Raw genomic sequence first — 127,519 nt, 5'->3', positions numbered from 1 at the left:
TTAGCCTGGGCTTTTCCTTAGCTGTGAGGGCTGTGCGTGGGTTGCAAAGAAACGTTCAGTAACTTTTGAAGCATAATTGAAGCCACATCAATATCTGGCAAAAAAAGGATGTGAGCAGGCGTGGCTTTCAGGCAGCACATGTTAAGATGCAGTGATTAGTAGTCAGATGCTTTTCAGTGACCAGCTTGATGGTTAATGTCTGTCTTGTAATGAGGGATCATTTTTGTTTAAAGTTCAGCATTCAGATTCCCACGGTCATGCTGGTAAAACCAAAGAACATTTTGATCAGTCTTTTCAACTCTATTTCTTAAAAGAGTTAAGAAAGTGAGTCTGGTAATGGACCCTTTGTGAAGGAGAGAGTGACTGGAAAGCAATACCAAGATCCTTGATGATAGCAAAAGATTTAGTTTTTTAGACCATCTGCCTTCTGTTTATAGAAAATGAAATTAAATAATGATTTGAATGAAAGGATTGTACTTTAAAAAAATTCCACTGTAATTTCCTTCTACATTTCCAATCCTTTAATTATAATTTTCAAGCTTTGCATCTGTGCAATACAGAAAGTTATTTCTTTGTTCTGCAGAATGAAATTGTGTGTACATTCCTCTTGTTGGGAAAATAAAGCTTATTAAAAGCCTTGATATAATTACAGTACGTTAGAATAGGCTATTAAGGACAGCAGGATTAACGGGCAAAAGACAAGGGTATTATTTTCATGAAGTATTGCTAAATTTCTTTTCAATAAAGTCTGATATGTGTTAATTTGGGAGATAATCAAGGTGCATATTTTACAAATACCTTTTGAAGTCAAACAGTGAAATTTAAAATTGTTATTCGCTGATTATTTCAGTAGTTAATTTTGCTTTGTTATATATTTCGTGTCTATATATATGATTATAAATGTTGCTAGAAAAGCTTTAGGAGACACAGACTGTGACAAGTACAAATGATGAGAAATGCTAAAAACCTGAAAAATCAGTTGTTTTTTCTTAGGGATTCTTTCAAGTAATTTTTTAAGTCAGCACAGATCCCCCATTCAAGGGTGCACCTTTGATATGTTAGCAGGATGCAAGCTAACTCCTTCTAGTTTCCAGAAGCAATAATGTGACTTGAGAGAGCTGTAGTTCAATATTTAGAATAGAGGGGGAACTCTACTCTCTTTGTAACAGCTGCTTTCATATATGTAAAACAAAATGCCCTCTTTTTACTTGTTCCTGTTTTGGCATGTGCAGTCTTCTACACATACACAGGAAAGCAAAATAAACACATGTACCATATAGAAGAAGGCTCTTACAGAGAGCTATGAAATGCAAAATTTGGTGTGGTGTATCTTTCTTGTTCCAGTACACAAATTAAATAGAAAAAGTTTTAAAGGTCGGTGATTTGTGGAACATATCCAAAGGAAAAGGAATGAAAAAAATTTTGAAATCTCAATTAACTTATCATCGTGACAGCTTTTTTCATTGTGCAGATTTCTGTTACTTCTTGCAGAAAAAGGAAGTACTCTTTTTTGTAATTTTGTCTGAAGGGAATGTAAAAGATGCATTTATGGAATGCACTGCACCTTACTGAACCTAGCAGTGTTGCCTGTGGAAGGGCTTCAGTCTAGGCAAGTCACAGAATATTATGTATGCAGAGAGGCAGAAGACTCAATCCGCATTATTGTTTGATATCTTGTGGTAGAAATGAATCCACAGTCAGCTACACCTTTTCTTCCTCCAACCTTTCCATAAGGAATTTATGGCTTTTTATTGTTATATGGAAGTATTTTAGGATTTAAGTGAAAATGTATCCTCCATTAAAATGAAGCAATACTGCATAGGGTATTGATGTGTAGTTTATGACTTTGTGGGGAGCAAGAGCTTTTCTCAAGAATACAGGATTTTGCAACGGCTCCTTTAAAAGATTAAAGGCAAAGTGATTCAGAGATTTCAAGAGCCCTGTTGCCACTTGTTCCAATTCTTCAAATACAGGCAAACCTCAGCATCAAGTCGCTGCAGTTTGGAGATGTGCATTTAAAGGAACTCCTGGATAAGCCAGATAGTGAGATTTTAAAATCTCACTCCAAATCCATTACTGTGAAGTGCCAGACATCCAAATGTCATGAATATGCTTCTTTATAGTAACCTTTCGAATGCAGTGTCCTCTTCTGCTCGGAGTCAGCCGGAGGCTCTTGGTCTAAAGAAATGCCCATTGCAAATCTCATTGAAATTAACTTTCTGCCATGTGCTTTGGATTTGCATCCATCTTTCATAGCAAGGTTTTGGATCAGGCTTCCTTGTATGTTTTCTGAAGTGCCAGTGTGGGAATGCCACGTTTCCTTTTTTCTTCAAATCTTATCTTACTTTCCTATGGGTATTTTGAGGAGTGGAAGTCCTCATTTTGCATAAAACCTTAGGAGAGGGAACATTAATTTAAAAGCAGAAAAATGCCAACATTTTACAATTGCATGATTTAACTCTTTTTCTTTACTTTTCTAGTGAAGATATTCTGTACATCAATTTCTTTGCTTTCCCTCCCTCAATAAATATTCTGTTTATGCAGGTACTATTCTCAGTGCCAGATCCAAGCAGTGCAGAATCCTGCAAAAGCTTTGCTCTGTAGCAAATCCCTCTGGAGCTTTAACTAGGACCTCCAAGTTGTCTGCCTTCTGCAGCAGATGGGCACATACAGAAGAAATCATATATTCCAGGAAGCAAGTTTGTATCACCCCATTGATTAGGGACATCTGAATACTAATTTGATTTGCATTATAGATGACCTTGGTGAGAGTAAAGTGATGTACAAATTGAACAGTGCAACTGGTGTTCTGTGTGCTCTGTTTTGCTTTCAAAATGTGATTGTTTAGACTTTGAAGAGTAGGAGTACTTTTTGGTGAACTTTGTTACTGAGGAGCATTAGTGAACTCCTTTGTCTTTGATAGAATGCAGATATTCCATGTGAATCCTGAGTGTGTAGGGCATGGCATCTGTGCAGAGCTGATGCATTACTCATTAGAACTTGCTGTATTGCAGTATGGAGTGCCAGCAAAACTGCAAGAGAGGGGGTCTTTCATCTTGTTTTCAAACCTTCCTGAGAAAGTGATCATACATGAGGATGAATACATAATTTATAACAATAATTGTTATGAAGGTGCTTCAGCCTAAATAAATCCACAGAAATGTTGCTATGTATATTGTTAAATATTCTGCTTCCATGTTACTGTAGTGTTTTTGCTGGTGACTTGACTCTTCCAGGCAGAGGTAGCCCTGTATAACTCAGGCTTTGCCTGGATAACTTACATTGCACGTTGATAGGTCTGTGCTGGTGTGTTAATTCTGTCTTCATGTGGATTTTATGGGGGTACTGTGGATGTATAATCTGCACACTCTGAACGGTGCTCATATATTACCTATCATGCTTTCCATTGATCTCCAGGCTATCCGGTGCACTCTCGTGAACTGTAGTTGTCAGTGTTTCAAACCTGGGAAAATAAATCAGCGACAATGTGACCAATGCCGGCATGGATGGGTAGCACATGGTAATATTTGTTTTTACAATCTATAGAAAACTATTTAGGATCCTCATAACTATTACATACTTTTTGTGTCACTCCTTAACCCCCACCCCAATATTAGTTGCATTTAATTTTCTCTTTCTCGGGACTCAAGCTTGTTTACATTTTGTGATTTTTATTTACAGCCCTGAGCAAACTAAGGATTCCAAACCTCTACCCATCAAGCCAAGTAGAAATAGTTCAATCCAATGTTGTCTTTGATATCAGTAGCCTCATGTTGTACGGAACCCAAGCCATTCCTGTGCGCCTTAAAATTCTGCTCGATCGGCTTTTCAGTGTTCTGAAGCAGGAAGAGGTGATACAGATTCTCCATGCTCTGGATTGGACACTGCAGGATTATATACGTGGATATGTGCTACAGGTATTTAGAAGGGCTTTTAAAATAGAAATATGTCAGTTAAGTAGTTTTCTATCTTAATCTTCTCAGTGGTTCACAATGTGTTAACAGTGTGGCACATCTGAAAGCCAGTAATAGACCTGTACCAGCTTAATGGCAGAAAAGAAAGGGTGGATTTCTGGTGATTGGTCTCTTTTTTTAGTTGGACTTAATTGAAATCTTTCTACTTGCTCAAATTTAACAACAAAGGTAAGCAAAAATAAAAATCAAAAGTTACTGGTAGTGTATCAAAGTAAAGCCTTAGAACTTGTTCCAGTATTATTTAAACAGTGAGTTTGCTTTTATACAGCAGAATAATACATCAAGAAATAAACTTACCATTATTTAAAACACCAGGGACAATATTAATCTCTAGTAGTGCTATCGACCTTACTGGAGCTGCAGCCAGAGTGTATTTGGCCCTATGTGCTTACACTGATGTTAGTCCTTGCTGCTATGGAAGTTACCTTTTATGTAAAGTAACATTATGATCTTACATTATGACATGAATCAATATTTAATGGTCTTGATAATCTTGCTTTTTAGTGTTAGGATTAAAAATATGGAATCAATTACCTTGAACCTCTATCACATGAAAAATTTATACTGTTACGTTCTTCATCATCTTAGAAACTCTTACATGCACTGTGAAAAATCTCAGTAGGCCATCAAATACATGTTCTGTGATAAAATATTTATTGTAGTTATTGGGAAAAGTTAGGCATAGCTAGAGTTTGAAAGAACTCCAACACTAGTGTAATTACAGCTGTGCTCTGTGAAAACTGGCAATAGATCAATATAGGTTCATTTGTTCTCTGATCTTAGTTGCTTGGAAGATTATTAAACTTGCAATGAAAGAATACTTGACTTAAATGAGGAGCTAAATCTTGGTCTGATTGCTCCATCTCTCCTGTCTGTGCTTACAGGATACTATCTGTTGTTCAGATAACATGTCTTAATTTTTGTGGAAAAAAATAGTTTATTGGCAAGTATTACTGTCGATTCAGGAAGAAATAATATCATCAATGTGATAATTTTGCAGGAATTATCATAGAATTCACATTAATCTCCTTAAATTGATTTTTTTTTAAAATTTTTTGCTAGAGAATAAACTTTTACTCTCTTAGAAGAATGAGAGATTTGAGGGGAAATGGGATTTTTTGGGTTTAACTAATGTCTAACTCATTTAAATATGTTTGGCTTTAGGATGCTTCAGGAAAGGTGCTGGATCACTGGAGCATAATGACCACTGAAGAAGAACTGGCTACTTTGCAGCAGTTCCTTCGCTTTGGAGAAACTAAGTCCATTGTAGAGTTAATGGCAATTCAAGAGAAAGAAGGGCAGTCGATCATAATACCACCACCAACTGCCAATTTGGATATTAGGGCATTCATTGAGAGCTGCAACCCACACAGTCCTAATTTTTCTGCTGCCTTGGACAAAATGAGTCCCACCAACATTCATCCTTTTGAGAATCTTGTAAATAACATGGCTTTCATGCTGCCGTTTCAGTTTTTCAGTCCGGTGCCTCCACCTTTGATAGGCTCACCACCAGAAAGACATTTGATTGAGCAAGGTCAAGACCATAGCAACGAAACCAAACAAGATCTTCAGATACCATTTTCTGAAAGCAGTTTCTTAACTTCTAGTTCTGCACCATTTCAAGTTGAAAATGAGAGGAGCATAAATGGCCCAGATATCACTAAAACAGAAGATGATGCCCTTTTAAGTGATTCCAGTTCACATAATGCAGCAGCCAAGCTTGAAATGACAGCACTGTCTCCAGAAAACAAAATTAAATCTGTTGAAAAAAATGCTGGGCCAAGGAAAGGGCGTGTCTTCTGCACTGCATGCGAAAAAACATTTTATGATAAAGGTACTTTGAAAATACATTACAATGCTGTTCATCTGAAGATAAAGCACAAATGCACCATCGAGGGCTGCAATATGGTGTTTAGCTCTTTGCGTAGTCGAAATCGTCATAGTGCAAATCCTAACCCCAGACTCCATATGCCAATGAACAGAAACAACAGGGATAAGGATCTAAGAAATGGTTTGACCATTGCTGGAGCTGGAGATAGTAAAAGGACAGAATTCACAATTTTAACTCCGGATAGCAGAACTATTTCCAGCTATGCCAGCTCTTGTACAGATTCAAAAGGCCAGGCTGGATTTTCCAGTATTGGACATAATGGTGTCCTCTTTCCAAACCTGAAGACAGTACAGCCTGTTCTTCCTTTTTACCGTAGTCCAGTCACACCAGCCGAGCTTGCCAATACTCCAGGTACTCTTCCTTCTCTGCCTCTTGTTTCTTCCTCCATACCAGAGCAGCTTGTTTCCAATGAATTGCCATTTGACATGCTCCCCAAGAAGAAGTCTCGTAAGTCCAGTATGCCCATTAAGATAGAGAAAGAAGCTGTTGAGACACCCAATGAAAGTAGCGATGTGGCCAGCTCTGAAGATGATTCACGCCTGCAGGGGGTAAGCGATGGAGAGCTTGAGACCTGTGAGCATAAGATAGAGAAGCGGGTGACCGACAGGGTGGAAAAGCACCCCCATTCAGGTAATTCATGGAAATCTCTCTCTGGGGTAGAGGGCCCAAAGTATTTTGAATCTGTCTTTGCACCAAATAACAAATACATCGAGGATATCTCTGAGAATGAATTGCAACACTGTGAGAAAGAGGTTAAACCAGAAGAAAACCAGCCATTAAAAATAGTTTCCCATGAGAGTATATATGAAGATCCAAAACACCACCACAGTGATGTTATAAAACCAGTGACTGAACCCCCCATGTATATTAAAGAGCAGTCAAAGCACAGGATTCCTAAAAATGACTGCCCTGAATTGCAACACCACTTGCTGACCGGGGGCTTTTTCAGCACTTTGTCAAACAGGGGTGCTGCCATTCCTTGTTTTGAAGACTCTAAAGATATGGATCATGTCAGTCAACATGCACTAGGGATTCAGAAGGAAGAAAGCCGCTTTCATTGTGACATCTGTAAGAAGACTTTTAAAAACCCTTACAGTGTAAAAATGCATTTCAAAAATGTACATCTCAAAGAAATGCATATTTGCACAGTTGAGGGCTGTAATGCTGCTTTCCCTTCTCGTAGAAGTCGAGACAGGTAAGAAAATTATAAACAAAATTGTATTTATTTTGCCATCACAATGGAGCCTAATTTGAAATTAAAATGAGTGTTTGAGGAATGGAGCCTACAAATATTTTCTGTGTATCCTCGTATAACAGGTATGATAACTTATCAGAACATTCTTGAAATGAAAATCCATTGAAAGAAATATTTCCTTTCCACAAGGCTACAAGGTATTAAATAAAGCCATGAAAATTTCATAACTGATAAAGAGTGCAGTAGTTGAAAGAATACTTTAGTACATAAAGGGAAAGCCATAACAGTATGAATTCAGCAATTTTCCAGTAGATGCATGTGTGGACTTACATGTTTAATATGTACTTTCATGTATTTTCTAATGTATACAGTGTTTTTTTAAAGAAAAAGCAATGAGATTAATTTAGGAAATCTTCACTTGCCCTTATCCTTTCTTTACTCAAGGATTTGGAACAGACTGGTGAGAAAAAGCCCATAAGAAAAGCAAGATTAGTCTTTGTCAGCCCAAAATTAACCTTATGCAGTGGTAGTCAAACTAACACTATCTGGTGTTTATCCACATCAGTAGTGCTTTTCTGTGAGATTAAATACTAATTTCTAAACTAAAGCATGAGCCTGGTTCAGTTTAATGTTAATTTCAGTACTGTATTGCTGTAATTATTTTATTTCAGCCTATTATGCACATAAACTGAGCAACAAGTGCCAAAGCTTTGTTGTTGACCACCAGTAATGTGTCTGAAGCAGTCAGTGATAGGTAACCAACCTATTGAAGTGCAGCAAAGTGTTACACGTTTTCCAAGTGTGCAGCAGTGTTCAGAGCAGCTTTTGGCTGCAGGAAGCATGCCTGGATAGTTGTTCAGAGTGACACGAGGTTTAGATTGTCTGTAATCTGCTAGGAGTGCTGGAGCCAGCTGATGCAATCCAGAGAGAGGATGAGCTGGTCTCTGAGGACTGGCCGCTGCATCTGAGATGCACAGATTCATCTGCTGCTGGCAGGGCTTCATACCCTGCTGCCTGCATCTTTCCAGATGTGAATTCCTCTCCACTGGAATTGTGATATGGGCCACAGGAAAGAAGGCCAGCAGTAAGATTTGCATTCACATGCCACAAATTCCTTCCCACACCAATATGTTGAGATAAGTTTTCACATAGGTGCTTTTGGAAGATGGGTTAAAGAAAAAAAAGGGTGAGCTCAGAAGTCATTTCACAAGCTTTGTACAAAAGAATAGTTATTTGGAACAACTTTGCAGAAGTTTCTAGACTTTAACATAGAGTAGTGTGACTACAAGTGCTAAATATTTCTGTGCCTTTTTGAATAATTCATGGTTCTGTTCAAACCATGATGGCAAGGAGAAAGACAAATGTTTTACCAGTACTCCAATAATACCTTCAGCCTGCTAGACAGTGCCTGTAAGTTCCCAGTGAGCTGATTAATAATATTCAGTGAGGAACAGTGATTTTGGTGGTTTTAAACTGAACCCAGAGGTGCCCATTTGAAAACTGCAAGTTCCATATATTTCAGTCTTCCTTTTTCAAGGAAACTCCTGTCAAGAAAAGGCTCTGTACTGATAAGTACAGTTTCATCCTGGATATGGTTAGAGTACATGGGATCATCAACATATTTTGCAAACTCAGGTGTCAATCCTTTCCTGCTTTGTCCATTGGGAAACAGTCTTGTTTCTTACCCACCTCAGTCCATTCTCCGATCTCAGTTCAGTTTACAGGTTTTTAGTCTGCCTCCACCTCTTTTAGGCTTAGCACTGGATCTAGCAGAGCAGACAGCTACCCCCAAAGCAAGCAAGACTCTGAAACATTGACTGCTGTAGAGTTATTACATAGAATCTGATCTATGCCAGTGCAAGCAAGTTCAGAAACCCAGTCACATGTGTAAATTGTCCATGTGCACTCCGTGTGGTAGTTGGTCAAATCTGAAGTATACAATTCATGCATGCTACTAAATATTGGTTTTCCATTTTTTGTTTATAATCATTATGAAACAACTGCTAAGTGAGGTGAAACACCTTCTTGCTAAGCTTGTCTTTGTTCTTCTAGACATAGTTCAAACCTAAATCTTCATCATAAACTTCTGACTAAAGATACACTGGAATTCAACAACCATTTCAATGCAACATACCTCTTGAAAGACATGGCTAAGGAGTTTTGCCAAGATGTCTCTTTAAAACAACACGTTGGACGTACTTCTGTAATCTTCAAAGGAGTGAACAGAGCAGGCAGCTACATTTTTCCAATGAGCAAAATTGCAGAACCCTGTTCTGAGAGTTATGGATACGATCCATTAAATGATGGAGCTGTTCTGGATCTAAGCACTACTTCCAGCGTTAAATCTGAGAGCAGTGCTCATTCTTCTTGGGATTCTGACGGAGGAAGTGAGATATGCACCATGCCCTTGGATGATAGTGATGAAAGCTGTGAAGGACCCAGCCTAATGCCCAATGATGAACTCTACCAAGACTGTTCTCTAATTGAGAAAGCTAATCAAAACTTTATAAACTTACCTTCCAGTTTGCCAATAACTTGTCATATATGTCAAAAAACATACAGTAATAAAGGAACTTTCAGGGCTCATTACAAAACTGTGCATCTCCGCCAGCTCCACAAATGCAAAATCCCAGGTTGCAACACAATGTTTTCATCTGTTCGCAGTCGGAACAGGCACAGTCAAAACCCCAATCTGCACAAAAGTCTGGCTGGGTCACCAACTAGCTTACAGTAAGATCAGACTGATCTTAATTTATTTCTGCTAAGAATTAATCATTTCAATTAAGGAATGTGTTAACATTAGTTTTATTTAAGCTCATTTGACTTCTAGCTCACTCAACAACCACAGTCAAATTCTTCTCTCCTGTGTGTGCTCTCCAGCAGTTTCAGTTAGCAAAGCTTGGTGCTCTAGTTTTTGTGCAATTGTTTGATGTTGAACAGCTAAAACTTGAGTAAGGAAAAGAAGACATCTTAGAAATGGGGGTAATAGGGAGACATTAATTAAAGTGTTTCTGATACCTGTGAAGTATTACTTGCCACAATAGGAGCTTCAAATGAGAACCATCATTGCTTGTGTTTACATGTTTAATGGATTGTTGTGTTGTGTAAGAAATGAGTAATGATTGGGGTGAGTTTCCTCTGGTTGGGTTGAGAATTTTGAGGCTACCATTTCATTCCTGAGACCTTAGTCTGAAGCTGACTTGCAGTGTTAGTGCAACAGAATATATGTACTTAACTATATCCCAAAATCCAAAGGAGAAAATACAAATTTGGGGAAACTGCATAAAGTCCAAATAATCTGAAATTCCTGCAGTCCTTACTCTTTGAGTTTGCATTTCACTTCAGTAAAGATTATAGTATTTTGGATTTCTTAGAATTTAACACCACTTGCTTTGCAGGAAAAGTGGCTGCTTAACTTGTTGGCAGAATAGCCTGAATAAATCTGAGTCATTCTGATAAATTGTAATGGTAGAAAGAATGAATAGGTTAAGCTAAAATTTCTAAACTGTTGCAAATGCATCCATAAAATAAGGGGGAAAGTAAGCCCTTTAATTTAAAATGCACTTTTTGAGTTCTACTTTCAGAAAGAGAAGTTTTGTTAAAAATAGGAGAAGAGAAAAAAAAAAAAAAAAAGGAAAAAATCCCCAACCAAATATCAAAACTGCTTAGGAGTTTGAGGGTGCAATTCTAAGCCTCTGAGAGAAAATGATAAAATGGATGCAGTAGATAGATACATCTTTTATGATGCAGCAGTTATTTTCTCTTACCAGTGGGGAATAACATGTGTTGATCTTTGTAACAATAGAAGAATGCTTATCCTCATTCACGCCTCTTTTTTTTTATAAGAACTTTGTTCAATATCTGTTAAAATGTTTCATATCTTTGAGGTTGCCCCTGTAATTAACAGTATTCTGCATTACGTTCTATGCACTTAAGAAGACTGCCCTTTCATTGTATTTAAAAACACTTTAATATTTAATTTGTCATCACATCATACAAATGCTGTGTGTGTACTTGTGGTGTGTCCTTTTTCAATCATTTGCAAAGAGGAAAAGAAATAAGAAAGCAAGTCTTACAGTACCTTTTTTTACTTTATTCCACCAGTGGAAATCTGTTGATCAGTTCTAGTATGCAAGCATGACATTGACAGCACAATCTGTACATATTATACCAAAGTGCTTACAGTATTTGTGGTTTCTAGAACTAGCCTAGTTTTCCAGTATAACTGGATCTTAGTCTTTATTCATTTTTGTGACTGAATAAAAATAGACTGAAATTCAGGATTTCATATGTATGTAGAAAGAATAGTACAATGCTATTGCCATATGTCTTGATGTTTAACTTATTCTAAAAAATACTATGGTATTGTAACCATTTCATATTGTATAAAAGAAACAAATGTGGACTGATTATTTCACCAATTCTTTTGAAAACTGGTTTGTGTGTGAGTATGGGTTATGCAAGGAAAAAACATGACACAGTTGTAAATGTTTGTGCTCACTAGAAATGGTTTCCATGCGTTGTGTAAAGTAATCTTCTATTTTTTTAATTTACTGTAGGTTTATGTGATATTTAAAATAATTCACTTGTGCTTGAAGCCGTCAGGAAAAAAAATATTAGCCTGCGGAAAGTTGTGCCATTGCTTTGAGGTTTTGTGCTCTGGGGGGAATCGGTGTTTTGGTTTTTTTGGGGGCGAGTAGAGTGGTGTTTGTTTTGTTGAGGTTTTTCATTGTTGTTTTCTTTGGATTTTTAGTAGAAACTCATATCAGTGGGGGTCATAGTTTGAAAGCTAAGGGCACAATCACAGGAGACACAATTGCTCCCAGCCTTTTGATAGTATAAATCAATTATTTGTTATCCAGCTATTTCAAGCTTTTTTTTTTTTCTAATACATATATATATATAAACTTCTTTGTTTAATCATTAACTGGTTTTTTGAAAAAAAATGTGATGTAAACTAATGTAATGCCCATTTATTTAGTTTTCACTGTGTCAAAAAAAAAGAAACACGTTTGTATACCCTAATAATTTTGTATGTGTTAATAAAAACCAATAATAATGCCTCTGGTTGATTCAGAAAAGTAGGCTTTTTTGCTTGAAAATACTGCTATTCTTAATTTTTATTTAAAAAAACCCAACAATTTCTGAGAACACATTCTGTCTGTAGAGAGCACTGGTTTGACAATGGTACTAATTTATTCCATAATAAGGAAGTATCATTATATTAATGAGCCATTAGAAGTAATGTAATAAATGTTGTCAGATATTTTATTGATTTTTTTTTTTCTTTGTGCAGTAGGCAAGGGTAGAGGTTCGTTTAAAAGCTGTCAGCTAAACAGAAGGTAAATATCTCATCATTGAGAACTACACTGAAAGATATTTTGTGCTCTCTTTATTCTATATACTTTGGAAGGGCTTGGTGGGTTTTTTTTTGTTATTTCTCCAAAATCTGGACAGGATGGGAGATTTCTCAGAATAGGCTAACCTTTAGTACCCCTAGAGCAGCATATGTATCTCATGAAGTGTTTGTGTAGCTCCCTCCTCCTAATGACCACAATGTGGCTGAACCAAGCCTTGACATCTCCTGTTAGTTTTAAATACGTGTGATGCTTATAGCAGCCCGTATCACATATTCACCACAGATGTTGAAGGAAGTAACCTCACTTCAGAATAGTAGTACCATTATTTTTGGAGCTTTTCAGAGTCGGTCTGGAGAGCTGAAGCAGCTTCCTCTGGCTGGGGCTCAGTTCCAGAGATGTTCACATCTGCAGTCTGTGAGTATGTGCAGTTGGGGGATCAAATCTTTGCCTGAGATTTGAACTGGGCCTGGGCATGCCCACCCTTGCTACTTGAGTATGTTGCTCCTTTTTTATTTTTATCTTTTTTCTTCTCCCTTAGAAAACAAGAACCTCAAAAACTAGATCCTGTCGTCTTTCTGTGGCTCCAAAGGAGAAGGCACGGGTGCACACTGCGGGGTAGCCACTCTGAGCATCCAGTTTCAGAATACAGGTATTCTGAATAGTTTGTGGTAGCAAATCTATGTCTCTCTGGAACAATGAATGTCCTGGTACTTACAGGAGTATTTGCAGAAATCTATTTTGAATGGAGTGTAAGGAATCTGCTTTTATAGCCCCAGTTTTCTAAGTACTTTAAAAAGATCTGTGGCAAAACCAGAGGCTGTTGTTTGTAGTGAATCTTTACTGAAGTTATACACTGCAAAACCCAGCAAAGTGGAGAAACAAGTTCTGAAAATACCTGTCTGATGCCCTGCATTGAATAGGGAAGCCTAAAAAACAGCTAAACTACTTGGACTTAATCCAGGGATTTTTAAGTGGTGTGCCAGGTCCTCCTTGAAAAAGGTTCATGAGCAATTTCTGATTAATCAGCAAGCATAGATTTAAGAAAAGCAGCTAAACTGAAAACACCTTTAGAATTTGAGATACAGCCCATAAGGATTCCATTCAGCCTGCAAGTGAGCATTCATTTCCAAGCTGAAATGAGAGTTTGAACTGGGAAGGAGACAACAGTGCAATAAGAGGAGGAAGGTTGGATCAAAGGTTTTGTTCAGAGCAGCATTTACTGGCAGTCCCCCTGATTTGAGGGAAGGGCAAGACACAGTTTGAAGTAAAATTAAGTATTCATAGCATGATCGAGTCAGCTTTGAATGACTTGGAAAACTTTTGGAAAACACTCGAACAGATTGCTGGCTAGAGAAATTTCCACATAATCTCAGCAAGCATGTTTCTGAAGGTAGACTGGCTTTTAATTTCCCCTTGCCTTCACCCCTCACCCCCTGGCTCCCCTTGCCTTTTGGCATTCCTTGGATGATGCGAGGTTGCTAACTTGGAAATGTACTGTTGAAACATCACCCTGTTAAACTGTAGCTCTGTCAGCTCAGTTCCCTGTGTGCACTCTCCAGCTTTTATGTGTGGTCTGTAAAGAGGCAAAGGAAAGGTAACACTGTGAAGTGACAGTCCCTCTTGGGTGAGTGCTTCATCTAATTCTGCACTGGTTTAAATCTTCATGGAAGCATTTTTAGCCTTTTATGTTGTGTCTCAGTAGCCCCTACCCCAAACTGGTAAAACTTACTGTGAATTACTATCCATTATTGCCTGCAGATGCTTGTGTTTAATAAGCAGAGAAGTTGCTTTGACTGCTGAATGCAGCACTGAAAGGGTTTGTCAAGCTTGTGCTTGCCAAAGTCTCTAGCAAAACTCTTTGTAATTTGGACTGTGAGGAGCACCATATATCAGCATCATTCTACAATTTTTTGAATTTTTTTTTCTTTTCAATGATCTAAGGCCAATTCAAACATGTCTTAAGTGTGAGCTGATCATTTGCTTCAGTCTTTTAAATCTTTGGTCATTATTCTTCTTGTTCTGTAGTTTCTGCTTATTCAGAGTAAGGATTTCCAAAATGTGTTATTTTTATAATATTGCTGCTATTGTTAACTCCTGCATCTGCCACTCTTTAGAAGCTTGCAAATTTAGGTAGAGGTAGTCATTGATGATTGTATGCTCTGCCAGTATTTTCAAGTCTGAGAAGCTGTCAGGACTGTGAAATTAGTTACCACTTTTGGGAAAAGCATGTTGATGGCTGCTTGAAAAAAGGTCCTAGATGGACATACCATGTACTAGAAAAAGCTCAAGCCTTTCCTGTCGTATGATGATATGAAAGAGAGAACTCTGTACTTTTGAAGCTTCTTTGCCCTTTTTCAGTCTTCGAGTCAGACTGTAAGTTCCTAAGACGTGTAACACATTTCCTATTCACTCCCTGGCATTACATCTCCTCCCTCAGACCAGTGTCTCTTAAGAGCAGAAGCCCAGTCTGCCCTTCTCACTGAAGCCTAAAGCCAGTGAGGTGACTGTCAAGGATGAACTGAATTGTCCTGGATTGTTCTCACCTCCTCTTTGTATCCCTTCAAATTTAGGAACAGATGGTCCTAACATTTGTTCAGTGACAACAATAAACTGCAATGGCGTCCTGCTATTTTAAAAAAGAGGATCCCATAGTTGTAAGTAATATATTACTGTTAAGGTATGTGCTGAACAACTTGCACTGCAGTAAAACTGAGCAGATGAAAAGATTTCAACCTGAGTTCTCATTTTAATTCCAAAATTTTAATTTTTAACTATAGTCATTATACAAGCTGTTTTCTAGGAAAATCTCTTATTTGAATTTGCTGATTTATAAGAATGACGATATGTATATGCACTTCATGCATAGGTGATTTATGCACACATATATATCAATACATAGTAAAATTTCATATGCATAGGGCTGCATATTCATGTTAAACCTAATTCTGTTCTCATTTATGGTAATGTAAGTTGGGAGCAATTTCAATGAATTTAGTAGAACAGGGCTTATAATACTAGAATCATGTCTCAACAAGGATCATTAGCTACATGTGTGAGTAAATAGGCCCATGTTGGCTGCTTACAGTGCTTTGTAACTGCTAACTTACTAAAACAGGTTAAAATATTACACTATGAAAGAAAAAACAAGTTTCTACTCATTTCTATGCCCCCATCTCCACAATAAATTATTAGTTTGCAGGCAGTATTTCTACATGACCAATGTAACAACTGTACTAGTGTTATCTTTGCTGGTAAGAGAGCATGAAACAGATCCTGCCTAGATATAAAAAGCTGACTCTGAGTGAGCTTGGCTAGTTTAGTCAAGTTCAAAATATGGACAGATATGCCTTATGACATTCCGACAGTCTCCAGCCAAAAATTCTCAAAGAGAACAAAATGTGTGAGTGTATGGAGTGTAGAGATGTGGAGGAACCAGGAGCAGCCAGAGTGATTTCAGAGGAGACGCTAGGAAAACAACATAACTTACTGGAGAGGAGACATGTTATTGCTGCTCTGGGAAGCCAACATCTGCACCTCTGTGTGGGATGATATAAACCTTACGTTGGATTCCTGAGCACAGAGAGGCCATGTGCAAGTGAGAGGTACGCACAGGCTTCTCAGGCTGCAGGCGGCTCCGAGGGAGTGTGCCCCGAGCCAGCAACTTGCAACTTGCCTGAAGCTACCCTGTGCAAAGTTATGCAAGGCTTGGTAATGATATCCACAAAAATGGGGGCTTCTCTGTCTTCAGAAAGGGCTGTGTGCAGAGCTTCCCCTTTTTGCAATGGCCCGTAGATTGGGAGCCCCTTTGCCTTCCTCAGCATATCCAGGGAAAACTCCTTTGAGTGAAACCATCTACTTGGCTTTCCCAGCACTCTGCCTCCCTCTGCTTTAGCACAAAACACCTTCACCCTCTGACTACAAAGGGCAGTGCAGCTAGAGCTTCTGCTGTGCCCATCCTTATCCTTCTGCTGTTTAATCTCCTTCCTTTCCAGGGGAGGTGAGGGGCTGTGGTGCACCTAGGTTTTTCTCAGTTCCTTGGAGTTTGATTAAAATCTCCAGTCTATGTGTTTCTTTTTCTCTGTTATACCATGCACAAACAAGAATGAAGAAGAGCAGTAGCTGAGCATGAAACTCTGGGGCACTGTAATTTGGAGAGCAGCCACAGGGTGGTTCCAAAGAGGGAAGGAGTGCATGGAGCTCTTGTAATATTGTGGGTGGCATTTGTGGACTTTGGTTACCATCATCCACAGAAAGAGAATCTTTGATGAAGAGCTCCTTCTTGAATATTATTTGTGGCAGAAAGGGAGAAGATCTTTCTTTGAAACAGTAGGAACTGAATGGAGGTGAACCCATTTTGGAAGCTATGCAGGCGTGAACAGCTACTGCCTGTGAGTGGATGATGCCAGTGTGTGGGAGATGAAGCAGAAATGGAGGAATATCTGCATGTTGAAATGAATGGGAAAATTTCTGTTTTCTCTGTTCCTACACTTTTCCCTGTTGCATTTGGGAATGCTCCTCTACCTTATTTTTCCTGTATTCTGCTATGATTGTATGAAGAATCCTCTTTAAGGCTACAGTAGGAAAGCAGTCTCAGCTTCCCACCTGTATCTTTCTAACCTGTATCTCTGTATCTTTATCTTTTTATGATAAAGGGATGGGTGTTTCCCCTATATTCAGATGAGGCAGTTCAGCTGGAAACAAAACTCCAAAAAGCAGTGCCTGTTCTCACATGGAGCTGCCAGCACTGCATTATACACACTCTGCTCTCTTGCTAGTGCCCTTGAGCAGATGTAAGATGGGTCTGGTGTGTGTTCTATATGCAGAGGGGAAGGCTATCTACAGGTAACTGAGCTGGTTGGCATGAAAACTCCAGCCATAACTCTTGACTTTCTGTTTAAAATTAAGTAAAGATCTGCAGATGCATTTAACTGCACACTCAGAGTAGTAGTTTTTGACCTCATAAGAAAATTGTGAGACTAACACAAAGGTTTGGGTGTACACTGGGATATTGCAGAACATTTAAGAATCTGGTTCCCTTTTTGTGTCCCCATGGAGGATTATTGCAAATGTAGTTTTTGCATGACATTATATTCCCCCAGTCTAATTTACTCTTAAAAAATCTTCAGTATTTACAAAAAATCACTTCCTCCATTACTAGTCTTTTCTTTACAGCAATGTAAATTACTGGGTTTAGGGTTAAGGAGCAGTAGCCACTGTTGGGTCAACTGTCCTCTTCTTTCTATTGCCCTTTTCCGTGACTGAAAGAAATCAATTTGTTATTAACTGGCATTTATTTTGTTTTACATGTCAGGCTATTATTGTAGGGAGTGGGTGATATTTAAAAAATTTTTGGCCATTTTCTAGGTCTGCCCCGTGAGGACATGTTCAACACAGGTATGTCCTGCTGCACTCTTCTGGCTGGAATTAGAACTGGCCAGAGCAACCTTTTCATTGCTAACAGCAGGAGGTGATGCTAGTTCTGCCACATGGTAGATGCCTGTGTAAAATCTAACAGAAGCATGCTTTAGAGAACTAAAATATAAATTTTCTTTCCTTTTGTTTCAAGTGATTCATAGTAGTAATACCCCAGGCAATGACTCATTGACAGGGCTTCCTTGCAGCACCAAGCATTTTGTCCTGTGAGGCCTGTTGGTCATTGTACCAGACCAAGGTCATGGAGTGGGCACCAAAAAGCAACTGTTACTGCCTCAAACATTGGGATAATAAATACCAATGATCATGTTAAGTAATGGAAATATATCCAGTGTTGCACATCTGGTTTCAGGGATGCATTAACCCAGACAAAAACAATAGTCAAATAGGGAAAGTAGAATAATTTCCAGGTCAGTAATAATAACTGTTCACACAGCACTCAGGGGAAATCAAACACATGCATTTGCATTTAGATATGTACTACAAACACAAGAAGTCTGCATGTTCTTCTAGAAAAGCATGCCAAATTTTCTTTGAAAAGTTGTGGTTTTAATCACATTAATTACATGTTGGATTTGGGCAGAAGACCACCATCATGACATTACATCAACAAATTTTGCTCTAATATAAATATCACAAAGAATCCTGCAAACTAAACTGAGCATACTCTATCCCAGAAATCCCTGCAGAAAATGGTTTAGCAGAGCAGACCTGCAATGTCACCCTACTTAGCACCCTGCTTCTGAAATTTAGTGTGCCTTGTGATGCTAGTAGTAGTGATGCTTTTCTGGAAGGGAAGATTTCCGATTTCCAATTTCTTGTTTTGCATTTACACTTTCTATCTTCATATTAAATCACAGCTCTTCCTTGGATGTATTTCTCATGGATGAATGTAAGTAGAAACATGGATGTAAGTAGAAAATCCCAGAATTGCACAAATTCTTTGAACAGCAAAGAGTGCACTTTTTTCCTAATTTAATATCAAGGAGAGTCTCAGGGCATTTTAAATTAAGATAAAAATGTTTAATTCTGCATACAGAAAATGCTTTCAAGTGAAACATACATTGCAAAGAGAATGCTCCCTCCTCAGAGTTTTGGCCTTGCAGCCTCTCTGAAGGCCCAGGACTGAGTCACAAGGACAGTTGGGATGCTGTGTTGTTGCTGTCTCATTAGAATAATTATATGTTAGCAGAAGGAGGTTACCAAATGGAAGAAGCAGCTAGGGGTACATGGATATTCAAGGCAGTTGTAAGCTTTTTAGAACCTGTGTTTGACCTACGGGATAGTCCAAGTTTTTGGATCCAGGTGGGTGACCCTGTGTCCATCTTGGTGCAAGATTCAACTTAGAGCCTTGTTGTGTCTTAAGGACTAGTGCCTTAATGCATACAAGGGCATGTACCCTGGGCTATTTTCATTGCAAACTTCAGGGCTTAAAATGCACCCACAGTGTGGTTGGGTTGGGTGTACTTTGAGATTTTTTCTGTGTGGTACAATGACTTTTTCATCCCCCTTTTCCAATCTAGGATCCTGGCACAAAGGTCTGTACTCTTAGCAGCTATGTGGCTTCTTGGCACCATTGCAAAACCTCAGAAGTATAATTTGATTAAATGAAGAAAATGGGGTTTTACTTTTAGTCCTGAGAATTCTTATGGAATGTAAAGCTATGTGGAGATGAAAAATGTCAGAAAAAGGACCCAAGCTTAGAGAAATTAGTGCCACCAGCACATTACAATAAATGTGATTTGGGAAAGCTCAGATACTCATCATCATATTCCACCAAGCAGCCAGCCCAAAACATAATGCATTATAATTCCAAGTGTTGCTAGTATTCTATTTTTATCTGTTGTTTACAGTGTGAAAACCAAGCCTTGTGTTGCATCCTTACTCAAGGACCATGTTGCAACACCTTTCTCATGTGCACTGTGACATAAGGAAAGATTATTCACATAATCAGATCATGGCCTTCCTATTTCCTCAAGCCTTTTGCCCTGAAAAGGTGACTCTCACTTTTAGAGTGCTAACTTGGAGTAGCAGCTTACAGCAAAAGTACCTTATTTTTTAATTTTTAAAAATGAATACTGTCTGTGCAACATCATCATGCATGAATTGACAGGGACTGTTAGAATGACAGTGTCTCATCAGTCAAAAGCCTTGACTTCACGCCAGCAGGTAACTGAATTAATGGACCTCAGTTTTGTAAAACACTTAAATAATGGCAGTGTTGTGCCCAATATCTGCAGGTAGAATAAATATTGAGTTCTCTTGTTCTGAAAGTATTGAAATATTTGCTGGGATCTTAATGTCTCCGGCTTCAAAAACTGAGAGTAAAGAATTTTAACCTCATTGCTCACATGAGAGCAGTGAGACATTTCTCCAAATTGTTTGGCAAAGTTTTTGCCATTGTTGAGCTTTTTTCTTTTGTTTTCTTGTGCTTTGTTAAAAGCTGGAGCACATTCCAAGTTTATAAGTGAAGCTCTTGGATAATTTGTGCATTTCTGTCTTCTTATTCTCAGAATCTGCTCTCACATAATAAGTGCATATTTCTGCTGAAGTCAATATCTAAGGGAAAAGTCTTTTTTTCCAGGCCAATAGCAATCACTCTCAATAGGACACTTCTAAATGTTCTGCTATAGCAGATGTAAACCAAAAGGATAGGTGTTGGGAAAAGATATGTGATAAGATGGGTGTGAACCTGTCTTCTTATGAAAGAATATTCCTAAAAAGACAAGGGAAAAATACTCACAAACCCTTTTCACTGGTTAGATTATGCCTCATCTTCTGCTTCTTGGAGCATCTTGGGGCAGTTTTGCGCTCCACTTGGCATGCCTTTCACGTCTGCAGTGTGCCTGGAGCTCAGGGCTTTGTGGTTTCCGAGATGCTAACCCTAGGCGTAACCCTAACCCTAGCCCTAGGCAGGAATAGCAGAAATGACCGAGGGCTGCCTCCCAGGAAAAAGCTGTGGAGGCGGGCATCTTGGGGCAGTTTTGTGCTCCCCTTGGGATGCCTTTCGCGGCTGCAGTGTGCCTGGAGCTCTGGGCTTTGTGGTTTCCGAGACGTTAACCCTAGGCGTAACCCTAACCCTAGCCCCAGACAGGAAAAGCAGCCCTGGCCTAGGGCTGCCTCCCAGGAAAAAGCCGTGGAGGCAGGCATCTTGGGACAATTTTGCGCTCCCCGTGGCATGCCTTTCGCGGCTGCAGTGTGCCTGGAGCTCTGGGCTTTGTGCTTTCCAAGACGCTAACCCTAGGCGTAACTCTAACCCTAGCCCCAGGCAGGAAAAGCAGCCCTGGCCTTTGGCTTCCTCCCAGGAAAAAGCCGTGGAGGCGGGCATCTTGGGGCAGTTTTGCGCTCTCCTTGGGATGCCTTTCGCGGCTGCAGTGTGCCTGGAGCTCTGGGCTTTGTGGTTTCCGAGATGCTAACCCTAGGCCTAACCCTAACCCTAGCCCCAGTCAAGAAAAGCAGCCCTGGCCTAGGGCTGCGGCCCAGGAAAAAGCCCTCGAGGCGGGCATCTTGGGGCAGTTTTGTGCTCCCCTGGGATGCCTTTCGCAACTGCAGTGTGCCTGGAGCTCTGGGCTTTGTGGTTTCTGAGTTGCTAACCCTAGGCGTAACCCTAACCCTAGCCTCAGGCAGGAAAAGCAGCCCTGGCCTAGGGCTGCCTCCCAGGAAAAAGCCCTCGAGGCGGGCACATTGTTGCAGTTTTGTGTTCTCCTTGGGATGCCTTTCGCGGCTGCAGTGTGCCTGGAGCTCTGGGCTTTGTGGTTTCCAAGATGCTAACCCTAGGCGTAACCCTGACCCTAGCCCCAGGCAGGAAAAGCAGCCCTGGCCTAGGGCTGCTTCCAAGGAAAAAGCTGTGGAGGCAGGCATCTTGGTGCAGTTTTGCACTCTCCTTGGCATGCTTTTCGCGGCTGCAGTGTGCCTGGAGCTCTGGGCTTTGTGGTTTCTGAGTTGCTAACCCTAGGCGTAACCCTAACCCTAGCCCCAGGCAGGAAAAGCAGCCCTGGCCTAGGGCTGCCTCCCAGGAAAAAGCTGTGGAGGCGGGCATCTTGGGGAAGTTTTGCACTCTCCTTGGGATGCCTTTCGCGGCTGCAGTGTGCCTGGAGCTCTGGGCTTTGTGGTTTCTGAGTTGCTAACCCAAGGCATAACCCTAACCCTCGCCCTAGGCAGGAAAAGCAGCCCTGGCCTAGGGCTGCCTCCCAGGAAAAAGCCCTCGAGGCAGGCATCTTGGTGCAGTTTTGTGCTCCCCTTGGCATGCCTTTCGCAGCTGCAGTGTGCCTGGAGCTCTGGGCTATGTGGTTTCCGAGATGCTAAACCTAGGCGAGACGCTAACCCTAGGCGTAACCCTAACCGTAGCCCTAGGCAGGAAAAGCAGCCCTGGCCTAGGGCTGCCTCCCAGGAAAAAGCTGTGGAGGCAGGCATCTTGGGGCAGTTTTGCTCTCTCCTTGGCATGCCTTTCACACCTTCAGTGTGCCTGGAGCTCTGTGCTTTGTGGTTTCCGAGACGCTCACCCTAGGCGTAACTCTAACCCTAGCCTCAGGCAGGAAAAGCAGCCCTGGTCTAAGGCTGCCTCCCAGGAAAAAGCTGTGGAGGCAGGCATCTTGGGGCAGTTTTGCGCTCTCCTTGGGATGCCTTTCACACCTTCAGTGTGCCTGGAGCTCTGGGCTTTGTGTTTTCCGAGATGCTAACCCTAGATATAACCCTAACCCTAGCCCCAGGCAGAAAAAGCAGCCCTGGCTTAGGGCTGCCTCCCAGGAAAAAGCCCTCGAGGCAGGCATCTTGGGGAAGTTTTGCGCTCCCCTTGGGATGCCTTTCGCGGCTGCAGTGTGCCTGGAGCTCTGGGCTTTGTGGTTTCCGAGGCGCTAACCCTAGGCGTAACCCTAACCCTAGCCCCGGGCAGGAAAAGCAGCCCTGGCCTAGGGCTGCTTCCAAGGAAAAAGCCATCGAGGCAGGAATCTTGGGGCAGTTTTGCGCTCCCCTTGGCATGCTTTCCGCGGCTGCAGTGTGCCTGGTTCTCTGGGCTTTGTGGTTTCTGAGTTGCTAACCCTAGGCGTAACCCTAACCCTAGCCTCAGGCAGGAAAAGCAGCCCTGACCTAGGGCTGCCTCCCAGGAAAAAGCTGTGGAGGCGGGCATCTTGGGGCAGTTTTGTGCTCCCCTTGGGATGACTTTCGCGGCTGCAGTGTGCCTGGAGCTCTGGGCTTTGTGGTTTCCGAGACGCTAACCCTAGGTGTAACCCTAACCCTAGCCCCAGGCAGGAAAAGCAGCCCTGGACTAGGGCTGCCTCCCAGGAAAAAGCCGTGGAGGCAGGCATCTTGGGACAATTTTGTGCTCAGCTAGGATGCCTTTCGCGGCTGCAGTGTGCCTGGAGCTCTGGGCTTTGTGGTTTCCGAGACGCTAACCCTAGGCATAACCCTAACCCTAGCCCCAGGCAGGAAAAGCAGCCCTGGCCTAGGGCTGCTTCCAAGGAAAAAGCCCTCGAGGCAGGCATCTTGGGGCAGTTTTGTCCTCCCCTTGGCATGCTTTTCGCGGCTGCAGTGTGCCTGGAGCTCTGGGCTTTGTGGTTTCCGAGACGCTAACCCTAGGCGTAACCCTAACCCTAGCCCTAGGCAGGAAAAGCAGCCATGGCCTAGGGCTGCCTCCCAGGAAAAAGCCCTCGAGGCAGGCATCTTGGGGCAGTTTTGTGCTCCCCTTGGCATGCCTTTCGCGCCTGCAGTGTGCCTGGAGCTCTGGGCTTTGTGGTTTCCGAGATGCTAACCCTAGGCGTAACCCTAACCCTAGCCTCAGGCAGGAAAAGCAGCCCTGGCCTAGGGCTGCCTCCCAGGAAAAAGCCCTCGAGGCAGGCATCTTGGGGCAGTTTTGTGCTCCCCTTGGCATGCCTTTCGCGGCTGCAGTGTGCCTGGAGCTCTGGGCTTTGTGGTTTCCGAGATGCTAACCCTAGGCGTAACCCTAACCGTAGCCCTAGGCAGGAAAAGCAGCTCTGGCCTAGGGCTGCTTCCAAGGAAAAAGCCCTCGAGGCGTGCATCTTGGGGCAGTTTTGTGCTCCCCTTGGCATGCTTTTCGCGGCTACAGTGTGCCTGGAGCTCTGGGCTTTGTGTTTTCCGAGATGCTAATCCTAGGCCTAACCCTAACCCTCGCCATAGGCAGGAAAAGCAGCTCTGGCCTAGGGCTGCTTCCAAGGAAAAAGCCCTCGAGGCAGGCATCTTGGGGCAGTTTTGCGCTTCCCTTGGGATGCCTTTCGCGGCTGCAGTGTGCCTGGAGCTCTGGGCTTTGTGGTTTCCGAGATGCTAACCCTAGGCGTAACCCTAACCCTAGCCCCAGGCAAGAAAAGCAGCCCTGTCCTAGGGCTGCCTCCCAGGAAAAAGCTGTGGAGGCAGGCATCTTGGGGCAGTTTTGCGCTCTCCTTGGCATGCCTTTCACACCTTCAGTGTGCCTGGAGCTCTGGGCTTTGTGGTTTCCGAGACGCTAACCCTAGGCGTAACCCTAACCCTAGCCCCAGGCAGGAAAAGCAGCCATGGCCTAGGGCTGCCTCCCAGGAAAAAGCCCTCGAGGCGGGCATCTTGGGGCAGTTTTGTGCTCCCCTTGGCATGCTTTTCGTGGCTGCAGTGTGCCTGGAGCTCTGGGCTTTGTGGTTTCTGAGTTGCTAACCCTAGGCGTAACCCTAACCCTAGCCTCAGGCAGGAAAAGCAGCCCTGGCCTAGGGCTGCCTCCCAGGAAAAAGCCCTCGAGGCGGGCATCTTGGGGCAGTTTTGCGCTCCCCTTGGGATGCCTTTCGCGGCTGCAGTGTGCCTGGAGCTCTGGGCTTTGTGGTTTCCGAGACGCTAACCCTAGGCGTAACCCTAACCCTCGCCACAGGAAGGAAAAGCAGCCCTGGCCTAGGGCTGCCTCCCAGGAAAAAGCCCTCGAGGCAGGCATCTTGGTGCAGTTTTGTGCTCCCCTTGGCATGCCTTTCGCGGCTACAGTGTGCCTGGAGCTCTGGGCTTTGTGGTTTCCGAGACGCTAACCCTAGGCGTAACCCTAACCCTAACCCCAGGCAGGAAAAGCAGCCCTGACCTAGGGCTGCCTCCCAGGAAAATGCTGTGGAGGCGGGCATCTTGGGGCAGTTTTGTGCTCCCCTTGGCATGCCTTTCACACCTTCAGTGTGCCTGGAGCTCTGGGCTTTGTGTTTTCTGAGATGCTAACCCAAGGCGTAACCCTAACCCTAGCCCCAGGCAGGAAAAGCAGCCCTGGCCTAGGGCTGCCTCCCAGGAAAAAGCCCTCGAGGCGGGCATCTTGGGGCAGTTTTGCGCTGTCCTTGGAATGCCTTTCGCGGCTGCAGTGTGCCTGGAGCTCTGGGCTTTGTGGTTTCTGAGTTGCTAACCCTAGGCGTAACTCTAACCCTAGCCCCAGGCAGGAAAAGCAGCCCTGGCTTAGGGCTGCCTCCCAGGAAAAAGCCCTCGAGGCAGGCATCTTGGGGAAGTTTTGCGCTCTCCTTGGGATGCCTTTCGCGGCTGCAGTGTGCCTGGAGCTCTGGGCTTTGTGGTTTCTGAGTTGCTAACCCTAGGCGTAACCCTAACCGTAGCCCTAGGCAGGAAAAGCAGCAATGGCCTAGGGCTGCCTCCCAGGAAAAAGCTCTCGAGGCGGGAATCTCGGGGCAGTTTTGTGCTCCCCTTGGCATGCCTTTCGCGGCTGCAGTGTTCCTGGAGCTCTGGGCTTTGTGGTTTCCGAGATGCTAACCCTAGGCGTAACCCTAACCGTAGCCCCAGGCAGGAAAAGCAGCTCTGGCCTAGGGCTGCTTCCAAGGAAAAAGCCCTCGAGGCGGGCATCTTGGGGCAGTTTTGTGCTCCCCTTGGCATGCTTTTCGCGGCTACAGTGTGCCTGGAGCTCTGGGCTTTGTGTTTTCCGAGATGCTAATCCTAGGCGTAACCCTAACCCTAGCCATAGGCAGGAAAAGCAGCTCTGGCCTAGGGCTGCTTCCAAGGAAAAAGCCCTCGAGGCAGGCATCTTGGGGCAGTTTTGCGCTTCCCTTGGGATGCCTTTCGCGGCTGCAGTGTGCCTGGAGCTCTGGGCTTTGTGGTTTCCGAGATGCTAACCCTAGGCGTAACCCTAACCCTAGCCCCAGGCAAGAAAAGCAGCCCTGTCCTAGGGCTGCCTCCCAGGAAAAAGCCCTCGAGGCAGGTATCTTGGGGAAGTTTTGTGCTCCCCTTGGGATGCCTTTCGCGGCTGCAGTGTGCCTGGAGCTCTGGGCTTTGTGGTTTCCGAGACGCTAACCCTAGGCGTAACCCTAACCCTAGCCCCAGGCAGGAAAAGCAGCCCTGGCCTAGGGCTGCCTCCCAGGAAAAAGCCCTCGAGGCGGGCACCTTGGTGCAGTTTTGTGTTCTCCTTGGTATGCCTTTCGCAGCTGCAGTGTGCCTGGAGCTCTGGGCTTTGTGGTTTCCGAGACGCTAACCCTAGGCGTAACCCTAACCCTAGCCCCAGGCAGGAAAAGCAGCCCTGGACTAGGGCTGCCTCCCAGGAAAAAGCTGTGGAGGCAGGCATCTTGGGGCAGTTTTGCGCTCTCCTTGGCATGCCTTTCACACCTTCAGTGTGCCTGGAGCTCTGGGCTTTGTGTTTTCCGAGACGCTAACCCTAGGCGTAACCCTAACCGTAGCCCTAGGCAGGAAAAGCAGCAATGGCCTAGGGCTGCCTCCCTGGAAAAAGCCCTCAAGGCGGGAATCTTGGGGCAGTTTTGTCCTCCCCTTGGCATGCTTTTCGCGGCTGCAGTGTGCCTGGAGCTCTGGGCTTTGTGGTTTCCGAGACGCTAACCCTAGACGTAACCCTAACCCTAGCCCCGGGCAGGAAAAGCAGCCCTGGCCTAGGTCTGCTTCCAAGGAAAAAGCCGTGCAGGCGGGCATCTTGTGGCAGTTTTGCGCTACCCTTGGCATGCCTTTCGCGGCTGCATTGTGCCTGGAGCTCTGGGCTTTGTGGTTTCCGAGATGCTAACCCTAGGCCTAACCCTAACCCTAGCCCCAGTCAAGAAAAGCCGCCCTAGCCTAGGGCTGCCTCCCAGGAAAAAGCCCTCGAGGCGGGCATCTTGGGGCAGTTTTGTGCTCCCCTTGGCATGCTTTTCGCTGCTGCAGTGTGCCTGGTGCTCTGGGCTTTGTGGTTTCCGAGATGCTAACCCTAGGTGTAACACTAACCCTAGCCTCAGGCAGGAAAAGCAGCCCTGGCCTAGGGCTGCCTCCCAGGAAAAAGCCGTGGAGGCGGGCATCTTGGGGCAGTTTTGTGCTCCCCTTGGGATGACTTTCGCGGCTGCAGTGTGCCTGGAGCTCTGTGCTTTGTGGTTTCCGAGACGCTAACCCTAGGTGTAACACTAACCCTAGCCCCAGGCAGGAAAAGCAGCCCTGGACTAGGGCTGCCTCCCAGGAAAAAGCTGTGGAGGCAGGCATCTTGGGGCAGTTTTGCGCTCTCCTTGGCATGCCTTTCACACCTTCAGTGTGCCTGGAGCTCTGGGCTTTGTGCTTTCCAAGACGCTAACCCTATGCGTAACCCTAACCCTAGCCCCAGGCAGGAAAAGCAGCCCTGGTATAGGGCTGCCTCCCAGGAAAAATCCCTCGAGGCAGGCATCTTGGGGCAGTTTTGCGCTCCCCTTGGGATGACTTTCGCGGCTGCAGTGTGCCTGTAGCTCTGGGCTTTGTGGTTTCCGAGACGCTAACCCTAGGCGTAACCCTAACCCTAGCCCCAGGCAGGAAAAGCAGCCCTGGCCTAGGGCTGCTTCCAAGGAAAAAGCCCTCGAGGCAGGCATCTTGGGGCAGTTTTGTGCTCCCCTTGGCATGCGTTTCGCGGCTGCAGTGTGCCTGGAGCTCTGGGCTTTGTGGTTTCTGAGTTGCTAACCCTAGGCGTAACCCTAACCCTAGCCTCAGGCAGGAAAAGCAGCCCTGGCCTAGGGCTGCCTCCCAGGAAAAAGCTGTGGAGGCGGGCATCTTGGGGCAGTTTTGTGCTCCCCTTGGGATGCCTTTCGCGGCTGCAGTGTGCCTGGAGCTTTGGGCTTTGTGGTTTCCGAGACGCTAACCCTAGGCGTAACCCTAACCCTAGCCCCAGGCAGGAAAAGCAGCCCTGGCCTAGGGCTGCCTCCCAGGAAAAAGCTGTGGAGGCGGGCATCTTGGGGAAGTTTTGCACTCTCCTTGGGATGCCTTTCGCGGCTGCAGTGTGCCTGGAGCTCTGGGCTTTGTGGTTTCCGAGACGCTAACCCAAGGCGTAACCCTAACCCTAACCCCAGGCAGGAAAAGCAGCCCTGACCTAGGACTGCCTCCCAGGAAAATGCTGTGGAGGCGGGCATCTTGGGGCAGTTTTGTGCTCCCCTTGGCATGCCTTTCACACCTTCAGTGTGCCTGGAGCTCTGGGCTTGATGGTTTCTGAGATGCTAACCCTAGGCGTAACCCTAACCCTAGCCCCAGGCAGGAAAAGCAGCCCTTACCTAGGGCTGCCTCCCAGGAAAAAGCCCTCGAGGCGGGCATCTTGGGGCAGTTTTGCGCTGTCCTTGGAATGCCTTTCGCGGCTGCAGTGTTCCTGGAGCTCTGGGCTTTGTGGTTTCCGAGATGCTAACCCTAGGCGTAACCCTAACCGTAGCCCTAGGCAGGAAAAGCAGCAATGGCCTAGGGCTGCCTCCCTGGAAAAAGCCCTCAAGGCGGGAATCTTGGGGCAGTTTTGTCCTCCCCTTGGCATGCTTTTCGCGGCTGCAGTGTGCCTGGAGCTCTGGGCTTTGTGGTTTCCGAGACGCTAACCCTAGACGTAACCCTAACCCTAGCCCCGGGCAGGAAAAGCAGCCCTGGCCTAGGTCTGCTTCCAAGGAAAAAGGGGTGGAGGCGGGCATCTTGTGGCAGTTTTGCGCTCCCCTTGGGATGCCTTTCGCGGCTACAGTGTGCCTGGAGTTCTGGGCTTTGTGGTTTCCGAGATGCTAATCCTAGGCGTAACCCTAACCCTAGCCCTAGGCAGGAAAAGCAGCTCTGGCCTAGGGCTGCTGCCAAGGAAAAAGGCCTTGAGGCGGGCATCTTGGGGCTGTCTTGCGCTTCCCTTGGCATGCCTTTCGCGGCTGCAGTGTGCCTGGAGCTCTGGGCTTTGTGGTTTCCGAGACGCTAACCCTAGGCGTAACCCTAACCCTAGCCCCAGGCAGGAAAAGCAGCCCTGGCCTAGGGCTGCCTCCCAGGAAAAAGCCGTGGAGGCGGGCATCTTGGGGAAGTTTTGCACTCTCCTTGGGATGCCTTTCGCGGCTGCAGTGTGCCTGGAGCTCTGGGCTTTGTGGTTTCCGAGACGCTAACCCTAGGCGTAACCCTAACCCTAGCCCCAGGCAGGAAAAGCAGCCCTGGCCTAGGGCTGCTTCCAAGGAAAAAGCCCTCGAGGCAGGCATCTTGGGGCAGTTTTGCGCTCCCCTTGGCATGCTTTTCGCGGCTGCAGTGTGCCTGGAGCTCTGGGCTTTGTGGTTTCCGAGATGCTAACCCTAGGTGTAACCCTAACCCTCGCCCCAGGCAGGAAAAGCAGCAATGGCCTAGGGCTGCCTCCCAGGAAAAAGCCCTCGAGGCAGGCATCTTGGGGCAGTTTTGTGCTCCCCTTGGCACGCCTTTCGCGGCTGCAGTGTGCCTGGAGCTCTGGGCTTTGTGGTTTCCGAGATGCTAACCCTAGGCGTAACCCTAACCCTAGCCCCAGGCAGGAAAAGCAGCCCTGGCCTAGGGCTGCCTCCCAGGAAAAAGCCCTCGAGGCGGGCATCTTGGTGCAGTTTTGTGCTCCCCTTGGCATGCTTTTCGCGGCTGCAGTGTGCCTGGAGCTCTGGGCTTTGTGGTTTCCGAGATGCTAACCCTAGGCGTAACCCTAACCGTAGCCCTAGGCAGGAAAAGCAGCCCTGGCCTAGGGCTGCTTCAAAGGAAAAAGCTGTGGAAGCAGGCATCTTGGGGCAGTTTTGCGCTCCCCTTGGCATGCTTTTCGCGGCTACAGTGTGCCTGGAGCTCTGGGCTTTGTGTTTTCCGAGATGCTAATCCTAGGCGTAACCCTAACCCTAGCCATAGGCAGGAAAAGCAGCTCTGGCCTAGGGCTGCCTCCCAGGAAAAAGCCCTCGAGGCAGGCATCTTGGGGAAGTTTTGTGCTCCCCTTGGGATGCCTTTCGCGGCTGCAGTGTGCCTGGAGCTCTGGGCTTTGTGGTTTCCTAGACGCTAACCCTAGGCGTAACCCTAACCCTAGCCCCAGGCAGGAAAAGCAGCCCTGGACTAGGGCTGCCTCCCAGGAAAAAGCCGTCGAGGCCGGCATCTTGGTGCAGTTTTGCGCTCCCCTTGGGATGCCTTTCGCGGCTGCAGTGTGCCTGGAGCTCTGGGCTTTGTGGTTTCCGAGACGCTAACCCTAGGCGTAACCCTAACCCTAGCCATAGGCAGGAAAACCAGCTCTGGCCTAGGGCTGCTTCCAAGGAAAAAGCCATCGAGGCGGGCATCTTGGGGCAGTTTTGTGCTCCCCTTGGCATGCCTTTCGCGGCTACAGTGTGCCTGGAGTTCTGGGCTTTGTGGTTTCCGAGATGCTAATCCTAGGCGTAACCCTAACCCTAGCCATAGGCAGGAAAAGCAGCTCTGGCCTAGGGCTGCTGCCAAGGAAAAAGCCCTTGAGGCGGGCATCTTGGGGCTGTCTTGCGCTTCCCTTGGCATGCCTTTCGCGGCTGCAGTGTGCCTGGAGCTCTGGGCTTTGTGGTTTCCGAGACGCTAACCCTAGGCGTAACCCTAACCCTAGCCCCAGGCAGGAAAAGCAGCCCTGGCCTAGGGCTGCCTCCCAGGAAAAAGCCGAGGAGGCGGGCATCTTGGGGAAGTTTTGCACTCTCCTTGGGATGCCTTTCGCGGCTGCAGTGTGCCTGGAGCTCTGGGCTTTGTGGTTTCCGAGACGCTAACCCTAGACGTAACCCTAACCCTCGCCCTAGGCAGGAAAAGCAGCAATGGCCTAGGGCTGCCTCCCAGGAAAAAGCCCTCGAGGCAGGCATCTTGGGGCAGTTTTGTGCTCCCCTTGGCATGCTTTTCGCGCCTGCAGTGTGCCTGGAGCTCTGGGCTTTGTGGTTTCCGAGACGCTAACCCTAGGCGTAACCCTAACCCTAGCCCTAGGCAGGAAAAGCAGCCATGGCCTAGGCCTGCCTCTCAGGAAAAAGCCCTCGAGGCAGGCATCTTGGGGAAGTTTTGTGTTCTCCTTGGGATGCCTTTCGCGGCTGCAGTGTGCCTGGAGCTCTGGGCTTTGTGGTTTCCGAGACGCTAACCCTAGGCGTAACCCTAACCCTAGCCATAGGCAGGAAAACCAGCTCTGGCCTAGGGCTGCTTCCAAGGAAAAAGCCCTCGAGGCAGGCATCTTGGGGCAGTTTTGTGCTCCCCTTGGCATGCCTTTCGCGGCTACAGTGTGCCTGGAGCTCTGGGCTTTGTGGTTTCTGAGTTGCTAACCCTAGGCGTAACCCTAACCCTAGCCCCAGGCAGGAAAAGCAGCCCTGGCTTAGGGCTGCCTCCCAGGAAAAAGCCGTGGAGGCGGGCATCTTGGGGAAGTTTTGCACTCTCCTTGGGATGACTTTCACGGCTGCAGTGTGCCTGGAGCTCTGTGCTTTGTGGTTTCCGAGACGCTAACCCTAGGTGTAACACTAACCCTAGCCCCAGGCAGGAAAAGCAGCCCTGGACTAGGGCTGCCTCCCAGGAAAGAGCTGTGGAGGCAGGCATCTTGGGGCAGTTTTGCGCTCTCCTTGGCATGCCTTTCACACCTTCAGTGTGCCTGGAGCTCTGGGCTTTGCGCTTTCCAAGACGCTAACCCTATGCGTAACTCTAACCCTAGCCCCAGGCAGGAAAAGCAGCCCATGCCTTTGGCTTCCTCCCAGGAAAAAGCCCTCGAGGCGGGCATCTTGGGGCAGTTTTGCGCTCTCCTTGGGATGCCTTTCGCGGCTGCATTGTGCCTGGAGCTCTGGGCTTTGTGGTTTCCGAGATGCTAACCCTAGGCCTAACCCTAACCCTAGCCCCAGTCAAGAAAAGCAGCCCTGGCCTAGGGCTGCCGCCCAGGAAAAAGCCCTCGAGGCGGGCATCTTGGGGCAGTTTTGTGCTCCCCTTGGCATGCTTTCCGCGGCTGCAGTGTGCCTGGTTCTCTGGGCTTTGTGGTTTCTGAGTTGCTAACCCAAGGCGTAACCCTAACCCTAGCCTCAGGCAGGAAAAGCAGCCCTGGCCTAGGGCTGCCTCCCAGGAAAAAGCTGTGGAGGCGGGCATCTTGGGGCAGTTTTGCACTCTCCTTGGGATGCCTTTCGCGGCTGCAGTGTGCCTGGAGCTCTGGGCTTTGTGGTTTCCGAGACGCTAACCCAAGGCATAACCCTAACCCTAGCCCTTGGCAGGAAAAGCAGCCCTAGCCTAGGGCTGCCTCCCAGGAAAAAGCCCTCGAGGCAGGCATCTTGGGGCAGTTTTGTGCTCCCCTTGGCACGCCTTTCGCGCCTGCAGTGTGCCTGGAGCTCTGGGCTTTGTGGTTTCCGAGATGCTAACCCTAGGCGTAACCCTAACCCTAGCCTCAGGCAGGAAAAGCAGCCCTGGCCTAGGGCTGCCTCCCAGGAAAAAGCCCTCGAGGCAGGCATCTTGGGGCAGTTTTGTGCTCCCCTTGGCATGCTTTTCGCGGCTGCAGTGTGCCTGGTGCTCTGGGCTTTGTGGTTTCCGAGACGCTAACCCTAGGCGTAACCCTAACCCTAGCCCCAGGCAGGAAAAGCAGCCCTGGCCTAGGGCTGCCTCCCAGGAAAAAGCTGTGGAGGCGGGCATCTTGGGGAAGTTTTGCACTCTCCTTGGGATGCCTTTCGCGGCTGCAGTGTGCCTGGAGCTCTGGGCTTTGTGGTTTCCGAGACGCTAACCCTAGACGTAACCCTAACCGTAGCCCTAGGCAGGAAAAGCAGCCCTGGCCTAGGGCTGCTTCAAAGGAAAAAGCTGTGGAAGCAGGCATCTTGGGGCAGTTTTGCGCTCCCCTTGGCATGCTTTTCGCGGCTGCAGTGTGCCTGGAGCTCTGGGCTTTGTGGTTTCCGAGATGCTAACCCTAGGCGTAACCCTAACCGTAGCCCAAGGCAGGAAAACCACCTCTGGCCTAGTGCTGCTTCCAAGGAAAAAGCCCTGAAGGCGGGCATCTTGGGGCAGTTTTGTGCTCCCCTTGGCATGCTTTTCGCTGCTGCAGTGTGCCTGGTGCTCTGGGCTTTGTGGTTTCCGAGATGCTAACCCTAGGCGTAACCCTAACCGTAGCCCTAGGCAGGAAAAGCAGCCCTGGCCTAGGGCTGCCGCCCAGGAAAAAGCTGTGGAAGCAGGCATCTTGGGGCAGTTTTGCACTCCCCTTGGCATGCTTTTCGCGGCTGCAGTGTGCCTGGAGCTCTGGGCTTTGTGGTTTCTGAGTTGCTAACCCTAGGCGTAACCCTAGCCCTAGCCTCAGGCAGGAAAAGCAGCCCTGACCTAGGGCTGCCTCCCAGGAAAAAGCCGTGGAGGCGGGCATCTTGGGGCAGTTTTGTGCTCTCCTTGGGATGACTTTCGCGGCTGCAGTGTGCCTGGAGCTCTGTGCTTTGTGGTTTCCGAGACGCTAACCCTAGGTGTAACACTAACCCTATCCCCAGGCAGGAAAAGCAGCCCTGGCCTAGGGCTGCCGCCCAGGAAAAAGCCCTCGAGGCGGGCATCTTGGGGCAGTTTTGTGCTCCCCTAGGATGCCTTTCGCGGCTGCAGTGTGCCTGGAGCTCTGGGCTTTGTGGTTTCCGAGACGCTAACCCTAGGCGTAACCCTAACCCTAGCCCCAGGCAGGAAAAGCAGCCCTGGTATAGGGCTGCCTCCCAGGAAAAATCCCTCGAGGCAGGCATCTTGGGGCAGTTTTGCGCTCCCCTTGGGATGACTTTCGCGGCTGCAGTGTGCCTGGAGCTCTGGGCTTTGTGGTTTCCGAGACGCTAACCCTAGGCGTAACCCTAACCCTAGCCCCAGGCAGGAAAAGCAGCCCTGGCCTAGGGCTGCTTCCAAGGAAAAAGCCCTCGAGGCAGGCATCTTGGGGCAGTTTTGCGCTCCCCTTGGCATGCCTTTCGCGGCTGCAGTGTGCCTGGAGCTCTGGGCTTTGTGGTTTCTGAGTTGCTAACCCTAGGCGTAACCCTAACCCTAGCCTCAGGCAGGAAAAGCAGCCCTGGCCTAGGGCTGCCTCCCAGGAAAAAGCCCTCGAGGCAGGCATCTTGGGGCAGTTTTGCGCTCCCCTTGGCATGCCTTTCGCGGCTGCAGTGTGCCTGGAGCTCTGGGCTTTGTGGTTTCTGAGTTGCTAACCCTAGGCGTAACCCTAACCCTAGCCTCAGGCAGGAAAAGCAGCCCTGGCCTAGGGCTGCCTCCCAGGAAAAAGTCCTCAAGGCGGGCATCTTGGGGCAGTTTTGTGCTCCCCTTGGCATGCTTTTCGCTGCTGCAGTGTGCCTGGTGCTCTGGGCTTTGTGGTTTCCGAGACGCTAACCCTAGGCGTAACCCTAACCCTAGCCCCAGGCAGGAAAAGCAGCCCTGGCCTAGGGCTGCCGCCCAGGAAAAAGCTGTGGAGGCGGGCATCTTGGGGAAGTTTTGCACTCTCCTTGGGATGCCTTTCGCGGCTGCAGTGTGCCTGGAGCTCTGGGCTTTGTGGTTTCCGAGACGCTAACCCTAGACGTAACCCTAACCGTAGCCCTAGGCAGGAAAAGCAGCCCTGGCCTAGGGCTGCTTCAAAGGAAAAAGCTGTGGAAGCAGGCATCTTGGGGCAGTTTTGCGCTCCCTTTGGCATGCTTTTCGCGGCTGCAGTGTGCCTGGAGCTCTGGGCTTTGTGGTTTCCGAGATGCTAACCCTAGGCGTAACCCTAACCGTAGCCCAAGGCAGGAAAACCAGCTCTGGCCTAGTGCTGCTTCCAAGGAAAAAGCCCTCAAGGCGGGCATCTTGGGGCAGTTTTGTGCTCCCCTTGGCATGCTTTTCGCTGCTGCAGTTTGCCTGGTGCTCTGGGCTTTGTGGTTTCCGAGATGCTAACCCTAGGCGTAACCCTAACCGTAGCCCTAGGCAGGAAAAGCAGCCCTGGCCTAGGGCTGCCGCCCAGGAAAAAGCTGTGGAAGCAGGCATCTTGGGGCAGTTTTGCGCTCCCCTTGGCATGCTTTTCGCGGCTGCAGTGTGCCTGGAGCTCTGGGCTTTGTGGTTTCTGAGTTGCTAACCCTAGGCGTAACCCTAGCCCTAGCCTCAGGCAGGAAAAGCAGCCCTGACCTAGGGCTGCCTCCCAGGAAAAAGCCATGGAGGCGGGCATCTTGGGGCAGTTTTGTGCTCCCCTTGGGATGACTTTCGCGGCTGCAGTGTGCCTGGAGCTCTGTGCTTTGTGGTTTCCGAGACGCTAACCCTAGGTGTAACACTAACCCTAGCCCCAGGCAGGAAAAGCAGCCCTGGACTAGGGCTGCCTCCCAGGAAAAAGCTGTGGAGGCAGGCATCTTGGGGCAGTTTTGCGCTCTCCTTGGCATGCCTTTCACAATTTCAGTGTGCCTGGAGCTCTGGGCTTTGTGCTTTCCAAGACGCTAACCCTATGCGTAACTCTAACCCTAGCCCCAGGCAGGAAAAGCAGCCCATGCCTTTGGCTTCCTCCCAGGAAAAAGCCCTCGAGGCGGGCATCTTGGGGCAGTTTTGCGCTCTCCTTGGGATGCCTTTCGCGGCTGCATTGTCCCTGGAGCTCTGGGCTTTGTGGTTTCCGAGATGCTAACCCTAGGCCTAACCCTAACCCTAGCCCCAGTCAAGAAAAGCAGCCCTGGCCTAGGGCTGCCGCCCAGGAAAAAGCCCTCGAGGCGGGCATCTTGGGGCAGTTTTGTGCTCCCCTAGGATGCCTTTCGCGGCTGCAGTGTGCCTGGAGCTCTGGGCTTTGTGGTTTCCGAGACGCTAACCCTAGGCGTAACCCTAACCCTAGCCCCAGGCAGGAAAAGCAGCCCTGGCCTAGGGCTGCTTCCAAGGAAAAAGCCCTCGAGGCGGGCATCTTGGGGCAGTTTTGCGCTCCCCTTGGCATGCCTTTCGCGGCTGCAGTGTGCCTGGAGCTCTGGGCTTTGTGGTTTCCGAGATGCTAACCCTAGGCGTAACCCTAACCCTAGCCTCAGGCAGGAAAAGCAGCCCTGGCCTAGGGCTGCCTCCCAGGAAAAAGCTGTGGAGGCGGGCATCTTGGGGCAGTTTTGTGCTCCCCTTGGGATGCCTTTCGCGGCTGCAGTGTGCCTGGAGCTCTGGGCTTTGTGGTTTCCGAGACGCTAACCCTAGGCGTAACCCTAACCCTAGCCCCAGGCAGGAAAAGCAGCCCTGGCCTAGGGCTGCCTCCCAGGAAAAAGCTGTGGAGGCGGGCATCTTGGGGAAGTTTTGCACTCTCCTTGGGATGCCTTTCGCGGCTGCAGTGTGCCTGGAGCTCTGGGCTTTGTGGTTTCCGAGACGCTAACCCAAGGCATAACCCTAACCCTAGCCCTTGGCAGGAAAAGCAGCCCTGGCCTAGGGCTGCCTCCCAGGAAAAAGCCCTCGAGGCAGGCATCTTGGTGCAGTTTTGCGCTCCCCTTGGCATGCCTTTCGCGGCTACAGTGTGCCTGGAGCTCTGGGCTTTGTGGTTTCCGAGACGCTAACCCTAGGCGTAACCCTAACCCTAACCCCAGGCAGGAAAAGCAGCCCTGACCTAGGAGTGCCTCCCAGGAAAATGCTGTGGAGGCGGGCATCTTGGGGCAGTTTTGTGCTCCCCTTGGCATGCCTTTCACACCTTCAGTGTGCCTGGAGCTCTGGGCTTTGTGGTTTCTGAGATGCTAACCCTAGGTGTAACCCTAACCCTCGCCCCAGGCAGGAAAACCAGCTCTGGCCTAGGGCTGCTTCCAAGGAAAAAGCCCTCGAGGCAGGCATCTTGGGGCAGTTTTGTGCTCCCCTTGGCATGCCTTTCGCGGCTACAGTGTGCCTGGAGTTCTGGGCTTTGTGGTTTCCGAGATGCTAATCCTAGGCGTAACCCTAACCCTAGCCATAGGCAGGAAAAGCAGCTCTGGCCTAGGGCTGCTTCCAAGGAAAAAGGCCTTGAGGCGGGCATCTTGGGGCTGTTTTGCGCTTCCCTTGGCATGCCTTTCGCGGCTGCAGTGTGCCTGGAGCTCTGGGCTTTGTGGTTTCCGAGACGCTAACCCTAGGCGTAACCCTAACCCTAGCCCCAGGCAGGAAAAGCAGCCCTGGCCTAGGGCTGCCTCCCAGGAAAAAGCCGTGGAGGCGGGCATCTTGGGGAAGTTTTGCACTCTCCTTGGGATGCCTTTCGCGGCTGCAGTGTGCCTGGAGCTCTGGGCTTTGTGGTTTCCGAGACGCTAACCCTAGACGTAACCCTAACCCTAGCCCCGGGCAGGAAAAGCATCCCTGGCCTAGGGCTGCCTCCCAGGAAAAAGCCCTCGAGGCGGGCATCTTGGGGCAGTTTTGTGCTCCCTTTGGCATGCTTTTCGCTGCTGCAGTGTGCCTGGAGCTCTGGGCTTTGTGGTTTCCGAGATGCTAACCCTAGGCGTAACCCTAACCGTAGCCCTAGGCAGGAAAAGCAGCCCTGGCCTAGGGCTGCCGCCCAGGAAAAAGCTGTGGAAGCAGGCATCTTGGGGCAGTTTTGCGCTCCCCTTGGCATGCTTTTCGCGGCTGCAGTGTGCCTGGAGCTCTGGGCTTTGTGGTTTCTGAGTTGCTAACCCTAGGCGTAACCCTAACCCTAGCCCCAGGCAGGAAAAGCAGCCCATGCCTTTGGCTTCCTCCCAGGAAAAAGCCCTCGAGGCGGGCATCTTGGGGCAGTTTTGCGCTCTCCTTGGGATGCCTTTCGCGGCTGCATTGTGCCTGGAGCTCTGGGCTTTGTGGTTTCCGAGATGCTAACCCTAGGCCTAACCCTAACCCTAGCCCCAGTCAAGAAAAGCAGCCCTGGCCTAGGGCTGCCGCCCAGGAAAAAGCCCTCGAGGCGGGCATCTTGGGGCAGTTTTGTGCTCCCCTAGGATGCCTTTCGCGGCTGCAGTGTGCCTGGAGCTCTGGGCTTTGTGGTTTCCGAGACGCTAACCCTAGGCGTAACCCTAACCCTAGCCCCAGGCAGGAAAAGCAGCCCTGGTATAGGGCTGCCTCCCAGGAAAAATCCCTCGAGGCGGGCATCTTGGGGCAGTTTTGCGCTCCCCTTGGGATGACTTTCGCGGCTGCAGTGTGCCTGTAGCTCTGGGCTTTGTGGTTTCCGAGACGCTAACCCTAGGCGTAACCCTAACCCTAGCCCCAGGCAGGAAAAGCAGCCCTGGCCTAGGGCTGCTTCCAAGGAAAAATCCCTCGAGGCAGGCATCTTGGGGCAGTTTTGCGCTCCCCTTGGCATGCGTTTCGCGGCTGCAGTGTGCCTGGAGCTCTGGGCTTTGTGGTTTCCGAGTTGCTAACCCTAGGCGTAACCCTAACCCTAGCCTCAGGCAGGAAAAGCAGCCCTGGCCTAGGGCTGCCTCCCAGGAAAAAGCTGTGGAGGCGGGCATCTTGGGGCAGTTTTGTGCTCCCCTTGGGATGCCTTTCGCGGCTGCAGTGTGCCTGGAGCTCTGGGCTTTGTGGTTTCCGAGACGCTAACCCTAGGCGTAACCCTAACCCTAGCCCCAGGCAGGAAAAGCAGCCCTGGCCTAGGGCTGCCTCCCAGGAAAAAGCTGTGGAGGCGGGCATCTTGGGGAAGTTTTGCACTCTCCTTGGGATGCCTTTCGCGGCTGCAGTGTGCCTGGAGCTCTGGGCTTTGTGGTTTCCGAGACGCTAACCCTAGGTGTAACCCTAACCCTCGCTCTAGGCAGGAAAAGCAGCCCTGGCCTAGGGCTGCCTCCCAGGAAAAAGCCCTCGAGGCAGGCATCTTGGTGCAGTTTTGTGCTCCCCTTGGCACGCCTTTCGCGCCTGCAGTGTGCCTGGAGCTCTGGGCTTTGTGGTTTCCGAGATGCTAACCCTAGGCGTAACCCTAACCCTAGCCCCAGGCAGGAAAAGCAGCCCTGGCCTAGGGCTGCCTCCCAGGAAAAAGCTGTGGAGGCGGGCATCTTGGGGCAGTTTTGTGCTCCCCTTGGCATGCTTTTCGCGGCTGCAGTGTGCCTGGAGCTCTGGGCTTTGTGGTTTCCGAGATGCTAACCCTAGGCGTAACCCTAACCGTAGCCCTAGACAGGAAAAGCAGCCCTGGCCTAGGGCTGCTTCAAAGGAAAAAGCTGTGGAAGCAGGCATCTTGGGGCAGTTTTGCGCTCCCCTTGGCATGCTTTTCGCGGCTGCAGTGTGCCTGGAGCTCTGGGCTTTGTGGTTTCCGAGATGCTAATCCTAGGCGTAACCCTAACCGTAGCCCAAGGCAGGAAAACCAGCTCTGGCCTAGGGCTGCCTCCCAGGAAAAAGCCCTCGAGGCAGGCATCTTGGGGAAGTTTTGTGCTCCCCTTGGGATGCCTTTCGCGGCTGCAGTGTGCCTGGAGCTCTGGGCTTTGTGGTTTCCGAGACGCTAACCCTAGGCGTAACCCTAACCCTAGCCCCAGGCAGGAAAAGCAGCCCTGGACTAGGGCTGCCTCCCAGGAAAAAGCCGTCGAGGCCGGCATCTTGGTGCAGTTTTGCGCTCCCCTTGGCACGCCTTTCGCGGCTGCAGTGTGCCTGGAGCTCTGGGCTTTGTGGTTTCCGAGACGCTAACCCTAGGCGTAACCCTAACCCTAGCCATAGGCAGGAAAACCAGCTTTGGCCTAGGGCTGCTTCCAAGGAAAAAGCCCTCGAGGCAGGCATCTTGGGGCAGTTTTGTGCTCCCCTTGGCATGCCTTTCGCGGCTACAGTGTGCCTGGAGTTCTGGGCTTTGTGGTTTCCGAGATGCTAATCCTAGGCGTAACCCTAACCCTAGCCCCAGGCAGGAAAAGCCGCCCTGGCCTAGGGCTGCCTCCCAGGAAAAAGCCCTCGAGGCGGGCATCTTGGTGCCGTTTTGTGTTCTCCTTGGGATGCCTTTCGCAGCTGCAGTGTGCCTGGAGCTCTGGGCTTTGTGGTTTCCGAGACGCTAACCCTAGGCGTAACCCTAACCCTAGCCATAGGCAGGAAAACCAGCTCTGGCCTAGGGCTGCTTCCAAGGAAAAAGCCCTCGAGGCGGGCATCTTGGGGCAGTTTTGTGCTCCCCTTGGCATGCCTTTCGCGGCTACAGTGTGCCTGGAGTTCTGGGCTTTGTGGTTTCCGAGATGCTAACCCTAGGTGTAAACCTAACCCTAGCCCCAGGCAGGAAAAGCAGCCCTGGCCTAGGGCTGCCTCCCAGGAAAAAGCCGAGGAGGCGGGCATCTTGGGGAAGTTTTGCACTCTCCTTGGGATGCCTTTCGCGGCTGCAGTGTGCCTGGAGCTCTGGGCTTTGTGGTTTCCGAGACGCTAACCCTAGGTGTAACCCTAACCCTCGCCCTAGGCAGGAAAAGCAGCAATGGCCTAGGGCTGCCTCCCAGGAAAAAGCCCTCGAGGCAGGCATCTTGGGGCAGTTTTGTGCTCCCCTTGGCATGCTTTTCGCGCCTGCAGTGTGCCTGGAGCTCTGGGCTTTGTGGTTTCCGAGACGCTAACCCTAGGCGTAACCCTAACCCTAGCCCTAGGCAGGAAAAGCAGCCATGGCCTAGGCCTCCCTCGCAGGAAAAAGCCCTCGAGGCAGGCATCTTGGGGCAGTTTTGTGCTCCCCTTGGCACGCCTTTCGCGGCTGCAGTGTGCCTGGAGCTCTGGGCTTTGTGGTTTCCGAGATGCTAACCCTAGGCGTAACCCTAACCCTAGCCCCAGGCAGGAAAAGCAGCCCTGGCCTGGGGCTGCCTCCCAGGAAAAAGCTGTGGAGGCAGGCATCTTGGGGCAGTTTTGTGCTCCCCTTGGCATGCTTTTCGCGGCTGCAGTGTGCCTGGAGCTCTGGGCTTTGTGGTTTCCGAGATGCTAACCCTAGGCGTAACCCTAACCGTAGCCCTAGGCAGGAAAAGCAGCCCTGGCCTAGGGCTGCTTCAAAGGAAAAAGCTGTGGAAGCAGGCATCTTGGGGCAGTTTTGCGCTCCCCTTGGCATGCTTTTCGCGGCTGCAGTGTGCCTGGAGCTCTGGGCTTTGTGGTTTCCGAGATGCTAACCCTAGGCGTAACCCTAACCGTAGCCCTAGGCAGGAAAACCAGCTCTGGCCTAGGGCTGCTTCCAAGGAAAAAGCCCTCGAGGCGGGCATCTTGGGGCAGTTTTGTGTTCCCCTTGGCATGCTTTTCGCGGCTACAGTGTGCCTGGAGCTCTGGGCTTTGTGTTTTCCGAGATGCTAATCCTAGGCGTAACCCTAACCCTAGCCATAGGCAGGAAAAGCAGCTCTGGCCTAGGGCTGCCTCCCAGGAAAAAGCCCTCGAGGCAGGCATCTTGGGGAAGTTTTGTGCTCCCCTTGGGATGCCTTTCGCGGCTGCAGTGTGCCTGGAGCTCTGGGCTTTGTGGTTTCCGAGATGCTAACCCTAGGCGTAACCCTAACCCTAGCCCCAGGCAGGAAAAGCAGCCCTGGACTAGGGCTGCCTCCCAGGAAAAAGCCGTCGAGGCCGGCATCTTGGGGCAGTTTTGTGCTCCCCTTGGCATGCCTTTCGCAGCTACAGTGTGCCTGGAGTTCTGGGCTTTGTGGTTTCCGAGATGCTAATCCTAGGCGTAACCCTAACCCTAGCCATAGGCAGGAAAAGCCGCCCTGGCCTAGGGCTGCCTCCCAGGAAAAAGCCCTCGAGGCGGGCACCTTGGTGCAGTTTTGTGTTCTCCTTGGGATGCCTTTCGCAGCTGCAGTGTGCCTGGAGCTCTGGGCTTTGTGGTTTCCGAGACGCTAACCCTAGGCGTAACCCTAACCCTAGCCCCAGGCAGGAAAAGCAGCAATGGCCTAGGGCTGCTTCAAAGGAAAAAGCCCTCGAGGCGGGCATCTTGGGGCAGTTTTCCGCTTCCCTTGGGATGCCTTTCGCGGCTGCAGTGTGCCTGGAGCTCTGGGCTTTGTGGTTTCCGAGACGCTAACCCTAGACATAACCCTAACCGTAGCCCTAGGCAGGAAAAGCTGCTCTGGCCTAGGGCTGCTTCCAAGAAAAAAGCCGTGGAGGCGGGCATCTTGTGGCAGTTTTGCGCTCCCCTTGGCATGCTTTTCGCGGCTGCAGTGTGCCTGGAGCTCTGGGCTTTGTGGTTTCCGAGACGCTAACCCTAGGTGTAACCCTAACCCTAGCCCTAGGCAGGAAAAGCAGCCATGGCCTAGGGCTGCCTCCCAGGAAAAAACCCTCGAGGCAGGCATCTTGGGGCAGTTTTGTGCTCCCCTTGGCACGCCTTTCGCGGCTGCAGTGTGCCTGGAGCTCTGGGCTTTGTGGTTTCCGAGATGCTAACCCTAGGCGTAACCCTAACCCTAGCCCCAGGCAGGAGAAGCAGCCCTGGCCTAGGGCTGCCTCCCAGGAAAAAGCCCTCGAGGCGGGCATCTTGGGGCAGTTTTGTGCTCCCCTTGGCATGCTTTTCGCGGCTGCAGTGTGCCTGGTGCTCTGGGCTTTGTGGTTTCCGAGATGCTAACCCTAGGCGTAACCCTAACTGTAGCCCTAGGCAGGAAAAGCAGCCCTGGCCTAGGGCTGCCTCCCAGGAAAAAGCCGTGGAGGCGGGCATCTTGGGGAAGTTTTGTGCTCCCCTTGGGATGACTTTCGCGGCTGCAGTGTGCCGGAGCTCTGGGCTTTGTCGTTTCCGAGATGCTAACCCTAGGCCTAACCCTAACCCTAGCCCCAGTCAAGAAAAGCAGCCCTGGGCTAGGGCTGCTTCCCAGGAAAAAGCCCTCGAGGCAGGCATCTTGGGCAGTTTTGCGCTCCCCTTGGCACGCCTTTCGCGGCTGCAGTGTGCCTGGAGCTCTGGGCTTTGTGGTTTCTGAGTTGCTAACCCTAGGCGTAACCCTAACCCTAGCCTCAGGCAGGAAAAGCAGCCCTGGCCTAGGGCTGCCTCCCAGGAAAATGCCGTGGAGGCGGGCATCTTGGGGCAGTTTTGTGCTCCCCTTGGCATGCTTTTCGCGCCTGCAGTGTGCCTGGACCTCTGGGCTTTGTGGTTTCCGAGATGCTAACCCTAGGCGTAACCCTAACCCTAGCCATAGGCAGGAAAAGCAGCCCTGGCCTAGGGCTGCCTCCCAGGAAAAAGCCCTCGAGGCGGGCATCTTGGGGCAGTTTTGTGCTCCCCTTGGCATGCTTTTCGCGGCTGCAGTGTGCCTGGTGCTCTGGGCTTTGTGGTTTCTGAGATGCTAACCCTAGGCGTAACCCTAACCCTAGCCTCAGGCACGAAAAGCAGCCCTGGCCTAGGGCTGCCGCCCAGGAAAAAGCTGTGGAAGCAGGCATCTTGTGGCAGTTTTGTACTCTCCTTGGGATGCTTTTCGCGGCTGCAGTGTGCCTGGAGCTCTGGGCTTTGTGGTTTCCGAGATGCTAACCCTAGGTGTAACCCTAACCCTAGCCCTAGGCAGGAAAAGCAGCAATGGCCTAGGGCTGCCTCCCAGGAAAAAGCTGTGGAGGCGGGCATCTTGGGGCAGTTTTGTGCTCCCCTTGGGATGCCTTTCGCGGCTGCAGTGTGCCTGGAGCTCTGGGCTTTGTGGTTTCTGAGTTGCTAATCCTAGGCGTAACCCTAACACTAGCCCCAGGCAGGAAAAGCAGCCCTGACCTAGGGCTGCCTCCCAGGAAAAAGCCCTCGAGGCGGGCATCTTGGGGCAGTTTTGCGCTCCCCTTGGCACGCCTTTCGCGGCTGCAGTGTGCCTGGAGCTCTGGGCTTTGTGGTTTCCGAGACGCTAACCCTAGGCGTAACCCTAACCCTAGCCATAGGCAGGAAAACCAGCTCTGGCCTAGGGCTGCTTCCAAGGAAAAAGCCCTCGAGGCGGGCATCTTGGGGCAGTTTTGCGCTCTCCTTGGGATGCCTTTCGCGGCTGCAGTGTGCCTGGAGCTCTGGGCTTTGTGGTTTCCACGACGCTAACCCTAGGAGTAACCCTAACCTTAGCCCCAGGCAGGAAAAGCAGCCCTGGCCTAGGGCTGCCTCCCAGGAAAAAGCCCTCGAGGCGGGCATCTTGGGGCAGTTTTGTGCTCCCCTTGGCACGACTTTCACGCCTGCAGTGTGCCTGGAGCTCTGGGCTTTGTGGTTTCCGAGACGCTAACCCTAGGCGTAACCCTAACCCTAGCCCTAGGCATGAAAAGCAGCAATGGCCTAGGGCTGCCTCCCAGGAAAAAGCCCTCGAGGCAGGCATCTTGGGGCAGTTTTGTGCTCCCCTTGGCACGCCTTTCGCGGCTGCAGTGTGCCTGGAGCTCTGGGCTTTGTGGTTTCCGAGATGCTAACCCTAGGCGTAACCCTAACCCTAGCCCCAGGCAGGAGAAGCAGCCCTGGCCTAGGGCTGCCTCCCAGGAAAAAGCCGTGGAGGCGGGCATCTTGGTGCAGTTTTGCGGTCCCCTTGGCATGCTTTTCGCGGCTGCAGTGTGCCTGGAGCTCTGGGCTTTGTGGTTTCCGAGATGCTAACCCTAGGCGTAACCCTAATCGTAGCCCTAGGCAGGAAAAGCAGCCCTGGCCTAGGGCTGCCTCCCAGGAAAAAGCTGTGGAGGCGGGCATCTTGGGGTAGTTTTGTGCTCCCCTTGGGATGCCTTTCGCGGCTGCAGTGTGCCTGGAGCTCTGGGCTTTGTGGTTTCTGAGATGCTAACCCTAGGCGTAACCCTAACCCTAGCCTCAGGCAGGAAAACCAGCTCTGGCCTAGGGCTGCTTCCAAGGAAAAAGCCCTCGAGGCAGGCATCTTGGGGCAGTTTTGCGCTCCCCTTGGCATGCTTTTCGCGGCTGCAGTGTGCCTGGAGCTCTGGGCTTTGTGGTTTCTGAATTGCTAACCCTAGGCGTAACCCTAACCCTAGCCCTAGGCAGGAAATGCAGCTCTGGCCTTGGGCTGCTTCCAAGGAAAAAGCCCTCGAGGCGGCCACCTTGGGGCAGTTTTGCGCTCTCCTTGGCATGCTTTTCGCGGCTGCAGTGTGCCTGGGCCTTTGGGCTTTGTGGTTTCCGAGACGCTAACCCTAGGCGTAACCCTAACCCTAGCCCCAGGCAGGAAAAGCAGCCCTGGCCTAGGGCTGCTTCCAAGGAAAAAGCCCTCGAGGCGGGCATCTTGGGGCAGTTTTGTGCTCTCCTTGGCAAGATTTTCGCGGCTGCAGTGTGCCTGGAGCTCTGGGCTTTGTGGTTTCTGAGATGCTAACCCTAGGCGTAACCCTAACCCTAGCCCTAGGCAGGAAAAGCAGCCCTGGCCTAGGGCTGCTTCCAAGGAAAAAGCCCTCGAGGCAGGCATCTTGGGGCAGTTTTGCGCTCTCCTTGGGATGCCTTTCGCGGCTACAGTGAGCCTGGAGCTCTGGGCTTTGTGGTTTCCGAGATGCTAACCCTAGGCGTAACCCTAACCCTAGCCCTAGGCAGGAAATGCAGCTCTGGCCTTGGGCTGCTTCCAAGGAAAAAGCCCTCGAGGCGGGCATCTTGGGGAAGTTTTGCGCTCTCCTTGGCAAGCTTTTCGCGGCTGCAGTGTGCCTGGTGCTCTGGGCTTTGTGGTTTCCGAGATGCTAACCCTAGGCGTAACCCTAACCCTAGCCCCAGGCAGGAAATGCAGCTATGGCCTTGGGCTGCTTCCAAGGAAAAAGCCCCCGAGGCGGGCATCTTGGGGCAGTTTTGCGCTCTCCTTGGCATGCTTTTCGCGGCTGCATTGTGCCTGGAGCTCTGGGCTTTGTGGTTTCTGAGTTGCTAACCTTAGGCGTAACCCTAACCCTAGCCCTAGGCAGGAAAAGCAGCCCTGGCCTAGGGCTGCCTCGCAGGAAAAAGACGTGGAGGCGGGCATCTTGGGGAAGTTTTGCACTCTCCTTGGGATGCCTTTCGCGGCTGCAGTGTGCCTGGAGCTCTGGGCTTTGTGGTTTCTGAGTTGCTAACCCTAAGCGTAACCCTAACCCTAGCCCCAGGCAGGAAAAGCAGCAATGGCCTATGGCTGCTTCCAAGGAAAAAGCCCTCGCGGCGGGCATCTTGGGGAAGTTTTGCGCTCCCCTTGGCACGCCTTTCGCGGCTGCAGTGTGCCTGGACCTCTGGGCTTTGTGGTTTCCGAGATGCTAACCCTAGGCGTAACCCTAACCGTAGCCCTAGGCAGGAAAAGCAGCCCTGGCCTAGGGCTGCCTCCCAGGAAAAAGCCCTCGAGGCGGGCATCTTGGGGCAGTTTTGTGCTCCCCTTGGCATGCTTTTCGCTGCTGCAGTGTGCCTGGTGCTCTGGGCTTTGTGGTTTCTGAGATGCTAACCATAGGCGTAACCCTAACCCTAGCCTCAGGCACGAAAAGCAGCCCTGGCCTAGGGCTGCCGCCCAAGAAAAAGCTGTGGAAGCAGGCATCTTGTGGCAGTTTTGTACTCTCCTTGGGATGCTTTTCGCGGCTGCAGTGTGCCTGGAGCTCTGGGCTTTGTGGTTTCCGAGACGCTAACCCTAGGTGTAACCCTAACCCTAGCCCTAGGCAGGAAAAGCAGCAATGGCCTAGGGCTGCCTCCCAGGAAAAAGCCGAGGCAGGCATCTTGGGGCAGTTTTGTGCTCCCCTAGGATGCCTTTCGCGGCTGCAGTGTGCCTGGAGCTCTGGGCTTTGTGGTTTCCGAGACGCTAACCCTAGGTGTAACCCTAACCCTAGCCCCAGGCAGGAAAAGCAGCAATGGCCTAGGGCTGCCTCCCAGGAAAATGCCGTGGAGGCGGGCATCTTGGTGCAGGTTTGTGTTCTCCTTGGGATGCCTTTCGCGGCTGCAGTGTGCCTGGAGCTCTGGGCTTTGTGGTTTCCGAGATGCTAACCGTAGGCGTAACCCTAACCCTAGCCCCAGGCAGGAAAAGCAGCCATGGCCTAGGCCTGCCTCGCAGGAAAAAGCCCTCGAGGCAGGCATCTTGGGGCAGTTTTGTGCTCCCCTTGGCATGCTTTTCGCGGCTGCAGTGTGCCTGGAGCTCTGGGCTTTGTGGTTTCCGAGATGCTAACCCTAGGCGTAACCCTAACCCTAGCCCTAGGCAGGAAAAGCAGCCCTGGCCTAGGGCTGCCGCCCAGGAAAAAGCTGTGGAAGCAGGCATCTTGGGGCAGTTTTGCGCTATCCTTGGGATGCCTTTCGCGGCTGCAGTGTGCCTGGAGCTCTGGGCTTTGTGGTTTCTGAGTTGCTAATCCTAGGCGTAACCCTAACACTAGCCCCAGGCAGGAAAAGCAGCCCTGACCTAGGGCTGCCTCCCAGGAAAAAGCCCTCGAGGCGGGCATCTTGGGGTAGTTTTGTGCTCCCCTTGGGATGCCTTTCGCGGCTGCAGTGTTCCTGGAGCTCTGGGCTTTGTGGTTTCTGAATTGCTAACCCTAGGTGTAACCCTAACCCTAGCCTCAGGCAGGAAAAGCAGCCCTGGCCTAGGGCTGCCTCCCAGGAAAAAGCCCTCGAGGCGGGCATCTTGGGGCAGTTTTGCGCTCCCCTTGGCACGCCTTTCGCGGCTGCAGTGTGCCTGGAGCTCTGGGCTTTGTGGTTTCCGAGACGCTAACCCTAGGCGTAACCCTAACCCTAGCCATAGGCAGGAAAACCAGCTCTGGCCTAGGGCTGCTTCCAAGGAAAAAGCCCTCGAGGCGGGCATCTTGGGGCAGTTTTGCGCTCTCCTTGGGATGCCTTTCGCGGCTGCAGTGTGCCTGGAGCTCTGGGCTTTGTGGTTTCCGCGACGCTAACCCTAGGAGTAACCCTAACCTTAGCCCCAGGCAGGAAAAGCAGCCCTGGCCTAGGGCTGCCTCCCAGGAAAAAGCCCTCGAGGCGGGCATCTTGGGGCAGTTTTGTGCTCCCCTTGGCACGACTTTCACGCCTGCAGTGTGCCTGGAGCTCTGGGCTTTGTGGTTTCCGAGACGCTAACCCTAGGCGTAACCCTAACCCTAGCCCTAGGCATGAAAAGCAGCAATGGCCTAGGGCTGCCTCCCAGGAAAAAGCCCTCGAGGCAGGCATCTTGGGGCAGTTTTGTGCTCCCGTTGGCACGCCTTTCGCGGCTGCAGTGTGCCTGGAGCTCTGGGCTTTGTGGTTTCCGAGATGCTAACCCTAGGCGTAACCCTAACCCTAGCCCCAGGCAGGAGAAGCAGCCCTGGCCTAGGGCTGCCTCCCAGGAAAAAGCCGTGGAGGCGGGCATCTTGGTGCAGTTTTGCGGTCCCCTTGGCATGCTTTTCGCGGCTGCAGTGTGCCTGGAGCTCTGGGCTTTGTGGTTTCCGAGATGCTAACCCTAGGCGTAACTCTAATCGTAGCCCTAGGCAGGAAAAGCAGCCCTGGCCTAGGGCTGCCTCCCAGGAAAAAGCTGTGGAGGCGGGCATCTTGGAGTAGTTTTGTGCTCCCCTTGGGATGCCTTTCGCGGCTGCAGTGTGCCTGGAGCTCTGGGCTTTGTGGTTTCTGAGTTGCTAACCCTAGGCGTAACCCTAACCCTAGCCTCAGGCAGGAAAACGAGCTCTGGCCTAGGGCTGCTTCCAAGGAAAAAGCCCTCGAGGCGGGCACCTTGGGGCAGTTTTGCGCTCTCCTTGGCATGCTTTTCGCGGCTGCAGTGTGCCTGGGCCTTTGGGCTTTGTGGTTTCCGAGACGCTAACCCTAGGCGTAACCCTAACCCTAGCCCCAGGCAGGAAAAGCAGCCCTGGCCTAGGGCTGCTTCCAAGGAAAAAGCCCTCGAGGCGGGCATCTTGGGGCAGTTTTGTGCTCTCCTTGGCAAGATTTTCGCGGCTGCAGTGTGCCTGGAGCTCTGGGCTTTGTGGTTTCTGAGTTGCTAACCCTAGGCGTAACCCTAACCCTAGCCCTAGGCAGGAAAAGCAGCCCTGGCCTAGGGCTGCTTCCCAGGAAAAAGCCCTCGAGGCAGGCATCTTGGGGCAGTTTTGCGCTCTCCTTGGGATGCCTTTCGCGGCTACAGTGAGCCTGGAGCTCTGGGCTTTGTGGTTTCCGAGATGCTAACCCTAGGCGTAACCCTAACCCTAGCCCTAGGCAGGAAATGCAGCTCTGGCCTTGGGCTGCTTCCAAGGAAAAAGCCCTCGAGGCGGGCATCTTGGGGAAGTTTTGCGCTCTCCTTGGCAAGCTTTTCGCGGCTGCAGTGTGCCTGGTGCTCTGGGCTTTGTGGTTTCTGGGTTGCTAACCCTAGGCGTAACCCTAACCCTAGCCCCAGGCAGGAAAAGCTGCCCTGGCCTAGGGCTGCCTCCCAGGAAAAAGCCCTCGAGGCAGGCATCTTGGGGCAGTTTTGCGCTCTCCTTGGCATGCTTTTCGCGGCTGCATTGTGCCTGGAGCTCTGGGCTTTGTGGTTTCTGAGTTGCTAACCTTAGGCGTAACCCTAACCCTAGCCCTAGGCAGGAAAAGCAGCCCTGGCCTAGGGCTGCCTCGCAGGAAAAAGCCGTGGAGGCGGGCATCTTGGGGAAGTTTTGCACTCTCCTTGGGATGCCTTTCGCGGCTGCAGTGTGCCTGGGCCTCTGGGCTTTGTGGTTTCCGAGATGCTAACCCTAGGCGTAACCCTAACCGTAGCCCTAGGCAGGAAAAGCAGCAATGGCCTAGGGCTGCCTCCCAGGAAAAAGCCCTCGAGGCGGGCATCTTGGGGCAGTTTTGTCCTCCCCTTGGCATGCTATTCGCGGCTGCAGTGTGCCTGGAGCTCTGGGCTTTGTGGTTTCCGAGACGCTAACCCTAGGTGTAACCCTAACCCTAGCCCCAGGCAGGAGAAGCAGCCCTGGCGGAGGGCTGCCTCCCAGGAAAAAGCCCTCGAGGCAGGCATCTTGGGGCAGTTTTGTGCTCCCCTTGGCATGCTTTTCGCGCCTGCAGTGTGCCTGGAGATCTGGGCTTTGTGGTTTCCGAGACGCTAACCCTAGGTGTAACCCTAACCCTAGCCCCAGGCAGGAAAAGCAGCAATGGCCTAGGGCTGCCTCCCAGGAAAAAGCCCTGGAGGCAGGCATCTTGGGGCAGTTTTGTGCTCCCCTTGGCATGCTTTTCGCGCCTGCAGTGTGCCTGGAGCTCTGGGCTTTGTGGTTTCTGAGTTGCTAACCCTAGGCGTAACCCTAACCCTAGCCCCAGGCAGGAAAAGCAGCAATGGCCTATGGCTGCTTCCAAGGAAAAAGCCCTCGCGGCGGGCATCTTGGGGAAGTTTTGCGCTCCCCTTGGCACGCCTTTCGCGCCTGCAGTGTGCCTGGGCCTCTGGGCTTTGTGGTTTCCGAGATGCTAACCCTAGGCGTAACCCTAACCCTAGCCCCAGGCAGGAAAAGCAGCCCTGGCCTAGGGCTGCCGCCCAGGAAAAAGCTGTGGAAGCAGGCATCTTGGGGCAGTTTTGCGCTCTCCTTGGGATGCCATTCGCGGCTGCAGTGTGCCTGGAGCTCTGGGCTTTGTGGTTTCCGAGACGCTAACCCTAGGCGTAACCCTAACCCTAGCCCCAGGCAGGAAAAGCAGCCCTGGTTTAGGGCTGCTTCCAAGGAAAAAGCCCTCGAGGCGGGCATCTTGGGGCAGTTTTGCGCTCTCCTTGGCAAGCTTTTCGCGGCTGCAGTGTGCCTGGAGCTCTGGGCTTTGTGGTTTCTGAGTTGCTAACCCTAGGCGTAACCCTAACCCTAGCCCCAGGCAGGAAAAGCAGCCCTGGCCTAGGGCTGCCTCCCAGGAAAAAGCCCTCGAGGCAGGCATCTTGGGGCAGTTTTGCGCTCTCCTTGGGATGCCTTTCGCGGCTGCAGTGTGCCTGGAGCTCTGGGCTTTGTGGTTTCCGAGACGCTAACCCTAGGCGTAACCTTAACCCTAGCCATAGGCAGGAAAAGCAGCTCTGGCCTAGGGCCGCTTCCAAGGAAAAAGCCCTCGAGGCGGGCATCTTGGGGCAGTTTTGTGCTCCCCATGGCATGCCTTTAACGGCTGCAGTGTCCCTGGAGCTCTGGGCTTTGTGGTTTCCGAGACGCTAACCCTAGGCGTAACCCTAACCCTAGCCCCAGGCAGGAAAAGCAGCCATGGCCTAGGTCTGCCTCCCAGGAAAAAGCCCTCGAGGCGGGCATCTTGGGGCAGTTTTGCGCTCACCTTGGCATGCTTTTCACGGCTGCAGTGTGCCTGGAGCTCTGGGCTTTGTGGTTTCCGAGATGCTAACCCTAGGCGTAACCCTAACCCTAGCCCTAGGCAGGAAATGCAGCTCTGGCCTTGGGCTGCTTCCAAGGAAAAAGCCCTCAAGGCGGGCATCTTGGGGCAGTTTTGCGCTCTCCTTGGGATGCCTTTCGCAGCTGCAGTGTGCCTGGAGCTCTGGGCTTTGTGTTTTCCGAGATGCTAGCCCTAGGCGTAACTCTAACCCTAACCTCAGGCAGGAAAAGCAGCCCTGGCCTAGGTCTGCTTCCAAGGAAAAAGCCCTCGAGGCAGGCATCTTGGGGCAGTTTTGCGCTCACCTTGGCATGCTTTTCGCGGCTGCAGTGTGCCTGGAGCTCTGGGCTTTGTGGTTTCTGAGTTGCTAACCCTAGGCGTAACCCTAACCCTAGCCCTAGGCAGGAAAAGCAGCCCTGGCCTAGGGCTGCCTCCCAGGAAAAAGCCGTGGAGGCGGGCATCTTGGGGAAGTTTTGCACTCTCCTTGGGATGCCTTTCGCGGCTGCAGTGTCCCTGGAGCTCTGGGCTTTGTGGTTTCCGAGACGCTAACCCTAGGCGTAACCCTAACCCTAGCCCCAGGCAGGAAAAGCAGCCCTGGCCTAGGGCTGCTTCCAAGGAAAAAGCCCTCGAGGCGGGCATCTTGGGGAAGTTTTGCGCTCTCCTTGGCAAGCTTTTCGCGGCTGCAGTGTGCCTGGAGCTCTGGGCTTTGTGGTTTCCGAGACGCTAACCCTAGGCGTAACCCTAACCCTTGTCCATTCTTGCCCTATTTTATTTTCTTGAAGGTAGCTGTCGGCTTCTGAAATGCCATAAATTTTAGAGCAGCAGGAAAGGAGGGCCCTAAATCTCTTTAGACACTAAACAAGAACAGAAAGTTCTTCTATCTTTCTGCTTCTTTCACGTGAAATGACCATAAGAGTCTCTTTTGGACACAAAATAGGAGCAAACAATCTTTTTGTGGAAACATTTCCTTATTCTGGTCCATCATATGGGTCAAAGCTGCAGAGCTTTTGAGCTGTAATGAATTAGTCTTTCTCATTGTTGGGCCTAAAGCAGAATATTGATGTCCTTGGCTTTAGAGAAGGGAAGGACAGTCTCCTCAGATGGAATCTCTGATAATGTTGTGACTTTTAGATAATTTTTAGAGATTCTCTACAACCTTAGCTTCAAGTTAAATCTCTGTGTTGTTCCCAGACAATCCTCTCTCAGTCTGTAGCTTCTTCCAGGGCTTTTCAGTTATAATATGCTTTGGCAGAGCAGAAAGAGGGGGGAATTGTACCTTCAATGTCATCCAGGCCTGCAAGAGCTGTGTAGGAGGAAAGAATCAAACTGCAAAGTATTAGAACTGGAATTGAACGCTGATAGCCAGGTCTGCCTGTCATCTCACCATTATTGTAATCACAACACATTTCTGCAGCTGAATGGGAGGCAGGAGTGGTTAGGTTATGGTGCATTCCCAAAAAAAATGAACATATCATCTTAAGTCAGAGACAATGCTAACAAAGCCAGGATCAGCTTTGGCTGGAATGTGGGTATTTGCTGGAAAAGAGTGAACGAAACATGAATCAAATTCTACCCAGAGTTTGCAAATCAAAGAACTGCTGAATTACAAGTGATTTTTTCAAAGGACTGCAAGAATTTCTACCAGATTACCAAGGGACTTCTGTCTCATGGTGAATTACAAGCAGAAGACAGGCGCAGGCATTGATTTGACTAAAATATTCAGTTTGAGACACAGTGGAACTTTCTGCTGTTTGGTTAAAATTCCTTGTCCTAAATCACAAGCAGTTCCTCCTCTTTCACTTAATCCCAAAGGGATTGTTACAGCAGCGGACACTGAGTAAGTGAGCACATTATCGGTCTGTTCATCCAATAAATACCCCTTCTGCTATCTGTGCATGAACAGAAGGGAGTGAGTCAAAGCTGAACACAGAATTACAGTGCTCTTGGAATTCAGCCTACAATCTTTCCATATAATGCCACCTTAACTCCAGTAGGAGTTCTGCTGTAGGTTGGAGGAAATTTTGCTCCTCAGCTAAGGTAAACTGTAGGCCTTTTGCCAGGTGTTGCAAAAAGCATGAATACCTTTTCTCATCTTGCAATTGTTGTTTGTTGTGTTCTAAGGCTGAATTAGTTTTCAGTATTTTTCTCAGTGCAGTATTTGCAGCTTCCAGTACTGCTTCAATGCCCCAACTTGTAATATTTTGCAGCAATGAAGGGCTGAGAGCATGTATGCGTGTATGTATATGGCATTAGCATATAGTAATGGTATGTTTTATGACATGGGTAAGAGCTACTAAGAAATTGGCTTGTAATTCTTCAGGCATTCCCCACAAAAACTACTGCTGTGAGTCACCCCACTGAGATGGGAAGGACCAGGCCTTGCACATGTTCCCATGGTATTTGTCATTTGGTCTTCTCTTTAGAGAAGCTGCTGGTGGTGACAAAGATGTGCTGGACTGGCCTTGTTTCATTTTCAGGTATGGAGCTGGGGCTTTCAGACAGCTGGAGATTAAAGGAATGTGCACCTTTCACATCTCAGCTGGGAGACGACACCAGGATATATTTGAGATGATTCCAGAGTGAGCAGCCATTAGCAGCATTTTGTTGTTGTACCACATTGACTGTAACGTGCCACACAAGCAGTGGTGTGGTTCTACTCTGAGCTGGGGAAATAGTGGTGGTTCTGCTGCAAGATTCTCATGTCACACCATCCTCTGCCATAACAAAACACCAGCAAATGGCTTGGCACAGAGAAGCATAAGGTTCTTTCCTGAGGTGAGGGAAGGGAACTTGCCCCACCCTAATGATATTGTTTGAGCTTCAAAAGAGCCTCTCTTTGAGACTTCTTAATGTTTCTTGGTAAATTGAGGTGCTGCACAGAGCAATCAAAGACCAGACCTCAAGGCAGAAATGTTTAATCCTTATTTTTAGCACCTTGCACTTTTTGAGTGCATCCCATAGAGTGAAGTAGATTAGTAAATAAAATAAAGACAGGGGAATGTCGGCATAAAATAAATAATTTTGTCATAAGCAGATGGTACACTTGTATTAAAGCCAGATGAGACACATAGATATTGTAGCATGAAAGCTAAATGTCTCTTGGAGCAGTTCCCCCTGAGCATAGTTATATCTCCAGTTAGGGATCACAGACACTATGAGAAGATAAAAGTTTCCTTTTCTTGCTTCAAATGAGCTTACCTGTTTTACATGAAAAAGCATGATATTTACAGTTTCTGTACTGTGATGAAGTGCTCTTAATTCTTAAATTCATTGAAATGTTGGTTTTGATAGATAGGCTACATGTGCTCAAGAGAGTTATTTAAATAACTTTTATATAAGGAAACCTTTTCTGAAAATCTCTGTGTATGTAACAGATGGGTATTACTGCCCTGTAAATTAGATGATGATTTCCCAGGCACTCAGATTTGGGAAGTCTTGGTTTTGTTTCTTATTCCTGTGAAGAGACAAAGCCTAACAGTGACTTGGGAACCCTGCAGTGCATAAGCAATCCTACCAGACTGGAATTATTAGTAGACAGAGACCTCTGGTGGAAATTGTTCAGTACTTCAGGGAAATAGATCTGTATTTTGGAACAAAGCTTGGAAAACTCTCCTGGTGAGAGAGGTCAGAGGCCTGGGAAGGACTACATTAACAGCAGCATAGATATTTTTTATGTGGCTTTTCTCTCTGTCCTTTCTAGGAGAGCTGAATGACACTCTTTAAAGAAAATAAACAAACTAACTTGGATCTGTAGACAAGTACAACAATGGCAGCCCTCCAAGCTGCCTCTGGGAAGCAGCAGTCCATTTGACCCAGCAGCGCCTTGGCAGGCTGCAGTGTGTCTGTCCATGGTGTTGGGGCCAGCCATGCTGAGGTGCACCTTTGGCTAACACAGGGACCCCAGGCAGAAGAGAAAGTCCAGGTGGCCAAGTCCTGACATCTACACCATGGTACAGCACCAGCCTGTGCTAAGGAGCTTCAGAGAGAGCCATTCCCTGCATCAACAAACGATCAGTGAGATGCTGAAGCCACAATTCCTGTGCGTCTGTCCTGCAGAAGCTTCCTCATGGAAATTTTCCTTTATCATTAGTTGTGCTTTTAGACACAATGGACAGATTGTAGTTCAGTGCCAGTGCCTCAGCTCACAGCAGGTTGAATAAAGCTAAAGCAGGGTTTGACCCGATAGTTTTTCCCAGTAGGTTGCAAAATTTGGTAGCTGTCATAAATATTGGCTTCCCCTTTCTGAAAAGGAAACTGCTTTTGCTCTGGGACAGCAGGAGAGCAAAAATCCAGCAAAGCCCCCAAGGTTCAACAACTGTCCACCAGACACAATGCTAAAGAGTTCCAAGTTCATCTCTTTACAACAGGATTGAAGCTTAAAAATACAGGAACACTTCTGAAAATCCAACTCACAAGCACGTGTGTTTATCTTCTCCCCAGATCTACAAGTATTTACAACAAAAATTGTTAAAAATTTGTCTAAAAAATGTCTACAAGTATAAGCTGATCAGTCAGTACATTGGTCTGGTATGGTACAGAGCTACCAGTAGTATAATCAATGCAATTTGGAGTAAATTATGCTGTAAAATGGCCCCCGTGAAAAGTTTATAAGTTATGGAAAGATTTCTACTGCCTTCAAGTTTTTGATTGTGCTCAAAGAGAGCATCTCCACCAGCTGCATAATACACATTCATTGTAGATGCATTTCAGCAGTTTCCCTGGACATTTACAACTGCAGCTTTCTCTGCTTTAAACTCAGCAGAGTGTAGCTGGTGGCCATGTGTACAAGGAATGGTAGTGTACTTTTCAGTGTGAGTGACAGTTTGACAGACATCTTGTAGAGGTTGGGATATTAGTTTTAAAACTTAAGCTTCTCAGTGGAATTCCCATTTTTCTTAAAAAAAAAAATCTGCAAAAATGTTCTTGTCTTATCCTCAGACCAAAGCCCAGTTTAGAAATCTCAAGTTAGTAGTGTTTTATAGTTTCCTTGATTAAAGTTTCTATCAGTTAATTTTCATACAGACACATTATTGCTCCTACTGACACAGTCAATACTGAATACTTGTGAACTAGTTCAGTTCATACACATCTTTATTTAAAAGAATATCAAGAATCACAGACTTTCTTTTTAAAGAAAAAAATCAGATAATCTTGGCCTAAAGCTCTCTCATCCAGCCAAGCCCAAACTACAGCCTCTATGTGTAACTGCTTGTACAAAATTCCTTCTCAGTCAGTTCTGCCTCATTATTTGACAAACCACTTCTCACACCAATCCTAGATATATCTTAGGAATTCCTGGGCTGCTTGACTTTTCATTTTCAGAAGAAACCATGGGTCTTATACTTTTGTCTTACACAAAGAGGCCATTGACCCAGGTGCTGATGTTTAATTATGTCCTCTAATACCTCCTCCCTAAAACATTGTTTGACTTTTCTTGGATCTACACTAACACTAGTTTTCTGTGGTAGATAGAATATGCAGCCTGGAATGCTTAAAATAAAAATAATGTATTCCCTAAAATACAGAGTTGTATTAATACAGATTAGTTTCCCTGTCATGCCAGAATAAATCACTCAAAACTATTTTACATTATTTCCTACTAGTCATAGATAGAATTCACACTGTGATAATGCTTGCTGTGATTTTGAGCCTGAATGTTGTTCATTTCTCCAGATACCATCAGTTTTTATAACTTGTCTGTACTTAGATTTTGTGATAAACACTTGTCACAAACATAGGCTCCACTGGGCTATGTGTTATACATGTGCAGAACAAAGTTTTTGAATTTTTCATATATTCCACCATAATATTTTCAAAACCATGTCTTTACTGAGTTTTCTACTGCTTATTCCTGTGAGCATTCAGTGCTGCATTGACATTTTAGGTAACTTAAGTACCTTGGTGGCCATTTTAGTATCAAAGGAGAAAAATTATTTTAAGATGTTCCAAGTGCTTGGTTTCCATGTCATCCTCAAAAAATATTCTGAAAGGTCGAGTAATTCAAACTGAAAATAATTTGAACATTTTTTGGCATTACAATCAATGTTCATAAAGAAACATGTGGCCAGCTTAGGGTAGTCAGTACAAAGCAGCAAATTGACTCCATTATTTTACAGAGGATCAAGCACTAGGCAGAAGTTTACTTACATTATTGTGCTCAACTCTGATGAAATAATTGAGATTGCAGATGGAAGGAACATGTACCCCATCAAATCCTTTTAAATACCTATTTTTATTAGTATTTTTACTTGTTATGCACATCATTAGCATTGTAAGGAAAGCAACTGCATCATAGTACATATATTCCTGAAAGTAAGCCAGCTTTAGAGAAAGCCAACATTATCTTCCTTTCAGCCTACAAATAAGAGGATTAGAAGTACAACGGAAAGCAAGAATGTTTAGAAAGTCTTGGAGGCCACTTTAAAAGCATTTGTATGTTACAAATGATCACAGAAGTGAGTATTAAAAGACACATAGCTGAATTTTGAAATTGTAGAGGTTTTGGCAAGCAAGTAAGAAGCCCTTTTCACATAGTGTCATCTGTTTTTACTTTTACACTACAACAGCCCTGCGGTATCCTTTTAAATAGTGCAGGAGCCCTCAGCTGGGCCTCCCTGACTTGTAGTGCAAAACCCACCAAAATGTAGAAAAACCTTACCCTCTACATAGAGGAGCCATGGCTCAAGAGTGCATGTGTGTATGCCATAACATAGGGCAGAGCTCTGTGATTTGTATAGGTTTTACAGATGAGAAATTAAGCCAGTTTTGCCACCATATTGATGCCTTCTCCTAGAGGAAGAATTTAGACCAGCCCAAAAACAAAAGCCCAGCACTGGGACTAATCAGCCTTTAAAACTGAATAAATTAACATTTTAAAAGCAAATCTATCCCCAGAAGTTTTGTTAGCCAGGAAAGAGAAGACTCCACTAAATCCCGTAGGGATTCAGCAGTTGACACTGCCCAGGCATATCCCAATGCACGGTGACACAAAGTCAGGAGATGGCATCTTCAGCCTTTTGAAGTAAGACTGTCTACCTTGTCTCCATGGGCTGGTTCAAATGGATGTGTCTCTACTACAGCATTCATTCTACTCAGTCATTTATTCCCAGAGTTTCCTGTAGGACACCTGAGTGATTCAGTCAGTATATGGATAGACAGTAACAATACAGCTCCAGGCCTTAGGAGCATCACAGCATAACCGAGATTCCCATCAATTGCAGTAATAATTGTACATGTCCTGACCTGGCTTCTGCTCATTTCTGCAGCAGCATCTCCAGATGCCACTGCCCATTCCATGGAAGAGTGGAGCTGACCTTGCTATGTGGTGAGGCAGCAGCCTTTGACATGGCTAGCAATGAACATGCCATGAATCTGAAAGCAAATATTCAGGGGCTCAAAGCCCTAGTTTTTAAGTGTTTGAATTACAAGCTTCAAACAAATGAGCTTGCATGAGTGCTTCACTAAAAAAATTATGGAATTGGAGCATTTGTCCCTAATCCAAACCAGAGTTGTTACTGACAGAAGGACACTTGTAAAGGATCAAAGCTTTTGCCAAAAAAAAAAAAAGGGGGGGGGGGGGGCGTAGTTAAAATAGAGGGTACAGCAGTATCCTCATTCCAACTTTCCTGTCTGGAAAACAGTGAGAGAGACTGCACATAAACATTTTTTTATTGTCATGTCACATGATGGTGCTACAATGAAGGTGATAGATTTCCTAGCAAATGTTTGTGTGGAAAGGGAAGCATGTGGCAGAGTGAGCTACTAGGACCTTTGGACCTTGCCAGCCCCCCAGGTATGCTAGGGATCAGTGAGGACCAGTTGGTTCCTTACCCTCTGAGTGTGAGAATGTGTGTGAGAGAGAAAGTGAGTTCACAAGCAGTGAAATAAAGGAATGTGAGGCTTTACATTTGTGTATATACTTCACTGCATACCACTTTACATGATCTATATATGCAGTTTAAGCAACATGTAGTATAAATTTCATCTACCAGTTTTTCATTAGTAGTCTATAAATGTATAAATGTGCAGAACTACATAGTGTTTTTAAGGCTGCAATTCTGTCCAGAGAACTCAAAAGTAGGATCTTGCTGGTTGTGCAAAAGTGCAGTGAGCATTTATGGGAGCTTTGCACTCAGCAGGCTTGTGTGAGTGGTTCCTTTCACTGCCTTATGCAGCAGAGAACCGGGTACACCAGATACACAGTGGCCAAATTATTTATTGTATTGCCCTCAGCAAAGTTGCCCCAAGACAGGGCCATTTGGTCTATTGACCTTTGTTACAATTATTGTAAACTACATATTTGCTGAGAAATTAATTCCTTGCTTTAATTTGACACTTTATTAACCTGGGGAAATGAACACAAAATAGAACCATCTTTTTTCTCTTAATTTAAAGTCCCATTGCTGAAACAGACAAATTGCACAAAGTTTATATAATGGCCAGTACTGGATGTAAAATAACTTACAGCTTGTGGTTATAGAACAGCCTGCTGTTACTTGTTTATATTACTGCCCTGAATCTCAATTCTTCTTATCCCCTGTTAACAATGTTAATTTTATGCTATGTGGACAATACTGACATCCATGTAAACAGTTTATATTGGATTGAATCTTTCTATATTGGATGCTGAAGTCTGCATCCTGTGAGTTCCCTAAGCTACTGCTGTAAGGTAAAAGCTGTCCTGGAAGACTGGGAGTGAGAAGAGGACGCTGCAGGGGAAAGTAAACTGCAGCTCATTTCAGTTTCATATTATTGCTGCCTGAGATTTTTCCTTCACGCAGAAGTATGGAAAAGTAGATCTTTTCTTGTAGCAGGTCCAAAAAAACATGTAGGTCCAGAGTTCTGCTTAAACTGAGGCTTGTGGGACAGCACAATTTAACTAGAGGTCTGTGGTGCCTAACCACTTGTATCAGCTCTTGCCTTTCTACTCATCTTCTGTTAGCCATGCTCCAGAAGTTCACTGTTGATCACTGGATGACAAAAAGCAGCTGTGAATGTTCAAACTATTTCTCCTCTTTAGGCACCATGGCCCACTTGGCAGCAAACTCTATCTTCAGAGGGCCAGCATCTGCCCAGTAGAGCAAGCTGCCAGGCCCTCCAGCTGCCAGGACCCAAGAAGTTACAGAGGGAGGATGCAGACCAGCAGTTAACAAAGGCCTTACATGAATAGACAGAAGATTTGGGTTTCACTTTTGGTCCCAAAGTTCCTGCTCAGCTCTGGACTGGCATTATGCCCTTTGAAAGTCTGAGTGGGAGGTTTGCCTGAGTAAGACAGGAGAATCATGTCCAGTGGGAGTAGCAGTCTATTAATACCTCTCCCTTATAAGACCATCCTTGCCAATTCTCTTTGGCTGCTTCATCTCATGATATTCACTTTGACTTCCTTAATACTAACCAGCCTAAATATTTTATGTTTGTCTTCCAGCAATATACTAAGTCCTTTGCTGCTTCTATTCGGTGAAGATAGGTTATAATTTTACTTCTGAAAATGTTTTTCTTCTGAAACATTGTATTTCTCTGAGCTGCAGTGGGAAGACTTGAACTGGGGTTCATGTTCAGTAAGACAGCATCCACTTAAACGTGACAGCTAAGGAAGAAAATAAGCAAGTGGACAGAAAAAAGCCATTTCCTTATGAAGCCTCTTTGTCCTAATTACATAGTAATGCTGTCACTTCTCTAGAAATATCTATGTTTCCCAGCTTATAATGACATCTCTGCAAATCTCTGCAAATAATGCAGATCTGCTAGGATGTGTATTATTTTGTAATATTTGTAATTCTATTTTAACATTTATATTATATTTATTTCGCAATTTTGCATTTTAGCAACTCCGTTTTTCAGTGATACAAATCAGGAGCAACTTCACTACATCAAATTAGATAAAGTGGCACAAACAGCAGCAGCAAAGACCTCTGACTTCCAAGAGACCTAGTGCATATTGGCTGTTTGCTAGCAAGTGCAGTAACCCTGATTTTTTATTGTAGTATTTATTATTAATAAACGTGTAACTTTCCAAACTCAGAAGAAGAGGCCTTCTTTGAAGAGGGCAGTGTTGAAAAAAACAAAGTCAGACTGTGGGGAAAAAGATACATTATACAACAAAGGCTCTCTGAAACACTGGGCAAGGTAATATTAATTATACATTTTAATCTTAATTGTTATTAAGCATGCTAACTTCCTTTCCTCCTCCACAACCTACTCCTGACCTTTTCAGCCTCTGTACCACTGAATTCCAGGCTCTGATGCTAACCCTCACTCATTAGAGGTGTGGTAGACCTAATCAGCTATCCTAGGTTTTCTAGGAGGGATGAAGTTTTGAGAAAGGAATTGAAAAGAAATGAGGTTACAATTCTTAAAAGGACATCATGAGCAGGAGTACAGGCTGCAGATCTCTGAGAGACAAATAGGTGAGCAGGATATTAGGTTTGGTTAATGGAGAAACAATCAACATGTGGCTGCCACATGACAAGATGTAAGTAGGAAGGGGGAGACTCGCAGGCCATCACAAGAAACATGATCTGGAGGTAGAGGGTATATGGAATGTGTGAAGAAATGTGCTTTTAAGAAGTTCTCACAGGAGGCAGCTGGAACCAGTTCTTGCACTGTGCAGGGTGGTGTGCTGATCTTTAAGGGTACACCACAAGTTTTAAGCAATATCGTGTCAGACCAAGTGTGGTGGTGGTGGTGGATTCAACCACTTTGGTCCCTGCATCCCAGCTCCCCATATGCCCTGGAGAGGAAAGAAATGGCTGCCCAAAGAGCTGAGTCCTTATTTGTTGGGAATGATGAAGGGAAAGAAGGTAACTTGTCATGTTTTCTGCCAGATCATTGATGACTTCCCCTACAACCCATCAGGTGTAATACCATCCAAATCCACTTCTCCAGGCACTTCTTCATGCCTGTTTTCATCCTGGCAGCCAACATGGTCATCACCCTGAGCATCACCACAAACACAGAGCCTGGGGACTCTCCTCAATGCTTCAAACCCAGCAGTATCTCATTCCTTACCCCCAGGTCCCCTTTAGGACTCATCATCCAGGTGCCAGGGGGATGATGTAGTAAGTCTGGGCAGGATGGGGCTGGTAAGATGAAAAAAAGTTCTGGTTTTGGCTGGGATATAGTTCATTTTCTTTACAGTAGCTTTACAGTGCTGTGTTTTGGATCTATGACCAGTGGTGCTGACCCCACAGGGATGTGTGGGACTTGGCTGCCTACTGGAGTTAACCCACAACAAAGAAGCAGCAGGATGCTCAGTCCTGTGGAGCCAAGGTGTAAAACAGGTATGACAGGGAGAGGATGTTTCCAAGTGACTCTTGAGCAAAGCAAAGTGCTGATAAAGAATGGCCACATCCTCAAAGGCACTGCTTCACATGAACTGGAGAAAGAGCATGTGGATGGGAAAGGTCAAGAAAGGTCTACAGAGGTCATATCTGGAGAAAAGTGTCTTCACAGAGATGAAAAATGCTCATGGAAAAAGGAAGAGTGAGATTTGGATATGGCCTAGGTAAAAGACATGGAGGAAGATTGGCATAAGACCCAGTGTAGTGGTTTGAGTCACCGAGAATTTGGGGATGTTGCCCATGGAATAGAGAAGGATGATCTGAAGAAAGTTTCAGAGAGGAAATGCTAAGAGTTTTTCTGCTGATTTCAACACAGTTGGGATGATTGTCTTGTGTCATTTAGTTTGCCTTCTATTAAACTCTTGCTGATGCCACCCTATCCAGGAAGGAACTCCTGACAGATTTTTTTGTTTGTTTTTTCCCTATGATAACACACATGCATTAGACTGCAGCACAACGGATGACATTCAGGGCTTGGGTTCTGGAAGTGTGGATTCTTGAGCAATAAGTACATCCCATCATCAAACTCTGCTGCTCTTGACAGGGGTTTTATGGTACAAAGCAGCAGCAATCTCCAGAAATTGCATGCTAGCTGCATTATTTCTGTTTCCTGGCTTCTGACACTGTCATTCAGGTGATACAAAAGTGAAGTTACAAATCTCCTTAAATAAATACGTTCTGTTGTCCATGTTGGGATGTAATTATTCATTAATTCACATTTCAAAAGGCATTTTGATGAATGTACCAGAGGGCACGTGATAGAAATCCTTTTCTCCAGTATTTATGAGGGGAAACTATGATGGGGTAAGTGTCATGAATCTGGCACTAAATTTATTGTTCTTGTCAACTCTCAACATACTTCTCACCCAATAAATCTCTGAGACTTTAGACAGCACATCTGAAATATTTGTCCAGAGGAGAAATATCTGTTGCAGGTTTTCTTTCTTAGGTATTATGGCTTTATAGCTTTAAAGGTGAAGTTTCTCACCTGGTCATTTGAAGAAGCATTTTATAGATTAGCAATCAAATGGAAGTAAGAGTCACTGGTTTCATTGCAATGAATGATATCTGTAGCAAACACATAAAATTATGGGAACAGCAAAGTAAATTGTGCAACTTCTGTCCATCAAGATAGTCTTCACAGCATGCATAATGTTTTTGGAAGTACTAGATTTTTATGAGTGTTTCTCAATAAATGGCTGCTAAAACATTTCACATGCCACAAGAGAAAATGCAAGCAGTGAAGTTGCAAGGTCAGGTTGTTAATGTTGTGAAAATACTCAGGTTGCTGGAAAGGTTTGTGATCTTTAAAAACTTCCTTCTGATTTCCCCTGCCCCCCCCCCAGAAAATCTCAGGCTGATTACCACTGAAGAGACTGGTAGGTCATAAAGTCCAATGCCTTTGAATTGACTGTGGATTTCGACATAAGCTGATGAGCTACCTGACAGCACAGTGCCAGGTCATTAGTCTTTGCATGGAGAACATGCCAGCAGAGAATGAGATGTACTGGGCTACAGAATTTTGTTAGATAATGTGCAGGTTTTCTTGATTGATACTAAGATACACTGAAATCTTTGTGTTTTATACACATGTCTGCTTTTACCTCTCTTTCTTAATCTCTTTCTGCTTTTCTCACATCCTTTCCAGGCTTTAGTTCTTGTTTCCCTTCCAGCTTTCCCCAGTTCTCTCAAGGGGAGCCATTTTTTCCTCTCATGAGCTTTGCTTCCACAGTCATCTCCAGCATGAGCTGAATCACATTCACTTTAGCCTAGAGCATGTTTAGTCCAGACAGAACATGGGGCTTGTTTATTAATCTCTGTTGAGTGTGTACAAATGCTTTTCAGATGCTTAAAACTCAGCTATGTTTATATGGTACCTGGAAAATTGATAATTTTACAATTATTTCTTTTACTGTCATTGTCAGAAGAGTTTAGATTCATTGAAAATTTCAGTTCTAATAGTTAAATTAGAAAAACAGAGGTTTCCGTTGGAACATGTTAAGCAGCACTGACTGTAGGCATCTTTTGCCTGTTGTAGCTTTAGCTGAAATGCCTGTAGAGAACAAGGAATGGCAGCAATGCATACTTGCTAATAACATTTCCACCCCATACAAACCTTTCCATCTTAAAATGGAAAGCTCCCAGTCAGAGAGAAAGTTAATTTTAACTGAAGTGCTTCTTTCTCTTCTGCCTCTAGGATATGTGTTCACACTTCTGCAACATGTAAAGCAATCACCTTAAACATTGTCTAATTTAATATGATTAGGAGTGTATAACATAAGAAGATTCATGAAACTGGGTATAGATAACTTGCTCCAGCTATCATACATGCCCTTCTCCCTTCTAAGCTTATTAAAGAGAAAGCTTGAGATCCCCTGGTGAGCTTCTTATCTCCAGTAATTAAGAATATCCTAATGGACATGGTAAGTGCCTTTCTATGCATGTTGGGATGGACATAAACCACCATGGCCTCTTTCTGCCTCACATGAAGTAGCTCTGTGATTTCAGACAGAGCTCTCAGACATGTCTTGCACAGGGGAATGGCTCAGTTGTGACTCAGAACAATTTCCTATTAAAATATTTAACAGAGAAGCACTACTTTACTGTGGTCATAGGCAAAATACTAATCATGGTAATCATTGCGAACACATTTTTACATACAGGAAAAGGAAATGCAGAAGGAAAGAAAATTATATCAGCCACAGGTAGGTAAGTAAAAATAAATAGTTTTCTTTCATTATCTAACAGTAAAGTTGATTGTACAGGTGCCCATGCTGCAGAGCACTTTCAGTCTGATCTCAGAAGAGATTTCAGCAGGGAAAGCAAAAATTGTAAGGTGGCCAGGGACAGAATGTTAGAGGCAAATGTAATAATCCACGTGGCTTCGACAGACACAATATAGGCAGGTTCTCAAAAAATGGCAAGTGCAAGAAACCAGCATGAGCAGGATTCACATTCCAGACTGTCTGCATGCAAACAGGTGTGTGCAAAACCATGGTCATGGAGTATTTAATGCATAACTTAGGTATGTTTAAAAATTTATTCAGGACTTTGGCAGGCTTTTTTGAAATTAGGTCTTTTTTGTCCACATGCTCTCTTCTTAAAGATTGATCTACACTTTCAAATCAATGAAATCCTTTTACTATGAAAGTTTTCAACCAGGAGTGTGTAGTTATTCTTTTCCTCATGTGAATTCGGGAAAAATTATCAGAATTAGCTGAAAGCTTCTCAATAGCTTAAGAACACTGTTTATGGGAATTATGGGGAAAGCAACATTCAGTCATGTGGTAATGACTTCAGAGGTAATGATCTCAGACTCCATCTGTCCTGGGCGACTCAGGGTTTCACTGCTGACCGTGCTGCTGGCCCCACCACCTCCCTCGTGGTCCTGCTGGGCCTCTGTCATTACCATCTCCTCTGCTCATACTCGTGTATACTGCCCTGCTCTGGGAATAGAGCTCCTGGCTGGCAGGGGGAGAAGTGAGAGAGAACTTGGTATGATCGTGCTGGGCAGTTTAGGGAGAAGGAGACACCCATCCCTGCTGCAGGTCTCCCTTGCTCTCTGAGGACATGGCTTCTGCTGCCTCTGTGACCTGCTGATCTTTGTGCCCAAAGCAGACCCAGCTCTTGGCTTCTGTAGACTTAGGACCTGGTCTATGTATATGCAGTGCATCTATGAGCAAGCCTCTGCACCCCTCCACTCCCTGTTATGATCTGAAACTGCTCTTGAAGTGTTTGGAAGAAACTCTCATCACTCCTCTTTTCCACTTCCGTACGGAAGGAGTAGATGAACTCCCCTTTGTAAGGAAAGAGAAAGGAACAGAATACAGGTGAGCTAGCTGGAGATCTCAGGCTTTGAATGCTGTGATGAGTGGCTGAGGGGGTCATGCACACTACCAAATTCTTCTGTGTTTTGTGCAATGTTCTTTACTTTCCTCTTAATGTACAGAACATTTGATTTGGTTTTTCATTTGTCAGCAAGGAAATTTGCTTTTTTTTCTTCTCCATCTTTTCCCAGCATCTTAGCTTGATGGAGGAACTATCTGCAGAGTGTTTTAAGAGTTTTCAGCTGGCCAAACCTGAACAGAGTTCTTACCTTAGCAACTCATTTATCCTTTGCAGTCTATTCACGAGGAAAAGGGAGCTGCATCCTTGCATGTCCATGGGATGAGTTTTCTTTGGAGCTCTAGTATATGATTATCTTCACTGCAGACTAGCAACCCTTCACTGCATTCTCTGCAGACACCAACGTTGGGACAAAAGGAAGTACAAATGTGCACATTGCCGTGAGATGTTTCAGTTCTGTATCTAGTCACTTCAAATGTTGCTATTTTGACATTAGCAATACATTGTTGTTTGGGTGTGTACATAAAGTGTAGAGTTTCCTTTTGCAACTCACTGGCACACATCCTGCTCCTTTCTGATTTAAGGTCACTAAATAAGTTACTAGAAGGAGCTATTCATATATAAGATGAAAAGCAAACAATGCATTAAAAAAAAAAGGCAGCTCCACCTCTCTAGTAAGTATTCTGGAGGGAAGGCTGGTTTGGGGAGGTAATCCTGTGTGTGTAAGACAGCACATAGGATTATTCTGGAGAGAGATCAGAGTCCCAGCTCCTATACTCAGAGATTTTATATTACATTTTTCTGAAAGGAATTAGGTAGCAATTTAAGAGGACATAAAATCCTATTTGATGTGAAAGTGAAAGTGAGCTGTTTGGCCAGATGTTTATACTGCAGGTGGCTGCATTGGCAACCCTGTCACTGATCAGTACTTCAGAACAGGTAACAGCGCTGAGCATGGTGCAGGATAATTATCTAAATGTTTATCCAGCTTTTTGCAATTCTTTTTCCATTAGTAGTCTGCTACTGATACCTGAGCTAATGATTTTACTGCAGTGCTTCCACCAGCAGTGAAGTGCTTATCCTTTTTTATGACCCAGAGTGAAAACTTTCTTGACTTACATACTAGCAGCAGCAGCATTTGGGCTCCAGAGCCACATCTGGGGCTACCATAAAAAGCAAGTCTTCTTGGTCCTGTGCCAGCCCAGGAACAGGTGCTAGAAGAAGCATTTATTTATCTTACTTTTCTGCTATTTCCAGCCATTTCAGACTAGAAGTGCTCTCTGTGGTCCATCTACTCCATCCCCAAAATGTGACCCTACAGTCTTCAGCCATCTATTTCCTTATTCATCACCAGGATCTGCCTGTGGCCAGGTGCTTTCCTTGGGAGTCAGGACTACCAGCCAGAGCTGTCTCCCTAAACCCAAAGAGGACAGTTGCCATCTTAAATGTGGGAGTGGCTGGGGAATCTATTGCTTGAGTTTCAGCCAGACCTGCAGAAAAACCTTTCCTAAACTTTGCTGCTTGTGACCCACCTGGCAGGTGCCTATCTAGTTTTACTAGATAAGGTACTTGAGTATAATAAATGTCAATAATAGGTGTTTGAACATTACAGCTGAACTGATAACATTATGGTAAAAGCAGCAATATCTGGGATTTGTGAGTTGCCAGGGCTTCCCTTTCATGGGGAAAAACTGGCATTACCTGGCAAGCACCCTCTGAGGGAACATCACCTTTGTGCAGCTCTGAGGTCCAGGGCTTGGTGGATGTGGGTTTTAGTTTTAAGCCCAGAAGGCAGGTGGAGGATCAGGCAGTGGAGGAGATGCTGGGTACAGAAATTGGGACAAGCTTGTGCTTAGGAGCCAGGCCGTTGCCTAGGGTCTGCTTAGCCTGCTTGGCATGGGTAGGGCTCAGGATGGGTGTGCAGGTACCCGGAGGAGCCGGTCAGTGCTGGGCCTGGGCCTCCGTGACAGCGGGACCAGGGCACTCCCAGGCCCAAGGGCCGGGCGCCTTTAGCCGGAGGAAGCGGGAGTGCTGCTGCCAACACCGGCCGGCTTCTCCTCGCCGCCCTGCCTCCATGTCGGGCGCGCATAAAGAACCATGTCATGCTTCAGCGGGGAAGGGAGGGCCGGGCGGGACTGGAGCGCTCTCTGCTCTCCTATTTTCATAGAAACCGATCTGTGTACCTAGAAAATAACAGGAAGGGAAAGCGCGGGGGGAGGCGCGGGCGGGGTGGGGGGGGATAAGAAGATCCTGTTTTCGGTCGCTGCCCGAGGAGTAATTCGTCGGAGACGGCTCCATATTCCCGGGGCCGCGGCGGCTGCGGCGGGGATGGAGCGGGCGGCGCGGGCGGCGTAGCCCAGCGCGCACGGGGGGGCCGCGGGCAGCGCCGCGCCCGCCGCCGCCGCGGGGCGAGGGCTCCCCGGCCGCCCCCGCCCGGCCAGCCCGCTCCCTGGTACCGGGGGCTGCTGGGGTTGTGTCCAAGGCCTCCCCCTCCCCCGCGTACACACTCACACACACAGACACACGCACACACACTCACACTCACACACACACACTCACACACACACACCCCATCTCCTCCTGCCGCCGCCGCCGCCGCCGGAGAGATCGGGGATCGCCCGCGGCCCGGCCCCGCTCCCGGCTGCGCCCCGTGCCCGGGCGCATCGCACCCCGCGGGGCTCGCCCGGCTGCCCCCGGGGCGGCGTGCGGGAGGGCGGGGGGACACACGGCAGCTCCCGCGGCAGCTCCCGATGGCTCGTCCGCGGCCCCGAGAATACAAGGCTGGAGACCTGGTGTTCGCCAAAATGAAGGGGTACCCGCACTGGCCGGCCCGGGTGAGTACCGCGGCGGGGGCGCCCGGCCCCGCGCCGCCGCCCCCATCGCCCCGCGTCCGGGCGGACAGCGGCCGGGCCGCGGCCAGGAGCCGCCGGAGGCCCCGGCTCCGGCCCCGCCGGACGGGGGGCCGCGGTGCGAGCCCACCCCGCTATTATTGTGCATCTTTTCTTTGATCTGTAGATTTCTCCCCGGCCCCCCGGGAGGAGGAGGAGGAGGAGGTGGAGGAGGAGGAGGAGGAGGAAGGGGGAGGGAGGGGGGCGAGCGCGGGCTGTACCTGGGTTGTTATCGCGGGGAGGAGGCTTGGGGAGCCGGCAGCCCTGCCTGCATGAAAACGATGCTGTTTATTATGCGCCCTCCCTCGCCCCGGCCCCCGGCTCCCCCGGGGGACAGAGGGGCCCCCGCAGCCCCCCGCGGCCCGGGCAGGGCCGGGCGGCCGCCGCCCCGGGGCCCCGCGGCCCAGGGACCGGCCGGGACAGCGCCGCGGGCCGGGCCCGGCGAGCTGCGGGGAAGGGGCACGGCCCGGGGCAGGGACAGGGACAGGGACAGGGACAGGTCTGCAGGGGGCGAGGCCCGGGGTCGGGCTGTGCGTGTCCCAGGGCGGCGGGCTCAGCCCGGCTCGGGGAGGTTGGATAAGGTGAATCGGGTCTGGCTCTGTGGCAGCCGCCAGCCCTGGTGCCACCCCACTGCGCTCAGGCTTTTTGGGTCTCCCGCACCTCCCGCCGCACCTTGCCCTTTACTGGGTTGACTTTCTTTCATAGGCCTTTGTCATTTTTTGTTTTGCACTGCCATGATACAACTGAGATGCAAAGGCACCGTGGTCATTTGACGGTCAGATAAGCTCTGAGTGTACTTGAACATCCATTTCTGGTGCTGCTACAATAACGCAGGGCAGAGCTTTCCGTGGGGGGTCTGGTACTGGCACACTTACATGGCCTGTCCTTTCCCTCCTCTTTGGTCACTGTTGTGTAAACTCACTAAGTAACACGTGTTGTGGGAACTCTTGGCAGGCAACAACCAATGAGTCTGTATTTACTTGTCTTCCCCAGCCTTGCTGGGATGATTGGGGAGTGCTTCATGCCATCATTTGCTAGTCAAGGAAAGTTGCTGTTCTTTATGGACTGTAAAGAGCATGAAGATAGTGAAGAGTTGTGTGCTACCTGCAGGGAAACATGGATGAGCAGGGTAGAGATGGACTGACATTTAGCATTAGCCTTGGCAAGACAGCCCTGGAAGAGGATGGGTGTAAGTGCTGGAAAGGTGTCCTGGGCAGAAGTGGGAAGCAGAAGTGTTGTTGAGCAGCAGACACCGTACAAGGAGGGAAGGCCAACACAGCAGGCTTAAGCAAAGGTCGGTGAAAAAAGAATAGCAACAGGGTTCTAAATATCCAGAAGCCTGGTAATGAGGTGGTGCATGCAATTATTTTGGCAGAGCAGGCTAAAATTAGCATGCAAAAGGCCGAACATAATCAACAACGGGTTGTGGTTTTGTAATTCTATCATTATACAGGTTGGTGGATATACTACCTAAAAAATGGCAATTTATGTCAGCAGAACAGCACGAGCCACTGAAAATTGACTTCTTTCCTACCTCTGTCATGGTTTAATTTACTGTGAAAATTTTAATGTGAACAGTTGAGACCATTACCACGTTGAAGCATGTTAATCCCTTTCCTTTTTGAGCCTTTGTAAAACTCCCATTTGTTTACTCAGAAGCAGAACAGGGCCTTTTGTTTTAATGGCATTTTCTTTCCTTTCAAAAAATCATTATATGCTATGCAGCTGGTCATAGCTTTTGACTGGTTTACTAAATAGGCACCTGAATGGCAATAATATCCAACAAAGTACATCTTGACTAGGAAAAAATAGATGTGCTGTTCACATAACTCACTTCCTTTGTGCAGAGTAACAGGATGTAAAGTTCAAGTGAAGACAAAGCAGTCTCTAGTTATAACATGACTTAGCAAGTAGAGGCAGAACCTGTAGAGAGCCCAGAGTCTACCACCAGGTAGGAAGAGAGCTGTCAGAGAGGGGAGCATTAGTGCTGGGTGGTAGTTCAGCAGAGTGTGCACAGAATGTGCTCCTGTGACTTGTGTTGCCATTACTTACAGCTTCATGGTAGACCAGGCTGATGTCTGCCTGAACCTTGTTAAAATTACAGTTTATGCCATCTTTGCTAGGACTTTTCATCGTCTTGGTTGCCGAGTTTTGCCTGATGCACACTTTCTTCCATGAGGGCCAAGCCTAGAGAGAACATTAGTCTTTTTTGCTTCTCAGAAAACATTATGGCATACAAATAAGAAGCAAAGAAATATTTGAGTTGAGAATGCAACTTCTGATTAGCTGAATGCCTTTTATCCAGGGGATTCACTTGCTTCCAGATCCTTGAGTGGTTGCTAGCTACTTCTCTATTCATTATGCAATTAGCATGTTTGATCTTTGCATTCTCATAAAAACTCCTATATTTCATGCTAATATGGTAGCTTTAATAATATGAGTAACAATACATTTAAATGGCAGTGTTATTGCCCCTACCAAGTGGTGTTTGGCATCAGTGAGACCTTTGGCATGAATTTCCTGTCTAGGGACAAACTTCTTAAACTGTGTTTAATAAACCTGCGAAGTGTTGGAGCAGGACAGAAGTGATCTGCCTGTCCTCTAATGAAACACAGACATAACTGACCTGGCTCAGAATCAGCCATGTATTTTTGTGCACATGGGTAGTGTCGGGCAGAGGAGGTTCCTCAGATCCCAGGGGCTCCAGCAGCAGAATGCAGACCTGCCCCCAGCTCAGTGACTCCTGTCTCTCCCAGGGATGGTGCCTGTGGGCTCAGCCAGCTCCATGTGCCACAGCACTGCAGACAAAACCAGCACAGGCAGCCCTCTTAATTCCTACCTTAGCTTCCCAGCCCTCTCTTTGGAGCTGTGTTGATCCAGTGATCCGTAAGAACAAGCCTGACAAACCATCCCTATGAGTAAAGAGAGAAAAAAGATGCAAAAAGTAGCAAAATAGTGATGAAATGCCAGAGAACCATTGGAAAATTGTGTCTTATAACTGATGGAGTGCTCTAGCAGTCAAGCTACATTTAACATTTCTTTGTAGATTGGTCTAGAATTCATTTTAAGAAGGACTGGATTTGCCACACTTGGCCAAAACAATAATGGCCAGATACCTGATGGCTGAAAGAGGTCACTTAGGTCTTATTACCTGGAAGGGCTGCTTTGCTTTTTGGTATCACATTTTCTTATGCAAATCCAAAATTTCCTTTAGCTTGACTGGAGGACAACAAATATGTTTAGAATTGTATTGAAGTTTAATAATAAAGGTAAAGGAAATGCAGTTTAGTTTAGCATGTTTTTTATGTTTGTCTGTGATGTCTGTTGTCTTCAGATGCTCATCAAAAATGCAGAATAAATATAAACTGGGCAGGTCATCAATCCAACAAGCAAGCAACTGTGTATCCAGAGAGTCTGCAAAAATAGAGGGAAGATGCCATTGTGGTTAAAATGTAGAAAATAAGAATTTAAGTTGTTGTACGTTTGATGAGTGGTCTTTGCCTTTGAAGCACTAAATCCCCCTGTATCTTACTTCCTTGTTTGTAAAAGACAGTTAACAACTCTTGTCCCTTTAAAAAGGTGTTGTGGAGACAAAATCCCTAAGGTTTATGAGTTTCTTTGATGCTGCTGTGATAGGAGCTGTATTAGCACACATAGACAGAAAAATCTCTTCTTTCAGATACCCTAGTTTTTCTAGGATAAATGTCCTGGTTTATTGAGAAATTGCCCCTTGAATAGTCACTCAGATGAGATAAAAGAGAAAACTAGTGGTAGATTCAGAAAGATCAATAATGGTGTTTGTTTTATGAGTGACCCTGAAGAAACAATAGGCACTTAGTTGCTGAAATTAGCTACTGATTTAAAAATAGGAAGGAAGCTGTTAATGCAACTGTAGAGAGCAGAGAAAAAGTCTGGAATGACCTCAATAAAATAAGAACATGCCCAAATAAATGGCTGATGCCATTATTGAACAGAAGTCTAGGATTGTGCAGCTGGGGAGACAAGAACTGTGTTTGGATAAGCAGCAGGAGTTTGTGTAGGGATGGCAAAGTTTCTTTGGGATAATACAAGAGACCCAAGCAGGTAAGACAATGTATTTTATTGTAAATAAAATGGATTTTAATGTAAATAGTGGATGTTTAAAGCTATTTAGAACACGTTGTGCTGGGAGGAGAACACAGCCTTTAAAGTGTTGGTGTCACACCATTATGAAGGTGTATTTGCCATCTTGTCAGGGTGGAGTTCCCATTTGCTGGACTCCTGTTTGTCTTCTCCAGTTCCTTTATTGCTACTCGGAATTAACAGGTACTTTAACTCCAGATTTGCTACTCAGCTAACAATGAATGAATGCCACTCTTATGAATGCCACTGTGAAAAAAACACCTGCCAGTAGCAATGGCAGAATGGGATTTGGGGCACTTCAATGTATTAGTTGCAAATGGATATGAAATGTTCAGTATATTGCTTAGAGTAATACATAGTAAATGCTGTCATTTTAATGGGAACTAGTGTCAGTGGCAGGCTGAGCCATCATAATGTAGTGATTACATGAGAGTTTTTATCTCAGTGTTTTCAGTATTGTTGACTGTGTCCCCCCTCCAACATGGCAGGAAAGTAAGGTACCTGAAAGTATGAAGTGAGATCATTCAAGGGAAAGGTTTAAAGGTAAGCTTATGCCTGAAGACTGTGTTAGATGACAGCCTAGAAAGGCTCATAACACTGTGGTATCATAATGTAATATAATGTTAGACACTCTTAAAAGAAATTACTACTACAGAGTAACAAAAGACTTTCAATATCAGCAAAATAAATTCAAAAATATATTTTGGACACCCCTATTAAGACATTTTAGTAAATAAGCCTCTGTCATCCAGTTCAGTGAAGTGTGGATGGAACCAGTGGGTTGATTTTGGTGCAGAAATAGGACCAAGGCTTATATTCTGACATCATTTTATAAAGTACAAGGTACAGAAACAACTTTGGTCTGTTATAATGGCCAGTATGACAGCTTGCAAATATTGAACTCTCCAACACATCATAGAAGAAAGGTTCTGTGTTTTAAGTGTTTGATATTTAAAACAGACCATTTGTTTTTTTATTAATATAAGAATAAGGGAAGGTGGGTTTTTCCCTGGCAGGGTTTATCTTTTTTGGCAAAGAATGACAGACAAAACTCAGATTAGATCCAGAAAACTTCAAAGGGTCCATCAAAATAGACAACAGATCTTTCTCTGTGTTTTTCTGCCAAAACTTGGTCTGCAGCCTTTTGAGCTTTTCTCCTTGGCCATTTGGGACCTGTCCAGTCCTGCACCATGTGCTTTTCTCCTTTCCCCCTTTTGGTTGCTCTGGTTTATGATCTCACTTTTGCCATGTTACTAAATACGAGTCTCCTGTGACTTCTCCTTTACCAACTCAGAGCTCCTTCAGTCTCTCTCCCTCTTTAATTATGTGCCTCACTCATACATCAGTCCTTGGAGATCTGCAAGCAATTTTTCCTGGCAGGTCCCTGTTTGTTCCTTTCTGAGATGAGACATGATTTGCTGATCACTGCAAAGGTCTGGCTTATCCTGGGAACTGATGGTGAGGCCGTGGCTTCTTCAGGCAGCACTTCCATGAGTTCTGCTGTGGTGCATGGGAGAAGAGCACATTTAAGGCAATGAGTCCTTTATGGAATTGTTTGCACTTTCTAATTCTTCTGCACCACATTGACACATGTTGCTTCGCATTTAAACTTACTTGCAGATACCTGGTCATATCCTAGAGTACAGGTGAATGCATTTTTAGTGACCTCATCAGTTCATTGAGTAATGATTCCTTCATTTCCTGAAACAGAACTAAAAAGGAGTGAAGTATTAATTCTCCTACTGTTTGGAAAGTAGGGAACTTAAGTAGCTGATGGTCTTTTTCTGTCGTCCTGCAATCAGTTTTAAGTATGAATTAAAAAGCTTTCGTCTGAGGACTGTAGCATAAAATGTCATCATTTTTATACATGAGGTTGAACCATAGCTTACAGTAAAACCTTTGCTCTTGTTTAGCAAACAAATAATTTTGGAGCCAAGATGTTCCATGTTTGTTGTTAGCACAGCAGGGGTATAAGGGGAAACATCTTTAAAATTCAGTTCTTTAAATCTCTCTGCTGCTTTTTTCCCTCTTTAATTAGTTTAAATAATTAGCCCCAAATGTGCAAGTCCCATCTATTGTATAGATGACAATAGATGAATACATTTTCTCCTGCGGTGTCACAATTTTAAGTCCAAATGAAGCTAACAGTTGTCTCAGAAGTTTTGAAGCAATAAGCAAAAAAGTTTTTCATACCCATACTCTACAGATTTTTTGTTAGATACTTTTCCTTATTACTTTGGAGCCACTGAATAATTTTCATCAACTGATCTCATGGAAATCACTGGATATACATTTTGGATGAAGGAATAGTGCCCCTTTCAGTGAAATCTGTAGCCTGTCAAGTCAGTCTGTATGTTGCTACTACAAAAAGATGGGAGAAATATTAGTTTCCCCTCATTGAGTGACAGATCTCTTTTTTTTTTTTGGGGGGGGTAAAGAGCCTTTTAGAATTCCCAGCTGGAATGAACTTTTTGTAGGCAGCAAAATGAAGACAGAGTTTTCAGCCTTAACTCTTCATTTCCTGTCATAATAACACATTAACAAGTCTTCCTGCATTTAAGGTAATAAAAATCTTGTAAGCAAGTGATTGCTGACAGTAAGTATATACAATTGTCATTTGAGGATAGATGAAAGGACTTCCTGATAGTGCTGGAGAAGTGATAACAATGGGGAGAGGCTGGGCATTTTAACTGTTCCAAGTGGTGGTGCCTGAGCAGTAAAAACCTTTCCACTGTGTACTTGAGAGGCACAAGGGAGAATGAGGCTGCCTGAGGCCTCTCAGTAATACTGCAGTTTGGGTGGTAAATACAGCAAAGAACACAGAGAAGTAGTCTGAGAGGAGCAGGCAGGAAGAGGATGTGGAGATGGCTTTCTAAAGGTGTTAGGAGTTAGCTGAACATCAGCACTGTGCTGTTTCTTTAAGTACCCTGGTACTTTTCAAGGCTGTCCCTGTGCCATCCACCTCAGATCCCAGCTCCCAGGGATGTGTCAGTGTGGGCAGACACACCTGCCCTGTGCACATGCTCCCCTGGAAAAGATCAGATCTGAGAGCACAGGAGTAGCACATGGGCAGGGCATCAGCTGACTCTGGTCTCCAGCAGAGGCAGCATCAACAGCCCGTGGTTTGGCTGAAGCACAATGGAGCAATGAGAATGAACCATTATTTGAAAGATTCCAAGAAATATTTGGCAAACAAGGCAGTATCATGAGGTAAAGCTTTTAAAACTTAAAGAAGGAAAGAGATCCTTACTTCCTCCTCTTGGGAAGGTCTCTGCAGTACTGGCTTTGCACATCTGAGATTGTTTCATTCATTTGTGTAGCAGCCAGTTCTAAACCTGATACTGAAATTGGATATAAACTGCAGGTTCATTTCATTTTCCTTTCTTCTACTCAGGCTGTTTGACATGAGAAGCTTGATAATACTTTTGCCTGAAGGGCATATGAGACCTGGCTTTGGGGATTGGTTTTGTTTGTTTGTTTGTGGGGTTTTGGTTCTAGAAAACAAGAGGAGGGTAAGAAATTTGAGTCAATACTGCAGCATCTTAACAAAACAATGAACTTCCCATGTTATGAAGAAGTTCCTGTCTGAAGTTCCCCATCCTTCAAGTGGTCTCAGGTCAACCCAAATATTATCCTTGGCATCAGTGTTTCTCCAGAAAGACATGTAATGTCCTTGAATTTCAGAAGGAATTTATCTCTGCCTGCTGGCCTTTTGTAAAGCTCTGCTGAAATCTGAAAATGCCTTCAGAGTCAACATAAAGGGAGGACATGGCGTACTCTGCTCTGGGCCACACAGAGCCCAGCATTAGAAAGGACAGGTGTCCACAGACTTTGGTCTCTGCCTTAGAAAAGTACATTTAAATCTCTTTCAGCTTTCCATCAGCAGATTGAAAGGTTAATTAGCATACATCTGTAGCCCTGACAATGCAAACTGGAAACAACTGTTTATTTTGCCTTGCAGCAATCTGTAAAAAACCTAGAGAGAGGCTGTTTGCCAGCTCTGGTTTGGCTGCTTGAATAGAAGACATCATATAACAAAAGAGGAAAAACAGGGCAAGGAATATCATTTACCAAAGAATTTCCTTAAGACCGTCAGTTAACAAAACATCCTACATGCAGCAGAGTAAGTAGGGCCAGGGAGGAAGGAAAAAACTTCCAGACTGTAGGGACCTTACAGATGTCACTGTGGTGTCACTGATGTCAACTAGGAAACAGTGTCAGCCTTTAAAGTCAGGAACTTGGCCTTGGAAGGCACCTACCTATGAAGCTACCTAAAATACAAAGAGTAAAACTACACCAAAGGCAGAAGAAACTCTAAGTCTGGGAGAGCTCAAGATAAAATTGCACAATAGTGCAAACCATTTCTGGGAATCAATCCCATATCAGACTGGATTACTGAATGTACTAAATATAAGTACATATTGAAACTTAATAATAACACAGGGAGTGACCTTAAAGAAATGTGTAGCATCAGTCTGGAGATGCAATTCAGGTGGGAGAAGCAGGAAAGTGCAAAGAGAGCAGCAAAAGCTATAGTTGCAAAGAACAATTCTGGAGTTGCTGCTATTTCCTTGATCTGCTGATGTGTTTTGCATACAAAGTCATTGGAACCAAGCAGTTCTTTCTTGCTAGTTTCTCTTCAGTTTCACAAAATTTATATTTTACAGCATTCACACCTCCGTAAAGGGTTACTGTCAACCCTTTCTTTTAATTCTTGGAGGACAGTGTATCTTCCTCATCTGGAATCTCTTCCACATGTAGAAAACAAGAATCCAGGTCTCCATCCCTGACTGCTACCCCAGTCTCTGACCCGTTGTTTGGTAACTAGGAGACAGCTCCTGCTGCTCCTCTTCTGCTTAATCCTCTGGGAAATGCTTGGATGTGGGGCACTTACAGTTCCCCTTTTCTATGGCCCTGTGGGGTGGGAGCAAGGGAGGGGGTGCCCATGGAGCAGTGTTTGGACTCACTGTGCCATGGGTTGTCTCTCCTGACATAGCAGCATAAGGGGGTGCCCGAAAGCAGAGCACTGAACCTCGAAAGGAGATTTGTCTCCTTCCTCCTCTTGAGTTTTGCTTTTCTCTTTCCTTCCTCTGCTTGTGCAGAGACCAAGCAGGCGCAGGCTGAGAGGGGCTCCAAAGCCAGCAGGCATGGAGGGCTGTGTTTGGCACCCCAGAGGAAAAGCAAAACTGTTCATTTGTGGCCTCCTTCCTTTCTTGGGATAGAATTGGTTGCTGAACACTAAATCAATCCCACCAGCCCCACTGAATGCTTTTGGTGTGTGCATTGCCCTAAGCATCTGTGTATTTTTCCTTAGGTTCATTTAACATGTTCAGGCTGTCCATCCACGTCCTGCCCAAGGGCTGGACCATTCTCCCAGGTGCAGCTGCACCCTGTGGGGCTCTGCCCAAGCTGGCAGGATGTGTGTTTGTATATGGGATTGCTGCAGAGTGCCTTGACCTTTGCAGCACACCGGTTATTCAAATGTAACTTGTGGTCCACTATTGGCTTCCTGTAGTATTGCTGCTTCCAGCTTTCTCTCTCTGACATTGCCAATCCCTTTTCCCAGCTGTGTTGTGTTTTTCCCTGTGCAGACTGAATCTCAGTTTACGTGCAGCTCGTATTTCTCACAGAGCCAGGGCTGTGAGTCAGTTGTCACTGGGTTTACAATCCCTGGGTGTAGGGAACTGACTGCACGTTTCTGCGTGCACACCTACGAGCCTGAGACTATCTTTGAATATTTGCAAATGTTCCCACCTTGCTGTCCCAAATGCCACTTCCAGAACCGGGAAAAAGGTGCTGAGGGAGGCAGATCCTTCAAGAAATACACCTAAACAATGCATATCATGCCAGGCACTGTGTCCTACTGTAGTGGCATGTTTTTGTCATCTTTTTCTTAAACTAATTAGTTGCTTGTTGGTTTTCAGCCCAGATATCATAGTTTCCATCTGAGCCAGTGTAAATTTGTATTTCTGTAAGGATTTCTTCAGACTCTATTATCTGGAATCCAATTAAGTAGCATTCATTCAGGATTAATCACATGTGGAAGTGTTTGCAGAATTGAGGTTCCTGTGTTCTTAGCAGCATACTATTGCTGCTGTATTTCATTATCCCCCGGTAGGAAAGGGCTGGGGAATTTCATGTGTTAGTTGCCCTGCACAGATCCACTGCATGGCTGTCCTGGGTATTATGGAATAGCAGAAGGAAGATGATACCTTATCCCAGTAGTTGGCTCTCTAAAGACCATGTCCCAAAGGCAGAGGATGAGTTTGACTGCATAAAGATTCCTTGATTTCAGTAAAACTGCTTACATGTGTGCTGACATGCCTGTAGAAACATAAAGTAGGACCACAGCCTAAGGGAGAAGGCAGACGTTCATCTTAAAAAAAGAAAAAATAAAATCTGACATTCCTTACTGCAGTGCCTCTCCAGATACCAGGACTTTTGAAAGATATTATTGCAGCAAACTCAAAAGATAATTCTTTTCATATGGTGTCTGGATCAGGTGACTTGCATATGTGCAGGTACCCCTTTTGCTGTTTTTTATCAGAAGTTCTTTTTCAAAATCTTCCTCTTGTGCAAATTTTGTTTTCCTTTGTCACAGTCAGTATTTCTATCACAGCTTGTAGAAGAAGATAGTATAAAGCTATTAAGCCTCATGGTTAGAATTTTAATGTCTGCAAAGTAGTAAGTTTGTTTTATCTGATAATATTTTGTTTTCTTTGCATTTATTTGTGTGACTCTGCTGTGAAGCTTTTTAATGTTTGTAAGGTAGTGGGTCAGTTTTGTGAACAGATATTTTGAATTGGTACTTCTCTTAAAATAACAAGAACTCCTTGTTAAAAGATGAAAACATTAGAGAAGACACATTTGTCAGATGGGGCTCTTCAGCATTAAAATGCTGTGAGTGTTTGCTCCTTATCTTTTAGAAGATCCTTTATGCCATCTCCTGCCTTACAAATGCATGGATTCACCTGTGAATATAATTGCCATGTTATTGTGCTGGATGGGATCTGATCATACAAAGACAATGGCTTTGTTTATGCTGCCAAACTGTATGCCCAGCTGTGCTTGCAGGATCAAGCCTCTAGCTGTTAACTTTCTAGAAGGCCATAATAATAAAGATTTTAGTGGCAATATGTTCAGAAGAAATGGCAGCTTCTTTAGCAGATGTGGGAGCAAGGGGAACAATTTTTTAATGAGAAGCTTATACTTTTTCTGAAACGTTTGCTGCTAGAGGATGGTGTTAGTTTGTTTGTTTGTCAAATGTCAGCGAGGCAGTGACCTGCTGTAATGACAGGGGTGTCATGGCTTGAACCAAGGCAGATTTCTGGAAAATGATGCCATCCTGAATGCTGCATGTGAGGCTGAACTGGGGATCTTGACAGGTAGAAGCAGTGCGAACTAAAACACTGTGGTTGTGCACTGTGGTTTGGACACATCATGGTGTCATCACCATTAAAAACTGAAGGCAAGGGACAGAATTAAAATTTTCAGTACTGACAGAAAGGCTTTTGTTTGGAATTTCTTGATTTGTATGAGGTCTGTATAAACACTCTGTCTGGATCCCAGTATAAATCTGTGTGTGCAGTGTTCCCTAATGCCCTTCTAGTTCCAGATATGTGTATCCCTAACCAAGTCCTCTTTTATTTGTAATTGCCTTTTCCATTTATTTTCACAACATGAGTTAGAATAATAGGCTATTTCTTTTTAAAACAAGATAGCAACCTGGTTTAAAACATGCTTAGTATGGACGCCATCCCTGATTCATAGGTTTTAAAAATTTAATATTAATTTATGTGGGAAATAGTACAGTTCCACACATGTAATTTGTTCCTTGACAGGCTAGATCCTTAAAATTAATCTTCTGGTTACCTCTCCCATTCTGGGATAGAAATGAGAAACAGTGATGTATAGAGGAGGTATAGAGATGGAAAGTTAGAGAAAATCAGAGGAAGAAAGCAGATTCTGGATTAAGCTTTGTGACATAACTGCAGCTGATTTACTGGGTTTTGTAGGTAACTTGTGTTCATGGCAATACCATATTCTGAGAGGTTCTTTGAGAGTAACACAAAATACTGACACATACTTCATACATCTATTCAGCTTAACGTGCTGGATAGAAACAACAGAAATTAAAAAGTAACTCTTCGTCCTACACAAATATAAACATATAGGCAACTTCAAGCCCATGATTAATTAATGTGAATTAAAAGAGAGTATTCACATGCTTAAAACTTCCTATTTAGTGGTTTTGATGTACATTTTTTTTCTTGGGCTGCCACCCTAACAAATCTGATCACTACAATATTGGTGTATTCATCCTGTCTCTGACATTAATGCCACTTACAATTCTAAAAATACATCTTTTTGTCTTTCATGTTTTCATTATTTGATTTCAGTTTTTTTCCTAACATGATTTGGTAATTAGGATCTAGATTCATAGCTCTACAGTACATAGTGGAGTACTTTGTTTATTTTAACATAGTTTCATTCCTCTAAGCTGCTGCTTGAGTTTGGGGTGCTGGGTTTGAGGAAAATTAATAAATAAAGTTGTTATTCTTTTAAGGACTATCTAAGTAAATTTCAGCAGCATTATATTTAGAGTCAAAACTAAATGAAAACTCTCATTCTGAGATTTTGGAAGCAGAAAAATGGGCAGGTGGGGAGGGGTATGATTTGACTTGGAAAAACTTGTTCCTGAGTCTCTTTAGGCAGGAGGATTAAAATTCCTGAGAGTTTAACCTAGACTGGGGGACTTTGCAAAGAAGGCATTTGACAGCCCAATGGCAGCTCCTGGAAATACCAGCACAGACTGAAAGCAAACCCAGTAAAAATACCAAAGCTGGGTCCAAGTGGTGCACAGAGACCACTGTGACTCCATGGATCTTTTTTCATTCCATGGTTTTAGCAGCCCAGCTGACACTGGCAAAAGTTCCATCTTAGCAAAATAATTTGTGTGTTTAATGGCTTGTTTTGTGCCTTAGAGGGTGACTGAGGCTGGGGGAGTGAAGGAAACAATTAACTGCACACAGTTGTTAGCTTTAGAGCAACCAGAGCCTTTCAGAGACCCAGAGCCCTCCTGCTGCAGGTACGAGTTTGCAGTTTGGCAGCAGAGTAAAGAGAAAAACCTGCCTTTGCAGAGTTACTGCAAATCACTCCATTTCATTGCCTTTGCAATTAGATTTCATTGCTGCTCATTTCCCCCAGCTTGCGTCCACGTTGTTGCTTTTTACGTGTCACTTGCATCACAGCAAACAGCCGCCCTGTGTGCCAGTGATGCTGGGTGATCAGACCTCTCCAGAGCCCCAGAGGATGATGTGAGGCCTGTCCCAGTGCCCCACGAGCAGGTGAGAGCTGCCACTGGGGCTGCCATTGTGCCTGCAGATGTTCCGCGGCTGCGGCGCTGCGTGCGCAGCTCGGCTGGTCCGGCTGCAGCTGCCTGGCAGGGCTGGCTGCCTAACAGCTACATCAGCTCATGGCCCAGCAAACAGAACTTAGTGTTTGAAGGAGTTCTGAGATCCTCTAAATAGGTGTTCTGGTGTGGCACATTAGCACTGTGAGGCTTCATGTTCTGTGGGTCCGCAGAGAGCGGCATAATGCAGACAAATACATCTTGGCTTGGCTGTGTCTCCATTCCCTCTAGAGGACTGGTCGGACACTCATAGTCCCATCTCTGCTGCTGCACCTGAACCTCAGAGGGTTGCAGGATACTAAAAATGCTCTGTGTTTTCAAGGGACAAAGATTTGTGTTCTTTTCCCAGGCAACAGTAAGCATTTTCTGTATGAGGCACTTGTTCACTGTTTCAGGCCCCTGATGTTACCCCCCTTAGCTGCAAGTGATGGTAAGAAAACAGGTCACAAAGGAGACAGGAGGGTTTTCTGTACCCAAAAGCCCAGATAATAGTGGAATCTCCAGAGCCTCAAGCTTGAGTCCTCCCCAGCAGGAGCAAGGGGCTGCAATAAGTGAAGGAGACTGTTCCTTTCTTTGTCTCAGGTGTGTGTCTACCCTGTCACAAACTGGAGGGTTCTGTTCTCCATCAATCACGTTTCCTTACCCAATACAATCTTAGCCACAAGTTGTAATGTCAGTAAGGTTTTGTGTATTTTTTGGGAAGCTGGACTAAGTACTGCACAGAGATGCTCCATATTCTTTAGCCTGGGAATATTGTGTAAATCTGATTTTTTCAACTGACTTTTTGGGGTAGAAAATGATACTGAAAAAAAAATAGTAAATTAAGCCAGTCAAGTCTAGGAGACTGCAGTCTTCTGAAAATTTGATTACCTTTTGGCTTTAAGTGTGCTGATAGGAGTATAAGGCCTTGCAACACTTCTTTTAATAAAAGCTTGGACAGTGGAATATGGTGCTTTGGGTGGAACAAATGAGCCTCAAGTATAAATCCAGTTGTGTGTATTTGACCAAATGTCAACACTCTAGGCCGGCTGCATCTAATTGAAAGTGTTTTGATCAAGTTAACTGGCAAAAAAAAAAATCCTACCTCATGAATATAACATTCTTCCTTAAAACCAAACAAAATCAATGAAGTAGTAACATTCTAGAGTAAATATTGGGAGGCAAAAAATATTCCTCAGTCTAAAGAGTTCTTATACATCCACACACTCTGAGGAGATGAGATACAGAAAGTGGCAGGGTTTATCTGAACACTTTGGGGAGGAAGGTTATATGACTTTTCATGTCTCTTTGGTTTTTAAGAAGAGAGTAGGAGGACAGAAATACAACATTTGTGAATTCCCAGTCCCTGAAATTTCTCACTTATTGATGTCTTGACTGGTTATTTAATTTTTATTTGCTGTATGTCTTCTAAACTCATTTTATATGCGCATTTCTTGCACACTTGTATATTTCAAGACTAAGATATTTGTGGTAAGTGGCAAAGTAAGATAACCGAATTTTGTCATCAGAAACTGATTTCATTAGGTGTTAGTGGGCCCACTCTGATTTGCTTTGGTGGATGTACATTGCAAACAATATTTTGATATATGAGGAATAATTCAGATGAAGGAGAAGCAACCCTTCACTGTGCTTAAAGGGAAGAAAAGTAAATGTTAAATGCCTCAGAGCTGGCAATATTTGTTTAAAATAAACAAGCTCTCCCCACCCATAAACAAATAAAAAGTAATTTTGTGAGCCATGAAACTTAAGAAGTTTATTTTTCTCTGGCTTGCTTTTGTGTGGATTTCCCAGTGTCTGATGTTTTGATTCAGCCTGCATTGCAAGCTGTCTCTCAGCATATGGACTGCTTGTCTGCCCATCTTCTGTTGGACAGCCTATTTATCACAAAACATGGGGAAACTTAATATCTCTCTGGCCTTTCTCCTTTTGTCTGGTTTGGCAAAATTGTCTGACGTGTCCCTGAGTTGTTGCAGGTAAGAGTCAGACTGAAAACAGTGTGGTCACATCCTTTTCTCTCCTTAGGGAAGAGACTGGGAAAAATAGAATCCTAGTGGTAGCACCATTGCTTCCTTCACGGTAGCAGGGAAACACTTCATTGGAGAAAACAGAGCATTTCTGCAGCAGCCTGGCTTTGGGGTGTGCTCACTGGGAGGATGACCTGAAATGCAGCTCTGACAGAGCTGGAAGTGTGCATTGTTAGGAATTCCTCTCATTTTAGCAGTGGACCTCAAGTGCTTTATAAGAACAGTCCCATAGTCCCCATTCATAAAAGTGAGTCTGGAGGAGATGCAATGATTCATGTGGCCAAGGTCATCCCAGGGGCCAGTGGCAGGGAGAGGATTTGTCTTTGTGTCCCCCAAGTCTCCTCCTCTGACATCTTCCATCCAGCAGCCCCAGAAGTGCAGAGAGGACTTGAATCACATGAACAGATCGGTTATCTACAAAGTCATGCCTATAGATACCAGTCACGCAGAACTAAGCTCTGGCCCCGTTTTCATATTGGAGATTAAAGCAGCTCTGCAGAAAGTGCATTTCAACTTTCTGTCTTAAAAATATGCTGCTAATTAGGGATGTAAAGGGGCTGAACTCAGCTGCAAGACTGCTGATCTTTCCTAGTGAGACATTGCTGCCAGCATTGTTTGGACTCCAGCTAACCCTTCATTGTCTTCTATCTCGTTGAGGTCCTGAGCATGCACAGGGAAAAAAAAAAGGAGGATTGATGTCTTTATATTGTCATTTCTGGCTGTCTGCAGGATACCCTTCAGCCATTTTCAGCAGTGTTCAAAAGTATGCTCTGCTGGTTTTAATCTTGTTTTGCTTTTTGTTTTTGCTGGTGGCACTCTTCCATGCCCAGAGACTTTTTTAATTTTTACTTTTGTAGCTGTGCAATTCCACCTTATTAAGTTGGATTCTGCTTCCAGTCTCACCCTTCACAGGGTTATCTTTTTTAATGGGTGAAAAAGTGCATATGCCAGCATTCCACACCAGGAGTTCAGGTGTGTGATGTACATTTGGGAGTAGTGCTCTGCTTCAAATATCTGTCTTCATACATGAGAGAAAAAGTCAGCAGTCTCCAATCAGCTTCAGTTGGACTGCTCTTCAATTTAAGCACTGTGGAATTTGAGTCACAGTTTTTAGCTTGAAGCAGGTTGGGTTTTTAATTTTTTTTCTTTTTTTTTTTACATTTTAGGATCCTCTGGGAAAAAAAAATTAATATTTTAGATCTTACAGAACAGTATTTTAAATAATGGTTTAGAAAAGATACTGCTATACTGCTGACTCCCAGTAGCATTAGCTATTAAAAAGAATAATAAATCCATTGGAATAAAAATGTTGTAGTAAAGCAAAATATCCTATTTTAATAATGGATTTTGAAGACTATTGCTTTTATCCATCTAGAGTTCTGCTATTAAGCTAACTGCAAAAGATCAAGCTGCTTGCATGTGTTGGGCAGTAATAAGCAATTTGAACCACTTTCCAGCAAATACTATGGGCCTCTGCTCCACTGCTGTGCTGCAGCTCCAGGGATTTCAGTGGGAGATGTGGATCTCAGCAATGGCTCTGTGTGCTTCTGCCAATCAAAGGCATTTACACTATCTCACAACAATCAGTGATTACTGCTCTGCAGTTTTAATTCCCTCTTTTTGCAAAATAAAAGGAAATCTTGTGGGTTTTGGTGCCAACATAAGCATCCCTGCATGCTGATGTAAAGTTCTCTTTTCTGTAAATGGGGACCTGATAGGTATTTTGCATAATACCTTTTTTGTGTGTGTGTGTGTAAAATTCTGCTGGAAAGCAATAGGACAGGCTCTGGTGGAAAGCCACCCTGACAGCCTGGAATTCCTGCTTCTGAGCAGCGGCTTATGCCCAGCACGGAGGTTTTGTGGTGCCATAAACCCCGACACCTGCTGCCCCTGCAGCGGCAAGGAGATGCCTCTGGGATGCCCGTCCTGCCCTGCTGGGCAGCGCAGCCCCTTCCTGGCCCTGCAGTGACATTAGCCTGCCCGGAGCGGCTGTGCCAGCCCGGCAGAGACGAAGCTTCGTGCCGCTCTGCCCGCGTCTCGCCCAGACACGGTTCCCGTTTTGCAGGGAATGTGGAGCTCTGCAGAGCGCAGCGCCCGGGAGGGGGTGCAGCTTCCTCTGCTGCTGCACCAGCCCTCCCAGCCAGCTCCTCAGCCTGTCAGGAATATGCCGCGGTATCCCACGGCCAGGCACGGGGATGATTTGTGCTTGTGGGAGCCTCTGCTGTTGTCCTTGTCGCTGGGCTCTGCTCTGCAGCGCCAGCCCAGCCCACCCAGCCAGCCTCGCTCCCCAGGGCCCCCAAGCTCACGGCAGGCGGGAAGGGAGCACTGCGGTGCGAGGGCTCCAAACCCACCCTGACAGCCAGCGGGAAATGCTCTCTGAGATGCCAGAGATTGCTCGGCACCAGCCAGAGCAAAATACTCGAGCTGCACACCCATCCTAGCCAGTAAAGCACAGTGTAAGGATCTGACAGATTTCTTGCCTCCACATTGGTAGTCACTAGCAACACGCTTTGATAAAGCCCCGCTCTGGTTGGAGAGGACCGAGCTGAATTTTCTCTTCGGTGTTCTTGACCCTACAAGCCTGGCATTTGTTTACTGGAAAAAACCTCGCAGTTCCATCTTTAAAGCTCTGCTGCTTGGTTGGCAAACAAACGCTGGGCAGTGCAGCTCTGCTGAGGTTGTGCAAAAAGAAAGCAATTGTTATTCATTAAGCAGATGACAGCAACGGGAGCTAAGGGGATAAAACTCGAAATCTGAAACCACCTGCTTTAATTTTAGCCATAATTGAAGCGGCTGCCCATGGTGTTGCTGATGCACATGTCAGATTTGCACGCCATGCTCTGCTCACACTGATTTCTGTGGCAGCAAGCTCCAGCCCGCCCTGGTTCAGGCAGGGATGGAGCCCGTGTTTGATTGCAGCTTATAGCGGGTACTTGAGAATCTGTTTGTTTCCTTCCAGGAGCAAAACACAGTCGCAGTCTGCCTCTCTGATAGACAGATGCTTTAGTCATTAGTGAGGTTTCTGTGACTACAACACTGTGTTCTAGTATGGGTGCTCTTTCCTCTTTTGTTCCTGGTTCAAGGCAGCGATGCTTTTTTCGCTCTTGTGCTCATGCGCTCACTCTCTTCCTCTCGCTCCCTCCCTGTCTCTCTTTGATCTTGCTGATATGGGGAAAAATATCGGATCCAAATCTGCAGCATATTTAACCAAAACATCCTGTAGAATGGGAATAAATTGTGACTGAGTGCAGCAGCAGGAGATTGCAGTATGGTTGCTTGTACTGCTTGCTTTCTGCTACACCAAAACAACAGCGATTGTCATGGAGCGCCGGGGTTGTTCTGCAGCTAAATAAGCACGAAGGGACTCCACATTCACAGGGGGCTGAGGTGGCTTTACTGGGTATAGGGAGACTGGGCAAAGCTCTCCTCTCACAGTCTCTAATGCAGGGATTTGTGTGAAAGGGGTAAAACAGGAAGAGATCTTTCCTAATGGCAGAGAGGGTCTCATCCTTTACTAAATTCTCTGGAGTTTTTGCCACAGAGTTCAATGGCCCTAAGATAACACTGTCACTTTATATCCAGCCTTGTTACAGTACTAGCAACATAAGCCCCAGGGCTGGGGAGCTCACAGCAATATCAGTGAAGGCAGGAAAAGTCTTGACCTCAGCTGCAGAGTGAAATGTTAGAGTGGGAGCATTAACAATCTCTCCTTGAGCTGTTTGGTGCAGATTTATACTGCATGTGTTTGTATGTGTATGCCAACTCCCAAAAGCTATGAAAAGCTTTTTTATGGTTTCCTGTGATGATACATAGTCAGAAGGGATACTTGGATGAATAAAGAAATATGCCACGAAATGGGGAGCAGGTGAGCTGCGTGACAGATGTGTGTTCTGTCCTTTGTTGTTGGTGCTGCTCCTTAGCTAACAGTATTAAGTGCTGGGAATGAGACAGAAGGCTTAACTCCACTTGGGATTCTGCTTAGGACAGCCTCACCACTTTAGAGCATAGCACATGGTGAGATGTAAGATCCCCAATCCCTTCTGATCAGCATTCCCTGCTAAGCATGTCTTCATTCCCCCCCTTTACTGATCATTTACAGCTGTTTACTTTATTTCATGAGAGATTCTGAGGGGGCTGAGGCATTAACTGGGCTGTGCTGCTCTATAGTGCAGCCCAGAGCTGGCGCCGTGCTTCAAGTGGCCAAATGAGATTTGCACTCAAGTCCCAGCAGACACTGTTTGTCTCAGTCAAAGGAGTCCACATTTTCCTGGACTCTGGTACCTGGACATCTTCCTTGTCGCAGTAAAGAGGAGGATGGCTGTGGCATCCAGACAGTCGAGGTGTGTTACCTCTCCCTGCACTTGGGAAACTGCCAGCACAGCCTTTTTTGCTCTGACATGTGAATGCTTCTGTCTTGAAGGAGGCATAAAATGTTTTGCAGACATGCAGTATCTCCCTGACTTGCTGTCAGTTTGGAAAGGGAGTTGCAGTGGTTTTGACCTGCAGTCTTTTTATCACTCCTAAAATAAGTCTAATACCTGTATTTAAATAATGAATTGTGAGCAAATAGCAACCTTTCTTAAAAATCAAATAGTTAATGTCAGAAAATGGTGAGCTCTAAAGTAATATCTTTGACAGCCTTTCCTCTGTGTAGCCCTGATGATAAAGAGGACACCAAAAATCCTGTCGTGTTGTTTCAGTTCCTCCTATAACACAGCTGAGCTAAAAGGAAATGCACGTGCTCATCCTCCACCAGTGTGTATTTTCCTTCTATGTGCATTTAAATAATAGATTCTCCTTTTATTTATCAAATTATTAGCTTTGTTAAGTACAGGAAAGAAGTAATTGCTGTGCCCACAAGACATGTGACACCTGTGACAATCCCGGATTGTCTCCTGCAGACTGTGCTGGGAGGTGGGTGCATGGTGACACATGACCCCAGTGGGAGGCACCCAGTGTGCCAGAGCCCTACCATGCACACCCCTGAGGGAATGCTTTGGAGGTGCTCTCAGATCTCCAGATTTTGGTGCAGCCTCAGAGAATGTTCCAGTTAGACTGAAAAGAGAGGCATCCATTTCTTCTACAGAGAGGAGTCTTGTGATGTTACAGCTCCACATGTGGCTCTCGTTTCTCCATCCCCAAGGGGTGTCCCTGCAGAAAGCCCAAAAGGGTTTGAATTCTTACCAAAGCTCAGGCTCCTTTGAAAGCTATGTAGCCAAGCAGATGCTTTACCGTGAAGGAGGACATCCTTTGAAAACAATCTGGTGCTTATTAGTCAATAAGAATTCAGTGTTAGGAGTCCTTCAGCAAGGAAAGAGAAGGAAAGCACATGTGGGTCTGGCCTCCTGAGTGAAAACATGCAGGTTACATCCCTGTGCTCTGCTGAGGAGCAGATTTTGTATAGCACTGTTATGTCAGCACTTTGCTCTCAGTTGCAGTGACATTTGGCAGGATGCTGATGTTGAGACTGAGTTGCCTTAGACCAGGCACCAGGCCCTTTACCTGCTTGCTGGTGCTGCCCTGTAGATATCTAGATTCATTCGGCTCTCTCTTAGCCAGAGAGTTCTCTGGACACTTTCACACACCCACATATGCTCAGAAGTGCCATTTCTGGGAAGGCGGGCTCTTGGATGTTATTTAAAGCTTTGCTGTGTTTCTGGTTTATGTGGGTAGGCACCTGGACTCTCTTATTTCTGTTGCAGAGGACTACAAAATTAGGCATAGACAAGATTAGGTCCTGGGCCTCACCTCCTGCCTCACAACCAGTGCTCTCACTCAGACATTGGGAGAAGGGGTCTGGGCACTGCTCAGCCTGAGGGATTTGTTCCAGTATTAGCTCTGTCTCAGGAGAACACCCTCAGCATCCCTCCTTTCACTGCTCTGCAGCTGTATCCTGAGGCCAGGATTAAAATGTGAAAGGAGAGGGGAGTGGTAACCAAATCCAGTTATCAGGGTGTTGCAGGGGAAGGAGAGTCCCTGGCCCTCCTCCCTGGTGTGCATTACACATTTTACACCGTGTACCACCATCACCACAGGAAGCACCACTGGGAGATTGTCCTGTTTTCCAGCTGCAGAGTCCCAGAGTGCCATCTGTTCCCCATTTGTTGCAGAAATTATGGAGGTGACTGTGTGAGACAGGCAGGATTACCCTCTGGGCTCCGATGCCTTTGATGAGGCAGGATCTGAAGTTAACACTTAAACTAGGCAGAGTTAATTTTATTGCCTTTGTGTATATAATGCCCATGAAATCATTAAAACTTTGTGTGTGCTCCTGGGTCTTCTGCTGTGTCCCTGCAGTGTTTCAGTCATATGCTGACTTTGCCTGAAAAACAGCAGCTGTCTTCCCTTCCCCACCCCAGCGCACAGCAGGACCTCCCAGGGCTGCAGGATACCTCTGCTAGCACCTCCCTGGCTTGGTAGGGATGCTTGGATGAGGGACAACACTTTTGGGAATAATCTTTTTTCCACTGTCTTACAGATTGATGAACTTCCTGAAGGAGCCGTCAAGCCTCCAGCAAATAAATATCCCATCTTCTTTTTTGGGACTCATGAAACGTAAGTGAATGACCTGTTCCTTTGGAAATGCCTTTTTGCAGCACAGCTAACATCATTTCCTCTGATTTTATTGGAACAAATCCTGACTGAAGCCATTGGGAGCCTAGAGAAAGGTCCTGCAAGCCCAACTCATTGGTATTACAAATGGCAGTAAAAGCTGAAAGTAGTTGGGAATGCTGCTGCCTCCATGGTCCACCATGAGCTAACACAAAAGCCTGTGTATCCTGTAAAGAAATGTGTGGGCATGAGTTCACTAAAGGGCCTGGAAAAGCCCTGAACTCAGAGGCAAACATTTTTTACTTGGATGTCCATGATAGCAGAGATCAGGCTCTTGTGTTTGGACATGTTTGAGCTCATGTCCTGTGTGAGAACTCACTTGGTGGTTTGTGATATGAAAGGAAGCAGACCCCAGAGTCTCAGGCAGAGCTTCAAAATATGTGCATTCCTGGGAGATCTGTGCTGGGCTATTGTAGGATGGAGCTCACAGAGTGATAGAAGAACTGAGCTGGCTGAGCTGATAGGGAATGAAGGGAATCAGAGCACAAGAGGTAAGTTAGGTCTCATCATAATTGCTACAAGGTACAGAGTTTCAATATTATAATGCACATGTCTCTAGTTTAAACTATGTCTGAGATAGCTAAAAAATAAGTCACATTCCATTTTGCAAAATATTTTAATTTTAAAACTTTTCCTTCCCCATTTGCAGGTAATGTTTTCTAGAATTCCTTTAAAACTAGAAAAATGACATTCTGATGATATCTTAAATTCAATGTTAGAGGCTTGAAGCTTTATTAAAAATTTCTTGTTTATTTTTGAATTTAATGTTGTTCCAGAATATTATAAGCTCCATAGCTCATACATCACATTTTATTTTTTAAAAAATCTTTAAAGGCAGTTTCTGCTTTATAAAGTTCATAATAGCCTCTTTTTAGTTAAAATAGTTCTTCTATTTTTTCTCGTTTCATTGCTAGAATGAAACAACCTGATGTTTTGATATATTGTGGTCTACTAGTACTGTCACAAAATAATCTGAAAAGAATAAAGTTTAAATAAACTTACAATGCTGTGAAATCAGAAACCAAGGTGTAATTATTTTTTGAATGGAAACATCATTTTTGAGAAACATTTAAGAAAAAAACTGACCATTTTTATTCCAAAATGAGTGAATCCCAAACTGATAATCTCTTTTGATTTGGATTTTGTGAGCTCATGATCTCACTGTAGCATCTGAAACAGAAAAACAGTTTGTAGTTCCTACCTTATAAATGTAAAAGCCTAATTGTTAAAAATGAACTCTAGATTGCAGCTCCTTAGTTTTATAGCAGAGCAGTAGGAACTTATGCTCTCCCAGTGGCAATGAATGCATTTCAAGCAAAGATGTAGACAGCTTTCCAGTGTTTACTTTGCATAAAAGGCTGTAGAAACACTTCCATACATCACTCTTGAGCTAAGTTAAGGTAGCTCATACTAAGTTTCACACAGTTTTCCTTTATTATTTGTGTTAGAACTGTTTGTTTATATTTTTGACAACAAGGAGGCATCTCCTGGTATTAGCAAAAGCATAGATAAGAGAATTTATTCAGCGTAGCATTTAATATTAACATGAAATCTGTTAGTTTGGAAATCACTGTTTGGCTTTCAGGTAGAAATGCATTCTTGGCTTTGTAATTATATAATTAAGATATTTCTCAATATCCAACTGAGTGTGGATCCCATGCTGTCTCAGGTGGAGTTAAAAGGAAGCTCTTTCCTCAGGGACTTGTCATCTGATGACTTTTTAGCAACCATTTGGCTCTGCACTGGCAAACTGCTTGGCCAGTGGGATGATTTAAGTGAATGGAACTTTGCACATTCATAAATGCTGGGCATAAATCAGGCATTAATCTGAAATAATGACTGCAGAAAGGAAGAAATATTATCCTGCGATTAAGATATTAGACTGGGACTGAAGAGAGCTGGTTTTTCCTCTGTACTGTGCTGTCAGTTTGAGTTTGACCTTGGGCAAATCTTTGTGCCTCAGAATCCCATCTGCAGAAAAGGGCAAGCTCCCAATGTCGTGGTGAGGTTACAATAATAAATGTGTTTAATCCACATTCCCACAGTAATGGAGACCAGAGAGTTAACAGGAATTGCAAAGATCATCAGGAAAGTAGGACAGTGATTGTGGTGAAGGACACTGGGACTTGCTCAGCTCTGGTCATTGATGACACAGAATCTTTACATGTGGGAATGAAGGGGTCTTTTTGCCTTCATTGTTTTAATTTGACTTGTGATTACAATCTCAATGTCACCATGCAGAATTCAGTAGATATAGATATGCAACCAAAAGAAAGTTATGCTTCCTTCAGTTTAAGAGTTAAGAAGAAGCTGGAGTTTTACTGTAATGTGTGTAGAAAAAGCAGGACAGATCATCACTCTTTTTTTTTTTTTAATAATTATTTTTCCCTGCACTGTGGTGCTTGTGCCTGAAATTAGTTGGCCCAGTGCATAGCTGACTTAGGCAGCAGCAAAGCACAAAATCCCTCCTTTGCTGTGCTGTCTAAAAAACTATTTGGCCACAAGCACCCCATGTGTCTCATTGTTTCCTTGTATTACTCATCTGCCTATATTCATCCATTGTTTTTTGTTCTTATATGAAGTTATAAGATTTTTGGGAAAGAGCATTTTTATTGTGTTTGTGCAGAATTTAGTATGTGGGGGGCTAATTCCAAGAAAGCAGCTCCCAGGCTTACTGGCAGTATAGATAATAATAAATGCCACTGCTTTTTCTATCCCATAGTACAAGGGACAAATTTTGGCTCATGGGTCCTAGGCACTCCTTACATGCTTAACTTTTCACGTGGCATTTTTGAGGCCTTTCTGGATTTATAACTCTAGGATTGGAGGTTTGGTCCCTTGCTATCGCAAGCAATGACATCATAAACTGTTTTATAAACTTTCATAAACTGCTCAAGTGCCAGTTCCCAGCAGTAGTTAATAAAATAGAGATGTTTCAGTTGTTTCTAGAGATACCCAGCATGATTTTACTACATCAAACATCAGGATGGTGAGCCAATCCATTAAATCAGACTCACAGCAGTAACTCAAAGCCAGCGTGACCAAAAAAATAAATAAATAAAACTAGAAAAGAAATGCTTGAATGAGCAGAAGAATAGGGTAGGCATTTGCACTCTTAATGTTATGATTTTTTTGAAGAGGAGAGTGGTAAGTCCTTTTTTGACTGTTCCCTCTGTTAAATGCAGTGCATTCCTGGGGCCCAAAGACCTTTTCCCTTATAAAGAATACAAAGATAAGTTTGGGAAGTCGAACAAGCGAAAAGGATTTAATGAAGGCCTGTGGGAAATAGAAAACAACCCTGGAGTAAAGTTTACTGGATATCAGGTAAATGACTTTCACACCTATTGCTCTTATCTTTCTTGTTTTCTTCTTTTACTGCTTGTCAAAGTGAGCGTTTTAAGAGTGACGTGTAAGGTTCTGGTTTTGATGGAGCAAGAAAGTTTCACAGCTCTGGTAATTGTGTAATGTAAAGACAACTGTGGTCTCACACTCTGTGACAAATGGAACTTTAATCATACTGCAGAGCCTCTTGCTTTCTGTGACATTCTGGGGTGGTGAAGTGGAAAATTCTGCAACACATTTAGTTAAATTAAAAATGGATGGGTTTATTTACTCCTGTACAAACATGAATAATTTCTGACTTCTTCTTTCTGTTGTTTATTTTTATATCAGGCTCCATGTATTTTACACAGACCTTAAGGTCATTGCACTTTTGATTTTTACATTTGGCAGTGCCAAAGCTAAGAGGAGTGAGGAGGTGGAGGGTTAAGCTGCTGGTAGGAGACAGTTGCTGCTGTGCAACAGCTCTCCCTGTTGGGTGTCCAGAGCAGAAAGTCAGTGAAGCTGGAGGGGGAGAAGAGTAGTTGGTGGGCTGTATAAAGCAAAGAACTTTTCTCATTAAAAAAATGTGGTCCTTTGAAGGCAGGAATCACCTCCAAAAGCAGGCAAACACCTATTACATTATTATCACAAAACACTACAAGCCAGAGATACAGACCACCTGCAGAAAAGCTGCTGCCTCTCTCGGTTCCTGTTTCATATTTTCAGCCTTACACATGTTTTGCATACACTTGGTTTTAAAAAAATCCAGTGAATAGTCTGTGGGAGATGGGCTGTCAAAGAGTGCTCAGCCTGCTGGTCAGGGTTTGCTTTTCCAAAACACAGAGATCTTGCCCTTTGAGTGGAGTGTAACAGCCATCTTCTCTCACAAAAAAGTCTCTGCTATTGCAGCCAAAGTCTGAAAGTTTCACTAGTTTTTCCCAGAGTAGAACATGCCAGGTCTCTCCAGTGAGCAGCCCTTAGTTCTCCTCCAGCAAACACATTTTTGTTATTGGATCTTCTGTTTCTGTGTAAACCCTTCAGAACATGCTATCCCAGAATCTGCATCTGATAACTGAGTTCAAGTGGTGACTGAAAAAATTGCCTTTGCAGCTCTTTTTCCTGATAATTGCAAAAATAACCTGAGCTCTTCCTAAGTATAGCAAGTAAAGTGTAAGCTGTCCATTTCCACTATTTCTATCTTCAATGCAGAACAAAAATCAAGTAATAGGTATTAGTGATATTTTATTGTTTATGTTATTATTGTTGTTGTTATTTTAAAGGCAATTCAGCAACAGAGCTCATCAGAAACTGAAGGAGAAGGAGGAAATACAGCAGACGCCAGCAGTGAGGAGGAAGGTGATCGGGTAGAAGAGGATGGAAAAGGAAAAAGAAAGAATGAAAAAGCCGGCTCAAAACGGAAAAAATCCTACACTTCAAAGGTTATCTTCTGACTTTTCCTGTTGTTATCCCTGGGCATTTATAACTGGAATACTGTTCACCTCATGGAAATTTGTTCTTCCTCCTTTAGCATTTTGATTCTGACACCATGACAGTGGTGTCAAACAGGCAAAGGAGAGTGCTCTTACTTTGTACACAGCCTTGGTGAGACACCACTTGAAATACCTTGCCCTGTTCTAGTGCCCACACACTGAGAGGAAGGTGAAACTATGGGAAGGAGATCAGTAGGGCTGGAAAGAAAACCCCTGCAAAGATGGATTGATAGGTTTGATCATCTCAGATCAGTCTCTCCCCAAGAAGAAGAAAAAAAGCCTTAGGAGTGGGCCTCCTGAGAGCCATGAGTTCAGGTTTGGTTCCTGTCCAGGAGAACTGAAGCTTCCCCCCGCATCTCCCAGAAAGATCTAGTAGGGCCAGATGTGCTCACCTGCTCCTCTTGAAGCTGAGTGTAAAATACTTCAGTCCAGGATACAGAATGGGAAGGTGGAAGAACCAATTCATTAAGCAGGGAGTAGGATGCTCAGTTTGTAGATATAAGACCTGCACTGTAGTACCTGCACTGTAGTACCTACCAGCCCTGTTAATGTCTTAACTAAAAGTGTAGATCAAGAAGCTGAGAGTGATGTGTTTGTCTCACAGTGGCTGGTGGACAAAATCCCCTGAGAAGTGTCACCTTTGGCTTCAGATAGACTTCTCACTTGTCACCTGGGGTGAAGGGCAGCAACATTATAGTTACTTCCTCTGGTTCTATGTGTGCCTCCAGGGCTGCACTTTGCCTGAAAAATTGTGTGAAGTGTGTCAGAGTCAATTTATTCACGTTCATGTTATTCTTCTCTGAAAGTGAAAGCTAATGGAAATGAGAAGAAGCAATCAAACTATCTGATCCAGGCACAGTTTGGGGGAGAGTGTTAATTTTGTGACTGATCCACCAAACAAAATGTATTTTCACCCCTTTTGTGTGTTTTACATCAGAAATTCAGGTCTGTCTACCATCTTCTTTCCAGAAGACTCTGGACAAACAGAGGATTATGAAAATGGTGGCTTAATGCCACAATTTATCCTTTTGTACTGTAGAATTGCATAACATAAAGGGATGTAAAGGAAAAGATGTATTGCTTCCACATGGCTCTAATGTTAATATATTAAAGCTGACAGCACTAAAAAAAAAGTATGGAAAGCAGCTCTGCTAATGTTATTCTCATTTTACATATCTGTATCTAATCAAAACTTTTGCCAAGCTGGCACCATCTGTTTCATTAACTAACAAAACCTACAGGTGACCCAGCACTAATACCCAGCTCCTATTACTGTGTCTGTCTTTTAGTCAATTGAGCTGCCAACCTGTGCTGAACACAGAATTTCAGAGAAATTTCCTTCAATGGTGGCAGTAACTCCAACTACTTTATCTGAAAAATGCTTTTCACCCCATGTATCCTCCCCAGTATTCACCTTGAACAGGGAAATGCATGATCAGACAGCATTCCACATACATTTCAAAAAGTGTCTTTCTATGGCAGAAGCTCAGGTTTTAATTTTCACTTTGTTGTTGATCATTTTAGAAATCCTCCAAGCAGTCACGGAAATCTCCTGGAGATGAAGATGATAAGGACTGCAAAGAGGAAGAAAATAAGAGCAGCTCTGATGCTGGGGATGCAGGCAATGACACAAGAAACACTTCTTCAGATTTGCAGAAAACCAGTGAAGGGGTAATCTTCTGTTCCTGTCATTCACTTCCCATGCAGTTTGCTCCTGGGGGGCTTTGGAGCCAGGGGTGACCTGTGGGTTACATTTCAGTGCTCAGAATGTGTCTACAACAGAAACATGGACCTGGTGCCTGCACTGTACAAATTTTGCTCTAGAGAAATGACTGAAAAAGAGCATTATTTTTGTTCTGACACTTGCATAGATGTCAGCTGAGAGGAGTTACTGGAAACCATGAGCTGGAATGATGCAAAATGGATGTGAGAGCAGACTCAGACTGTCTGCATAATGCATGTTGGCTCACTGACAGAGGGAGCCTGCTTACCCTTTCACACTTGTTTAATTTGTGGGGTCCCAGTGTCTTCTTCAGGGTTCTCAAGGGTTCGTGTGCTCATGACTGACTCTGCACACTGCAGGTTCCAGGGCAGGTGCTGCCCTGGGCTAGGACCTTCCAAGGATGGGATATGCAGTCTGCTCCAGAGCAGCTTCATACAGTCTCCTTGTGTGTTTTGTCAGTTGTGTGTTCATATCAATATTACTTTGTTGTGGCCACAACAAGAGGGGAAGGCTGAGTAGGAGGGTTAGCATGGCAGCTGGTTACTCAGCCACCTTTAGCAACCCCTGCTATTTCTGAGCCTTTGGAGCAGCACAAGCCTCTCTGCTCCAGCACTTGGAGCTCCAGCTCAGCAGTCCTTGTGCAGTTGCCATGCCAAGGCTCTGCCACGTGGGCAGCAGCCGTGCTGGGCTGTCACAGGAGCTGAGTGACACAAATCCCCAGGTGTGAGAGGAGGCCAGCCAGCACGGCTCTCAGCTGACACTGCTGAGGTGTCTTAGCACCCAGCTGCGTGCTCAGCCAAGCCCTTTCTCACAAAACACAACCTCTGGGCAGCTGCTGCTGTCTCCCACTCAGAGACTCCTCCCAGAGCTTCCTTTCCCTGTGTCTCTCTGCAGTGCAGTTTTGTGACTCTGCTATAAAGACTTTGATAGGTGGCTCATGGGGTCACAAGGGAAATTCCCACTCCCATTCACTCTGAACAAGCTGCTTCAGCCAGGGACTGATGCAAGGAGACACTGCCCAGCTGTGCCCTCCCAGCCTCTCAGCTATGCCCTCTCAGCCTCTCACCCACAGAGTGTCAGAGGCTGATAAGGGTGGCCCACGTTCTGCCTAGTGAACCCTGTGACACTTCCATGTCTTCAGATAGGTATTTGGGTGAGAAAACTGTTTGTAAGATGCATCTGAGGTAACAAGGGGTTCAGCAGGCCCTGCTGGGTTTCCCATGTTTGTGGCAGTGACAGGGGATATGTCTGTGGACTTCAGGCACATTTTCCATGTAAGGACAAAATGCTCACTGAGTGAGGTCAGTCACAGACTAAGTGGCTAAAACGTCACACAGGATGTTGGCTTTGTGGCTGTTGACATTCATATGGCTCTTTCTTCTGGGTGTGACATGCTTGTGACATGCTTGGGAAGTAGAGTCCAGCATGCTACAACATCATGGTGCTTCTCAGCATTTTCAGGATTACAGATATTTTAGCCTCTGTGCTGAAATACTGTCAATAGTCTTATCCTTCCTGCCAGCACCAGCTTGAAGCAATATCTAGAATCAATATTGTCATACCCATGTGGGGAGGTGGCTCTGCTCTGACTTCTGCAGCCCCACCACGCAGCCTTGAACTCGTGCTTCAGCAACCAGTCTGTTGCTAGGTCTTGGATGCTTTTAACGTTATGGAAAATGTGGAGTTTTAGTAATACAGATTAAAGAGACAATGGGGATATGGTTTTAAGAGCAGCTTGAGATAAAAGCACCGATAAGTTTGGAAGAGTTCACATCCTGGTCCATATATTTTACCTTGGTCATTTCTGCTGCAAATTCATCATTTGACACATGAATCTCTTCAGGGTTTCATTGCGGTTTTGTCAGTAGTGCAATTCTCTTTGAGGACCAGGAGGGGACACTCCATCTCCTGCTGCTCCTCAGAGCCAGACCGTGTCCTTTCAGAAGGTCTGCCTTTACACAGGGCACTAGGGGGAAGAGTAGCAGGTTCTTTTTGAGGTGGTGGTAAGCAGCCAGCCCCACAGTGTCCGGATGGGCGAGCTGGGGCACAGGGCCAGCTGTCTGCTGGACACCCAGCCTGAGGCTCTGCTGCAGGGCACTGAGCTCCAGCCCACACTCTTGGGCTTCTCTCCTGTAGAAAGGGAGGTTGAAAAAGACCGACATGCGCCTGGAGAGTTGGGATGTGATCCTTCTGTTCACACACGTGACTTCAGCCGAATGTCTCGACCTGCTAAAGACACCACCATAGATGAGATAATGGTCTCCTCAGGGTCACTGAGCTCATGAGCAGAGCCTGGCCAGGCAGCGTGCCGAGGATGGGGTCCCTCCCTGCGGTGTGCAGAGCCCCGTGCCCCGCTGTCCCCAGTCGGCCACTCCAGGGCCTTGGTGTGGCCATGAGATGGCGCCAGGAGCCTCCGGAACGGGCGCGGGTGTGAGCCAATGCTCGCTCAAAGACACCCCGGGTCAGACACCCAGCGCAAGGGTTCAGGGCCCTGGTCTCAAGGACAGGTGTGATTCATTGCCGTGGTTTGCCAGCGGCTGCTTGAGAGCTGCCTGCTCGTGGAACTGGGCCACCATGGAGGCACATGTGGCTGGGCCACCCTAGCCAGGGTGCTGCCCCTGGGCTGAGAGGGCCTTGGGCCACCATGGAGGCTCTTGTGGCTGGGCCACCCTAGCCAGGGTACTGCCCCTGGGCTGAGAGGGCCTTGGGCCACCATGGAGGCACATGTGGCTGGGCCACCCTAGCCAGGGTACTGCCCCTGGGCTGAGAGGGCCTTGGGCCCTCCTGCTCTGCACCTCCCAGGCCTCAGACTGTGCAAGAGTTGCCTGGAGGAGACAAGCTTTTCTCTTAATAAAACTACTAATAATGAGGTAGTAATTGCCTTTTCTAATGCCTGGACTGCAGGCTGAAGACCCATCTCTCCTCCTCAGATCAGATGGAAACCTGCCTTTTAATCACACTCTTACCCTCAGCATTATAGGATCTTCTTGAAGGGCTAACAGCTGAAGTCAGATGATTGCAGGAGCACCTTCACCTATATTTCTTAATGAAAATTCTAACCTCCAGGTGGTAGGGGTAAGCTTGAAAATGTGAAATGATGGCTTCCTGAAGACTCAAACCCAGAGCAAATAAAAGTACTTTCAGAGCTATTATATTTTTTTCAACCAATATCATACTGTTGAAGGGCTCAACTGTGATTTTTTTTTTTATCCCTTGGGTAGACAAAGGTGCTTTCTTTTTTTGATCTCCATCCCTTAGTTTCTGAGCTATTCTTGAGTACTACAGGCACTCTCAAGAAAGAGATGTTTCCTCAGTCCCAACCATAGTTGGTTATTCTGTTCCATCACTACATGTTTTTCAAGCTCTTTCCCTAACTGCTGTTCCTTATCCGATTCCTTCCCCAGAAAGATGCAGAGCCTGAACCTCAGGGGTTAATCCTCCAATATTAATTAACTAATAGTGTATTAGCTAAGACAGCCCATCCCAGAGTTTGCTCAGATCTTGGGTCACAGAATCTTCCCAGAACTGTTCCCTGCTGTTAAATACTAAATTTTTTTCAGCTTTCTCAGAATACCACGTAAAGAGAATTTTCCGGTGGAAAGGTATTCATGGCTCTGTGTTTTTTACTTTCATGGTATTAAATTTGTTCATAAATGAGTGAATTCATGGCAGCAGCAGATTTGCATTCCTCATTCAAATCTCTGGTGACTTGTGTCTTTAGTTTTTGGCTGGCATTACTCTGAGTCTTTGTAACTGAACATCTAAACTGCTTTTTTCTTTACTTTCTGGATGACCATGTACTCATATTCGAAAGCTGGCTGTGGTTCTGGCCTTATTAGTGTTTGAAGGTCAGGCCAGCACACTGGGTTTGTGGCAAGTGTTCATTTTGGTATTCACTGTTTTAGTGACAGTCTGGGCAGTGTATTGGTAAGGGAGGCATTTCCTTGGTGTTCAGGTGCAGGAGGCGAATGATTTTATTATCTTCAGAGAAGAATAAATTTGCTGGAAATGAGATACATTTTCTTGCTCCTGGTACAGCATGAATATTAAAATGGAGTAAAGGACTGTGATCCTTTTTCTCACACTGACAATTAGTTACCAACTGAGTCAGTGGATCTATTTGTGGAGGCAACTGCCAGCAGGAATAAGGGGATCAAAATCTGGTCCAAAATTATTGCCATCTGACACCATTGCGTTTGAGAGAACATTTAAAACAGCCTGTGTCCAGGCTTTTTTGTTGTGGCATTCTTGTGGGGTAGCAACAATCCCAGTTACTGCTGTGAAGTAAAAGTGTAATGGCCAAACTGGCCAGAGAAACAGGTTCACTGTGTCCTTCTGATGTGGTTTGGAGATGTTGGGCTCCTTTGCTCATCTTTACTTATCAGGAATAACATTGGTCAGGCTGCATAACAGCCTGTTTGGGGGCTCATCAGCATTGAAAGCATAGCATTTAGGGCTTGGTACAATGTAAAAGCATTTTGTACAAAAAATGCAAACAAAGTATGTTTTTCTGTCTGATTTTCTTTTCCTGCAATTTGAGGCATGCTTCAGAGCAAATGATAATATTTTTTAGAATGTGTCTAAGTATTTCACAGTAAAAAATTTTATGTAAAAATCAAATAGTGCCATAGTATACAGTGTAAGGAGTTGTGTTATCTGCTGCCTTCCAGTAGCTCAGGATAACAGCCCTGCTGGCTAAGGACATGGGACATAACTCAGAGGAAACATAAATGTCTGAATGCAAGTTGAGATTAAAGCAACCAGTACAGATGAAATATTTGCAGCTCTGTGTACATTGAATCCTGTAACTACTTTGACCTCAAAGCAACACTGAATAACAACTATTTTACAGAGCAAGTAAACAATTATCCTTCTGCCCATGCGGTTTTACAGTACAGGATGGCTGAATTAGTTGCCAGACACTGTTAAGGAAGTAATCTTCAGTGCCAGAAAAACAGACGGCAGTTTGTGGGTTTAGTTTTGTCCCCTGCTCTGTTTTCTGTGTGCTGCCGTTGATAACAGAAACTTTGCCCTGGAATCAGTCAGATCCTGTGCTCTTTCCTTTGTGTGCAGCACGGCACACGTTGTACCACAGCTTACAGTGAGGCTGAGAGACTTGTTCAAACAAAGATGTTTGAGAGTTGATGTGTTTCTGGAGAGACGTGAAACCATGGAGACCAGGGGAGGTGCTCAGGCTGCCGCATCCCCGAGCTGAGCTGCGGGCAGGGCGGGCTCAGCCCGGCCAGAGCCCCCGCGCTGCCCCTGCGGCTCTCCCTGCTGGGCACAGCCACCTGCTGCCCTGGGGCACCTGGCACTGCACCCGCAGTGTGGGCCATGGGGAACGTGCCGCTGGGAACTGAAAAGCCTAGAGGATGACTTGCATTATCTGCCTCTTTGTTGTCCCTCCCGTGCCGCAACAGCTGTATCTGTGACACAGTGTGGAGGGGAGGTGTTAATGTTCCCAGCACCCACGGAAGGATGATCCTACTCGATCTTCTGGATGTAGCCCAGAAGGGAATTGTGGTTAATAATTGCAAAGGTTTCATGCTCTCAAAGGACATCTTTCTGTACTGGATCTGAGAGTTCCAGCACAGGAAGCAGCTGTGTTACCCCATCCTACCTTAGCAGAAAGCAGCTTTGATTGACTAGTCATGTGTAATTGTTTTAATGGGTGTCTGAGTCTGAAGGGAAAGGAACAGCAGTGAACCCCCTCAAAGCATCTCTAAATATGATCTCACTGACTCTGAAACAGGAGAGAGGCCTCTGGAGTGTGGTGTTGGATGGGCAGCACATGGTTACCCCTGCTGGGGGAGTCAGGGCTCTGGTAGTTCCTGTAAGCCTGAGCACTTGATAATAACCCCTGACTGTGTGTCCCTAGCCAGGATGTAGCAGGACCTCCCACACAGACAGCACAGGTTTCCGTTTTAACTCTTCACAAACCACTTGTCATAGGAGAGAACTGCAGTGACCAAAGACAGGGAAGGTGTTGTAGTGTTGTAGAAGAGATGCCTTGCCCAGAGGTGGGTGTTCATGGTGCACTGCATGCTGTCATCTTGCTGGCTAATGTAACCTGTCCCAGGGCCATCAGGTGAATTTTGCCATCTCTGTTCAATCAGAGGAAACCAAGACTTGTATCTCTTGCCGTGATTATGTGAGGACAGTCTGATCCTGATCCCACTGATGTCAGGGAAAGCAAGAGCTGACCTTGACTCACCCGTGGGAGTTCCTTTTCTCTCATCACCTTAGAGTGAACTGGAGCCAAGCTGTTTCCTTTTCAGAAGCAGCCCTTGGATCCCTTAGCGATGAAAATGTTTATCTTTGCTCATGCTCGCTAAGCTTTCCTGTATTTGAACAAGAGGGTGTTCTTGTGGCTGGACATCCAGGAATGCAGCAGTGCCTGAGCTCCTGCATGAAGCCCATCAGTGATTTTGTGCAGTGGGAAAAAACAAAATTTGGTTGTGCCTGAAGCGTGCTACAAGGTTTGTAATGGAGTGACTGGGGGAAAACCCACCCACATATATCAGTGGAGCTGCTTATTGGATACAGCCCTAAATGGTTACTTTTAAACTGTGATCATTAATATTTTGTAGTGATATGTTTAGTTGATGTAACAAAGCCGTTTTCTCTAGAAAAAAAATTGTTTGAACAGACCAGGTGGTTGCTTGTACCTGTGACTAAGAAGTGGGGAAATATGACATCAGTTGTATCAAGTTTGATGCAGCATGTTATTTCTTACATTAAATGTGACTTCTTTCTCTTTCTCTTTCAGACTTAACCAACATAATGACTGCTGAATATTAAGGGAAAACACAAGAAGGTTACATGTTTGGTTGTCTAATATTCTTGGATTTGATATGAGTCACCACATCTGTTCATTAGTACCATCAACAGCATCCCAGTTTGTATGCACATTATTCACATTCCTATCTGTTGTGTTTGCAGAAATGACATTTTACCCTTTTTTCTAAGGGTTACTTTTTGATTTTCATATTATTTGGTTGCATGAAGTTGCCCTTTTCCAGTGGCTGAGGTTTATGAAGATATTGCATACTTGAACATGTTTTAGATTCCTTTTCGAGACAGAAAAGGCATAACTCCAAATTATATCATTCTAAATCAACATTTTTTAAACACAACTAAATCTTAGAAATGAGTCCCCACCATACAGTGCTACAATAATCTTCCACATACAGACATAATTTTAAATTTTCCTAGATCCATTCTCTCTTGGGTTTTGATCAGTTTAAAACATGAAAGAAAAAATCTTCTTCAGTTGAAATCACCACCAAGTTCAATAATGTAATAAAATACCTTTCCTTATTAGAAGTACCTAGCTAGTTATACTCTTAATACTTCTCCAAACCATGATGTAATGTACACTATCTGACTTAGTTCCTATATGTGGAGTTAGTGAAAGTCTTTTTGTGTTTCTTTAGATTAATACAAGGATTTTTCCAATGCCAACTCAATTTGAAATCATTCATTTGGATGCTTTCCATTTTTAAGCTTACTGTGATATACAGCCCTATGGGAAACCAAAACAAAACATCAATTTTAAATAATGAAAGGCTTAAAAAAGGATGCTGTCATTCTGGCTTTTTTTTTCCTTTTGGAAATAGAACTAGACTAGTAAGTAAGCATTCCAAATCCATTACTCTGTGTACATTATTGTTGCTATTGTGATAATAGAGATTTTTATTTATTTTTATGCCAGCTTTTATTGTGAAAACATATTTAGTCTGGTTTTATCAATCCTTGTTATGCTTGTCCTTGGAACATCTTTTGCGTATTCAAGGTTTGTAGTTGATGAGTTTACTGTAAAAAACTAAGAAAAAAAACACAAGGAAAAAAAACCAAAAAAACACCAAAACAAAACAAAAAGGAAACAAAAAAAATGTATTGTTTTTACAGAATAAATTTATTGGAATGTGTATTGGGAGTAAGGTTTGAGGTTGTAAGCAACTAAGTTAGCGTCATATTTGGCTTCATACGTGTAATAATGTGAGGTATTAATGTAAGTCAAGTATTAAAGCAAAACATTCTGTTAACATGAGTTGACCATAATAGATACAAGTGCAGGTGAGATCTTTATTTTTTCTGTACTTTGCCTTTTCTGGATAACAGGAGGTCATTAAATTCACCTTGAATGTATTCAAAGTTTCTTTCCAGACATCAGAAGTAACATCAGAGGCTCAAATACCTGTGAGCCAGCACGTCCTGTGACAGCCCAGCTGGGTTTGTTTCCCTGGGAGGAGGCAGTGGGATGGAGCTGTCCCAAAGCCTAAGGAGCTGCACCAGGGATGCTGGGTGCTAGCAAGCATTGCCTGAGGTGTGCTGTGGTTGTTTTGGAGCTGCCCCTTTGGCTGGAGGTGTAAAACCTGGGGCCTCTCCTCTGACTGCTGCTGGGAACTGCACAGCAGTGTTCAGCAGGAGAGTGTTACAGCCTGCATTTCTCAGTGCTCTGAAGGTCCCTTCGTGCAGGGTGCAGCACACAGGCATGACAGCTGCTTCCTTCTTACTGATTAGACTTAAAAATAAAAATCTTTCAATCAAAACATCAAGAAGTCAACAAACCCAAATAAAGTGTTTCCAGTTAAAACGTTATCAGCTAGTTTCATCTGTGAGAAAGGCACTAGGTGTACTGCTTTTAATATAAATACACATAGAAGGCATAGAAATAGCTGTAATTGCAAATAGAAACGTAAGCTGCCCAAACCAAGGTCGCTGTGTTTGCTGCTGCTTGTTCCTGAGCCAGCAGCATTAGCAAAAGTAGCTGCAGAGACACAGCCAAAACCCCTCCTCTCTGAAACCCACGAGCTCAGAGGCTCACAGTCGTGAGCCCTCTGTGCCCAGCCCACAAGTGCTGCTGAGCACCTGCTCGGCTTCAAGCAGGTGAGCAGTCCTTGCAGAAGTGAATCCTGAAGAGAATTAACAAAACTATATGATTTGCTTATCATATATGGAGTCTTACCATAAGAGTTGATTGCTTCTTAAAAGATTTCTTGGGATTTTTAACAAGGTCGACCCACAAGACATACTTTTTGACAAATAAAACATGTGCATGTGACAGAGTTATGTATGTTAATTTTTCATGCTTCACAATGCTGACCTTCATGTTGTGCAGTAGCTCTGTGCAGGGACTGCTAGCACTGCTATTCTTCAGCGTGCGGAGGCTAAACACTGACATCATTATTATTATTTAACTTCATGCAGTATTTCTAAAACTGTCAAAGCAGCTTACTTAAAAATAGCTGTGGGAACTGGCAATGCACTGCAAAGTCACAATGTTGAGAAGTGGTGCTAAAGGCAGTTGTCTTTATTTTCCCTTTTTCAGTAGGATAAACAGAGCAGCCCGTGCGACTACACAGTTGTGCAATTTTACACATCTTACACGCTTCCTTTGGGTTCCATCTGAGCAGTTCAGTTACATCCCAACCCAATTATATACATAGCCAAGGACAGGAGCTGGAAACAGTTCTGCTATTCTGCTTTTTCTTCTTGTTTTGGTTTCATGAAAAACTCTGGCTTGTTGACACACCTGTAAGCGAACAGCTGAGGAAGAATCCCATACATTACGTTCAATATCAGGAAAAACTCTTTTGCTTCTTCAGGGACTCTGTAGATGTAAGGAGTTCGAGCATGAAGAGAAGCACCAATATGGGAAAATTGAGCCTGTGGTGTGTATATAACACATATATTAAAAAAAGGTAAAGTTGATGTATATTTTTGGAAAGATGGCATAATCTGCATGCAAGTCTGCATCTTCAGTGACATTTTCCAAGCCAGCCCTTATTCCAGAATTATCCATCATACTTTTGCACAGTGGTATAAAAATACAGTCTAAACTAAAATCATTGATATCTTGGTGTATGAGGCATAACTGGAACCATCAGTGGCATGGTAAGAGGTTTGTTTTATGCACATGGTGGCACTGATAATTTCATCAGGTACAGGATTCCACCTTGGCTTTCTGGGTCATAATATGTGCTAGAGGGTCCACAGAAAAGTGGCCACTGAAGGGCACATCCCTGCAGAGCCCAGTCATGGGGAGGGCTCTCACCCACCTGCCTGGGAGGGTTGTTGGGAGTTTGGCATCAGTGGAGAAGCCAGACACTCACTCTGAGTAAAGTTAGAAAGGAGAGTCTTGGAACCTGTGTTAATTCTGTTTTGGGTTTGGACTTCTTTAACCCAGATTGTTCCAGATTCTGATCCCACAACTCCTGATGATTTCAGAAAATGTCTGCAATATTTGGGTTTCAAGCTTGGGCTGGTTTGAAGTATAGATTGAGCATACAGTGAAGGTTATAGGCACAGACAGGCTTGCTGGCCTGAAGCATATTTTTAGCATAAACAAACATTTAAAGATAGAAGTGTCAGGATAGTCGGTGTCTTTTGTTTCCATCTGTTACCTGCTATTTCAAGCCACTGCTCACTCACATTAACTATTGTGTGTCCGATTTTTTAATTACTATTTAGTTAGCTAGCAGTGGAGGAGATCTGAGAAGATGAACATCAATTTGGTCATTAGGAGAGCACTGGGCCACCAGGATTTTAGGAACACAGAGGAGTACACTATGGCCAAATCACATCCTCTGTTCTGGCTTCAGCAGGAGTCAGTTTAGCCTCACATAGAACATGGTTCTGGTCACAGCAGAGTAGAAGGGGAAATAAAGTGCAAGTGTTTCAATACACCACCCTAGCAAAAGGTTAGGCTGAGACCATCCATCAAAACAGAACCAGATATTGGTTTTCAGGTGATTCCAACCACCTCAACTGAATTGGGAGAGCTCATTGAGCAAACCTGAGCCAGGAAACAAAGTAATCAACGAAATCAAATACAAACACACTTCAGCAGAGTGCCACTTAGCATGTTTCTGTAAATAGCTATTGCACTGCAAACAGATGTTCAGGGGCACACTGTCAGCAGCCTTTTTATATCAGCCTGGTAATTCACTCTGTCTCTTGCAGCCCATTTGTTCTCACCTGCCCAGGCAGGCCCTGCGTGTGGCACCTGGGTGGCCTTGCTGCCACCCCTGCTGCCAGCCCTGCTGCCATCCCTGCTGGGGGAGCCTCCTCAGCCCAGGCAGCCAGAGCAGCCCAGCAGCAAAGCCCCCTCATAGCACAGGGCAGCAGACTCCCAGACAGACAGCTGCCAGCAGGCTGCAGGCAGGAGGTTTGGGCTGTCTGGTGTTCCCCCAGACACTTGAGAGCCTCTGGGTTGCAGTTTAGAGCCTTGTCTGGGGTGAACAAGCTGCAAAGCTGCTCCTTCTCTGTGAGGATTGTAAGCCTGCCTGCCTGCAGAGTGGCCAGAGTAAGTTGATTGTAAATTTCTCATTATTCACAGTAAACCTTGTCAGAAGGAGCTGTAAGGGGATGCTTCTGAGAGACGGTGAACTCCCAGAGCCTCCAAGATGCCTGAGTATCTAAGCCTTACTGTGTGGTCTTGTCTCTTACAGGAGTTGTGGCACATTTGTTAGCTTTAATTGTTGTAAAACCAAAAAAGCAGTAACATGATGTCCTGTCTGTAGCCTACAAAGATTTTTAGTGGTTAATGATGCACCATATAATGAAGTTATTGTTTATTAGACTTGTTTTTCACTGTAACACATGGCTTCTTCTTTCATTACCAAGGAGGATATTTAGGTCTGTAAAGTCTTTTTTTTTTTTTTTATTTATTTGATTTGCCTCTGTGATAATTGTGTTATGTCTTTAATCTCCTGTGTTTCTCTTCCATGACTGTTCTCTGCTGCTACTTTTTTTTTTCTTTTCCCTCTTTTTTTTTTTTCCTTACTTGGAGCGGGGAATAAGTCTTAAAAGCAGATCTCTCACTCACCAGTGGCCCAGTGCTGCTCTCCCTTCAGGCAGACTGGCACCAAACCCCTAATCCTGAGCTGTCAGTCCCTGCAGAGCTCTGTGCCTGTGTGCAGTAGGCTGGTGCTCAGTGAGAGAAACCTTGAGTCTGCTGTGTTACTCCACTGTGATTTGGGGCTCTAGGCAAATAAGCCATTCCTCAGTGCTTTCTATTACTGATCCCCTCTCCAAGTGGAGAATTTGGAGGCTCCAACAAACCCCTGAGCCTTGGCTGAGAAATCAACCAGATGAGATGCTGCAGGTACCCTTCTATGGTAGCCTTACATGCCCAACATGCAGCCTTTGTCACCCCTGAAGCCTTGGCCACTCTGCTCCTCAGGCACTCCCAGCAGGTGGAAGCTGTCTGGTGCTGATGTGGCTTGGCAACTGCAGTCTGTGTCTGCCTGCTTCTCACTCACCTGCTTGTCTGTATGAAGCAGTCTGGACTTGGAATTTTTACAATATTTTTTGCCTTGTTGCCTAATCATAGGCAGTATTTCAAGTATTTTCTACCCTGCAGTTAAGGACAGAGAAGGACCCAGAAAAAGGTTAGGAGTCCTTCTTCACTCTGTGCCTTCTCTCTAAGACAGACTGACTAAAATCAGGCAGAGACTGTAACTTCGGAAAGGTTTGGACCTGGTCTCATGAGCCTAACAAAGCCATCAAATAGAAGGGGAGTAACCTAGAAAAAATACATTCCTTGGGTTTAGGGTGGCTGGTAGACAAGAAGCACTGCAGAAAATAGCCACAAAAAAGGCAGGGTTATGGAAAACACGAAGAGGGAGTAGAGGTAAACTTTCTACATTTGAGAAAACAGAGAAATAGGCTGCAGAGAGTTGGTGAGACTGATTTTGGCTAGCAAGGCTGTGGCTCTTCATCCTTCTCACTTGCATAGGGAAATTCCAATTTCATTAAGGTCAGAGGCTGGTCTGACCCTTTTGTGTAATCAAAGCTCCTGGTACTTCACTCATGTGAAATTCAAAGAGCTCCTCCTGAAGCTTCAGAAAGTTTAGCAGTTATTGGGTCACAACTAGTTTTGGAGTCTGAATGTTAGTAATGGAGTCATTCCAGCTGAGAGTTATTTGTAATTCTGAAAATCAGTAAATGTGTCTGTGTGAAAGGCTAGTAGGCACTTTGGAGGTTCTTAGTTTAGATGCATCACATGGTACTTTGTGATTTGTTTTTGTAAAAAGTACATCATAATGATAGAAATAAAAATAATTACAATCTCCATGTTCCCCATCTGTAGGAGCAGTGTTCATTCCCAGGGAGCAGTGCCCACTGCTTCCACCCTGAGACACCTTTATTGGGCCTTGTGTGTGAGAGGAAGCAAAGTGTGTTTTGGTAACTACATGTGTTTTAATTATCAGTTAAGTGTTTTAGCTTGTGATAACAGTAGACAAATCTGTAAATGTGGTTTTTGCCTCAAAATGACAAAGCACCCAAATAATCAAGAAAGAGCCCTCAATTCTTTGTAACATGCATTTTATATCCCAGGTTGGTCACAGTTTACCAAGTCAAATCAATTAAATCATGTTTACTTGTAGGATAACTGAACTTTATCCTGCAGTGCATTAAAGTGACAAAAAAAAAATCCTCCCAAATGTCAAGAACTGTTTCTTGAAGCAAGATAAAATATGAAGAGTGCACAGCAACGCAGAGTTCTTTTAATCAGTTTCTGTCAGCCCACAGCATTTGCTGGTGCCAGGACAAGCTTTAAATAGTGAAATGGGAAATGCTGGGTGTTAGTCTAATGTGTAAATGGACATCCTAAGGCAGAACCACAAAGAACAACAGAGGGGTTTTAGACTTCAGCAACAAAGTTTAGCATTCACACATCTAAAAGGTACAAAGGGCTGTTAAAAAAAAAGTGATTACTTGCTACAGGAAACAATAAAAAGGGGGAAAAAAAATTCCAAACAAAAGAAAATCACCTCTCACCTCCAGACTGGGAGGCTGAGCTTTCTGGTAAGTTTGCAAGGTTGTGGTAGTCAGCACACTCTGACTTCTGATTTACTTTCTCTTGTATTAAAAAATCTTGGAAGGAGTGGTTTCTTTCCTGGTTGTCTAGTCAATTTATGGAACCTGAGTAATCTGTCAGTAGAGGAAGTTCCCAACACAGCCTTGCCTCCTTAGCTAGCTTGTGCTTTTTTGTTTTCTAATTAGATTTTGGTCAAACACAGTTGTACAATATTTATGATACCTTTTGAGCATCTAAACTTCTCCATTAATGTTTGCCAGATTCTGTTTTGATATCACATGATAGTTCAAGATTCTCTATAAACTGGTAGAGAAGAAAAAAGAAATCCTATTCTCTGTGATAACTGCTCCCAAACAGAAAATGTCACTCCACCCTCCTTATTGGGCAGTTAAAGTGGACTGTAGTTTGTATCTATGATTATCTCCGACCCGAGGAACCAAGTGTTGGTTTGTGTTTGTCTGACAGTGGTATTTGAATTACAGTTATTGCTGTGTCCCTAAGTTGTCACTATTGTGGCAGGATTATCGTGCTCATTTTCTGCATTGTCTGGGTGTTCTGAGCACTCACATTTCATTTCCTATGTACAGAACAAACCAATTGTCCCTGTGTCTCATCTGTTTAATGCTCATCTGTCTGTCATAAGTCATTTACTAGTTCCTGTTGAATTGTTTGGGTCAGTCTTCTCATAAACATCAGCCCCATTTAGTAATTAACTACAGTTGTTTATTTAAGAGAACCAGAATGGAATGAGTCAAAGAAAAATTATAATTGTCTGGTGATGGGAACACAAACACATCTGAGTGTTACTGTGGTTTGTGGCCCAGGAGGTTCCCTGAGTTCTCTCAACATCATCCACTGCTATTGTACATTTTATGTGACAAGGAGATACTTTTTCTCTTTATATCTTTCAAACTACCTACTTGACCAACACAAATTATGGAAACATTGTATTGTGCTGTTGTGTTGTGTTTGGGTTTTGTTGGGTTTTTTTACAATTGACTGTCACAGCTTTAAGATGGGCTTCCTTCATGATGCCAGCTAAAGAGTGCATGGTGCTTAATAAGGTTTAAATGAGCCCAATAAAAACATTGTGTAGAAGGAGAGAAGTCTGCTAAAGCAAGAATGTGGTCATTAGAGAGTAGTAATTTGATTATTCACTCCCTTAAATTACGGGGTTTTTACAGATATGAAAGGTCATCAGCAAAAAAACCTACATCAAGCCCTGGGGCCCTTATTCATTCCATAGGTCTCTACTTATTATAATGTAATTTAAAAGTGAAGATTTTGCAAAGAAATACCTGAGCTAGTCCTCCAGCATGTATAAGAGTCAAATCAGGCATCCAGGAGCAGCCAGGCACCAGCAGGCCATACAGAGCAATCACATAGTATGGCACAGAGTAGAACATGTATGCCAGCATCTGCAGTTCAAACACAAATATCAGTTCCTTTGCAGTGGGAGGGAGATGCATTTAAAAATCAGTGAGCTCCTCACTGGGAAGGTGAGACTACTCAAAACTACACTTCTGGCAGCAGTGGTTCCCAGGCTGTTTTGTCACACCTGGATGCTATTGACTGGATCAACTACCCTAAGGGCTCTCCTGATATTTATTGATGGCTGTTGTCTCCTTGTCCCATCCACACACACTTCATCCAGGACAGGTATTCCTGCCCCTTACTATCTTGAGACCATGCCAAAAATCATGGCCTGGCTTAACTCCTTAACACAGGGAGCCTTTGTCAGGGTCCACTGCACTCTCAGCTGGGAGCTGTGGGACACAGCTCTCCCATGCCCCATGCCATGCCCTCCCTTTCCCAGGAAGAACTCATCCAGCAGTGACACTTGGTTTCTGCTCATTTCCTCACCCCTGTGTCCTCTGACTGCTTTGGGCCCTGTCCCCCTGCAGCAGCCAGGCTTGCAAAAGAATGTGAACATCAAATTCTGCAGAACTAAAGCACAACATTGCCTCATCTGCAATGCTTTTTGTATGCAGTGCCCTTTTTCAAGAGTGTGTCCCTGGGGATGGAAGTGCAATGTGAGCCTAAGGAATCTAGTCCTACTGCACCCCTTCTTGCTCCATAATTCCAGACTGAAAGTCTACTTTGCCTTTCTAAGGAAGGGAAGTGAACATAAAAAGCACACAGATCTGTTTCATGGGCTGTGTTCAAAGAACCCTGAGTAATTAATTAGGATGTGTAGCACCTAAGTTAAGCTTATCACAACAAGGAGTTGTATAGCTAGAAATAATAGCTAGAAATGGTACTAGAAAATACCCTTTAATTTGCCATGAATGATAATTCCCATATTGATCTTATCTCTTTGCTTACAAATCCCTCCTTCCCACTCCATGGCAGTGCTTTACCTGGAGCTTGGGATAGGCAGCAGGATCCTTTATGTAGGGCTCGTGCAGCTGGATGTACAGGCGGCAGAGCTCAGCAGGGCAGTCCAGGGCAATCTGACAAGGGGTTTTAAAACAACTTCCAGTGATCAATCTGTTCTGAAACCAGCCAGCCTGACACGTGTTCCCAGCCCTAGGGGCGTGCTCATGGTCTGCAGCACAGCCACCCTGCAGCTTGCAAAGGTGATCCATGTGATCACCAAATAAAAGGGGAAATGCAGCCCCCTCGCAGCTCCTGCTCAGTGGGCTTGTGAGGAAATGCTGTCAGCCTGCTTTGAAGATTTTAACTTGAAGATAATTTAGCCAGTTGGCTATGCTGTTGTAAAAGTATAATTGCTATTGATTTGCTCTGATAAATAGCCTTTGATCCCACCAAATGAACTTTCCAATGGAAAATTGCTCTAAGAGTGGAAACTTCAGGATAAGCACCGGTTCTAGGATAGAAAGCTATGGATATAGTCCAAGAAAAGAGCTGCACTGGGACAAGGCAGCAGTGCAGAGCAATGCATGACACAGGTGTCACTTAAAGTAATAATTTTTGAGAGTAGTAAAGGAGGGATGATTGGATTTTACATGCCTATAGGAATAAAAAGTTCCAAATAAACATGGATAAATTGCAAAAATTGCACTTATTGTAGTAGGCCTTAAAACTACAACAAAAAATTCTGCTCTAAATTGAGCTAGCAATCCATGTGAGCAGCTGTCCCTGGGCTTGTCTGTGGCATCATTAATGCCTGAGCTACAGGGCTGAACAGCAAGTTGGGCACAGCTCAATTTCATGTGCATTTGTTGGGTGACTCTGAGGGGGCAATGCAAAACTCTACAGTCAATATTCCTCCCTGCTCTTTTCCAACATGGGCATCCAAGAAGCAGGTCTGAGTGGACTATAATGGATTTTATAATGTTTTATATTGTTTTATAAACTTCTACTCAAAATTATGGTTCATGCACCTTACACAGAGATGTTCAGTTGATTTCTGTATGCATAATCAAGGCCAGTAAGCAATTCCTGCTTGGTGAAGGAAATATATAAGGAAATTACCACAGTCTCAAAATCAACAAAAAGAATTCCACTGACAAATGAAGTGGGATTGCAGAACCAAGTAAGACCATGAGACCAGTATTTTCCACAGTGAAATTACAGGTAAACCAATTGATTTAACCTGTATCAGTGGTGCTCTGAAGTAACATGATCCATAGGAAATAAAGCAGTCTGAAAAATTAGAATAAAAAAATGTTTCTGAGAGGCAAATTTTAAGAGAAACAGTAGGTGAGAGAGGAATGTGAGCAGCACAACTACAAAAGGACAATCTGCTCTAGGTAAATAAAATGTTGCTGGGTATTTATCATCACCTCCTACTTGAATTATTCTAGAAAGGATCAAATCTACAAATCAAGCAAGCAGGCAGTTATCTGAAATGCCTAAACATTTGAGCTGTGCTCACTGAATGATGCACAAGTTTCATTTTGCTTAAGACAGAAAATGCATTAGAGCTGACAAGGGAATAGATTTACCTATGACTGGATTTACTCCTGAAGGCATTTTCAGTACTGCTTCCTTCCCTCAGAAATTTTGATTCAATCAACTATGCTTAGAGAGAAACCATTTATAAAAATTGTCTGTTGGTAAGTAGAAACAATGTGTGTTGTTCACAACATGGATATGTTTTTTCATTTTAGGTGGAAATGTTCTCCTCTCTCTCACGCAGTGTAAGCTAACTTGGTTTTGTATATAATTTTAAATATGCATTACTACTTAGAAAAACATGAATTCAGAATTACTTTTGTTGCTTTGTCTCCATGTTCTGGGTCATAAATGGAACAGACCATTGAAAACAGTTTTAGGTCATGTTGATTTCCTCTTGGGATGCTATTTACTCTGATGGTTGAGCACCTCCTTTTAAAACACATGCTGCACACAGCACAAAATAGAGAAGCAAAGCACCAGTAGTTACCATATATAATTTATCCTTTTATATCTAAGGCCTGTTTGAACCCAAATGTTCCAGGATTTCCCCTGACCACAATGTACTTGCTTTTTCATACAGACTCAAATTTAAAAGTTCAACTGAAAATTAGCTGAAATTATTAAAATATATTCAACTTACCATGCCCCTGAATATGCAAAACCCCGTGGCCAGAATGAGGTATGCAGCTAACATTAAATCTATTGGTCGTCTTAGGAGTCCTTTCTTCTGGACTTCCTGAACCACCTGCAACACAGAACAGGGCTGGTGGGTACATCCTGCTCCATGCCACTGCATTTCACTGCAGAGCAGTCACTACAAAGAGGCTGGAGTGGTGAAACATCATGAAACATCACATCTATCCACTGATTTCAGAGACAGAAAGATTTCCACCTAAAAAGGCAACCCCAGACTTCATAGGATGTAGTGAGGAAAATTCATCTGAATAAACTCTAGAAACGGATGGATCCAACTGAAGCAATTTCAAATGTCATTTCAAGCAACCTAAATCAAATGAACACTAACTCTGCAATCACCTAGGGCTTTAAAGCAGCATAACTTCTTCAAAATTGTCTTTTTGTAATTGGAAATAATTTGTTTTCCTGTATGTCCCTATGTAGAAAAGCCTTGGAAATGTAGGTTTGTCTCAGACATTTGAAGTTCAATCTAGTGTGCTTTGTAAAAGGACTGGATCCATCTCAATATTGAATGCTGGTTTTCAGCAGCTTGTGACACTATTAAAACTAATGGACTATCACTGACATAAAATAAAAGCTTTTCTGTGGCTGGTTGAGTCCTCTGCTGAGTTCAGTGAGCCAATACTGTATGTCAGTGTGCAGTGCAGAAATAGAGAATGAAATGTGTGTGTTTGGAGTATGAGGAAACCCTTCCTCTTCTATCACTGAGCCCTGGGAATTCCTGGGGTGGCACTGAGGCACCTCCAAGGCCTGGCTCTGACCTTGTGCCTCCTCAGCACAGGAATCCCCCTGCTGCAGGGACAGAGGGGAGGGGATCTCACTCTGCAGAGCAAAGGCCATTTCCATGTCTAATGGGGAAGGTGGTTTGGGGGAACCAAAGGCATCTCTTTGCCCACACAGTAAAACCTACATGGAAATCATTTGAGCCACACTTTCTGCACTGTGTAGTCACAGACAAAATTATAAACACATCAGAGTATCTTTGTGTAGTTCAGAGGGAAAACTTCCCCATGGATGTGTGTTACTCATTTCCCTCATTTCCTCTTCCTTTTTATTGGCCGTTTGTTGGCATGCAGACTGCAAAAGAAAAACCTGATTTCCTTCCTGTTATACACTTGTGGAATTGTCTCCAAAGTGCAAAACAAAAATTAGGATGCAGGGGCACAGTTAAAAGCACACAGGATCAAGATACTCACAATAAAGTTATTGAAACAGGAGAAACAATCTTGCAAGCACAATTTCTGAGTAAATACTACGAGATCTGGATTACAGATTAACAAAAACAAGGCTGTGGCAAACATAAACCATCCCTTTCATAACATTTTTTTTTTCAGATTTTCTTTTAAAGGCTCTTTTCCAAAAAAAAAAAAAAAAAAGTGACACCTTTGTTTGATTTTCTAACACAAATAGCAGGTTTCAGCAGTATGGTGTCACTTCACAGTATTCAGGGTACTGGTGTAGGAATATTTTTAATATTACCTGCAAAAAATGCCTATATTCAAATATTTCTTCTTATGAAAGAAAAAGGTCACTTATGGCTGAGATACAAATAATTTTCAATTGTAGACTACCTAGGATAATGGAAAGCTGATATATTTTCTTTCCCTTTTGGACTGTGTATGAAGCTTATAGATATATATAATCTCCTCTTTTCAAATATTTCAATATTCCTCTTTAAATTTTAAATGGATGTGTGTATTTCCTGTAATCACAAAGCCACAACAGAACTTTGTGCTTAGAGGGTTTGGAGACAAAGCCACTGTAAGTGGAAGCAACCTTTGGTGCAATACTAGTTTGTCAAATTGCCAGGGTACAGAAAACTCACACTTTTTTTCTTTATGCATGCATGCCAACAAAATTAAAACACAAAGCTTAAAAAAAAGTTAAAAAAAGAGAAGCAAGAATTTGAAAGACAGGTTGCACTTTGCTCACTACTACAGAGTAGTTTTTCCTTACCTTTCTTTAACCCAGCAAAGCCCCATCCATCACCCCATGATAAACTGAATTACACGTTAAGAACGTGGCCAAGCAGAGCTGGCCTGCCACAGGTTTCCCATGCTCTGCAAACAGCACTGAACTCTGCACAGATCCCTGCAGCCCCAGGGGCTCCTTTGTGCAGCAAGGAAGTGGCCAGGCACACTTTGCAATTCCTCTCACTTCCAGGAAAAAGCTATTTTCCATAACTTCTGAGAGGCTTCTTATGTCATCAGTTCTGGGGAACTGGAATAATCTCGTGTGCTGTCTGTAAAAGTCAGTCCCTTCAGAATTCATGTATAAATCTGAATTTGTGCATTAATCTGTTAAAGACTTTTAAATTCCATTAAACTTTTCTGAGCTGATATACTTGCAGATAAATCTGTTGGGCTTTGTAAAGACTGCAGCAGAGCTGGAATTGATTCCAAATGAGGGCATAGCTGCATTCCACTCCCCTGCACCCCTCTATTAGAATGCAACCAAAACTTGAATACCTTTCCTCTGCCCCCACAGTGATTATTTTTCTAACTAAAAAGTTTTTAATAATATTATAGCAATGTATACCTTGGCCAACAGAATCCACTTTGCTTCTGTTATTTTCATGTAAGTATTTTCCTATATACTAATAATAACATGTTTAAAACCATTGCTACATTTTCTTCCTAAATCTTTTAATGCCATAATGAATAATTATAGTTTAAAAAAGTTAAATTTTACAGCTAATTCCAAATGAACTACTGATATGTTCAGGACTTACAATGATTATCTCACTGATTAGTAGCATTAAACACAATTATTTCCTGGAAACAATTCTTAATTTGGGACTGAAAAAGTCACATGAAAAATTCATGAGTAGATTTAAAGGCAGGCTCAGATATGGAGCATAATTTACCTAAATACAACTTCTAAAAAACAAACAGCCTGGGTGGCTATGAGGTCCCAGTGAAAGGAATCAAGGCTTTTTCTATAACCTTCTGGGCAAGGAAGTTTAGGTTTCCAAGAAAGGATTCACAAAGAAGTGCAATGTTACATTTTCAGGTCAGCAGCTTTTCCTGAACTCTCTTTTTGAAATAGAATATTAAATCTAAGTTTCTCTGAAATTTATACTATATTTATATATATATATAATATATTTAGTGTATATATATATATACACTATATACATATATAGTATATATTTTGTATATATATTAGTATGTGTGTGTGTGTAGTATATATTTAGTAAATATATATAGTATATATTTAGTATATATTTCTCTGAAATATATACTAAATTAAAATATCAAACCTAGGTAAGCAGTTTATCTCCTGGTAAGCCCAGAAGACATGGCTGTATTTCAGCAAGTAATCAGTCCATCACATTTTTTCTATAATGTCTATTTCTGTAATATTCCTAATACCAGGAAAACAAACTGAAGCCTTCATCCATGCTCCACACAAAGGCTGCTCTCACTGATGTGTGCAGCAAAAATTGCCATCTCTACCTTTAACTACACTTGGTGAGTCTAAAGAAAGTGCTTCTGGCCAGAAATAGTGGCTCCTTGAACTGAATCAGCTGAAATGGCTCTGGGATGGGACAGGGGTTCCTGTGAGCCTGTGCAGGAGAGCAGGAGGTTTAGCACCTGAAGATTCCTCCAATTTGCCTTCTATAGGGATTTGCCCAAAGAGTTGTGATTCTGTAGGTGTTCTTCAGCCCTGAGGAGAGATGAGAATCTCTCTGTGCTGCTCTCTCTCCTGAAGGGCTGGCTGGCTGGATGTTGTGTTTCCCAGCTCTCTGGGCAAGTCTGTCCTGTCTGTCCTGCTGTCACTCTGTGCCACTCACACTCTGGCTGCCTGCTGGCTCTGAGCAGCCACCAACCCTTCACCCCTGTCCCTGTCTGCAGGGACAGAATGAACCTGACTGAGCCTCAGGAGCTCTTGGGATGCAAAAATACTAATTGATTATATTGCTTACAACTGATAAGGAGTGCTGCAGCAATAAACTGGCTCGTCTACAGCAGCTAAGAGCTAAAAGATCTGTTCTGTGCTATGTACTGCAGGGGGGTTTTAACTTTTTTTTAATAAAACAGTGCAGAAACTATTATGCATTATTTCGATGGCTCAGTTAATCTTATTACAACCCATCTAGCTAGTTCAAAGGCAAAAGTCTAAAAAGTTTTAAGTAAAAATTTTTACAGAACTTTTACAAGATGTGTAAAGAATTTTTCTATCACTTTATGTACAGGGTCTCACATGTAAAATCTAATATTACAGAAAGCACATTAAAAATTTTTAAATTACATGAGATCTGTAAGTCTTCTGCAGAAGAGTACTTTCCTGCAGTGTTTCTACAGGATTTTGTGGTGCTTTAAGAAGCTGGTAATTTCTGTCTGTTTCAGCTAAGAAACTGAAACAGACAGAAATTGAATAGGTAGAGGTTAGGAACACAATTACACCTATGAATGGGTTCCTTACTCTAGACATGAGATTCTTTTGCTTTTTCTTTATTCCACCATAATGAAATATCCTGCAGTATACTATTTTTGCAGTTTTCAGAGCCAGACAGCAGTTGTCATAAGAGTGAGCAGTCACAGCACATTCCATGCTCACCAGGGACCTATCAAAGCCACCAGAAACAGCCAGCTCATCTCAGCTGCCCTAAGAGGAGCCAGCACTGAGATACAACACAATTACCTTGACTGGAGTGTCATGAGCCACTGAAGGTTGGTTATAAATTCTGAACCCAGCCCATATGGGGAGGCAGACATATGGTATACTTAGAAAAATAGCAGGACACACTTTTGCTCCATATTTGCCTGTTAAAAAAATATTACAAGATTTATGAGAATTTTTAAGCTCTGTTGCAGAAGAATTAAAAATTATGCTATGTAACATCAAAACTGAAGCAGCTATGGTAATGTAAACAAACATAAAGTAGAAAGAGAGGTAAAAGAGAGCCCATGAGACAGGAAGCCATTTCTGAATTAGGGACTTTTTGAGAAGATGGGAAGCCAAATCTGTCACTGCATTGGGTATAGGATGGGACAGTTTTCAAATCTCTCAATGGAACCTGCTTCAGAGATGTCATTCTTTTTAAAGTGGGGGATAAAATGTATCAGTTTTTCAAGATCTGATACTGCATTTGTTTTCCAAAGGGCAGATTTCTCCCACAGGCCAGTACTGAGGACAAAACATTCAGAGAGCTCTCCTCAACCTCAGGTAAACCAGGGAAATGTGTGTCTTTGACACTGGCTGCTCTCTGTGCCAGAAAGGAAAGTGGCAGGCATTTTCTTGAGGAAAGAGGAAGGGCCAGTCCCACTAAACCTGCTTTTCTCGGTGGTGATCTATCTTCAGAGGAGGGAGGCAGCTGGGCTGGCCCCAGCCTGCACCATGAATATTCCTCCTCTGGCATGAAAAGCAGGACCAGAGTGACCTTCCCTAAAGCTGACTGCAGGATTTGAACACATCAACATTTTTCTCAGCTGAGCATTTGTCAACTTTGCAACAGTTAAAGCTTAGCTAAAAAGGAAATCTTTTCTTGAGAAAGGTTTCACCCTTAATGGATCACCTGCCAGTAACACTGATGTCAATATTTTGATTGCAATCCTCACCTCTAACAGCACAGATTTATGTTAGAAATCTAGGAATGTTCAATTTTGTTTGAAAACAGAATAACTTCCAGATTTGACTTTTGAAGGTGATTTGGGTGCCTCTTGTAAGCTGTTGGAAAGTCAGACTTCTAAGCAAATTGGAAATTTTGTGCAAAGTAAGATTTATATTTTTATGATACTAAGAGATATTATCGCCTCATTACTTAAACCTGGTTTAGATGAAAATCTTATAGACATATCAAAACACAATACTTTCTTTTTTCCCCTTGAAAGCAAAGTCAATTTAAAGGGTTTTTTTTTCCAGTCTCCATCTTTTCTTCCTCATATTTAAATTTTAGAATATCTTGTGTCTCTTTACTGATATTCCTAAAATGGCTCTTTCATATTAACACAGAAATGAACCAACACTGCACTAAAATATAGATAGAACAACGCTGAATTTAGAAAATGTTTCACAGGAAAAAGCTGGTCATGTAAATTACTTCCTTACCCACAATATTTCCAGGCATAAAGACAATGATGCTCATGATAATGGAACCCAGCCAGTACAGACCAATGGTTCTATAGCTTTGTCTGTTTAAAAAAAGGAAAAATACATAATTATTGAACTGTTTCTAAAAATTCCCTACCCTAAATATTACAGTCATTGCTGGGGTTGTGTTTTACCAAGTGAAGGCTTTTAAGACCTGTACCTGTACAAGTCAAGAGTGGATTGTTGCCTCTAAGAGGGCTCATGGAGAAACCCTACGTTGGTGTGGGACAAGGTTATCACAGGGACAGCACAGGCTCTGGGCATACTCAGTTCTTTGCTGTTGTGTCACTCCTCTGAAGGCTGACTGCACGAGTTTGCACATCGCAGGCTGTACAAAACTCTAAGACAATTAATAATTAATTTCATGCTGTTAATGCTGCTGTTACCAGCAGGTATATTTGTCTCTGGAATTTAAGTGCTTACTCTCTGAAACTCTTTATTCAACAGCAAGAAGCATAAGAATCTCTAGAAATAACCTCTTTTTCCCTTAAACTTCATGGCACTCTAATAGGGATGAGAGATCATCATGGTGCTAAGCAATACATTATTGCTGTAATAAATGTTTTGTTTGAAAACCAATTTTTTTCACACATGCTTTTAATGCACATCCTCTTTCAGCTTTTAGCTAACACAAAGCCATGTAGATGTGCTACAGTCTGCTGCAGGGTGAAGACAGGATGCATCTCCATGCATTTTCTGGGCTTAGTCAGCTGAGAGGAGGGGTAACTTGGCAAGGGTAGAAGCCCTGAAAGTAATGAAATTTCAACCGCGCTGCTTTGGCCTACGGCACAAAACCACCCCGAAACAAAAATCTAAGTACTGCATGGGAAAGAAAGGCCTTTGTAGATGATGTGAGAATGCAAGGCAGGAGAGCAGAGGCCAGGTCAGACTCACTCCCAGGCAATAGCTGCCACCATCAGCAGGTACATCAGGTAGTGCGCGGAGCCGTCCCAGTAGCAGATGACGTGGCCGTAGGCAGTGTTCAGGTAGGGCTCCCCCTGGGAATGGGGTTGGGAGAACACACAGAGCTCAGAGCAACAGAAACAACTCATGAAGGACAGCAGGAAACAAGTTCAGAGCAGTAACCAGTGTTCCTTCCAGCAGTGGTACAGTGACTGACAATGCACATTTCAGCTTCTGACTGACAATGCACCTCTCCCAGCACAGAGCTGACCTAGGCAGGATCAGGCAGAACTGAAGGAGTTCCACATCTGCAATAAAGGGTGCCAGATGGAAACTCCTGGGTGTGACTGTCAGCTTTACTCTGCCACATTATGAAAATATTACTTTTCCATATTTTAGCGATTAAAAAACCTACAAAATAAAGATAGATTTAGCATACAACAAATACAGATATATTTAGCAGCCTAAGAGATCATCTACAGCAGTACTGAATATATGGATGTCAACATATAACCTTGTAGGGTCCAACTCATTTCACACTTAAGTTTGTGGAATCTTTTCAATGACTTCAGTGACTTTCCTGTCAAGCTCTTACTGAGCTATTTTTGGTGGATGTTGATATTCAGCAGCCAGCAGATTCTGCTGACTAAGTATCTGGCATCATCATTTTTTAACTCTACTTTAATTCCTTCTGGTAAAGTGATTAGGCAAAAATAAAGGAGCAATTTTGTTTTCCTCTTGGTGACACATTTTGGTGTGGTAACTCATCCACTCCCCAGGGCTCTCTCTGGTTCTCTGCCATCATGTCCAGGCCCTCCAGTTCCCACAGAGGTTAACACAGAACAGGGTTCCTGAAGTTAACTGTAACAACAATGGAGCTTGAAAGCTACATTATTTCTGCCAAATGAGTCAGTAGATTGCAAGTCAATGAAGGTTTTATCCATAACAATAACAAAGTAGGTCAGCTACAAAATTCAAGAAGACTGTTTTGAATGTGTAAGGGGCTATTTTTCTGTGATAGATACTACACCAAGTTATTTATACTGAAGATTTTGTTTACATTTATAAGCCAAACTGCTATTTACCTCTCTCAAGTAATGAGTCATGAATCCATCAATAATTCCATCCTGTTCCAGTCCAATTATTAGATTCACTACACTGGTGAAGGCAAATACAGCATAAACTGTAATAGGAAAAAAGGAAAAAAATGAAATTAAAAAATTTTTGGAATCACACAGTTGCTTCACAGTCCACTAAATTGTCAGGCAGAGATCTATTGAACTGGATGTGTCAACTTTGAGGTCACAGCTACTCAGCACACAATATGACTTTCCCATATAGCTCAGGATTTTTTAATTAGTGGTTGGTTAACACAGCTCTCAGGAAGGTTTTCTGAGGAAGGTGAAATTCTGTGGAGCTGCAGGCACAGCCTCCACAGAAGGTCAGTGTCTGCAGAAAGGGCTGTGCAGCCTTTCAAAAATCTCGGGCACGTGGAGTTTACAGCCTTGACTATGAAAGGAAAGGAGAAAGGACAGAAAAAAGGAGCAGAGAGGAAAACATGACTTGTCATTTTTGCAGGTGAGTGTGGCAAAGTGCACGAGCCACAGCAGCCTAGAGCAAAGCCATGGATGAGCCAGTCACTGCTGGGAGCCAGGCCACTCAGCTTTAGCAGACATACCATAGAACAGGGGGTCTTTGGGTGGCTTCCTCTTGACAAGAACACGAGCTGACAGAGCAATGAGAACCAGAACCAGCAATCCAACTGCAACAATCACCCAGGAACTGCAACAGTATGGTTAAAAAAAAGAAAAAAAAAGGAAAAATTTAAAAGAAAAACAGATAGAATTTTGTTTCATCAGCCAGCTGTCCTCAAACACACATACTCATAAAGTAACTTCTAATAATTCAAAATACAGATTTTAAAGTTTATTGCATAGTCTGCCATAGTATTCATCCTATAGTTTTGCAGAATTTATGAGCCTCTCTTTGCACGTGTGGTCAGCTAAAAATAACTAGATAAACAACATATCCAGAAATCTAGATTTGTCTGACTAAAATCAGTTTCCATACTAAAATAAACAGAAACTATGGGAAAATTAAAGGGAAAGATGAGGATCAAACCCACAGAGATTTCAAGGCCAAAAAGGATCACTGGGGACATTTTATCTAAGCTCAGTAATAAATTATCTACTCAGGAGATTACAAATTCAAAAATAAATCACATCAGTCCTGTGGAATAGGAGTAGCAGTGTGGGCACCTCTGATGGATCTGGGCTGATGTTCAGTTATGGAAGTGCTACCAGAGAGCTCTCGGGCCCTGAAGGGCAGGACCTCTTGAGCAGGTTCAGTGACCAGCACAGGTGGGCTCAGGCAAAAGGATCTTTTCCCTGGAGAGGGAGCTATGATGTTACTGCATGGACAGTGGGAGTGGCATAAAGCACAAAAAATCCTTGTCACAAAGCAAATTTGTCTCCTTCCCCAAGAAAATGCAAACTAGGAAAATCAGTTTTAAATGAGTTTCATAGATCTAAGGGTGTAAATGATCTTTAGCTCTCTTAAAGGTAAGATTCTCCTCCTCAGTCTTTACTTGTGCAAGGGAAAAAAATGAAGAGGAAAATTAGGTAAAGTCCAGAAGCATATGCTAAAAATATCTGGTACATCATTTTATACATAGTACAACCCTGCAGCAAGCAAACAAGTTGGGTATGAACAAATTTTATTATGAGAATATCAACCTTAGTGAAACTTGACTCAAAATTATTGCAAAGAATTTGCAAGATCAAATATTTCAGAAAATATACACACACAGTTTCTAAGTCAGGATGAGCAGTACTAGCTTGTTGATTTATTTTATGCTTTGAATCTTCTGCTAGTCTGTTTTCCCAGTGATGAATTTCTTCATACCATTACAGCTGTTAATATTGCAGCGACTTTTCACTGCAGTCTATCAAATTGAAATAAATATTGGCAGTTAATCAAGTAAGTCACCATGTGTTATTTGACATTACTCTAGCAATGAGAAAGAAAAAATTCAGGCATGGGCCAGAAGGAGGAAAATGGGGAAGGAACAGATGTAGCAAAAAACAAGAAGCAAATATTTGTGCAGCAAAGTTGCAAAACACCCCGGGCTGTCGGATCACAAAATAACACGCAGACCTTTAAGTGAAGCGGGTTTTGCCATGAGGAAAGGCTTTCCTTTTCTAGACCTGCGGTCTGTCCCGGGATCCCGGTTTTTGGCAGGGCGAGGGCGCGCGGTCATTCCCAGCGAGGCGCGCAGGCTGCGGGTGCCGGGGCAGCCTCGGCTCGGGAGCGCTCCGGGGCTGGCGACTTCTCCCGCTCACTTTCAAGCACAATTGGATTTTGGTGGCGAATGTCCGAGGGAGGCCGCGGTCCCGGCGGGAGCGGGAGCTGCTCCGCGGGGCCGGGCGGTTCCGCGCCCTCGGCGGCACGGCCGGCCCGGACACGGGACACGCTCCGGGGATGGCCACCGGCAGCGAGCGGGTTCCGGGGCGAGCGGCCGCTCTCGCCGCATCCAGGCTCGGCTCCCGTCAGAGGACTCGGGCAGGACCCGGCAGCGGCGAGGCGAGGCCGCCCCGCTCACCCCGCTCACCCCGCGCCGCCGCCCGCCCCGTCCCGCGCACCCCGCGCCCCCGGTGCAAAATCCCCGCCGGGCCCGTCCCGCCTTACCTGCCGGTGGCCGCCAGGCAGTTGAAGAGGTACGTGACGGGGATGGCGGTGAGCGAGAGCACGAACACGCCGGTGGCCGCCGAGGCGCTCATCCCCGCGGCGGGAGGCGGCGGCCGCCCTGCGCCCCAGCCCAGCCCGGCGCCGTGCCCCAGGCGCCGCCTCGCCCCGGCCCTGCCCGCCCCATGGCCGGCACCCCCCCGCCCGCGCCGCAAAGGTTAAATCCGCCTCGGAAACCGGAGCCGCCCGCCGCTCCCCCGGCGGCTCGGGGAGCGCCTCCGCCCGCCCCGGGGCTCGTCCCGCTGCCCCTCGCCCCTGCCCCGCGGTTCGGGACGGCCCGACGGGCGATGCCGCCCTCTCGGGACAGGGGTGCGGGTCCAGCACCGCCGGGACGGACGCTCCTCCGGTGACCGACGGAGGCGACGTGCCAAGGGGCTGCCGTGACAGCCGAGCTGAACGCCGCGACAGAGGCGCCGCGGGTTAGCTGCGGGCTGAAGGCACGGCGAGGAACCGGGGCGGCGGCAGCCGAGGCGCGGGGCGCGAAGCTGTCCCGAGAGGTGGTGGATGGACAGAGCGGACCCTTGGTCCGGATAGTGCGGAACTCCCTGAGAAAAACCTAAAAAATTATGCATCTCTTTCGCGTCAGTATTTAGCTGGGTATTTATGAATAAGGACATTAGCGTTTTAAAAATGCTGGGGGGAAAAATGAGTTCATCTTTTCCATTTAAACGCCAAAAAAAATTAGTAAAACCTAGGTACATGTTTGACCTTTTCCATCAGCCTTTTCTTCCTGGCTTCAGACTTTGCCTATACCTCAGTATCAAGACAAGTATCAGCAGTGGAACGAGCCTTGTGTGCA

General features: G+C 46.1%; 3 protein-coding genes across 7 annotated transcripts in view; 2 read left to right on the top strand and 1 right to left on the bottom strand.

The window, feature by feature from the left end:
- BNC1 (basonuclin zinc finger protein 1) overlaps positions 1 to 12,121 on the top strand; it is a 20,910-nt gene extending 8,789 nt beyond the window's left edge. Inside the window, exons 2-5 of one of the 2 annotated variants that reach the window (XM_059858469.1) lie at positions 3,418 to 3,520; positions 3,682 to 3,917; positions 5,139 to 7,060; positions 9,113 to 12,121. In XM_059858469.1, coding sequence (XP_059714452.1) covers positions 3,418 to 3,520; positions 3,682 to 3,917; positions 5,139 to 7,060; positions 9,113 to 9,794 — 2,943 coding nt within the window. In that variant the 3' untranslated portion in view covers positions 9,795 to 12,121. The remainder of the gene's footprint in view (positions 1 to 3,417; positions 3,521 to 3,681; positions 3,918 to 5,138; positions 7,061 to 9,112) is intronic. The other variant, XM_059858470.1, reaches the window with a different exon arrangement.
- Positions 12,122 to 68,388: 56,267 nt separating this feature from the next.
- On the top strand, positions 68,389 to 105,519 carry HDGFL3 (HDGF like 3). The gene is made up of 6 exons (XM_059858468.1): positions 68,389 to 68,828; positions 90,919 to 90,995; positions 94,238 to 94,376; positions 95,654 to 95,812; positions 97,388 to 97,534; positions 104,356 to 105,519. Exons 1-6 carry the CDS (start codon positions 68,745 to 68,747, stop codon positions 104,359 to 104,361), a joined length of 612 nt encoding a protein of 203 aa, XP_059714451.1. The 5' UTR covers positions 68,389 to 68,744; the 3' UTR covers positions 104,362 to 105,519.
- Positions 105,520 to 106,881: 1,362 nt separating this feature from the next.
- Positions 106,882 to 126,811, bottom strand: TM6SF1 (transmembrane 6 superfamily member 1). 4 transcript variants are annotated; one of them, XM_059858464.1, is made up of 10 exons: positions 126,664 to 126,811; positions 124,655 to 124,758; positions 124,062 to 124,159; positions 122,968 to 123,071; positions 122,032 to 122,114; positions 120,625 to 120,746; positions 115,922 to 116,026; positions 113,778 to 113,870; positions 112,716 to 112,835; positions 106,882 to 107,258 (listed from the first exon to the last, which is right to left on the bottom strand). In XM_059858464.1, the coding sequence occupies exons 1-10, from the start codon at positions 126,753 to 126,755 to the stop codon at positions 107,067 to 107,069; spliced, it is 1,113 nt and encodes a 370-aa protein (XP_059714447.1). In that variant the 5' UTR covers positions 126,756 to 126,811; the 3' UTR covers positions 106,882 to 107,066. The 4 variants fall into 4 exon arrangements, with proteins under 4 accessions (XP_059714447.1, XP_059714449.1, XP_059714448.1 ...); XM_059858466.1 differs by lacking the exon at positions 126,664 to 126,811 and adding an exon at positions 126,133 to 126,265; XM_059858465.1 differs by lacking the exons at positions 112,716 to 112,835; positions 113,778 to 113,870.
- Positions 126,812 to 127,519: the final 708 nt, after the last annotated feature.

Source organism: Haemorhous mexicanus, chromosome 13 (assembly GCF_027477595.1).
Source record: "Haemorhous mexicanus isolate bHaeMex1 chromosome 13, bHaeMex1.pri, whole genome shotgun sequence".
NCBI classification, from domain to species: Eukaryota; Metazoa; Chordata; class Aves; order Passeriformes; family Fringillidae; genus Haemorhous; species Haemorhous mexicanus.
Note: the sequence above shows the minus strand (reverse complement) of the source record. Positions and strands in the feature narration are given on the sequence as shown.

What these genes read in the sequence shown, in the direction of transcription:
- HDGFL3 (XM_059858468.1), top strand. Translation starts at nt 68,745, where the DNA reads ATGGCTCGTCCGCGGCCCCGAGAATACAAGGCTGGAGACCTGGTGTTC. An exon ending in ACCCGCACTGGCCGGCCCGG is followed by an intron (nt 68,829 to 90,918) that starts GTGAGTACCGCG and finishes ACTGTCTTACAG; the next exon opens with ATTGATGAACTTCCTGAAGG. An exon ending in AAAAATCCTACACTTCAAAG is followed by an intron (nt 95,813 to 97,387) that starts GTTATCTTCTGA and finishes TGATCATTTTAG; the next exon opens with AAATCCTCCAAGCAGTCACG.
- TM6SF1 (XM_059858464.1), bottom strand. Translation starts at nt 126,755, where the DNA reads ATGAGCGCCTCGGCGGCCACCGGCGTGTTCGTGCTCTCGCTCACCGCC. An exon ending in TATGCCTGGAAATATTGTGG is followed by an intron (nt 120,747 to 122,031) that starts GTAAGGAAGTAA and finishes TTTTTTTAACAG; the next exon opens with GCAAATATGGAGCAAAAGTG. An exon ending in ATGCTGGAGGACTAGCTCAG is followed by an intron (nt 107,259 to 112,715) that starts GTATTTCTTTGC and finishes TACACACCACAG; the next exon opens with GCTCAATTTTCCCATATTGG.